This window comes from Meles meles, chromosome 1, assembly GCF_922984935.1.
Source record: "Meles meles chromosome 1, mMelMel3.1 paternal haplotype, whole genome shotgun sequence".
Lineage (NCBI taxonomy): Eukaryota > Metazoa > Chordata > Mammalia > Carnivora > Mustelidae > Meles > Meles meles.
In genome coordinates, this window is record NC_060066.1 from 164,838,622 (window position 1) to 164,982,800 (window position 144,179).

The following is a 144,179-nucleotide window of genomic DNA, read 5'->3' on the forward strand; positions in this document are numbered from 1 at the left end:
TTGAACCACTCAAAAAAGATCAAAAGGATGAAATCCTGTATAAAACCATTTAGCTTGAACAGAATGATCCTGGAAGTTAAGGACTAGTGATCATGAGTAATTAAAAAAAAATCACTCAAACCACTTAAATTCAGTAAAATTCACTGTTTAATTACATTCAAGTAGATTAGCATTTTTGAATTAAGAATATGGTCTAATCTCTCTGCCTTGTTATAAAGAAATCAAATTTACACATGCAATAAGGCATGTTCAAACTTTAAGCCTATAAATTGCCTTCTCACAGTAATTAAAAAGATCATCACATTTAATCCCTGAGATATAATTTCTAAAGAATGAAATACACATTACTTGCATTCTAAAATGTAAGGAAAACTAAGTTCAAATACCAAAATAAGTGATTTCCTTTAAGAAGAAGGGCTGGGGGCGCCTGGGTGGCTCAGTGGGTTAAGCCGCTGCCTTCGGCTCAGGTCATGATCTCAGGGTCCTGGGATCGAGCTCCGCATCGGGCTCTGCTCCGCAGGGAGCCTGCTTCCTCCTCTCTCTCTGCCTGCCTCTCTGTCTACTTGTGATCTCTCTCTCTGTCAAATAAATAAATAAAATCTTTAAAAAAAAAAAAAAAAAAAGAAGAAGGGCTGGATTCTTCCAGTAAGCTCATTGGATTTTCAGATTTCTTTTTAAGACAACAAACTGTAGAGGTACATTCCCTGAGTAAACACTGGGATTAAGGGCATTTTCTCTTATTTTCCCACTTGAATAACTGAACATTAATAAAACTACAATATGTCTTGACCACTCCACAGTTAGAAAATAAAAGCCTCCACTGGGCTTGGGTCCCCATATACATTTACTTTGTATATAGACAACAATGACTTCGCCATTTTTTCCCTATAATTTTCGTGATTCTCAAAATGATAATTTCATTTATATGTAGCAAAAAAGTTAAAAAAAAAAACCTTTCAGCACTGTTAATATTTTCATGTTTGTTTGTGGAAATAAAGCTAGTTGGTTTTCTTCTGATTTCTTCCATTTTTGGAATCCCACATGATTATAATGTTAAAATATACCAAGAAGAACAGGAAGTTCAAGCAGGATAAAAAACAAACCAATACAGAAAATAAGTCCGGTAATTTCTGAGGAGGTTCCAGTGTGACAGTTATCAATGTCAGAAGTACCATAGTGATGACTGAGATAAGAAACTATAAGGAGGGAAAAAAACATTATTGAGTAATATAAAAGATTTTAAATGCACCGGTAACATTTACTTATAGCTGTAAGTAAGCAGAACTGAAGGTGAGGGGTAGGGGTCCAATCTCTTCTACTGGTGGATCTCAACCTAGGCCACATGTTAGAACCATCTGGGGGATAGGTATAAAAACCTCAATGCCAGACCACACTTCAGACCAATTAAATCAGAGGTTCTGTGGTAGGTCCTAGGATTTAAAAGCTTACCAAGTGATTCCCATGTATAGCCAAAGCCTCAGGATACCTTTCATACTTAATACCACCCAAGGACTAACGAAAGTTATCTGGAACAGACAATATTTCTAGTCAGGGTTAAATTCAGGGTATGCTCCAGGACCTTGAGTTCCTATAGGATATACAGTTCTAAGGTAATCTAAGAACCTGTCTATAAAAAAGCCTTCCATGGCAAATAGAAAATTATATTTCATATTCATGGAACACTTTTGATGAGCTAATGCTGCAGTGGAGGAGGGTGGAGCATATGAAAGAAAATGTAATCTTGCCTCAAAGAGTTTTCAGTTTAATTAGGGAAATGGAGGAACTAATTAAATAAAATCACAAGGTCATATTTTATTAAATGCTAAAATGAGTAGTAAAGATACTTCATTGATTGTAATTGTGTAGCAGTCAGTTTTCTTTAGACTAGTGTACTGTACAACAGAACTTTCTGTAATGATGGGAAAGTTCTATACCTGTGTACATCAAGAGAGTAACTGCTAATCACACATGGTAGTCACTGAGCAGGCAAAATATGCTTATCGTGACTGAGCTGAATTTTTTATTTTATTTAATTTTACTAAGTTTAAATTTTTAATGTGTCTAGTGGCTACGTATTGGTCAGGTTTTTTTTAAAGATTATTTATTATCTGAGCGAGAGAGAGTGCATACAAAGAGGGGAGAGGGAGGGGGAGAGGAAAAGAGGAAAGAGAACCTCAAGCAGACTCCCTGCTGAGCACAGAGCCCCAAGCAGGGCTCGATCCTAGGACCCTGAGATCATTACCTGAGCCGAAATCAAGAATCATACCTAATCAACAGAGGCACCCAGGTACTCCTATCATATTGGACGGTTTAGCTCTAGACTGTGAGCTCCTTTAAGACAAGGACCAGACAGATCTTATTCATTTTATCTTGGCATAGCACATAAGTACACAGAAGCTGCTTAAGTAAATGGAGAAAGCAAGCAGTGAGAAATCATAGTGACTTTCATGAAGGAGACAGGACATAAATGGAACCCTTAAAAAATGTTTTAATGTCTATATTATAACAGGATTTAAAGATCCGAATAGAGTAATGTAATACTTAGTCCAGATGGAAGTCTGGGAAGGACAGTAACCAAAAAGGCTCACAAATAGGTATAAACGGTATAAATATCCTCCAAAGGGAAAATCCCTGTCAACCTTAATGAAAAGTGAAAACTTCTGAAGTGAAATCATCAAATTTATTTATTTATTTATTTATTTTTAAGATTTTATTTATTTGACAGGCAAGCAGTCAGAGAAGAGGAAGCAGGCTCCCCTGCTGAGCAGAGAGCCGAGGCTTTAACCCACTGAGCCACCCAGGCTCCCCATGAAGTGAAATCATCAAATTTAAAGTTTCAAACTTAAGGGACATCTTCATGGCTCAGTCAATTAAGGATCCAACTCTTGGTTTTGGTTCAGGTCATGATCTCAGGGTTGTGAGATGGAGCCTCGCATGAGGCTCTCCACTTAGCCCAGAGTTTGCTTGAGATTCTTTACCCCTCATTCTCCCCCACTCTGCTCCTCCCCCTCCCCACCTTAAATAAAGAAAATCTTAAAAAAAATAAAGTTTCAAACAAGAAATATGGGACTGGTTGAAATGTCATGACACCATGATCCTGAATCAACATTAAGGGGCAATGTTGAAATTCCTCCTGCTTTATTACTTTTTATTTGAAATATTTTATTTATTCATTTGAGAGAGGGAGAGCACGAGCAGGGTGAGGGGCAGAAAGAGAAGCAGACTCCCTGTTTATCAGGGAGACCAATGTGGGGCTTGACCCCAGGACCCCAGGATCATGACCTGAGCCAAAGGCAGACACTTAACCAACTGAGCCACCCAGGCACCCTAAAATTCCTCCTGCTTTAAACAAACTCCAGCTATTACCCCATTTGTCTACTTCTGTTTACAGCAAAGTTTCCCAGAGGAGTTTATTTAACTTACTATATCCAGTTTCCTTCCCATTCTTTACTGAATCCATACCAATTAAGATTTTTACCTGAGCTGCTCCAATGAAACTGCTCTGGCCAAAGATCCATAATGATCTCCACTGTACTAAATCCAATGGTTATTTCTTACTGCCTTATTTGATTTCTCAACAGCTTCTGAAGTAGCATATCCCTCTCATCTCCTTGAAACACTTCCTTCACTTGACTTCCATAACATCAGACTTCTGGGTTCTTCCCATCTCAATAGTTAATCCTTCTCAGACAACTTTGCTGGTTACTTCTCATGTCCCCTACCTCTGTGCATTGTAATATCCAAGGCTCAGTACTTAGTCATCTAATATACTCACACCTTTGGTGAGCTCATCTGTGACATGACTATCATCTCAATGCCAAAGACTCAAATTTTGCTCTCTCCAGCCTGGACCTCTCTCCCCTAAACTCCAGACTCATTCAAATGGATATGTAATAAGCACCTAAAACTACAAGTACATACTACCCTTAATAAGATTAACAGCTGGGCACCTGGGTGGCTCAGTGGGTTAAAGCCTCTGCCTTCAGCTCAGGTCATGATCTCAGGGTCCTGGGATCAAGCCCCGCATCGGGCTCTCAGCTCAGCAAGGAGCCTGCTTCCTCCTCTCTCTCTCTCTGCCTGACTCTCTGCCTACTTGTGATCTCTGTCTGTCAAATAAATAAATAAAATCTTTAAAAAAAGATAAGATTAACAGCTGACCTCTCATCAGAAAACACTTGAGGCCACAAGGCAGTGGGATGAATGACATTCAAATTGCTGAAAGAAAAAGATAAGAATTCCTTTTCTAGCAAAAATACCCTTCAGGGTGCCTGGGTGGCTCAGTTGGCTTAGCAACTCAGGTCATGATCCCAGAGTTTTGGGACTGAGTCCCACATCAGGCTCCCTGCTTGGCGGGGATCCTGCTTCTCCCTCTGACGCTCTACTAAATGAGCCACCCAGGTGTCCTGACTACATTTTCTACGATTCCATGTTACAGTCTGAATTATGTCCCCACAAAATTCATATATTGTAGCCCTACCCCCCAATGTGAATGCATTTGGACACAGAAACTTTCGGAAGGTTAAATTAAATGTTAAGTTGAGGTTGTAAGGGTGGGGTCCTAATTTGATAGGACTAGTGATCTTATAAGGAGAAGAGGCACCACAGAACTCTCTACACGCCCACACAAAGAAGAGGCCATATGAGACCACAGCAAAGTTGCCTATAACCCAGAATTAGAGGCCTCACCAGAAACTGTGATGAAGCACCTTGCTTTTGGATTTCTAGACTCCAGAACTATAAGAAAGTACATTTCTGTTACTTAAGCCACTCAGTCTGTGGTATTTTGCTATGGCAAAGCAAACTAATACATTCCATTCATATGAAATGTCCAGATCGGTAAATACATAGGTATAGAAAGTATATTACTGTCTAAGGCTAGAGTTTAGGGTGGAATGGGAAATGGCTGCTAATGGGAAGAGGGTTCCTTTTTGGGGTGATGGAAGTAATCTAAAATTAGATTGTGGTCATGACTGTACAACTCTATGTACATACTTAAAAGCACCAAATTGCACACTTTAAATGGGTGGATTTTATGGGTGAATTTATGTGTATTAGACCTCAAAAAAGCTATAAAAGAGAAAGATGCTTTTTTTTTTTTTTTTAACAGTGGCATGCTAAGTACCATTCCTTAAAAAATAAACAACTCATGGCCAGCTACTGATTTAAGCTCAGGTCATGATCTCAAGGTTGTGAGACTGAGCCCCATGTTGGACTCCTCACTGAGCATGGCGCCAGCCTAAGATTCTCTCTCTCCCTCTTTCTCTGCCCCTCTGCCCACAGCACTCTCTCTAAACAAACAAAAAACAAACTGAACAACTTACCAAATATTGTATAATTCTGGGAAGAAATGTAAAACATGGAAGGTATTTCCTAACAGAAATGGAAAAGGATTTCAATTGCAGTTCTTCTTCAGAAGTCTTTTCAAATATTGAAAAAGAAATTGCACAAGCTATAAAAAATGCCATCGTTGTCACAACTGAGGGGATTAGGAGTTCATCCTTCAATAGAAGAGGTAGCATACTGTAAGGGAAAACAGAAAAAACATCAAAAGAGAATTGCTAATTCAAAACATAATCACTTTGTAAAAAATTTTTAAATGAGTTTATGAGAACTATACTGAAAAAATATAAATATTGGTTTGACTCACCTAAATGTTGACACAAGTAAAAACCAAGTAGACATAAAAGGAATTTCACTTAAAACTAAGCAGACTGGTCTAAAATGATAAAGAAAAAATATTTTAATCTTAGGAAACAGAATTTCAATTCTTGTGAAAAATATAAACACATTATATCTATCTGATCTTTGGCATAGTGAAACAAACAAATAAAAAACAGCCAGTAAGGTCTCTATAGATCACTGGTTCATTTTTTTGGTATCAGTCCAAACTCAGTTGAGTCTAAACACAAACAAGGTATCAACTCCTCCAAATAACTGAAAAACTGCTTCTTCCAATATTCCATTAATGTAACTTTTTTTTTCCTTGTCATACAAACAGCAGCTTATAGAAAGGATCAGATAAACAAATTCAAACATTCAGAGAAAGAGAGCTTTTCCATGTTGCGTCCTACTTGAGAAATAAATTCATTCCCAGTAGAGTGGTTCTTTTTTTATGACCCTTCATGTTACATATTACTAATCTAAGTTAAAAACTTAAGTTATAACCGACAGGATCGTCCTCTGCCATGGAAGTGAGAACAATGGAGAAAGAAGAATTATAAGAGGAAACAAGTTGATTATGGTAGAAGATAAGAGGAAAAAACAAGTAGGAAGCAGTCAAATGAAAAGAGCAATAATATAGGAAGAAGAGACATAATACCAATAAATGGAACTACAGGCTTTATGACAGAGTTTAGGGTCATAGGTCCCAATTCTGTGACCTCCTTACTTGCACTTACTTCTGGATTCTACTGTGGCAATGCTCGAGAAGAAGGGGACCTGAATCCTAGTCCCATCTCTGCCACTTACTGGATGACCCTGAACAAATGATTAATTTAACCATCTTTCTTAGGTGTAAATGGAAGTAGGAGTAATACCTTGTATTGTTACATAATTGAAAGAACTCTTTTACAAGTATTATCTAACTTTTTAATAAAATAACTTTTTACTAATGATGGCAGTTGTTGAATACTTGTTGCTACTATTGTTATCATTATTATTTTGGGTCTCCTTATTTTACTTTTTTTTTTTTAATTTTTTTTTAAGATTTTTTATTTATTTATTTGACAGAGAGATCACAAGTAGATAGGCAGGCAGAGAGAGAGGGAAACAGGCCCCTGCTGAGCAGAGAGCCCGATGCGGGACTCGATCCCAGGACCCTGAGATCATAACCTGAGCTGAAGGCAGCGGCTTAACCCACTGAGCCACCCAGGCGCCCCTCCTTATTTTACTTTTTAAAGATGTATTTATTTATCTGACAGAGACACAGTGAGAGAAGGAAAACAAGCAGGGGGAGTGGGAGAGGGAGAAGTAGGCCTCCTGCCAAGCAGGGAGACTGATGCAGGGCTCGATCCCAGGACCCTGGGATCATGACCCAAGCTGAAGGCAGATGCATGATGACTGAGCCAGCCAGGTACCCCTTCGGTCTCCTTATTTTTTTAAAAGGTTTGAGCATTCTCCTCCTTTCTTAGAAGGATGACTTTCCCCCATATCAACCAGCATATGAAATATAAGGCCTGAGATTATAAACTGATTGAAAACTACCACACTAAAAGAAAATACTAGAGGACTTTCAATTTCACACTTGATGCTTTTTAAATCAGAAAGTATTCGTTTAAAACATGTGCATAGTAGCTGCTCAATAAATATTATCTCTTTCTGGGTCTTAACTCTCCCATTTATTCATTCAGTATTCATTTTTTTTTAAGATTTTATTTATTTATTTGAGAGAGAGTATGTGAGAAAGCATGAGAGAGGAGAAGGTCAGAGGGAGAAGCAGACTCCCCACGGAGCCAGGAGCCTGATTTGGGACTCAATCCCGGGATTCCAGAATCACAACCTGAGCCGAAGGCAGTCACCCGACCAACTGAGCCACCCAGGTACCCCCATTCAATATTCATTTACCAGATACAAGCATTTACTGAAAACTTATGTACAACTGCTCTGAAAGGAATACAAAGAGAAATATAACTCAGCCCTTGACCTCAAGGTACTTAGTATTTATATTTAAGCAGCAAAATCCCCTGCATCCTAACCTCTTCTCTGAATCTTTTCCTTCACCACCTTGTTGAAAACAAACCCTGGCTCCCTTCGCCTGAGGAAAATGCTGCCCCTCAGCGCTCTCAACCTCACCTGTTTTGTTGTAGTTTCCAAAGCCTTCAAACAACTTGACCCAGAGCCAGATAACTTTTTTGGTCTCTACCACTTCTTCCACATCAGTTCTCCCCCTCTGCATCCTAACAATCTCCATGTTCTCAGGCTTTATCCCTGTTAGTCCTCATCTTTGTCATCATCCAACCACAAGAGTCACTTCCCTCATTAGTCATTTCAACTCCTTACTCTCTACAAACCTATTCATCTTCATTCCTGGCAATTTTTACATAGATGATTTTCTAATACCCTGACATCTCATTTGCTGGAACTCCTCTCTTCAAGTGATCTCATCTTTATTATCCTCACTAGACAAAACCACAAACCTGGGAAGACCTAACTCTCCTCCTATACTTATTCCAAAAATACTGAGCAACTGCTCTTGAGGAAAACATTTACCCACACGAACTGTTTCACTTTAAAGAATTATTTATTTTGAGAAAGAGAGAGCAGAGAGGACAGGCAGAGAGAAAGAGAGAGAATCTCAAGCAGATTGCCAGCTCAATCCAGAGGAGCCCGAGGCAAGGCTCATCTCACAACCCTGCAATCAAGACCTGAGCCAAAACAGAGTCAGATGCTTAACCGACTGAGCCATCTAGGTGCCTATTTTCACTTTAGATATGTGATCATGATATTCAAGTGTCTAACAGCTACTATGTATTTCTCTAGTCTGTTCACATGTGTCTCTTAAAAAAAAAAATAATCCACACCTTCTCATAATCTCATAATCCCAGCAGCTCCAACCTGCTCTTGCCTAATGACCTTGCCTTCCACTTCATTAAAAAAATTGAAATAAAAGAACTTTTACAGATCCCACCATCACATCACATCTCTTCTCAGCATCAGTACCAATATACCCTGTTGCCTCTTTTTATTAAAATGAACTATGCCTGCATCTGTCCAAAGCCAGTCCTTCCATTTATGCTCTGGGTCCGATCCCATCTCCCTTTCCAAGGGGTATCGCTTCAACAACCCTTAACTCCCTCCTGTAATCAGTGTTCCCTCTCTACCGACCACTCCCACACCATTATTTCTCCTATCCTAGCACCTTAAGCAACAAGCCTCACTTTAATTTCTCTACCAATTATTGCTTTTTTTTCTTCCCTTCTCAGCAAAACTTACCTAAAGAACTGTTTACCTGTCTCACACCATATAAATTAACTCAAAAGGAATCAAAGACTTAAATATAAGAGCTAAATCCATAAACTTCTTAGAAATAACACGAGAGTAAGTCTTTATTACCTGGGATTTGGCAATAGTTTGTTGGACATGACACCTAAAGCCCAAGCAACAAAAAGAAATAATAGATAACTTGAGCTTCATCAAAATTAAAAACTTGACAGTTTTTAAAACCTTAAAAAATGCTCAACGTTATTAGGGAAATGCAAATCAGAACCACAATGAAATACCGTTTCGTACCCCATAGAATGGGGTGGGGGTGGGGGGAAGGAAAACAACAAATGCTAGCAAGGATGCAGAAAACCTGGAAACAGGGGCGCCTGGGTGGCTCAGTGGGTTGGGCCACTGCCTTCGGCTCGTGTCGTGGTCTCGGGGTCCTGGGATCGAGTCCCGCGTCGGGCTCTCTGCTCGGCGGCGAGCCTGCTTCCCTCTCTCTCTCTCTGCCTGCCTCTCTGTCTACTTGTGATCTCTCTCTGTCAAATAAATAAATGAAATCTTAAAAAAAAAAAAAAAGGAAAGAAAACCTGGAAACATCATATATTACATTACTGGTGGGAATGCAAAATGGTCTAACTGCTGTGGAAAACAGTTTGATGGTTCCTCAATCAGTTCAATACAGAATTACTATATGACCTGGAAATCCCACTCCTGGATGTAGACTCAGGAGTACTGAAAACAGGGGTGACTGGATGGCTCAGCCAGTTGGGTGTCTGTCTGCCTTTGGCTCAGGTCATGATCCCAGGATCCTGGGATCTAGCCCCACTTTGGGCTCCTTGCTCAGCAGAGAGCCTGCTTCTCCCTCTCCCTCAGCCTGCTGCTCTGCCTGCTTGTGTTCTCTCAAATAAATAAATAAAATCATTAAAAAAAAAAAAAAAGAGGTATCGAAAACAAATACTCAAACAAAAACTTATGCAGGGATGTTCATACTGGCACTATTTACAATAACCAAAAGGTAGAAACCCAAATGTCAATCAAATGATGCATGGATGAACAAAATGTATAGCCATACAATGCAATTATTTTTCAGGCATAAAAATGAAGTATTGGGGCGCCTGGGTGGCTCAGTGGGTTAAGCCTCTGCCTTTGACTCAGGTCATGATATCAGGGTCCTGGGATTGAGCCCCACATCAGGCTCCCTGCTCGGGGGGAGCTGCTTCCCACCCCCCCCCCACCTACCTCTCTGCCTACTTGTGATCTCTGTCAAATAAATAAATAATTTTTTTTAAATGAAGTACTGATACTTGCTACAACATAGATGAACTTTGAAAATATGAAAGAGGTCAGACATAAAAAGCCAAATTTTATATGATTCCAATTATATGAAGTACCCCAAATACGCAAATCCATAGAGACAAAAAGCAATTTAGTGGTTACAAGAATTGAGAGATGGGAAGAGAACGGGGATTGACTGCTTAAAGGGTACAAGGTTTCCTTCTGGGGTGATAAAAATGTTCTGGAAGTAGACAGTGGTGATGGTACACGGCATTGTGACCACTGGTATATTTTGCCACAAATAAATTTTTTTTTAAAGATTTTTTTTTTTTTTTAAATTTGAGAGAGAGAGATAGTGAGAGAGAACATGAGAGGTGAGAAGGTCAGAGGGAGAAGCAGACTCCCAGCGGAGATGGGAGCCCCATGTGGGGCTCGATCTCGGGACTCCGGGATCGTGACCTGAGCTGAAGGCAGTTGCTTAACCAACTCAGCCACCCAGGCGCCCCGCCACAAATAAATTTTAAAAAAATAATCTATAGCTATCTTCAATTTCTCTCTCATTATTTCTTAAACCCACCTTAATCAGGCTTTTCCCTGCATCATTCCATCAACATTAGCCTTGTCAAAGTCACCAATGACTTCCATTTTGCTGAGGCAAATAGTCTGTTCTCAGCCTCATCTTGAGTGATCATCTCGTGTTTTTTCCCCTCAGCTTTATTGATATAATTGACATATAACATTGTGTAAGTTTAGGATGTACACCACAATAATTTGATATAGGCATATATTACAAAATGATTATTGCAATATGTTAGTTAACACATCCATCAATTCAGTTACCTCTTGGCGTGTGTGTGCAGTGAGAACTTTTAAGATGTATTCTCTTAGCAACTTCCCAGTATATAATACCTGTTAAGTATTACTATGTACAGCCACCATACTACACATTAGATCTCCAGAACTTATTCATCTTAAAACATTCATTTTGACCACCTTCGCCCATTTTTCCTTCCTGCCCCGGCAACCACCAATCTACTTTGTTTCTATGAATCAATTTCTGAGTTTTGATGACTTAGATTCCTTATTGATGTGAGATCACACAATATTTATATTTATCTTTCTCTGTCTGACTTATTTCACTTAGCATAATGCCCTCAAGGTTCATCTGTGTTGTTGCAAATGGCAGGATTTCCTTCTTCCTTATGACTAATAGTTCAAAGTGTGTGCGAGAATGTGTGCCATGAGTATAGTATACGTTTTCTTTATCCATTCATTTGCTGATGGATATTTAGGTGGTTTCCATGTCTTGGCTACTGCAAATAATGCTACAATGAACATGGGGATGCAGACACCTCTTCAGGATCATGATTTCATTTCCTTCAAACATATACCCACCTGTGGGATGGCTGATCACATGGTAGTTCTATTTTAATTTTGGGGGGAACTTCTATAGTGTATTCCATAGTGGCTATACCAACTTATATTCCCAATAAGAGTGTACAAGGGTTCTCATTTCTCCACATCCTTACCAGTACTTGCTATCACTTGTCTTTTTAATAAGAGCCATTTGATAAGAGCCATTCTGACTGGTATAAAGTGTTATCTCATTGTGCTTCTGATTTGCATTTTCCTGATGATTAGTGATGTTGAGCACCCTTTCAAGTACATGTTGTATAGCTTCTTTGGGAAAATGTCTTATTTTAGGTCCTTTGCCCATTTTCAAATTGTTTTTTACTACTGAGTTGTATGAATTCCTTATATATTTTGGAGATTAACTCCTTATCAGGTATATGGTTTGCAAATGTTTTCTCCCATTCTATAAGTTGCCTTTTCATCTTGTTAATCATTTCTTTTGCTATATAGAAGCTTTTTAGGATGTCAGCCCACTTACTTATTTTTCCTTTTCCTCCTTGTGGTTTTGGTATCATATCCAAAAAATTGTTGCTAAGACCAATGGCAAGGAGCTTTGTTCCTACGTTTTCTTCTAGAAGTTTTATGGTTTCAGGTCTTACATTTACATCTTTAATCGATTTCAAGTTAATTTTTGTGAATGGGGTAAGATAGGTGACTCATGTCCTTAAAATACCTTCTTCACTCAGGACACCTGAGTGTCCTGAAAAACCACTCTTGTGGTTTTTCATCCTACCTTTACCCATTCCTATTTGCCTCTTCTCCTAAGACCTCTTAACACTGTGTGGTCCAGGACTCAGTCTCTGGTACTCTTCTCTGTATATACTCACTCCCTTGGTGATTTCACCCAGTCTTATGACTTTGTCCTCTTTACTGACAAACTACTAAATTTGTATCCCCAGTTCAACCCCCCTCTAGAACTGCACTCATATGTCCAACGCAGACATACATCTAAATGCTGACTCAGCATCTCTGCTTGGACGTCCAAAGACCTGTCCAACACTGAACTTGCAACCCTCTCACCAGGTCCACATCTAGCTTAATCCTGTTTCACTGTCAATCTTCCCCATTTCAGTCAATTGCTATTCTATCTTTCCAGTTGCAAGCCAAAAGCCATGGACACACATTTGATTTTCTCTTTCCATCACATGCTACATACAAATCATTAGGAAGCCTTCTGGTTCCTTTTATACATCCACAACGACCACTTCCTGCTTCTTCTACTATTATTGTTTTGGTCGCAGTCACCACCATCTCTCAACTGAATTACAGTAACAGCCTTCTAAATGGTCTCCATGTTTTCTTGCTCCGCCGTACAATCTATTCTTAACCCGCAGCCAGGATGATCCTTTGATTTTTTTAACAATTTTATTGAGGTATAATTAATATACAAAGAGGGGCATGTGGGTGGCTCAGTTGTTAAGCATCTGCCTTCCGCTCAGGTCATGATACCATGCTCCTGGGATTGAGCCCCGTACCAGACTCCCTGCTCAACGGGAAGCCTGTTCTCCCTCTCCACTCCCCCTGCTTGGATTCCCTCTCTCACTTTCTGTCAAATAAATATTTTTTAAAAATTAATATACAAAGAATTGCACATATTAATGTATATAGTTTGATAAGCAGAGTGATCTTTTTAAAACATCAAGGGGCACCTGCATGGCTCAGTTGGTTAGGCGTTTGCCATCAGCTCAGGTCATGAACCCAGGATCCTGGGATCAAACCTGCTTCTCCCTCACCCTCTGCCTGCTGCTCCCCCTCCTTGTGTGTACTCTCTCTCTGTCAAATAAATAATTTTTTTTTAATCTTAAAAAAAATAAAACATCAAGTCAGATCATGATTCCCCAACACACCTCCCAAGCCAAATTTCCTAATGTGACCTACAAGGTCCTATAAAACTTATACCTCTGTTACCTCTTTAACTTCACCTTTTATTAACCTGCACTTTGACTACTCCACTCTGGCCACATTGGTCATTCTGTTGTTCACTAAACATCCAGGCTTATTCCCATCTTAGGGCGTCACACAGGCTGTTCCACCTAGAATGTTATATCCTAAATACCCCAGCTAATTTCCTCAGCATCTCCAGTCCACTCCAGTATCTCCTCACAAGGCCTAACTTGACATCTGTATTAAAATTACAACCTGTACTTGCTTCTGTACCCTCACCTCCAACACTCCCAACTTCCTTATCCTGCTTTATTTCTTCCTCAGGGCCTTTATTACCTTCTAAAACACTATTTAATTTCTTATTTTTATTTAATTATTAGTGACTATCTTTAAGAATGAAAGCTAAGAATGTAGGGATTTTTATCTGCTTTGTTCATGGATATATACCAAGGGCACAGAACAGTACCTTGCAAACATAGGCACTCAATGAATATTTATTGAATGAAATATCTATTTAATGATAGATTAGCTAGGAACAGGCCAAGAAAAACTTTTAATGCTGACTTTAAAATATTTTATCAAAATTATATTAAGCCATGCACTATTATATATAATCTAAGTATAGCTGTAGAGTAGGAACTCCCAGAAATTCCGGGCCCAAGAGCTAATTTGAATGGTCAGATTACAGATCACTGAATGGATTGCCTTAGTTTGGGGTAGAAAATCTGGGGAAAATATATGTGTTTGAAAGCAAACCTTTCCAGAGTTCCATCCCCTCGCGCTAGCAATGTGTGGATGGTCAGCCAAGCCTCACATAATAGTGAAAGAAACTAACTCAGGTTTAGACTTTGGGGGATGAAACTAAGCTGTCCTCCTGGTCTGCAACAACGTGAGACTATTTAGTTCCAAGCAAAGAAGCTTTCCACATAGGCAGCCCAGCTTACTATAAAGCTCTGCATTGAGTTTTTAGTTCAGAGTTCCACCTAATAAACACAATTTATTGCAGAGTAAATTTGTCATTGGTTATTCTATACAGGGATCTTCCATAGGAACCTAGCAAACACAGGATAAGGGGTGGGATTGATCTACGGCAGGATTCAAGTACTCCAATGTGTTCTGGACAAATACTATTCTAATATTGGGATAATATACCCGCATTGTCACCCAATTTCTATGATAACCAGGAAGAATTTTAATGCTCTTAAAACAAAGTAGTCTCACTGGAGACTGACAATAGGGTCTAAACAAAGGTTTTTGTTTTTGTTTTAATATTTTATTTATGTATTTGACAGAGATCACAAGTAGACAGAGAGGCAGGTAGGCATAGAGAGGGGGAAGCAGGCTCCCTGCTGAGCAGAGAGCCCGATGTGGGGCTCAATCCCAGGACCTTGAGATCATGACCTAAGCTGATGGCAGAGGCTTAACCAACCACCCAGGTGCCCCTTCATTTTATTTTTAATATTTTATTTATTTATTTGACAGACAGAGATCACAAGTAGGCAGAGAGGCAGGCAGAGAGAGAGAGGAAGAAGCAGGTTCCCCACAGAGCAGAGAGCCCAAAGCAGGACTCAATCCCAGGACCCTGGGATCATGACCTGAGCAGAAGGCAGAAGCTTTAACCCACTGAGCCACCCAGGCGCCCCCTAAACAAAGGTTTTGATAAAAGAAATAGCAAGGAGTCAACATATGAAAGTCCCCGGAAAGAGGTGAATGAAGACAACAAAGCTAAATAGATATGGAAGTGAAGGAAATGAAAAAGGCAAAGACGACATACAGGCTCCAACCTGAGGAAAATCTCTGTGGTTTATTCAATTTTTTTACTAGCATATAAAAAACATATAGGAAGAAACAGAAATAATTATGCCAGTAATAATTCTATGAAACTTTTTCAGTTTAAAATATTATATTTTAAAAGAAGTAAAATTGTAAGAAATCATTCTGGGAAAATATAATTTTATGAATAATTTTATGCAACTACATAGTAACATTTGTGTGATTTTCTTTTGCACTTATGTGATTATATGTAGCCAATAAATTTATGTATATATAATAAACACATAGTAATAAATAAGTAAAACACAATATTTTTACTTACAATGATACCAAGAGAATGGACTTTTCATGTACTTGGAAAGAAAATAAAAAGAATGACAGTGCACAGCTAACCTTTAAGAAAAAGAGGGAAGAATGAGATATAACAACTTATAAACTATAATAGTTTGAATAGTTATGAATCTAAATAACAATCATCTGAAGTAAAATTTTAAAGCTTAATGTAGTTTATATCTAGAAGGAAAATATCTATACAACATTAATGCATAATATTTTATTCAAATACAGAAAAACATTGCTTGAAAAAATAGTGATTATAAAGCTATAATTAACCATCTAAAACAATTTCATTCAGACTCAATTATTAATAAACAAAACTACTAAATACTTCAGACACACAATCAGACCTTCATCCTCCCCTTGGAATCTCTGACAATTAAAAGGAACTGAAGGACAAGAAGTTCAAAAACATGGGGTGCCTGGGTGGCTCAGTGGGTTAAAGCCTCTGCCTTTGGCTCAGGTCATGATCCCAGGGTCCTGGGATTGAGCCCCGCATGAGGCTTTCTGCTCCGCAGGGAGCCTGCTTCCTCCTCTCTCTCTGCCTGCCTCTCTGCCTAGTTGCGATTTCTCTGTCAAATAAATAAAATATTAAAAAAACAAAACAAAAAGTTCAAAAACACCTCGCGAAACAAATGTGGGTATTAAGAAGGGCACATATTGCATGGAGCACTAGGTGTGGTACATGAACAATGAATTTTGGAACACTGAAAAAAAAATAAATTTAAAAAATAATAATTAAAAAATAAAAACAAATCTATTTTAGTACATTTTAAAAATGTACAATTCAATAAAATATATTAAATGTTTTATGAAGTCATCATTTGCTATTTGGGGTTTAAAATTAAAATTACTTAGGTCTATTATCAGAAGTTTATGATCTGCATACTGAATATCTATCTACACACATGCGATCCAGAGCAAATACTATCTATACCACTTTCTAATTACAATATCCACCCACTTCTCTCCATTCCCCCCTGCTCATAGTGGGAAAGGAGTGGTCTAAGCCACACTCATCTTTCTCCTGGACTAGGGCAATAACCTCCTAATTGGTAACACTCTTGCTTCCTTATAGTCCATTATGTACTCAGCCACCATATCAGATCATGTAAATCTCCCTGTTTAAAATCCTCAAAGAGCTTCCCATTAACACTGAGAATAAAATCCAAACTCCTATCTAGGTCCTGCCTTCCTCTTCCCGTCTATTTCTTACTATCTCCCTCATGTACTTCTCACCAGCCACTTCATACCTGTCCCTTTTTGTGCTGAACATGCCAAACATGTTCCTGCTTTAAGAGAAAACTTCATTTTATCAAGTCAGAGCACAGATCTTCTTAGTGAATGGTTCCTTCTGGCTAGTCATTCAGCTCAAGGCCTAAATGTCACTTCACAGAAAGGCCTTCCCCTGTTCAAGCTAAAGTACTTCCCCCTAACAAAACCCCACCAGCACTCCTTTCATATAACACTATTTTCTTCATAGCCCCATTCCTTCCAGATATTTTCTCATTAACAAATCTATTCTGTTTACTGTCCTCCTACCATTGGCATGAAAGGCCCCAATTAAGACAACAGGGATATGAGCTGTCATTCACTTACACACCAGTAGTTGGAAAAGCACCTGGCACATTAGAGGGCACTCAAAATATGCTACTTGAATAGATTAAATATGATCACCCTGCTGCTATACATATATTAGTATTCATACCATCAATTACCTCAATTATAGACTTACATTGAGAAATAATTCGATCTTTATTGAAAGGAAAACACTTTGAAATAATTATAATGGGAACTATTTTCAAAGTTCTCAGGAACATTCAGTAAGAATTCAAAACATCAACATTAATAAGAAAAATCATTAATATAAATCATTTTTAGTTTTTTAAGGATAATGGCTTATATACTAAAACAGCAAACAGAATAAAATTAGGAGATTAAGAGAAAAAAGTTTTTTCTGGCTTATAATCCTAAAAGTAATTACCTCTAACACTGCTATAGTTACTCAAACTCTGAAATTCCATTTGTTTATCTTTGAAATATACCTTTATTTAGCATGTTATTTCCTAGAAAAATAACATAATCATATGTAAGCTTGTAAATATTTCAAGTTAGGCCTATTAACAATATCAAGCATTATTATTCCTTCTATTCTAAAAGTCCTATAGAATAGTAACAGATGATGTAGAATGCTCAGAGTTCATTCTCAGGATGAAACAAGAAATTGTCAATAAAAAAGTAATAAAAAAGAAAAGAGGAACATGAAACTATTGTTTGTACTGTAGTACCCATATGCATGTAAATTAAAGCAAGGAAATATTGTTTAATATAAGGATTATGTTACTTGTTTATTTCAAATTAAAGGTTATCTTATTTATTAAATGTAAACTTAATGCCAAATAATATTTAAATAAAATCCACTCATTGAAATATTTACACACTTTTATATGCATTTTATAACAGTATTTTACTGTTATGCTCTGCTCTGGCTTGTTTTTGTTTTTGTTTTTTTAAGATTTTATTTATTTATTTGACAGAGAGAGATCACAAGCAGGCAGAGAGAGAGGAAGGGAAGCAGGCTCCCTGCTGAGCAGAGAACCTGAGGCGGGGCTGGATCCCAGGACCCTGAGATCATGACCTGAGCTGAAGGCAGAGGCTCTAACCCACTGAGCCAGCCAGGTGCCCCTGGCTTGTTTTTGAAATGCAATATAAATAAGTGCCCATCTCAAAATTGAAACCCTAATTTCTAAAATGTTGTCCCCTTATTAAGCCCATTAAGAGTTTTAATAAACTAAATTTTCTTAAATATCATTTTAGAGACCAAGGCATAAAGGAACCAAATTTTAAATACCACAGAAATACAACCAGGGAGGAATTTGTGAGCCTACTCAGAGAAACTCAAAGTTGTAGGAAATGTAACCTATTCATCTTCAAACTAACACATGTCCTCTTCCTTAAACAGAGATCTGTCCCCTATCCTCAAAAAGCTTTTTTGGCTTGGGGCGCCTGTGTGGCTCAGTGGGTTAAGCCGCTGCTTTCGGCTCAGGTCATGATCTCAGGGTCCTGGGATCGAGTCCCGCATCAGGCTCTCTGCTCAACGGAGAGCCTGCTTCCCTTCCTCTCTCTCTGCCTGCCTCTCTTGCGATTTCTCTCTGTCAAATAAATAAATAAAATTTAAAAAAAGCTTTTTTGGCTCTTCTGGCACACAAATCAAACTCCCAACTTTTTTAAGCCAGCATTCAAGGTCTTACCCAATTTGAGCCTTTTCAACTCTTATCTCCCACTATATCCTTTCCTAACCTCAACACACACACACGTACGTCACACAAATTTCACTGTATGCTATTCCCAGCATTCCCTATCCTTTCCACCACTGTATCCAAGCTCTTCCTCCTGCCTTGAATTCTCTTCTGCTACATAACCTCCTATTCCAAATCTTGCCCAGCTTTCAAAATTTGGCTCCAATTCCACTTACTCTAAAAAGCTGTCTAAAATCTGCCCCAAAGTAATATTTCCCTTTTCCACACTATCACAGCATTTATTGTGTAATTAAAAGAACTTACTAGCTTCTACTTAATAGCATAATTATTTAAACATATGTCTATTCCCACTCTGTTCTTCTCTGTATTCCCTAATACAAAGCAGAAATTAAAGAGTTGAATTAAACCAAAAGATTCTGATTATTCAGCCTAATATAAAACACAGCACCAAAGTATGTCAGACACTCAACAAATGCCCACCAAATAAATGAATACCTTATTTCCCAGTCCAGTAAACCCATTCAGAGGAAGAAAATAATTACCTGTATTTTTAAAAGATCAGTTGCAGCAGGAAGTATTTAAAGTAATGAGAAACTTACCAGAGTAAATCTGAATCCTCTGGGAGAGGGCTGAAGTGTTAATTTTATACATGCAGGAAGCAGGCTCAAAAATGTAAAACAAAAGCTAAAAAAAAAAGAATAAAAATAAAACATTTGTTTTCTTTATAGAGCTATGTAATTAAAGCAAGGAAATATTGTTTAATATAAGGATTACGTTACTTGTTTATTTCAAATTAAAGGTTTTCTTATTTATTAAATGTAAACTTAACACCAAATAATATTTAAATAAAATCCACTCATTGAAATATTTACACACTTTTATATGCAACTATATAATACAGAAAAAATATTATAATGGTTACATTACTTATAGAAAAGATACACAAAGATAGCTAACACTAGCAAACACTCAAAATAAGAAAACACTATCAGGCATAAAAAGACAATATATATTTGTAACACAAACATTCACAAAATTTACTCACAAAAGAACCTCTCACAAAAGTTAACTATTTGATTTTCAGCCCATGGTAAATCAGAGAGAACAAGTTAGAAAGGGAGTGGGTAGCTGCTAGAGCTTCTCCTAGTGATGGCCAATGAGTACAGAGGAAAAGGAACTCAATGAGCAGAGCCATGTGGAGCCATTTGGTACCATGGCAAACAGCTTTTGCAAGCCCTAAGGACAAATTGTAACACAATAACTGATTTTCTCACTGCTGGTGGCTTTGTGGTATGTCAGCTTGGCTTAGCTGAACTACGGTTCCCTGAATATGCTTCTAGATACAGTGGGCTACAAGGGATATTCTCAGAACTGGAGGACAGAGGGAGGCAGCACCATTATGTGGCATGCACACACACACACCTTCTCCCAGTTATTCCAACACTAATCTTGGAGCTGCTGAGGCGACTTTGGGCAGATGTAATGAAAGTTTCTCTTCAGTTGATTTTAACTTAATCAAAAGGGGGATTCTTGGATGGCCTGACTTAATCAATTTGAAGGCTTTTAAAAGAGAGCTTAGGTCTGCCCTAAATTGAGATTCCAAAAACAGCAACTGGGTTTGAATTGCTCTTCCTCCCCCTTAGATACTCTTTCCTAAATGCCTGTCTTGTGGACTTCCAGTTTGTTCAGTCAGATGCTCTGACAGTATATGCTAATTCCTTGTAATAAACTCACACACACACACACACACCCTCCTACTCATTCTTCTTCTCTGGTTGAACCCTGATTGATACACCACTGAAAATTACGGCTCTTCAACATAATGTTTAATCATGTTTAGTAGACTTTGTTTAAGGAGGAGGGAAATGGGTAACAATCTAGGAAGACTATCACTTCACATACTTCAAATAATAATTTTGGTATATAAAGAGATGGGTAGTGTTATATGGAAAATTCACTAATGAAGAACACCTCATTCCCTAATGACACCAGATAAATGAGATATTACCATAATACTTTTAGAGAAGAGCTTCTACAACACTATACTCAAACTTTATATCTGTTACCTGATTATTATCTGGATATGACGTGGCAAAATATCCTTGATCTTCAGAAAGATACTGAAGCTGCACCAAATATTGGCCACTTTATCCTTAAAAGAGATTTGTAAAGCTAGCATTAAATGAAATGAAAGATTCTCATTAAAAAATTACTATGGATGAATGTTATATAAGGAAATTATGAGATCTTGCTGAAGCAAACATGATTTAGTTTAATAAATAATTTCCTAAGACTCAAAAGAGAATATAAACCAAAAAATTACAGAGCTGTTAACTTTGTAGCTCTTTATACATTCTGATATAATAGAAATATTAAACTCTATCAAAGTTCAGTCCATGATTTCTAAATAAACTTTTGAGACATAAAGCTGTTGTTCACAACTGTTTTATAACTGAGTTGCTTAAACTATCCAAGGAATACACACACACACACACAAGCATTTTTCGTTTTTTGCACTGAGAGTTGACCTAAATCACAAGCCAACCATAATCCAGACATTCCCAAGAAATATTTATTATTTTTCAAAGAACAGCACACTAGCCCTAAATACTTAAGTTACTCATCTTTGGACATTTTTCTAGGAAATCTATTTTTTTTTAAAGATTTTATTTTTTTATTTATTTGACAGAGAGAGGGAGATCACAAGTAGGCAGAGAGGCAGACAGAGAGACAGGGGAAGCAGGCTCCCTGCTGAGCAGAGAGCCCGATGCGGGACTCGATCCCAGGACCCCGAGATCATGACCTGAGCTGAAGGCAGAGGATTAACCCACTGAGCCACTCAGGCGCCCCTAGGAAATCTTTTTTCCTAATTTGTAGAACACACATTTTTGGACCCATTTTATCACACACCTAAAATTATCTCAAGTATAACCTATTAGCAACTCAACAATGACAAGAGTTAATTGCTAATAAATCAAGGCATTTAAAGACATTAGCAGTTGTGGTAGGATTGCTTTCAAAATTAAATTTGTAACTACAGCTCTCTGCTTGTGAAACCCACCCTCTACACAGCTGCTTAACTCACAGCTGTGTAAGCATAACATCAAGAAAGTAACTATCACTGACAACTGCACCATCCCACTTCTCCCTGTCAATCAAAGAAAATGCTCTTCAGATTTTGAGGCTAGTAAGGGAATGGAGGTGGCCAGCAATACTATCAAACATATATGATACACATTTTTATAATTATTGTGATAAATACTATTTTTGAAATGGAAGGCAAGGCAGATAACCAAGAAGCTTAGATGGAGAATTAACTTTTCTTTATATAGGTTTTAAGGTTAGAGGAAGTATTAAGAAGAACACAGTTTTCAAAATTCACACCACAGCTCTGCCATGTACAAGCTCTGTGAATCTCTGACCTCAGTTTTCTGATCTACAAAATGATACAACAGCTACTTCAGTCAGACCTATTATGAGAATCAAACAAAATTACATGTGAAGTATGTGGCACCTGGTAAGTAGGAGTGATGACAATAATAGTGATGATTTGTGATTATCACTATCAGGAGCAGCAGCATCCCCATCAACATTTAAGTCGCATATGCCTGTTCCATCACACACCAAACTCTTTCTTGGTCTCTTTCAAAATGCTTGTACCATCCTACTGTAGACCCAGTGAAAGACAGATAATCTATAGCAATTTATATATTCAAAAATTAGAAAGATATATATGCTTTTCTAATTCTTTTTCAAAGAAATGTTTATCAAAAGCAAATTATCTATAAATATGTTGTCCCTATCTAACTTTTTTAAAAGGCCTTTTTGTTTCAGAAAAATGGTTTGTTTAATTTAATTACTAAATCTAAATCATCAAATTATCCATGTAATAAAAGTTTAATAAGAGTGATTAAGCTAGCATTAAATGAAATGAAAGATTCTCATTAAAAAATTACTATGGATGAATGTTATATAAGGAAATTATGAGATCTTGCTGAAGCAAACATGATTTAGTTTAATAAATAATTTCCTAAGACTCAAAAGAGAATATAAACCAAAAAATTACAGAGCTGTTAACTTTGTAGCTGCAACTTCTTATGCTGTCTTTCACTATGGATCTTATTTCATTAGAAAAATATATAACTGAAGGGCGCCTGGGTAGCTCAGTCATTAAGTGTCTACCTTCAGCTCAGGTCATGATCCCAGGGTCCTGGGATCAAGCCCCACATTGGGCTCCCTGCTCTGCGGGGAACCTGTTCTACCTCTCCTGCTCCCCCTGCTTGTGTTCCCTCTCTCGCCGTGTCTCTCTCTGTCAAAAAAATAAAATCTTTTTAAAAAAAAGAAAAATATATAACTAAATTATGGATTTCATGATGGCATAAATATTATCTATTCATTTAAGCCAGCTGAGCTAGAGGTTATATACTGGATTAAATAACTGGCAAGGAATGATTGCAAGGAGAGTAGCTGAAGTTACTACTCCTTGTGTGTCTTCTATATGAAATCCCCAGAGGTCACAGCAAAATAGTGTTAATAGAAAGGAGTGAGAAGAAAGTACTTAAACATACCTCAAATAATCCACGATCAACTGGGAAGAGTCTTCTTAGAACTTGCAGCGTTTGCTCCCTTTCTGTAAAGAATGGCAGCCAGCAGAGAATGAAGGAAGCCACAACTGTACAAGACAGCTTAATTAACAAAACAAACCTAAAACAAAAACAAAGGTACCCAGTAAGACAAGGAGAGATTAATAATTCTGAGAAATCAGTCTCAGTCTCACTGAAGATAATAAATATAAATGTACAGTAATGACAAATCTATGCTACTAACAAAGGTTAACATGGCAGTCTACTCAAATCAGAGTTAAGAAATTCACAATTAATAAGATGTATAGCTCTCCAACAAAAAGACTATCACTGTCTTAATTAACATTTAACTTACATGCTTTTCTAATGCAGTCATGAAGAAAATGTCAAACTGGGATGTATTTCTATTAAGTATAAAATGTAATATGCTCTAAATGGATGAAATCCTATAGCAATGCTCTAACAAGCCAATCCATATTACCCAGTAAATGTACATTGATCAAAATATTCCTCTTATTAGGAAGATTTAAAATAAAATTAGAGAACAGGACTTAATCTCTCTTCTAACTCACTCCACAGTCAACACATTATTAAGAAATCACCTAAAGGCAAAAATGAAAGACCACCTTCTTCCTGGTAAGTATGCCAAATAGATTCTCTGAAGTACTTCTTAAAATTCTGTTGTTTAAAAGCCACTCACCCCTTTCCTTTCAGGCCTTTTTTAAAACACTTGCCCAGCAAAAAGCAAAAAAATGGCAAGGAGTGGTAAAGTTCCATCTGTTTATAATTTATAGCTAAGCAAAATGCCAGTGAGCCTAGCAGGTCCCAGTCACAAGATACTCCAAGAACACCCCACAAAGCAAAGCCAAGACTCACAGAATTATATATGTTCCTATGTCAAGGAAATTAACTCAATAATTAAAAGAGATAGATCTTGCATTTTTTTTTAGATCTTGCATTTTATAGAGCATATTTCATATGTGATTTTAAAATAATATATAATGAAGGCTATTTCTAAACAGAAATTGGAAGTATTGAGGTGATAAACTAATATGAAATTATATATAATGGCCTCAAATACATCAAATTGACTGCTAAACAGAGCAACTGATTTGTTTAGATTTAAAAGATCACGAAACAGTTAACACATAGCTTTGTTTCTGTTAGACTATATCAGAATATTACTATAACATACCAAAATCTAGAGAATAAAACAATGCTCCAAAGTAAAACACACACACACACAGACTTACTGATATCCCCATACTTTCTTCTATAATATGCATCAATATTATAAATTAATATGTCTTTGATTGAAACTGATAACCTTATTATAGTAAAACAACATCACAGTTAGACTTTGCAGTTCAAAATGGTTGAGCTGACCTCTCACATTTACCTCCACCCTTCCTGAGACCCCCTAAAGTGATAGGGAATTTTATTTCTTTATTTCTAATTATTTATTTATTTATTTATTAAGATTTATTTATTTATTTGACAGACAGGGATCACAAGCAGGCAGAGAGAGAGGAGGAAGCAGACCTCCTGCTGAGCAGAGAGCCCGACATGGGGCTGGATCCCAGGACCCTGGGATCATGACCTGAGCCGAAGGCAGAGTTTTAACCCACTGAGCCACCCAGGCGCCCCTATTTTTAATTTTTTAAAAGATTTTATTTATTTGATAGAGGGAGACAGCAGGAGAGAGCACAAGCAGAGGGAATGGCAGGCAGAGGCAGAGGGAGAAGCAGGCTTCCCACAGAGCAGGGAACCCAATGTGGGGCTCGATCCCAAAAGCAGACATGTAACCGAATGAGCAACCCAGGCACCCAGATAGGGAATTTTTAAAAGTAAATATTCACAGCTGTAAAGAGAGTAGGAAGATGGGTTACAACAGAGGAAGATTTCAACACATTTTCAGAAGACAGAGGACACAGAAGCATAAATAAAATAGGACAGAAGAAGCCAGAGCTTAGAAAATGCAGAGGAAGGCTGAGCAAGCAAGGAGCCAATCCACTCTGCAAGCCCCTAGAGAACTCAAGAAACACCAAGTAGGTTAGAGTGCTTGAGTAACATGTTGAAAAGAAAACAGGAGGATTAAATGAAAATGCCTACACAGAGACATCCAACCCCACCTTACTCCTATGCAGAGGTTATCCAGGAAGTAAATATTTACCCTCCAGGCAACAGAAGAAGGAATATTTCTCCAAAAACATGGAATTAACTATCCAGGACAGCTAGTGTGTAAGTGAACACCACAGTGCAAAACCTCCGCATTCTGAGACTTAGGGAGCCTAAATGTTCTGGCCAGCTCCCTGCCCACTTACCCTACAGGGGGCCAAATACACAGAGAACTCACATGCAACTTTTTCTTCTGTCTTATTCTTAAATAAGAATAGATACACTAGGATCAAACAGACATTTCAGAAAAACCTGTAACAAGAAAAAAACCCAAAATGAAAAGGGGAAAAAACTGACCTTAGAAGAATGGAAATAATTCAGGGAATAGTAGAAAAAGGAGTAAATTCAAATTTAAGATAGGATTAATTTTAAAAAAAGAGATTTAATAGAAGTATTAGAGATAAAGTCATGATAATCTAAACCATAAAACAAAAGATAAAGAGATGCTCGAGACAGAGGTGAAGGGGTGCCTGGATGGCTCCAACAGTTGAGTGCCAGATGCTTGATTCTGACTTAGGTCATGATCTCAGGGTTGTGAGATCAAGCCCCACAAAGAGCTCCACGCTCAGTGGGGAATCTGCTTGGGATTCTCTAGTTTCTCTAGATTCTCTCTCTGCCTCTCCCCCCACTCCCATGCACACACTAATAAATGGGTAAATCTTATTTTAAATCTTAAAAAAAAAAAAAAAGACAGAGGTGAAAACTCTAACATCTGTCTAATATGCTCAAGAAAGAGTAAAGTGAGAAAATCATTGAAGAAAATATAGAATTTCCCAGAACTGAAGAACATGAGTCTTCAAAAAGAATGACTCACAGAGTATCCAAAACAACTGTTGCAAACCTCATGCCTAAACAAATCACTGTTAAATTTCAGAACCCAAAAGGTAAAAAAATAGTAACAGCAGCAGCAGTAACAACAGATAATAATACCAATAAATAACTCATATAGAGCTTAGTATCTCCCAGGTACTGTTTTCTTTATATATAATATTTCACTTAATTCTCAAAACAAGCATACAGGGGCGCTTGGGTAGCTCAGTTGGTTAAGTGTCTGCCTTTGGCTCAGGTTATGATCCCAGGGTCCTGGAATCAAGCCCCAAATCGGGCTCCCTCCTCTGTGGGGAGTCTGCTTCTCCCTCTCCATCTGCCCCTTCCCCTGCTTGTAGTCTCTCTCTCAAATAAATAAAGTCTTAGAAAAAAAAAGCATACAAAGTGGGGCACCTGGCTGGTTCAGTCAAAAGAGCATTAATTCTTGATCTCAGGGTTGTGAGTTCAAGCCCCACACTGGGCACAGAGATTACTTAAATAAATCAATAAGTAAACATTTTTAAAAAGCATACAAAGTAAGGGTAATTATTATCCCCATGTAACAAATGAAGAAAGTACACAGTGGTTAAAAAAATGTGTTCCACAAAATTACATAATCCCAAAAGCTTCAAGACTTTGATTTTAACCACAGAGAAAATCCACTACAAATTCACCAGAATGGTTAAAATGAAAATGACTGACAGTTGGTGAAGATGAGCACCTGGAAATCCTACCTTGTTTCTAATGGCAGTGTGACTGGTATAACATGCTTAAAAATAATTTGGGAATATCTGAAATTAAACATGTGCATACCTGGGGCACCTGGGTGACTCAGTCAGTTAAATGTCTGGCTCTAGATTTCAGCTCAGGTCATGATCTCAGGGTTGTGAGACCAAGCCCTGCATCAGGCTCCACACTGGGCACAGAGCCTGGTTAAGATTCTCTCTCTCCCCCTCTGCCCCTCCTCACCTGGCTCCCGCTCTTAAAAAATAAATAAATAAATAAACATGTGCACACCCTGTAATGCAGCAATTCTACTCATAAAAAATATATTTAGGGGGTGCCTGGGTGGCTCAGTGGGTTAAAGCCTCTGCCTTCAGCTCAGGTCATGATCCCGGGGTCCTGGGATCGAGCCCCACATCGGGCTCTCTGCTCAGCAGGGAGCCTGTTTCCCCCTCTCGCTGCCTGCCTCTCTGTCTACTTGTGATTTCTGTCTGTCAAATAAATAAATAAAATCTTTAAAAAAATTATATATATATATATATATTTAGGGCACCTAGGTGGCTCTGTCAGTTAAGCATCTGATTCCTTTTTTTTTTTTTTTTTTTTTTTAGCATCTGATTCTTGATATCAACTCAGGTCTTCATCTCAGGGTTGTGAGTTCAACCCTGTGTTGGGCTCCAAAACAAAACAAAACAAAACAAATATATATATATATATATACATAATGGGTACAAAAAGACATTTACGAGAATGTTCACAGCAGCATACTCATCATAGCCAAATCCTGGAAACAATCCAAATGTCTCTCAGTAATAGAATTATGTGTATTCATTCAATGGAATATAGAACAAAAATACCAATCACAAAGGAATACCTAATGTGTTGTCTCTCTTTTTAAATCTTTTTTTTTTCCTTTTTTAAAGATTTTATTTATTTATTTGACAGAGACAGATCACAAGTAGGCAGAGAGGCAGGCAGAGAGAGAGAGGGAAGCAGGCTCCCCGCTGAGCAGAGAGCCCGATGCGGGACTTGATCCCAGGACCCCGAGATCATGACCTGAGCCGAAGGCAGCGGCTTAACCCACTGAGCCACCCAGGCGCCCCATGTGTTGTCTCTCTTATATAAAGTCCAGAAAAGGAAGAAAACTAAACTATAAGATTAGCAGTTACTATGTGGCTATCTTTGGAAAAGGAAGAGAAAGGTCTTGGGAGTTGTACAAGTGTAGATTTATACAAGCAATGTTCTGTTGTTGTTGTTGTTGTTTTAAAATAGGTAATAGTCTGTCAATGCACTGAGCCACACATTTACATTTTGTGTGCTCTTCTATATGACTGTTATATTTCAAAGTAAATATAGTTTTAAAAATCTTGTAAATGACTTTTTTCTTTATATCAGTGTTCCTGATATTACCAGAGTTCCAGATGGCCATGATCCCAAAATGCAAAACAAATAAACAAAAAAGTCAACTTGGAAAGTGGACAGAATAAAAACTCTGATTTAAATCTTTTCTAAGTCCTTTGACAAAAACACATATTAAATTTGTTATAACTAAAACAGATTGGCTTCAAAAGGCTATTAATCAATCATGTTGCTGTGGATTATGTCTTTTTTTTCCTTTGGGGACAGATGGGGACAGACAGTAACAGTTAACACATGAGAAGACAAACTGGAGAGCCATGTCCAGATTTTATCAACTTTCCTCTAAGATTTCCTCTAAGAATGTTCCTTCAAAAAGTTACACACAGGGGTGCCTGGGTGGCTCAGTGGGTTAAGCCTCTGCCTTCGGCTCAGGTCACGATCTCAGGGGCCTGGGATCGAGCCCTGCATCAGGCTTCCTGCTCAGGGATCCTGCTTCCCCCTCTCTTTCTGCCTGCCTCTTTGCCTACTTGTGATCTCTCTCTGTCAAATAAATAAATAAAATCTTTAAAAAAAAATTACACACATAAAATCCACATAGATTATAATTATTCAATTTTAGTTCCCCAAAGCTTGCAGTTACCACCATCTGTAAGAGAAACATCTTGGTTTTAAACTGGAAATTGATTGTTTTCCTTTTATCAGTATCAGATGACATTTACAAAAGATAGAAGATAGTGATACCTCTTTAGAATTAGGAGAGCATAACCATACTTGGCACTCTTTTTCCAACTCTTTAGAAGAGCTAATCCATGACCCACATTTTGTTCCCAAGCTAAAGGATGTAAACAGCAATTCTACTTTCAATAAATCTGTACTTTACCCTTAAAGTAAAAGCCTGGTGAAAAGATTCTTTTATATTGTTGTGAAAAATAGTTTTTATAAGCAAGTGCCCTAGCAAATAAGACATTACTATGTTACATAACATTATACACAGTAAGCCCAGATTTCAAAATACACAGCCGACTTCATTTCTAAATTAATAAAGGATACTGAAAATGTCCATAGTCGATAAGAATAAGGCCTGGATACAGCAATATGCATAATACATTAGCAATCTGTAAAGAAAAATATTGTGAAAAAGGAAAGTAATGTTACTCAAATCAAACAGGGTAAAACTGCTGTTTGATTTAACACAGCAATTTTCCCCTCTCACCTTCTATTTATCAAAATATTCCTTTTTATAAAACAATACTCTATTTTAGTATATGTGCTGCCAAAGTGAGCACTATAAAACAATTCTCTAAATACTAAAGTTTTCATGGAGTTGACACAGAATACTTCAGTAGAAAGGAAAAAAAAATCACTAAAAGGTATTTGTCAGAGAAAGCACTTTTAGATATACAGATCAAAGAAGTTAATCTAATGATTGACCGGTATAAAATGACCCAAAGGAATATTGGTTAAATGGGAATAAGAGAATATACAATGACTTATCAAAATGCCTTCCCATTTAGTCATTCTCATAAACCAATTCAAAATTCATTTACCAGTAAATTCATAATAAATTCAGCATGCCGTGTAATTCAGCAGTATATAACTTCTTAAATTCAATGCATCTTATTACTAAAGTAGAACATTAAAATTATTAGTCTAAGGCAAGTTGATGTTTTCTAAATGAAAATTAATTGACAGAAGAATCACTGCTCTACAATAGCCTATTGCCCAAAGCATGGCTTCTATATGCTCTATACTTTAATAGTTAAGTCAATAAAATATTTCAGAGATGACACTTCAGTTTGCTTTAAAACTTACCTTTTTCTTGGTTGAGATTTCTTTTAAACAACAACAGTATAAAATCACTGCAGGTATATAAATCAGCAAATCAGCAATTAACACTGCAAAAACAAGTAAATCATTGTAAACATGAGTCTATTAGGATTTACAATAACCTATTAAGTGCTGTCCTCCCGGCTCCAACCTCGCGTGGGAATTCTGTTAACAGAAGGCTCTCACCCACTCTGGACAAGGCCTTTACATCTAGTCCTTTCCATTCTGTCCCTTCACCTATGCCTAATTTCAATTGCTATGGTGCTATAATTATGATTAAGGGTCTCTTCAAATTCACACATTAAATCAATTAGATGTATCCAAAACTAATTCCCTCTTTGCTCTGAGACTTAAAAATTAAATATACTCAAAAAAAAAAAGGAAAACAGCATCTTTCGCCAGCATCTGTATATCCCAAATTATCTGGTATGAAATGTGGCAAATCACGTATGAATTCCTTTTAAATGTTAGTATTTATAAAAACTTCATAAATTTGCTAATTAATGCATATAAAGACCTTGACAGACCCAGGCAAGGAGGAAACTGAAAAAAAGTTTAAAATTAAAAAATACAGTTCATAATTTAAAATGTTCAGTCCTTTTAGAACAAAGAATATGAAATACATTAAGTTTTTCAGCAGTACACCATAGCTATCCAAAGAGCCTATTTTTTTTCTTGTTCCACACTAACTGAATAAGGTAAATGGCAGTAAACTGTCAGTTTTAGATGCATGCAATCTTTTTTTAGCTCTAGATGCCACATTTAAGATGACAATGACAAAATGGAATATATTCAAAGGAGTACAACCAGAGGCCTCAAGCCATAATCACATTCAACAAGCTGGTCAATCTAAGAAATAGTTAATGTATCTAAGAATATTTAACCTGGAGAAGAGGTGACTTCAAATGTCTATAGGGATCAGACTTCTACGTAGCCCAAGGAAACAGAACCTAAAGTGATGAGTGGAGGTATAAGGTAAGAAGGAAATGTTTAGGGGTGCATGGGTGGCTCAGTCAATTGGGCGACTGACTCTTGGTTTCCAGCTGGGTCGTGGTCTCAGGGTCATGAGATCAAGCTCTGTGTTGGGCTCCATGCTGGGCATGGAGTCTGCATGGGATTCTTTTTCCCTCTCTTTTTGCCCCTCCCGCTCATGCACACTCTCTTTCAAAATAAATAAATCTTTAAAATAGAAAAAAAAAAATGAAAGAAATGTTTAATGACTAGGGCTCTCTGAAAATAGAACAGACTGTTTCTAAAGGTTGTGAGTTCCCTGCAGATACAGGTATTGGTTCAGAAGTTAAATAATCTTCCAGTGAGTATGCAGTTCAGAAAGGATTAATACACTGAGAAGGAAAGGAGAGTGGTATGGCAGAGGGAATGACAGAAAGATCATCTCTTAGGCCTGGGGATTCCATGACTAGATGAATGATAAAGAAAACAAACTCTGAGTAAATTTAGACTAATTAAGGAAAAGGGGGAGAGGAGCATTAAAATCGAAGTCATGCAAAGCTTTTTTAAAAATCGGGGGCAGGGGCAGACCTGGGTGGTTCAGTTGGTTGAACGTCTACCTTTGGCTCAAGTCATGATCCTGGGGTCTAGAGACTGAGCCGCGCATTGGACTCCCTGCTCAGCGGAGAGTCTTCTTTTCCCTCTGCCCCTTACCCCACTCTCCTGCTCCCTCTCACTCTCTCAAATAAATAAATAAAATCTTAAAAAAAAAGAAGAGAGTCCAACTCTTGATTTCAGCTCAGGTCATGATCTCAGGGTCCTGAGATGGAGCCCTGCATCAGGCTCCATGGTCAGCTGGGAGTTGGCTTGAGAATCTCTCTCCCTCTCCCTCTGCATCTTCCCTTGCTCACACTTTCTCTCTCTGAAATAAATAAATAAATCTTTAAAAAGATTAAGAAATCAGGGGGCACTGGGCTGGCTCAGTCAGAGGAGCCCACAATTCTTGATCTCAGGGTGGTGAGTTTGAGCCCCACATTAGGTATAGAGATAACTTAAATAAGTAAACTTAAAACAAAAAAGTTTTTAAAGAAATCTAATCATTTTACTTTCAAAATCTTAGAACACCACACAATAGATGTTCAATAAACATTTGTTGAATGGATTATTTAATTGAGCAAAAATGCACAGCAATACAATGTATGGGTTACAACCAGAAGGTTAACTTTAAGAAAAAGGCGAAAGGGATGTGGAATTAAGATATTAAAGCAGCAGCTAAACAACTAAAACTTCAATATATGGCTATCTGACCTCAGGTAAACTATTAGCATCACTCAACTGTGCCTCCACCTCCTCAGATTAAAGTAAGGATAATAATAGTATTTACCTCATTTGGGTGTTGAAAGAACTGAGATAATAGGAAGGGAAAGTACACAGAAAGAATCCTTTCTATTCTTTTATCTTTAGCTTACATAAACATTTGGTCATGTATTATACATGTATATGTATACATATAGTAATACAATATTAAAAGTCAGCAAGAACAATAACAGGCCTTTTTATCAGTTTGCCCAAAATTTTTTTAAAAATCAAAATTTGATTTAGAAAACCAACACCTTGTTGCTCTTTTACCTGTGGTGCGCATAAAAAGCTTATGTGCCTGACTTTCATATCCACGTGATGAATGGAGAGCAATCCAGTCTGGATTAATGAACTTGGCGCTGAAAATCAAAGCATATATACATATACAGTATTACTTGTCATTTTTAGCAATAATGACGCTGAGGACATATTAATTTATCTCAAGAAGTGGCCATTGCTCTTATAAAGTGAGAGAGTCAAGGCTTAAGCTTTATTTTTTTTATTTCATCATGTGAAACTGACTGACGCTGTAAGACAGGATCTACCTCACTCTTCCAACAAAATCATGTAACATGTCATGAAAAGCCTTACCTTCACAATTCTTTCAGTGTGAAAACAATCTGATGTGTCACATTTAATTTCATTCATTCATTCATTTATTTGATTTATCCTTTGGTTACTACTAAAGGATCACATTTATAATCTCAGTTATAACAGCTGGAAATAATAAATTGCTACTAATTACAAATCCTTGCATAAAACTGAACATACTGCTAAAGATAACTTTTCAACCATATTACATTACTCTGAACACTGCAAAGTATAACTGATAATCATGAACTTTAGAACTTATTTTTAAGCCAGGAAGCTAATTTTTACAAAATATAAATAGTCTATTCCAGAAAAAAAGCTTTGCTATACACAACTAACCATATTAGATATATTTGTCAGTGTCCATGTATAATTGGTAGAATCTTATCTTCAAAACAAAGATAGATTTTTACATTTCTTTCTAGCCTGTCCTCCAAAGAAATTATGGAAATGTTCAAACTTTGATGGTTAATTTACTTACAACCCAACTGATAAATTTTATTTATCTATTGGACAGAAGGAATGAGAGAGCACAACCAGGGGAAGAAGCAGGCAGAGGGAGGGAGCCTGATACAGGACTCGATCCCAGGACCCTGGCATCATAACCTGAGCTAGAGACAGACACCCAAGAATGAGTCACCCAGGCACCCAGGTATAATGCTTTATAAACCACAATGCAAAAATAGCTACGAACAATCTGTTCTCTCTATTCAGCGAAGCCAGATTTCACTGTTCCTTACTAAACCTGCTAAGGGCATAAATATGTAATTAAAGAAAAAAACTGGGGAACCTGAGTGGCTCAGTTGTTTAGGCAACCAACTCCTGATTTCGGCTCACCTTACAATTTCAGGGTCATGGGGTTGAGTCCCATATCAGGCTCCAGCTGAGATTGGAGCCTGCTTAGGAATCTCTCTCCCTCTTCCTCTGTCCCTCTCCTCACTTGCACACCCACCCTCTCTCTCAAAAATTAAAAAACAAGTAAGAAAGACTTACACATATGCACATAAAAGACTATGATAGGCTGTAAGAGGAGGATAATCCAATCCCCAATACTGTAAATTGTTATCACTATTGTTAAAATACCTGGAAAAAAAAAAAGAAATATTCCATTAATCAATATTCAAGAAATGGACTTAAAATTTAACATCTAATATAATTAAAATGAAAAAATATGTTATGCAAGGTCAAAACAGTTCATCTAAACTTTTGTCTACCCCCTTCACTTATAATTTTTTGTGAAATCACAATTAAGTTTTTGAGTAGAGCAAGTAAATAATTTATTGTCTAAACCAAGACACTCTTGAGAGTAAAAGAGGAAGTTATTAATAATTAAGCCATAACAAGAAATGTAAACCACGATTGTTCCAAAGAAACCGTAACTTAGTCTATTAATAAACTGATGATTAACATGTATACAACAACAAAAAAAATATGAAACAAAAAAAGACAATTCACTTCTGATAATCTAACAAATTAGAGAAACAATATAAAAATCACAATTTAAGAAAGTAAAAATATCAGTAACAAAGAACACACACAGATTTGATTTATGGAAAGAGAAATACCTAATGGAACAGGTAGAGGTGTTTTTTATGGGTTTTTTTGGATTTTTAAGTAATCTCTATACCCAACATGGGGCTCAAACTCACAACCCCAAGATCAAGAGTCACATGCTCTACCCACTGAGAGAGCTAGGCACCCCAGAACAGGCAGACTTTCAATAAGACTTTCAAAACAACTTAACCAACTTATGAGAGCTTACTATATGCAAGATTCTGTGAACTGAGAAGACAACTAGGTCTAACATCTATAAATTAAGACTCCTTCAGTTGGCCAGAATGGGAAGGCATGATATGTAACAACTATGACTGAAGAAATGAAAACTAAGCTTACAGAAACATATTCCTTAATTATATTCTTTATAACTAAGATGCTTCTTCTATCCAACTTACTTTCTCAGTCCTAAGAATAATTTACAATAATGGAAACCAAACTATATAACCCACAAATAATCAGTGTTCATAACCTGTTTCAAATGGGTCACAATTTTTTTTTTAAAGATTTTATTTATTTATTTGACAGATATAGATCACAAGTAGGCAGAGAGGCAGAGAGGGGGAAGCAGGCTCCCCGCTGAGCAGAGAGCCCGATGTGGGGCTCGATCCCAGGACCCTGGGATCATGACCTGAGCCAAAGGCAGAGGCTTTAACCCATTGAGCCACCCAGGCGCCCCAAATGGGTCACAATTTTTTGGTGTCACAATCTTTTTATTTGGGACTAAATTTTTTTCCTTTAAATTAATATTCAATCTTGTTAAATAATCTATTGTTCATCTTCAGAAGGTCTGCTTTGCTTAGTCATATAAATTGTAGATTTGTATGGAAGGAATGGGGGTAATAAAATGATCAAGGCATGCTATACAGCCAAGAGATTGGTCTACTACAGTATGTACCATCTGGTGGCAATTGTCCACTCCAGGAACAACATCCATGTGAACCACCCTACATCCTATATCTGGCTGGAACGTGAAGCCAGGAGACAGTGAATCCAAGAATCCCCAGGTTAGCTGGAGCCCCTTTTGATAGCTTGAATCTGGGAAACTGGGCCAGGCCAAGAGCCAAGACCAGAGGACTCAATTCTCTGGTGCCCTCTGAAGATAGGCACCAATTGTGTTATTTCCAAATTCACCTTATTACCAGGCACACAGGCATAAAGTTTTATTGCATCAACCTTACAGAGCTGTTGAAGAACTGGGTTAAATACATAAAGCTGTTAAATCGTTGCCTGACACATGGCAAATACACAACAGTAGTTCTAATTGCCTATTAGCCACAAAACTACTAGAATGGATCTAGCAATGGAAAACCACTTTGACCAATATAATTTCATTTGGTTTTCTGTTTCTTATAAGACTAAAGCTATTTTGGGGCACCTGGGTGGCTTAGTGGGGTAAGCCTCTGCCTTTGGCTCAGGTCATGATATCAGGGTCCTGGGATCAAGCCCCGCCTCAGTCTCTCTGCTCAGCGGGGAGCCTGCTTCCCCCACCCACTCTCTGCCTTCCTCTCTGCCTACTTGTGATCTCTCTCTCTGTCAAATAAATAAATAAAATCTTTTAAAAAATAAAAATAAATTAAAAAGTAAAAAAAAGACAAAAGCTATTTTTTGTTTACTTTAACCTTTAGCTACTCTGGAGATAAGTAAAAGAGGCACTGACAGCAAAGATATATACTAACAGTAAAGTCACTAGTTGAACTGGGAAGAAAGAATGACAGGGCTAACAACCCTCATGGAAAAAGTAGCTTTAAAATGTGTCACACAGGGTGCCTGGGTAGCTCAGTCAGTTAAGTGTCTGCCTTTGGCTCAGACCATAATCCAGGGGTCCTGGTATGCAGCCCCATGTCAGGCTCCCTGCTCAGCAGGGAGTCTGGTTCTTCCCCTCCTTCTACCCTTCTCCCTGCTCTCTCTCTCTCTTGCATTCCTCTCTCTCTCAAATAAGTAAATTATTTTAAAAATAAATAAAATGTTTCAAGTAAAGCTGCAAAATCTACCAGTAGAAACGAAGCAACTAGTTAATTCTCCTGCTTTATGTATTTTGAATATATCTGACAAATTGTATAAATGCTATCAATATGCTGAAATGTATTTTCCCAACATATTCCCGTATCATCTCAGCAGATGTTTTGTCAGAAAAAATCTAGCTGCCGTATGAATTATGAAATTACACTCAAGAGTGTTATCATTAACTTCAAGATATAATTTTTTCTAATATGCAATCCACAGTCATGGGTCTTTTTGCTTTTAAAAAAATATATTTTAGGGCGCCTGGGCGGCTCAGTGGGTTAAGCCTCTACTTTCGGCTCAGATCATGGTCTCATGATCCTGGGACTGAGCCCCACATTGGACTCTCTGCTCATCAGGGAGCCTGCTTCCCTCCTCTCTCTCTCTCTGCCTGCCTCTCTGCCTACTTGTGATCTCTCTCTCTGTCAAATCTTATTAAAAAAATTTTAAAGTGGGGCGCCTGGGTGGCTCAGTGGGTTAAGCCGCTGCCTGCGGCTCAGGTCATGATCTCAGGGTCCTGGGATCGAGTCCCACATCGGGCTCTCTGCTCAGCGGAGTGCCTGCTTCCCTTCCTCTCTCTCTGCCTGCCTCTCTTGTGATTTCTCTCTGTCAAATAAATAAATAAAATCTTTAAAAAAAAATTTTTTTTAAAGTGATATAGTTTCAAACTCAGAAGAGTTTTAACAATAGTTCAAAGAACTTCTGTACAACAAAATGTAAATTTTTTAAAAGAAAAAAGACACAAGAAAAGTTTACATACACATACACAAACATGAAAAATTACTAAAACAGAATACTGTTATAGAGACAGACTTTAAGATCATCACCATGAACCCCATCTCCTGTTGTTCATACCCCTGAGCATGTACAATCCCCTCCCCTTGAGCGTGGGCAAGACCTACGACTTGCTTGTAACCAAGAGAGTATGACAAAGGTGACAGAAGTCACTCTTGAACTTGTGTTTTACGTGTACGTACGATTCCATCTTGTTAGCAAGTGCGCTAGGAGACTCCTTCCACTGACTTTGAAGAAGCAAGCTGTCATGTTTTAGTAAGTGACCATACTGGAGAAGCCACATGGCAAAAAAATGCAGGTAAACTCAGAAGCTGAGAGTAGCTTCTAACAAGAAAATGAAGCCGCAAGTCTTATAGATGCAAGAAAATTCATTCTGCCAACAGCAGAATGGGGTACCTTGTAAATGGTTGCTTCTGCAATTGAATCTCTGAGAAGACTAGAGTCCCAGCTAACAACTGGATCGCATACAGCCTTCTGAGGCCCTGAGCAGACTATCCAGCTAAGCCATGCCTAGACTTTTGACCTAAAAAATATCTGTGTGATAAAAAATACGTGTTTAGGGATACCTGGGTGGGTCAGTTGCTTAAGTGTCTGCCTTTGGCTTAAGTCATGATCCCAGGGTTCTGGAATCAAGTCCCCTAATGAGCTCCTTGCTCAGCAGAGAGGATGCTTCTCCCCCGGCCCCTTCCCCTGCTTACGTGCTCATGCTCTCTCTCTCTCTCTCTCTCTCTGATAAATAAATAAAATCTCCAAAAAAAGAAATGCATGTTTAAGTAATTACCATTTGTGTTCATTTGTTACAGCACAAAAAATACACAGTAGTCTTCCCTTATCCACAGTTTACTCTCTGTGATTTTAGTTACCAGTGGTCAACAGCAGTCTGCAAGCAGGTTGTCCTGATGTATCCTCAGGAGTCAGTAGCTTAATACTGTATCACAACGCCTATGTCATTCACTTCACTTCATCTCATCACAGAGACATTTTATCATCTCACATCATCACAAGAAGAAAAGTGAGTACAAACCAATAAGGTATTTTGAGAGAGAGAAACACATTCATGTAACTTCTATTATACTACATTGTTATAAATATTCTATTTTAGTACTAGTTATTGTTATTTATCTTTTACTCTGCTTATTTATCAATTAAATGTTATCATTGGTACAAACGCCTAGGAAAAAAACATAGCCTCTAGGGTTTGGTTTATCCATAGTTTCAGGAATCCCCTGGGAATACTGGAGCTTATGCCCCATGGATAATAGGGGACTATTTTAACTTTATTTAAAAATCACACAAATTATCATAAAAAAGATCAGCAACCCCACAAAACATGGAAAAAAGATATGAATATGCAAATTTGAAAAGAAATATGTTGGTTGGGAAATATATTAAAAGATGTTCAATGTCACAAGTACTCAAGGAAATGGAAATTTTAAAAGTCTGGTGTTATAAGTGTTCATAAATGTATATGGAAAGATATTCTGGTACTGGTATCCACTAAAACTACTTCAGAGATTCCACTACTAAGAATGTACCTAGAAAAAACTTGTACACAGGGACAATATATTGTATTTAATCATTCCCCTACGAAGAGATATTTTAGAGTATTTCAGGTTTCTCATAACTATAAACAATGCTGAAATAAACAGCCACGCTCACCAATTCTCTTGATTTACAAAACTCTGATTTCATTCAGAAAGCAACAAGCTCAGGGAAGGTGGACTCTTCCTCTAACCCTAGGTATAAACCATGCCTGCACTGAGCCAACCATTTCTTTTTAAATAATGCTTGCTTTAAATGTGGGAAAGATTTTGCTCCTTGACAACAAGAAAGGTAGAAAAAAGGTATTCCTATTATTCTTGCCTTGAACATGGTTGTATAAAGTTACAATGCTTGTAGCCTGAGCGGTCATCTACTGACCATGGAGTGAGTATACTCAGAATGAAAAGCCAATATGCCAAGAAGAAAAAATGGCAGAGAGAAAGGAATGGAAAAGACTGAGTCCTGGATTGTTATTATTGAGCCACTTAACCAGCATTACAATGACCTTCTTCTTGAGATAACTGAATTAGTTCATTGCTTAAGCTATTACTCAAGTTTTCTATTACTTGATGCCAAAAGTGCTCCTGATTATACACACAAGGAATTTTCATTATAAAATATATCATAAAATTAAAGAAATAAGTTCTATTTTCCTTCTTACAATAATACACAATGAATAAATAATTAAAGTTTTCTTTTAATTTAGAATTATCAAAACTAACACGACCAATTCTGATACCATATTTTAAACAACTATGTCACTTGGAGAGAGTTTTGACTAATTATACTACAGCTTACTTTCTAGGTCAAAAGAGAAAGACTTCACTCTTCAAAAACTGAAGTAAAATAAATCAAGAAATCACACCATTCAAACATGAATCTGAAACAGATCAGTTTCTCTTAGAATTGCCAGGTGTACATTTTTGGCTTTTCTAGTCTATCTACTCATAAAGAGAAAATTTCTGACATTTATTATGCTAAATCGTATTTCTCAGATTTCTTATGAACTTTGTGAAGTATTCCACGATCGACTAATGATAAATCATAGTTCTTTATACCATATGTCTCCGTTTCTGAGCCTACAATTCAGGATTCTCATGCTACACACTGCTTAATAAAGATTTCAACACTATAAAATTTACCACCACGATTACCTCAGACATTTCATAATATTTAAGGCTCACAGACCATAGTTAAAACTGAATCACATAATTACATCTGAGGTATACATTTCTGGTTTTTAACAAAGAAAAAGAATGAAAATGTATACATATTGTCAACTCTTGATTATCTGGGCCAAAGTAGGAGACATCTGGTACAAAAAATTGAAAAATGAGATATATATATTAGAATAACCCACCCTCCATATTGAATTGAGATTATATTCTCACTCCTAGAATCAATGTTTTCTCCAACATCAAGCCAAATGCCACAATTTATCACTTTCTCTAATTTTTCAATACTAAATATCACAGTTACTTTTATATCAAAATCTTTGTTGAGAAGTACTTACCAAAATCTTTGTTGTATTGTACCAAAAATACAATTATCTTTTCCATGTAACTTTTACAAAGGAACAAAAAAGAATTACAAAACTCAAAAGCAATGAGCTGGTTTCCCTAGGCAAGTATTACCTTATTCTATCAATCAAACAAGAAAAAAACACAATTAAGAATGTACTAATAATTGGAACAATAATACTGATCAGTTAAATCACTGTATGAATCGCCTTCTTAACGCAGTGGGCAATGCATCAGTCTCATAAATCATTGCATGAGGATATGAAAGATGCTCAAAACAGTACAATAAAGAATAGTGCCAAATATTTATCTGGTTGCTATTTTAAGTGCTCTCTGACTAGGGTTCAGCCTACCAACCTATTAATAGGGAGTTTAACATAAAGTTCGTGCATGAAACTCTCTCATAAATGAAATATAGATAAGCAGTGACCAAGAACAAAGAATCCTAAACTGTTTATGGAACCACAAAAGACCCCAAATAGTCAAAGCAATCTTGAGAAAGGACAAGGCTGGAGGTATCACACTCCCTGATTTCAAGCTATCAAAGCTATAATAATCAAAACAGTATGGTACTAGCATGAAGCAGACACACAGATCAATGGAACAGAATAGAAACCCCAGAAATAAACCTACAGATATATGGTCAATTAATCTATGACAAAGGATGTAAGAATATACAATGAGGAAATGACAAGCTCTTCAATAAATGTTGTTGGGAAAACTGGACAGCTACATGCGAAAGAATGAAATTGGACCACTATCCTACACCATACACAAAAATTCAAAATGTGTTAAAACCTTGAATGTAAGGCCTAACACCACAAAACCACTAGAAGAAAACATAAGCAGTGAGTTCTTTGACATGGATCTTAGTACTATATTTTTGGACCAGTCCCCTAAGGCAAGGACAACAAAAGCTAAAATAATCAAACAGAATTACATCAAACTAAAAGCTTTTGCACAATGAAGGAAATTAACAACAAAACAAAAAGGCAACCAACTGAACAAGAAAAGGTATTTGAAAATCATATATCCATAAGTGATTAATATTCAAAATACATAAAGAAGTTACACAACTTATATCAAAAAACAAACAACCCAATTAAAAAATGGGAAGAGGACATAAACAGCCACTTTTCCAGAGAAGACACACAGATGACCAATAGGCACATGAAAAGATGCTCAACATCACTAGTAATCAGAAATATGCAAATCAAAACACAATGAGATATCATCTCATCACACTGCTCATACTGGCTAACATCAAAAAGATAAGAAACAAGTTTTGGTAAGGACATGGAGAAAAGGGAATCCATCAACTGCTAGGAATATAACTTGGTGCAGTCACTGTGGAAAATAGCATTTCGGTTCCTCAAAAAGTTAAAAATAGAACTAGCATAAAATCCTAGTTCTAGGTATTTATCCAAACAAAAAGGAAACACCAATTTTAAGAGATATATGCATCCCTAAGTTCATTATAGTATTATTTACAATAGCCAAGCTATTGAACCAACCTAAGTATCCATTGCTAGAAAAATGGATAAAGATGTGGTATACAAGTAACTCTTGAACAACACAGAAGTTAGGGGCCTCAACCCAACACAGTTGAAAATCTATGTATAACTTCTGACACCCCAAAACTTAGTTACTAATAGCCTGTTGACTGAAAGCCCTACCAATAACATAAACAGTTGATTAACACATACTTTATATATTTTATGTATATTATATTCTTCTAATAAAGTAAGTTAGAGAAAAGAAAATGCTATTAAAATCATAAGGAAGGGAAAACAGATTGATAGTACTGTACTATATTTATTTTAAAAATCCACATATAAGTAGACCTTTGTAGTTCATTCACACCTGTGTTGTTTAAGGGTCAACTAAATAGGGTGCCTGGCTGGCTCAGTCGGTAAAGCATCCAACTCCTGGTCTGAGGGTTCTGAGTTCAAGCCCCATGTTGGGTGAAAAGATCAGTTAAATAAATAAAACTTTAAAAAAGGGGGGGGTCACCTGAATATATACAATGGAATATTACTCAGCCACAAAAAAAAACCCCACAAATTCTTGCCATTTGCAAAAACACGGAGGGTATTATGCTGAGTGAAATAAGTCAGAGAAAGACAAATACTGTGTGATTTTACTTACGTACAGAATCTAGATAACACATGAACAAAACAAAACAAAAACAGATTCATATAAACGGGAAACAAACTGTTGTTTATCAGTTGTGGGGTGGACAAAATAGGTGAAGGGGATTAAGAAGTACAAACTAATTATAAAATAAGTAAATCAAAAAAATAAAATAAGTAAATCATGGGGATATATCTACAACACAGGGAATATAGTCAATAATATTCTAGTAGGTTTGTATGGTGACAGATGGCGACTAGATTTATCATGGGAATCATTTCATAAAGTATAAAAATATTAAACCACTATGATATATATGCAACCACTATGATTTATATGCAAAACTAACAGGATTTTTTAATGTCAATTATATTTCAATTGAAAAATAATAATAAATGTATTTTAACTTTGGGAAAAAAAAGATATTATATAATTTCCTCACATAAAATTCCATGAAATGGTTCTTTTGGATTCTAATGACTCAAATAATTTATCAACATACAGAAAAAAAAAAAAAAAGCAGTGACTAAAGCAATCAACAGAACAATGCAAACAGTTTATACAGCCAGTCTCTAATAAAATAATCTATTAAGCATCCAATAAGTCAATATATGTCATCAATTGTTACCAGAATATGTTCAATAAAAATGACACAGGCACAAATTTCTGTAAAGATATAACTACATCTAATACATTTCCTGAAAGCTCATTTTGTTGCAGACACTGGTCTAAGTGCTTTACATGTATCATTTTTTTCAATCCTTACAATAATCCAGTGAAATATGTACTCTATCATTTCCACTCTACAAGTGATAAAACCATGGCAGAGAAAGTTAAATAATTTCACCAAAGGTCACACAGCTAGTAAATAGTAGAGACAGGATCTGAACTCAGGTGGTTCAACTTGAGCACCAACATTCCTTACCACTAAGCTACTGCTGGTTCATATCTCATTCAATTCCTAATAAAGAAACTTTGCAAAACCACCAGAAAAAATACTGTTAGCCCAGGATGGTTCTTCAGTTTTATGTCCAAAGGAGCCTCTAAGGCATATAGTGTTCTATTCTCAAAGTTCTTAGCATATTCCAGCTGCTGAGTACATGGGTAACTTTCAGGAGAATAAAATTTCAAAGATGAGCCTATAATATGCAAGGTAATCCAAGAAAATGAGGATGTTGAAGATGTTTTCCTTTTAAATTTTCTTAAATAATCTACATTAACTATGATAAACAATAAAATCAAGTTAAAATGATCCATACCATTGTTTGACAGGTAAATTAAAAGTAATTTCTTGCCAATGTCTCTGAGCTTCATAATCACCAAACATAGGGGGTTTTCCAGCACCTAGATGAAAGGTAAAAAGAGCCAGACAACAATATACTTTAATATATCAATGATATTTATTTCCTTACAAAAATTTTCTAAATCATAGAAAGGCAGTATAGGTTAAAGCAATGTAGGTTAAAAAAAAGAACACAGACATTACCAAAACAGCAGAGATAAAGTATGAATCCTAGCACTGCTAGTACAATGAGTGACTGTGTGACCTTGGACGAATTACTTAACCTCCCTAAACCTTGGCACATTGAAACAGCATCTACCTATGGGCCCCTAGGTGGGTCAGTTGGTTAAGTGTCTGCCTTCAGCTCAGGTCATGATCCCAGGGTCCTGGAACTGGGCCCTGCTTTGGACTCCTTGCTCAGCGGGGAGCCTTCTCCCCTGCCTGCTGGTCCCCTGCTTGTGCTTGTTTTCGCCCTCTCTCTGTAAAATAAATAAAATCTTTTTAAAAATAAATAAATAAAAGCTATTGTTAACATTAATTAGTTAATTATACTAATTATAAAATATCCAAGTTTATTTTTACTTCATGAGAAAGACTATCAATTATACTGTCCGGTAAGTATCAAGTACAATAATAATAATGAGTATCTATGTTTTAGGGGCTTTTGCAAACTAAATATAAATAACTGAAGGTCAAGTATAGAACCAAAGCCAGACTACATATTACAAAGAAATCTGTTAGGGGGCACCTGGGAGGCTCAGTGGGTTAAGCCTCTGCCTTTGGCTCAGATCATGATCTCAGAGTCCTGGGATCAAGCCCCACATCAGGCTCCCTGCTAGGCAGGGAGCCTGCTTCCTCCTCTCTCTCTGCCTGACTCTGCCTGCTTGTGATCCCTCTCTTTCTCAAATAAATAAAATTAAAAAAGAAAAACAAAACAAAACAAAGAGATCGGTTAGGTCAGGCTTTGCTGTCAAATGACTGATATAAAAAATATTGGTTTACAGCTTTTTTTTAAATTTCAAAATTGCTAATTCAGGATAATAAATCTTTAATAACTAATAATTGATAGCCCCTACTATGTGCCAGATATAGCAATAATATAATATATAATAATAATATATATTATATAATAATAAGAATTATTATTATAACTACTCTACAGCTGAAAAAATGGGCAGTTTACCCATGCATCAAGTAGCAGGGTCTGGATTTGAACCCAAGCAAACTGTCTCCATAATGCATGCTTTTAACTCCTACTTTATATTGCTCACAACTTGGTTGTAATAAGCAGCTTATTAACCTTAAGTCATGTTAAATGATATAAAGGTAATTCCATTTAGTAAATAGCAAACATCTACTACTTAACTAGTAGGTAACTACAAAATTGTGAGAAGCCCAGACACATATAGTTTTTAAATCAGCAACTGAAAATCACACTCAAATGTACTCAATAATCTATTAGTTATTAATTAATACCACCTTGGAGAATGATATTTACCACTGACTCAAATCCAACCCAGATTTTCTCCAGCTTTGGAACACATTAAATAGGGGCTTTTTGCATGTAATGACCATATTATACCAATATTCTTTTTTTTTTTTTTAGATTTTTATTTTATTTATTTGACAGAGAGAGAGAGATCACAAGTAGGCAGAGAGGCAGGCAGAGAGAGAGGAGGAAGCAGGCTCCCTGCGGAGCAGAGAGCCCGACGCGGGGCTCGATCCCAGGACCCTGAGATCATGACCTGAGCTGAAGGCAGCGGCTTATCCACTGAGCCACCCAGGCGCCCCCCAATATTCTTTAATGACTATCATCTTCACCCAAGCAGATATCCCCGCTGTTGAGATGATCATAGGAAAAGCAGATTAACATCTCTAAAACATATATAGAGTGACTATCACAAGCAATTACCCATAGTACACAGACATATGTATATACACATATATACATACACACACCTATCCCTCACTCAAAAAATTCTGTATCTTTTCCACTTTTGGTTCTCAGATACAATGGCAAACTGCCAGACTCTCAGTGAATGATGCTGAAGCAAGAATACTGATACAATCGGAGTGATATAGCAAGGATTTGAAGATCAAAAGATTTGAAATTTTGAGTCTGATTTTCCACTTACCATATGTGCAACATTAAGCACTTTGTGATGGCAGACCAAATTATGCTGACTATTCTAATACAATGCCCATTTAGCGGTTCTTGCCCAAAACATCTTTAAATTATTGTCAGAGGCTTTAAAATTCCAAGCCTCTGTTCATGCTGCTTACTCCCTATTCATACATCCCTTTCATCAACTCATAAAATCCAATCTTTAAGAATCACCTGAATTCCAAATTCTCCATGAAACCTTCCTTATAAATTAAAACCACATTGTTTGTTGATTTTTTTTTTTTTTTTAAACTTGAGAGAGACAAAGCATGAGCAGGGAGAGGGACAAAGAGAGAGGGAGAAGCAGGCTTCCCTCTGAACATAAAGTTCAGCACGGGGCTTGATCCCAGGACACTGTGATTATGATGGGAGCCAAAATCAGATGCTTAATTAACTGAGTCACCCGGACACCTCCTGATTATTTACTTCTCATAATACTTACACTTTTAGTATCACACATTTTGTCACATGACTATACTATTTCCTAATTGCTACCCAAGTAAGAATTTTAGTTTCCATGAACAAGAGAACATGATTTTCCAGAGTTCAAAGGAAACCTATTACTATGTACATACTTTCATTAAAAACTTAATTAACTGAACAGGAGAGGGAGAATAACCTGTATTTTTTTAAAAGAAAAATATATCCCCATAAACTGCAATTTTACACTACAGGACTGTGTGTTTCTTTTTTAAGGAATACAACCATTGTCTATGGCTTCTTTTGTGGGAGGAGGAGTTGATTTCTATTTTTTGTTTGTTTAGTTTTTATTTGTTTGTTTAGTTCCACTGGGATAATAAAAGTCAGAGATGATCTTAGGTAATTGTCTACACCTGAAAAAGACCCAACTATCTAGATTTTTTGAAATTGCTCTAGACGTGTGGTCAATATAAAAGAATTTATTACCATTCTCTAACAAATAGAAGAATGGATAATGACTCTCTTTAGGGTTGAGAAACAAGTTTCTATCCAGAGTCTGACCTACTTCAATAAATCCAGCTGACACTGGCTATGAAATTAGTACTTAAGTTTGTAAAACTGCTAAAGTGCCCTTAAAGCAACCCAGAAGGACAACCCAACTGTACCTATGGGAGCTTCACCTGGGAAGGACAAAAAGGATTTGTTCCACAGTGATTAATTCTACAAATTCATTTACATAAAATTCAGAATTACATAAAGAAAACACACTAATGTATATTTATGGAGGTTCAATTTTGTCTTGTTCTCAGGAAAATGGGCTTAAGCAGCACTTAGATGTTCATTTTATCAACCATTGAACTATTCAGAATTATGCTATCATTTAAAAAATAAGTACTTTCTTCGATAACAATACATCCTGTCTTTACATTTAAATTTTAAACATTCTAAGAAAAGAAAATTTGGCTAAAAATTTCCAGAACAAAATCCCCCTTCTATATGTTCTTGGTGAGTAAGAAGAAACATTATAAACAGCAATGGGTAACTTGAGAGAAACTACCCAATAAAATAAACATTTCTTTTTTTTTTAAGATTTACTTATTTATTTGAGATAAAGAGAGAGAGACAGAGGGAGAGCACATGAGTGAGGGAAGGGGTAGAGGGAGAGGGAGAGAATTTTCAAGCAGACTCCCCATTGAGTATGGAGCCTGATCCCATGACCCTGAGATCATGACCTGAGCCAAAACCAAGAGTTGAATGCCTAACCAACTGAGCCATTCAGGTACCCCAAAATTGATTAATTAAACAGAATACAGTCATATTTTAACAATGATTGATATGTTGAAAGAAAAAAAAAAGATTCTCTGTGGGCTTATCCCTCCTAAAATAGCGAATACAACTTTGGGAAAAAGAATACTAGAATAAAATAACTTTCCTTGGTTCAAGTGTTGCTATTTGCTCAAAAACACTGGTAATACTTTGGATCAACTATAGAGGAACTGTGAATCTCTACAAGGTATAAGAAAGATCAATATTAAAATCAGAATTTGTTTCCGCCCTGGGGCTCCTGGCTGGCTCAATTGGTGAAGCATGTGACTCTTGATCTCAGGGTCATGAGTTCAAGCTCCGTGATGGGTGTAGAGATTACTAAAACATAAATAATCCCCCCGCCCCCAAAAAAGAATTTATTTCCTCCCCAAAGCTTATTTAAAAGTAACAATCAGGGGCACCTGGGTGGCTCAGTGGGTTAAGCCTCTGCCTTTAGCTCGGGTCATGATCTCGGGGGTCCTGTGATCGAGTCCTGCATGGGGCTCTCTGCTCGGTGGGGAGCCTGCTTCCCCTCCCCTCTCTCTCTGCCTGCCTCTCTGCCTACTGTGATCTGTCAAATAAATAAATAAAATCTTTTTACATAAATAAATAAAATTGAAAAATCAAAAAAATAAATAAATAAAAGTAACAAGCAGGGGTGTCTGCATTGCTCAGTCAGTTAAGTGTCTGCCTTTAGGTCTGGTCATGATCTCACGGTCCTGGGATCAAGGCCCAGGTCCCCAGGTCACTCTCCCTGCTCAGCAAGAAGTTTGCTTATCCCTTCCTCTGCTCCTGCTAGGAAGCCCACACACTCTCTCTCTCCCCCCACCTCTCAAATAAATAAAATCTTTTCTTAATTAAATAAATAATAGTAAAAAGCAATATTTATTCAATATTTTTAGGTCTATAAAATCAATTACATAAGCAGCACTTAAGTAAGGGGTATAATGTAAACACTGTAAGGCATATATTTTAGAAAAACTTAAATTACAATACACGTAAGTAGTTTGCCTAAACAATATATGCATTTCCAAAGAATAATGGATTAACACGAAGCAAGTGAACCTGAGCTTCCTCACTTGAGTGCTTCTTAAAACAAGATAAATGAAAAGAAACTAAAATAAGCATGTTAAAAAGAAATTATGATAACAAAAAAAGTATTTTTTTAAAGATTTTATTTATTTGACAGACAGAGATCACAAGTAGGCAGAGAAGCAGGCAGAGAGAGAGGGGGAAGCAGGCTCCCCGCTGAGCAGAGTCCCTTGGGGGGCTCAATCCCAGGACCCTGGGATCATGACCTGAGCCTAAGGCAGAGGCTTAACCCACTGAGCCACCCAGGTGCGCCCCCCCCCACAAAAAACGTATTTTAATTAAGAGAAAAAAAATCTCAGCACAACCACAGATTTAATACTCAATTCTTTAATTCTCCCAGGATCCTACCATATAGAAGGTTTTTAGACGAGTATTAAAGATGTTGTATTTTTTATGATGGGGTTAAGAATGCTAACAGAATCACAGTTTTTCTTAGTGCTTAGCACTTTATTGTTCTCATCTGAAAAATGACAAAAACATAATAACCACCTATAAAAGATGTATACGAATATTCTACTACTATACAATAACTTTTCCTATAATCCAAAAGTAATCTTGTTACATTGACTTTCTTATGGGACAATTCAAAGTGAAGTTTAAATAAGCAGGAGTCCTGTTTTCCAGATAAAGTAAGTAACTAAATAAACTGAGACGTTAGGAGAGAAATGTTAGAATATATAATGTAAACCACAAGGATAGAAAAGTATTATATATGCTTGTCTTCTATTCAGTTCCCATTAAGCATTTGGTTACATATGCCAGTAATACTGAAGTAGTGTGATTTCTTAAATTCTATTATTCTACTCTATACCTTTAGTTCTTTTCTACTTGACCTCGACATGAAAAGTTAAAAGAAAATACTATATCTGTGAAAATTAGAACTAAAGGAAAATTGTAAGAACATAATGATCAGGAATAAAATAGTGCTGAAGGAAGAAAAGGAGAGAACCCTTCAATAGACCAGTTATAGGCTGAAAGCAAAGGTAACATAAATTACATATTTTAATTTTTTTTTTTAACATTTTATTTATTCGACAGAGAAAGAGAGCACAAGTAGACAGAGCAGCAGGCAGAGAGAAGCAGGTTCCCTACTGAACGGGGAGCCCGATATGGGGCTCGAGTCCAGCACCCTAGGATCATGACATGAGTCAAAAGCAGACACTTACCTGACTGAGCCACCCAGTTAAAAGTTAACTTTTTAAAAAATATATTTATTTATTTGAGAGAGAGAGAGAGCACAAGTAGGGGGAAAGGGGCTGAGAGAGAGGGAGCAGCAGACTCCCTGCCAAGCAGGGAGCCTGATGTGGGGCTAGACCCCAGAACCCTGGGATCATGACCTGACCCGAAGGGAGAGGTTAAATCCACTGAGCCACCCAGGCGCCCCTAAAAGTTAACTTTTAACAGGCCTTTTCTTCTTGACCTCCTTACCCCATTCCTGTTACCAAACTAACTCTTTCCTTCAATTCACAAACTTCTAAGAGTTGCTATGCTCTCTTAATTCCTCTAAACGGGAATTACCCATTTAGTCCTCGATTCATTACAGTCTGATAATTAAAAGGCTCACAATGGCCTCCTTAGAAATCTTTTGTCTATTCTTAATTTTCACCCTACTTAACAGTCTAGAACGTGCACTATAGGCCAGTCCTTATTTCTTAAATTTCTCTAATTTCCTGGCTCTAATCCTCCCTCCTCATGGTTTCTTCTGAGCCTCCTTTAATCATTTCCCTTCTCTGTAAAGTGATCAGTGGTTCAATCTGCTTTCTTCTTGCAGTATAAATGCCCCCAAAACTGTGGCTTTAACCATTACCTGTATCACCATTTTATAAAGATCAGAGTAACCTGTGGAGCTTTTAAAAAAATAGATGAGGCCTGTTTCCAGCAACAGGGAAGACTTAAAAGGCCGGAAAAACACCTCCAATGGGTGGGGGGTGGGGGAGGGGTAGTGGCTGAATTAGCATCAAAACAAGAGAATTCCTCAGGAGCCAAAAACAACAAAAGAAATTTAAGATCCAGACAAATAAGCATTTGTCCTGAGTTTACCCAATGACTTTTTGTGGCCTATGGCCTGGCTGTGGAAGTTCTATACAATGACTAAAGAGGTATAGCCTAGAACTTGAACTTATAAAAACTTCAGTGTTGGAGAACCATTTACTAAGATACAAAGTAACAACGCCTTTGGGGAAATGGTGAAGACAATATTTATCTCTGCCTTGGCTCCTGGTAGTACAGGAAAAAAAGAAAAGTCTCCTGAAAATTCCTAACGCTATCCTGCATTCACCCAGTATGGGGCCTGAATTCACACCAAGAATTACAGCCAAAGAAACCCTAAGATGAACATTTAGTTGGACTTTTAATAGTGCCCAAAGTGCCCAGCAAGAGACAACCTAAATCCTCTGTGGAGAAATACACAGTAAACTTGGTTTACTCACAAAATTTCTCACAGATAAGAGTTCCAAGTAACTTGAGCTCGCCATTTAAAAAAAAAAATCACTAAACCCTGAAACAAAATACCATGAGCTAGAGTCTGTAGAACCAACAAACCAGGAAATCAAACTGCAGGTATTAGTATTTTCTGAAAGAGAATATAAAATAAGTATGGCTAATATGTTTAAAGATATAAAAGACGACACTGAGAATATGTTGAAGGAATAAGAGACAAATCAGAAATGAAGATGATTTGAAAGGAAACAAATAGAAGTTTAGGAAATAAAAAAATACAATAACTAAAATTGTAAAAATTCAATGGCCAGTTAAAAAAACAAATTAGGGGGGCACCTGGGTGGCTGAGTGGATTAAGCCTCTGCCTTTGGCTCGGGTCGTGATCTCAGGGTCCTGGGATCGAGTCCCACATTGGGCTCTCTGCTCGGAAGGGAGCCTGTTTCCTCCTCTCTCTCTCTCTCTCTCTGCTTGCCTCTCTGCCTACTTGTGATCTCCGTCTGTCAAATAAATAAATAAAATCTTTAAAAAAAAAAACAAAACAACAAATTAGGGATGCCTGGGTGGCTCAGTCCGTTTAGCTGTTGCCTTCGGCTCAGGTCATGGGGATCGAGCCCCACATTGGGCTCCGTGCCCGGCAGGGAGTCTGCTTCTCCCTCTGCCTGCTCCTCCCCACGCCCGTGCTCTTTCTCTCACTCTCATTCTATCTCAAATAAATAAATCTTAAAAAAAAAAAAAGATTACCCCTCCCACCAAAAAACGGGGGGAAAAAAAGCTGAATTTAAATTTTAAAAATAATCTAATTAAAAAACAAAAACAAATAAATGAAAAAAAAACTCCCAAAAATGTACTTCAGGAAGAAAAATAATTATCTCAAAAGAAGATGCAATATGTAAAAAGGAAGGTTAAGCACAGAAAATGATAAACATGAGGGTAAACCTAAGTAAATACTAATTTTATAAAACAGTTATTAATGTCTAAAACCTTAGGCAATAATAACATTTTAATAGCAGAGGTGAAATTTTAACTAGAGTTTAAGCATTTCATGGCCTCTGCATTGTTCAGAAAGAAAATATAAATATTAATTTTAGACTTTGTTAAGTTAAATAGGTATATGAAAACCTCCACACCACACTCTGAAAGAATAACATAAAGCATAACTTTTAAAAAACCATCAGGAGAGGGGCTCCTGGGTGGCTCAGTGGGTTAAAGCCTCTGCCTTCCGCTGGGGTCACGATCCCAGAGTCCTGGGATCTAGCCCCATATCAGGCTCTCTGCTCAGCAGGGAGCCTGCTTCCCTTCTTCTTTCTCTGCCTGCCTCTCTGCCTACTTGTGATCTCTGTCTGTCAAATAAATAAATAAAATCTTTAATAAATAAATAAATAAAAATAAAAACCATCAGGAGAAAGTGGAATTAGGGTGGGGAACTGGTTAGTCAAGTCCAAGTCACAGGGATTGAAAGATAAAGAGTAAAAGGATAGAAAAAGATATATTAAGCAAAAATTAACCTAAAGAAAACTGGTGAAGTTTATTAATTTCAGAGGAAATGGACTTTAAGATAATAGCATTACTGTAAATAAACAGGGACACAACAGTAATGTCATGAAATTCAAGTCCCAAGGAAAAAAATTCTACATCACCTAATAATATAGATACAAAATATACAAACAAAAATTGACAAAACCACAAGAGAAATTGTAGTTCTCTCAACTGGTAGTTTAACTGAGCAAAAATCAGTAAGGATATTAAAAATTAACCTCGGGGCACCTGGGTGGCTCAGTGGTTTAAGCCTCTGCCTTCAGCTCAGGTCATGATCTCAGGGTCCTGGGATAGAGCTCCGCATCGGGCTCTCTGCTCAGTGGGGAGCCTGTTTCTCCCTCTCTCTCTGCCTGCCTCTCTGCCTACTTGTAACCTCTCTCTCTGTCAAATAAATAAATAAAATATTAAAAAAAATTAACCTCAAAATAATAATATGGAGTTAATGGATACATGCAGAATATTAAACTGGAGAACATTTATTTTTCAAGCACACACAGAACATTCACAAAACTGATCACATAGTACGTCAAGTCTCAATACATTTCAAAGAATATGTACCAGAAGTGTGCCTGGGTGGCTAAGTGGGTTAAGTCTCTGCCTTCAGCTCAGGTCATGATCTCAGGGTCCTGGGATCAAGCCCTGCATATCAGGCTCTCTGCCTGCTTCCTCCCCTCTCTCTCCCTGCCTCTGCCTACTTGTGATCTCTCTGTCAAATAAATAGCCTTTAAAAAAAAAAAAAAGAATACGTACCAGAGAGTAAGATTCTCTTTCTTTTATTTTTTTTAAAGATTTTATTTACTTATTTGACAGACAGAGATCACAAGGAGGCAGAGAGGCAGGCAGAGAGAGGCAGGGAGACAGGCTCCCTGCCGAGCAGAGAGCCTGAAGCAGGGCTTGATCCAGGGACCCTGGGATCATGACCAGAGCCAAAGGCAGAGGGTTTAACCCACTGAGCCACCCAGGAGTCCCGTAAGATTTTCTTTCTACAATGTAGTTTTTAAAATATAAAAAAAAAAAAAATTTAAGCCTAAATTGAAAAATTTTAAATATGCTTCTAAATAATTCACAAATCAAAGAATAATCACAAAAGAACACAGAGGGATGCCCGGGTGGCTCAGTTGGTTATGCATCTGCCTTCACCTCAGGTCATGATCCCAGGGTCCTAGGATTCAGCCCTGCGTGTGATCTGTCTCCCCCTGCTTGTGATCTGCCTCTCTCTCATGAATAAAATCTTTAAAAGAAATAAAATAAAATCTTAAAAAAAAAAACAAAACATAGAAAATATTACTTGTGGGGCACCTGGGTGACTCAGTCAGTTAACCACCTGCCTTCAGCTTAGGTTGTGATCTCAGGGTCTTGGGATAGAGCACCAAGTTGGGCTCCCTGCTCAGAAGGTTGCCTGCTTCTCCCTTTCCCTCTGCTAACCCCCCACACTCCCTTTGTGCTCTCAGTTGCGTTGTCTCTCTCTCAAATAAAATCTTTAAAAAAATATTATTTTTAAGGTGCCACTTGAAAGGGATTTTATAATTTAAATGCTTGTATTTGAAAAGAAGAGAGACTGAAACTTCATGAGCTAAAGCATCTGACTTAGCAGCTAACACAAGAGCACACCCAAACATAATATTGAGTATCAGCAAAGCTCAAATTAAATATATGAAAATACTAACAAAATTTTAAACTTTTAATACTGATTTTAAGTAATGAAACATAAGCTATATAAAAAATGAGAAAAAAACCATAACCAGAAATACAACAGATGTAAAAGGTGAGAAAACATTATGAATAGTTTTAAGACAATTTATTATACCACTCAGGTGAAATGGACAAATTCCTAAAACAACATAAACTATAAAATAGTTCAAGAAGAAAGAGAAAGCTCAAATGATCCTATAGCCTTTAAAGAAAATAATCATTAATTATTTTTCCACAAAGAGAATTCTAGGCTCAAATAGCTTTCCTACCAAGGCCCAAATAGCTTTCCTACCAAGTTCCTTAAAGCTTTAAAAGAACACACAATTCCAATCTTACACACTATTCCATTCAGAAAAGAGGGGTATACTCCTTAATTCACTTTGAGGCTAGCATAACCTTGATAACAAAAGGCATTTTAAGGAAGTAAAATTATACGCCAATCTCATTTGTGAGCATGGATGCTAAAATTGCAAGTAAAATATTAACATGCCAAACCTAGCAATATACTTAAAGAAAAAAAGATAGCACAAATAGGGTTGTTCCTGGCATGCAAGGTTGGTTCAATGCTATAAAAAATAAAAACAAACTCAAGAGGTGCCTGGGCAGCTTAATGGGTTAAGCGACTGACTCTTGATTTCAGCTCAGATCTTCATCTCAGGGTCGTGAGTTCAAGCCCCACGATGGTCTCCACCCTGGGCACAGAGCCTACTCAAACAAACAAACAAACAAACAAACAAAAAAACCACTTCACTAGTGAATTAAAAACATAGTTAAAATTAGGAACAATACAAAGATGCCCAAACCACTACTTCAAATCACTATCCAACACTGTAATAAGGTCTTAGCAACAAAAAGACGAGGATAGTGATAGGAAGAAATAAAACTGTTATTCATTATTCATGGATCTTTTTTTTAAATGAAGAAAATCCACAAGATCCTTCAGATTCTTAGAATTATAAGGGTTTAGAAAGGTTACCAAATATAAAAAGTCAACTTCATTTTCATACCTTAGGAACATGCATTTTTTTTTTTTTTAAGTAATCTACAGCCAACATGGGACTGGAACTCACTACTCCAAGAATCACATGCTACCCCCACTGAGCCAGCCAGATGTCCCTCAGCAACAAGCACTTAGAAAAATAATTTTTTAGGGGCACCTGGATAGCTCAGTAAGTTGAGCATCTGATTACTGATTTTGGATCAGGGTCATGAGACTGAACCCTGCATCAGGCTCTACACTCAGTTGGGAATCTGCTTGAGATTCTTTCTCTTCCTCTCTCTCTGCCCCTCCCACCCCCCCCCCCCACACCATCACTCTAAAAGAAATAAATCTTTAAAAAAAAAAAGAAAGAAAGAAAGAAAGAAAAACAATTTTTTAAGATACTATCTATAACAATGAGGGAAAAAGGGAAAAATATGTAAGACAGCTAGGAATACACCTAATAAAGGATATGTAAGACTTTCGTGTAGAAAAGAAGACTTGAACAGGGGCCCCTGAGTGGCACAGTCAGTTAAGCAACCAACTCATCATTTAGGCTCAGGTCATGATCTCAGGGTCATGAGATTGAGCCTTGCACGGGGCTCCTTGATCAGCACAGAGTCTGCTCGAGTTTCCCTCTCACTCTCCTACTCTGCCTCTCCTCATGCCCCCCTACCTGTGCTCACTCTCACACTCTCTCTCAAATAATTGAAAAAAAAAAAAAAAGAAGAAGAAGAAGAAGAAGACTTAAATAAAGGGAGGAAAAAACCCTACGATCTTAGTGGATTAAAAGTCCTAGTGTAGGGGCACCTGGGTGGTTCAGTTGGTTAAGCATCTGCCTTCAGATCAGGTCATGATCCTGGAGGCTCAAATCAGGCACCTTGCTCAGCAGGGAGTTTGCTTCTCCCTCTCCCTCTGCCCCTCCCCCCTGCTCATGGTCTCACTTGGTTTCTCCTCTCTCTCTCTCAACTCTCTCTCTCAAATAAAAAAATCTTAAAAGAAAAAAAAAGAAGTCCCAGTGTAATAATGATTGCCAATTCCCCCCAATGTAATTCCACTCAAAATGCCAATAGGGTTTTTCACTGGACTTTGACAACCTGATTTTTATTAAAGGCACAATAAATTAAGCATCTGCCTTCAGTTCAGGTCATGATTCCACGGTCCTGGGATCAAGCCCCAGATCAGACTCCTGCTCAGCAGGGAGTCTGCTTCTCCCTCCCCACCCCACTCATGCCCTCTCGAATGTGCGCTCTGTCTGTAATAAACAAAAATCTTTTAATAAATAAATAAATTAATTAAAGTCATATATGTATATATTAGCTTTCTATTGTTACATAACAATTATTACAAATTTAGCAGCTTAAAACATCTCACAATTCTGTAGGTCAAAAGTCTGAATGGGTTTAACTTGAATCTTTGCTCAGGGTCTCACAAGGCCAAAATAACCAATCTGAACTCTCATCTGGAGGCCCAGGGAAGGAATCTACTTCCAAGCTCGTTCAGGTGACTGGCACAAACCAAAGCTTTGCTGCTACTGACAGTCAGCTGGGGGCTACTCTCCATCTGCAGCCAGAGGCCACTTGCGTTCCTCCAGACATGGCCCTTCCAACTGTCAAACCAGCAACAATCTCAGGCCCTTATGTTTTGAATCTCTCTGGAGTCCCTTTCTGCTGCCAGCTAAAGAAAGTTCTCTGTTTTTAAGGGCACTGAGCAACCCTGGATAATCCAACACAATCTGCCTATTTTAAAGTCAACTGTGTCACAGAACCTAACAATCACTCTTGAGTGAGTTATCATTTTCACAGTCCTGGGGATAGGACAGGACATCTTTGGGGGGCCATTTTAGAAATTCTGCCTACTGTAATATGAATGAGCAAAGCCCAAAACAGCTAACTCCTGAAGTAGAAATTATCAGGTGGGAGAATGTGCCTCACAATATATTAAGCCTTATTACAAAATTATAATAAGATACAGCAGTAGTGGACCAAGTGATCAGAATGAACAATCAGAAATAGAACCATGCATATATGAAAACCTGAGACAGAACTGATAATGCACATTAGTGGGGGAAAATACACTATTCGATAAATGGGTTGAAAGAACTGATTACCTATGTGAAAAAAATTTTAAATAAATTCCTATCTCATGTTATATATAAAATTCAGTTTTAAGAAGGACTTGAGTGGGATGCCTAGGTGGCTCAGTTGGTTAAGCCGCTGCCTTTGGCTCATGTCATGATCCCAGGGTCCTGGGATAGAGTCCCACATCAGGATCCTTTCTCGGCAGGGAGCCTGCTTCTCTCTCTGCCTTTGCCTGCCACTCTGCCTGCTTGTGCGTGCTCTCTCTCTCTGACAAATAAATAAAATATCTTAAAAAAAAAAAAGAAGAAGAAGAAGGACTTAAGGAGGAGAGACAAATCTTAAAACTTTTAGAAGAAAATCTTAGGAAAATACCTTTGTAACTTGGAGTAGGGAAGAATGTCTTAAAGATACAAAAAGCACAAATCATTAATAAAGATTAATAAATCTCACTATTTTATTCTATTCATCAAGACGCTTTGATGTGGGGTTCCCGGCTAGCTCAAAGCATGCAACTCTTCATCTCAGGGTCTCAAGTTCAAGCCCCACATAGGGTACAGAGATTACATATATACATACATACATACATACATACATACAACTTAAAAAAAAAAAAAGACACCTTAAGATGTGAAAACATAATCTATAAACTGGGAGAAGATATTTATGATTGTACAAAGGTTAGCTTCCAGAATATAGACTACTTGAGAAAAAAATCCAAAATACAGAATATAAAAGAAAAAAATCAAACAGAAATAAACCCCCTCTTGCCTGCCCTCCCTGCCGTGCCACTGCTAAAAGAGCCATTGGTTAACAGTTCTCTATTTTTAAATAGCTTAAATTATAGGGATGACCTGGTTTCAGGACATTAAATCTGTTAAAAAAATAAGTAGGTGGTGGACTGTCAAGAGATTCTGAGACTACAGCTCTGGTGAAGGCAGTATCATGTAGTGCTCAAAAGCTGTGTTTGGACTGATATAGGACAGAGCAAATATCCTAGAAAGGGAAATATAAATAGCCAGTAAAGATACAAATATGCTTAAGCTTTTAGTAATGAAGGAAATTCAAATTAAAACCACAACAAGATATCATTTCACACACTCCAGAGTGGCAAAAGTTTCAACACTACCAAACATTGAGAAGTATGGAACTGCTTCAATACTAAAAAAGCTAGAATGGATGACAGAGATAAAATTTACTCTAGGAATTGGCACTAATGCTTTCTGGTTCATTTCTTGCACTTTCTTTGTAAGATCTCAGATTGAATGTGAGCTTAACGAGAAACTGAGTGAAACAGGACCTGCCTACTTTGGTTCTAGCCAAGAAAAAAGGATTCCTACAGTTGGTCCAGCCTTGTTCGTCATAGAGCTGCACTGAAGTATGAAGCCAGGGCCTAAACTGTTGTTCTCTGTGACCAACTGAAGATGGATTTATGCATTCTTGCACCCCCAGCCAAATTCCATGTCTCCAAATTTACCCTTTTTTTTTTTTTTTAAAGATTTTATTTATTTATTTGACAGACAGAGAGATCACAAGTAGGCAGAGAGTCAGGTGGAGGGCGGCGGGGGGCGGGGGGGAAGCAGGCTCCTTGCTGAGCAGAGAGCCCGATGTGGGGCTCCATCCCAGGACCCTGGGATCATGACCTGAGCCGAAGGCAGTGGCTTAATCCACTGAGCTACCCAGGCACCCCAAATTTACCCTTCTTTATATAACTAAAATGCACCCAAACCTTAACAGATTCAAAATGGAATTCATTCATTACCTTCCCCACTGAATCTGCTCCGTTTTCAAGTCTCAGTATCTCTGAACTAGAAACCAGACTGTCAAACTCTTTCCCCTTCTTATTTATCCCCACAATTCGTCATTACATTTTGTTGATTTTTACTCAATGGCTCTCAAATTTAGTCACTTAGACAAGCCTCATCATCCCTTGCCTAGACCACTGCAACCAGCTTTATGCAGCAACACTTCAAGTAAGTGTTAAAAATTGGAGTAAGGCCATGGCACATATATGCTGCCCGTGTGGTCTTGCTACCATCAGCCTCTCCTTGTTCTACTCGAAACTCCACGCTGCCTCCATAGTTGTCTTCTTAAGCAACATACCTGGTCATGTAAATCCCTACTTAAAAACCTCCACTGCCCAATAGATAAAACCCTCACATGTTTCTTTGGCTTACAATCCGGCCCTGTTTATTCCTACATCACCCGCCTACTGCTCCATCTTAACCATGCACCCTGTATTCCGGTCACACTTACATCCTCAACATACCACAAAGAACTCTTGGCCTTTGTTCATGCTATTTCCTGTCACTGGAACACTATCTGCCTAGTAAATCATCCCCGCACTTCTTTCAAAACAAATGTGTTATCGTTAATGTGATACTCTAAGCCTTTCTTGTCTGAATTACAAGTCTTTAGTGTCCCTAGTCTACTTGGTTTATATCACACTATATTTTGATGTAGTACATATTTACAAGTCTGTCCTACCCACCTGACTCTGAATATCTCTAGAGAAGTAAAAGGGTGATTCAGGAATCCAATTATAATGTGGAATGGGAGATTTCCCTCACATCCAACAAGCAATTCTCTAACACCAACTCCATATCCTACAATTCAACTCAATTCCGCCTCTATCTGCTCAGATATACCATCAGATTCCACAGGTTATGGGTGCAATACTACAAGACTGCCCCCTCCCTCTACGTCACAAGCCCAGATTCTGATCAGTTGGAGGTTCCAACAACCCCCTCCAACTCTGAATGCCAACAGCAAGTCTAGATTGTTAACTGCACTTCTGACCGACTGGCTATAGGTTAGATGTTCCCACAACCTCCTCCTTGGTCCAATTAATTTGCCAGAGCAGCTCTCAGAACTGGAAGAAACACTTACTTACTAGATTACCAGTTTATTTTTAAAAAAGGCTATAATTCAGAACAGCCAGATGGAAGAGATGCATAGGGCAAACAAAGATGTGGGGAAAGGGTGCTGAGCTTCTAATCCATCTGAATCTCCATGTGTTCACCAACCTGATCATACTTTTGGGTTTTTATGAAGGCTTTATTAAAAAAGCATGATTGATTAAATTATTAGTCATTGTTGACTGATTCAACCTCTGGCCTCTCTCCCCTCCCTGGAAATCAGAGGGTAGGACTGAAAGTTCCAACCCTCTAATGATGCAATCTGGTTTTCTGGGCAACCAGACCCCATCCTTAGGTGGGTCCAAAAGCCAGCATTACCTTAACAAAAGACAACTTTACCATTTTCGCTTAGAAAATCCCAAGGGTTTTTAGAGGCTCTGTGCCAGAAGGAGGACAAAGACCAAATACATTATTTCTTATAAATCACAATATCACAGGAAGATACGAATTATTATTTTTGGCCACCCTGAAAGCCAGTCTGAAAAAGTTGATCACCAGTAAGATATTTTTGCTGAACAGCACACATCAATAAACATTCTGGGGTTAAATGATCTGATTTAAGGATAAAACAAGAAAATAGTTGTGAACCATTACTATGCTGATTATATTCTAACACTACTAGAAAAGAAAACACACTGGGCATCTGGTTGGCTCAGTCAGTTAAGCCTTTGGATCAGGTCATGATTCCAGGACCTGGGATCCAGCCCTGAATGGGGCTCCCTGATCAGTAGAGAGCCTGCTTCTCTCTCTCCTTCTGTTGTTCCCCACCCCACTCATTCTCTCTTTTTCCGCTCTCAATCCCTCTCAAATAAGTGAATATAATCTTTAAAAAGAAAAATAGGTGGGGCACCTGGGTGGCTCATTGGGTTCAAGTCTCTGCCTTCACTTCAGGTAGTCATGATCCCAGGGTCCTGGAATCAAGCCCCACATCGGGTTCTCTGCTCAGCAGGAAGCCTGCTTCCCCCTCTTTCTCTCTGCCTGTCTCTCTGCCTACTTGTGATCTCTGTCAAATAAATAAATAAAATCTTAAAAAAATAACAAAAGAAAAAGAAAACGAAAAATAGGGTACCTGGGTGGCTCAGTAAGTTAACTGTCTGCCTTCAGCTCAGGTCTTGATCTCAAGAGTCCTGGGATACAGTGTACAGGCGCAGAGAGCCTTCTTCTCCCTCTCCTCCCGACTTATGCTTTCTCCCTATTTCTGTCTCACCCTCTCTCTACCAAATAAATAAAGTCTTGGGGTGCCTGGGTGGCTCAGTTGGTTAAGCAGCTCAGGTCATGGTCCTGGGGTCTCAGGATTGAGCCCCACATTGGGCTCCCTGCTCAGCAGAAGTCTGCTTCTCTCTCTCCCCATGCCCTCTGCCCCCCCAACCCTGCTTGTGCTCCCTCTCTTTTGCTTTCTCTCAGATAAATAAAATCTTTTTAAAAATAAATGCTTAAAAAAAAAAAAAAGAAAATAGGAGCATCTGGGTGGCTCACTGGATTAAGCCTCTGCCTTCAGCTAAGGTTATGATCTCAGGGTCCTGCGATCAAGCCCCATGTCAGGCTCTCTACTCAGTGGGGAGCCTGCTTTCCCCTTCTCTCTGCCTGCCTCTCTCTACTTGTGATCTAATAAAAAAAAAAAAAGTATGTTTCATACATATTATCTCCAGTAATTCCCACAACCCTGTTAAAATACATATTAATATTCCCACTTTGTAGAGATGGTACCTTTGTAAAAGGTTCATGGAGATTAAGTAACTACTCCAAGATCTGGCAGCTAACAAGCAAAAAAACTATAATTTGAACCCAAGTCCACTGCTGTATCCAAGTGATTTTACTTCCTCACTATTCTCAAATTCATTTATCCATCTTTTAGCTGGCTTAGTTTGACTTCTCTCTCAGAAGCCACAGAGTAGTGTCCTAAAAGCACTCCTTTTGGAATAAAATACAACTATATTTGAATTTGAGTCATTTATTAGTTGTCTCGTTTTCCATTTGTAAATTATAGACAGTATCTTTCTTCAGTAGTCATGGTAAGTAAAAGAAAATGCTCAGTGTCTAGCATGTGACAAATACTTAAAATAGCAGCTCATACTTATATTATTACGATTATGTCATTTGTCTCTTTACCAATAACCTGTTCCTACAATCCTTTCATTACAATCAAAGTTATTTTTCTAAAACACAAGTTGTTTGCCAAGCAAACTGTATAGCTAAATCTTGAGCTGCTCCCTCCCCATCCTTATTATTCCTTCTTTTTATGCAACTCCAATACTGACTACTTAAAACCATGTTCTCATTCTACCATGTTTTTGTACATGTTCCCCATTTCATTTGCCTAGCAAATTCCAACTCATCCTTCAAACCCTGAACTCAAACATCAACTTCTCTGAAAAGTTTTCTCTACTGCAACCTCATTATTCACTTCTCTGTATTACCTTTGTACTTAACAAATACTTCTAGTCATAATAATCACATTGTCCTGTGACCACTTACCTACTAAAATGTGACCCTTTCAGTACTGGATATTCATGTATTTCAGCACCTAGCACAATGCCTGGGACATGAGCAGTGCTAAATAAATACTCACAGGGTGAAATTTAATCCTATCCCCTATCTAGGACCTATACCATCAATTCTCCCTCCCTTTCTCTCACATCTTCCCAGTCTTAGTCTCCACTGGTCTCTTCCCTTCAGTCTAGGAACATGGTTTCTCTACCCTAAACAAACAAACAAAAGCCTCTTTTGATTCCACTCCCACCTTGAAGTACTACCTCAGTTTTTTCTTTGATGCCTAAAACGTAATCATTTCTCCACTTGTCATTTTCTCCATTAGAATACATTTTTGTTTTCTCATGTCTAAATTCTATGCCTCTATTAAGCTCTTACACTGTTATTTTTACTAGAATTTAATGTTTAAGTGTATTTTCTTGACCATACCAAAAAAGCCTCAAATTCTTCTCTGTCCCAGGCAGGTATCTATAAACTATTACAAAAAAGGAGGAGGAGAAGGAGGGGAAGAGGGAGGAAACTATTCAAAGGAATATTTGTCCATCTTCTAAACAGTAAAGATGTGTAAATTACCTGAGTAAGAATTAAGGGAAACTGTCCACCGTACTGTTAGTCCTAGTAGGACCACAACTGCCATCAAGTTCCATTTCTCCATATTATTTCTACAAGTCTAAGGAGGAAAAAAATAGGACCAGTGCCAGAATGCTTTTAACAGGTAGTAAATCACTTCTTCTCTTTATCGGAGGAATGTTATCAATTCTTTGGGATTAGGAGTTTGAGAGAACTTTAAGTGATGCTTCGCTTCCAGTTAAATACGGACTTTTAGGTCTGTGAAGAAGTAGCCTGGAGGGAAAAAAAAAAAAGAAAGAAAGAAAGAAAGACCAAGAGTTAGCTGAGCACAATATAACAATGAACCCTAAAACAAGTAGGAAGATGGGGAATTAGGTGTGTTGACAAGGAGGAAAAGTGGGTAGTTTTAAGTTCTTTATTCATTAGACCTCTAGTTAGGAAATATACCTCAAAAGGTAGCTCTCCCTGTTAAATGAGACTCAATATATCTAAGATGTGGTAAGGGTCTTTCTTACAAGGAACAGTCCTGATTGAAGAAAAAGAACAGATAAATATAGATTGTAGAAGAGTCAATGCCATCCAAAGCATGTTTGCCTACATGTAAAAATAAAACTACAAAAGTTAACAAAGAGATAATTCATCTTTGGTACAGAGAGAAAGAGGAATTTTACCTTTCTATTAGTTTGAGAAAGTCCACTAGAGTAATTTATGTAGTTTGACGTTTACTTCTTTTCTTCCAAAATATACTTTCACTAACCACACCATCTTTCCATCTTAGAGAATGAACCTTTATTAGACTCAAAAAACAACCCCAATTTTTTTTTAAGAATTTATTTATTTGACACAGGGTAGCAGCAGGCAGAGAGAGAAGGAGAAGCAGGTTCCCCACTGAGCAGGGAGCCCCACTCAGGACTCAATCCCAGGACCCTGGGATCATGACCTGAGCCAAAAGCAGGTGCTTAACCAACTGAACCACCCAGGTGCCCCAATGTCTCCAATTCTTAAGAGAGAAAGCAGTAAGATGTAATTAACCATCTACGTGTTTCTTTTTTCTTTCAGTTTTTCCCTTGGGTTGGATGGTTTAAAAGTAAAAAGCTTTGGGAAATGGGACGCCTGGGTGGCTAAGTTGGTTCAGTGGCTGCTTTTGGCTCAGGTCATGATCCCAGGATCCTGGGATAGAGTCCCACATCCGGCTCCTTGCTTGGCAGGGAGCCTGCTTCTCCCTCTGCCTCTGCCTGCCACTCTGTCTGCCTCTGCCTGTGCTTGCTCTCTCTGACAAATAAATAAATAAAATCTTAAAAAAAAAAAAAAGCTTTGGGAAATAATGGGCCATTTCACAGGCTATGCTTTAAATGTAATCAGAAAAATACAGTAAGTCAACTGAAAAAATTAGGTGAAAATTGGCACATTCCACCTATTGGGCAAAAAAAAAATTTTTAAGAATGTAATTAAACATATTAATTGTATTTATCTTTTATTAAGGTTTTTATTTTTTTTAAGATTTTATTTATTTATTTAACAGAGAGAGAATGAGAGGGCACAAGCTGTGGGAGTGGCAGAGAGAGAACAAGAAGTAGGCTCCCCACTGAGCAGGGAACCTGATGTGGGCCTCTATTCCCAGGACCCTGGGATTATGACCAGAGTTGCAGGCAGGCGCTTAGCTGACTGAGCCACCCAGGCACCCCAAGTTTTTTAATTCCAGTACAGTTAACATAAGGTGTTATACCAGTTTCAGGTATATAATATAGTGACAAAAATTATTTTCTTATTTAAATATAGCAAGGGTCAGGGCGCCTGGGTGGCTCAGGGCGTTAAGTGGCTGCCTTCAGCTTAGGTCCATGGTCCGGGGGTCCTGGAATCTAGACCCTCATCAGGCTCCCTGAGAGCTTCTCCCTCTCCCTCTGCCGCTCTCTGTCTCTCACGAATAAATGAATAAAATTTTTAAAAAACAAAACAAATAAATATAGCAAGAATCAACTCTAGAACTAATGAAGACTAGCATCCCAATTAGGTAGTATGACTCAAAGTAGTAAATAAGTCTACGTAAATGTATTATTCACATTTAGATTGTATAAATTCCACTTCCTCCCTCATACCACATCCATTTTTGATCATCTTACTATTCACTAGAATTTTCATCACAGAGGCAAGGTAAGAGGAAAAATTAAAATTTAATCACTGTGGCACACCTGGGTGGCTCAGCAGGTTAGGCCTCTGCCTTGGGGTCCTGGGATCAAACCCCACAACAGGCTTCCTGCTGGGTGTGGAGTCTGCTTTTTCCTCTCCCTCTGCTCTCTCCCCACCCCACCAAAAAAAAAGAAGAAAAAAAAAAAAAAAAAGCTATACACTAGGTGCTTTTGGCTGACTCAGCTGGCAGAGTTTGTGACTCTTGATCTCAGGGTCGTGAGTTCAAGCCCCAAGCTTGGTATATAGATTACTTAAAGTAAAACTTAAAACAAACAAACAAACATAAAAACAGGAAAACTTCAGTGGCTCAGTGGGTTAAACATCTGCCTTTGGCTTAGGTCATGATCCCAGTGTCCTGGGACTGAATCCTACCTCAGGCTCCTTGCTGGGGGGCGGGGGGACTGCTTCTCCTTCTGCCTGCAACTCCCTGTGCTGTGCACTCAATCTCTCTCAGACAAATAAGTAAAATCTTTAAAAAAAAAAAAGGTTTGAAACCAAAGAATACATATTGTTTGGTTCCATTTATGAAAGGTTCATAAATGGACAAGACTAATCTATGATTAGACATCAATAAAAAAGTTACCTTTGGGGAGAAAAGAAAGGATGGTGATTGAGAGAGGTCTCCAGAGAGGTCTTCTGAGAAGAAGCTGAGAACTTTGTGTTTTTGTTGTTGCTGTTGTTTTTAAGCATTTTTTTAAAAATTTTTAAAATTTTTTATTTATTTATTTGACAGAGATAACAAGTAGGCAGAGAGGCAGGCAGAGAGAGAGAGGAAGCAGGCTCCCCGCTAAGCAGAGAGCCCAATACGGGACTCGATTCCAGAACCCTGGGATCGTGACCTGCGCAGAAGGCAGAGGCTTAAACTACTGAGCCACCCAGGTGCCCCTGTTGCTGTTGTTTTTAAAAGAGGGATGGAGGGTGGGAGGGTCAGAGGAAGAGGGAGAGTGAGAATCTTAAACAGGCTCCAGGCCTAGAAATGAGTCCCACACTAAGCTTGAACTCAGGATCCTGAGATCATGACCTGATCAAGAATCCCTCGCTTACCCAATGTGGGTGCCCCACATGTTGTTTCTTGATTTGAGTGGTGGTTAAAAGATGTGTTTTCATGAGGCGCCTCGGTGGCTCAGTGGGTTAAAGCCTCTGCCTTCAGCTCAGGTCATGATCCCAGGGTCCTGGGATCCCAGGACCCTGGGATCAAGCCCCACATAGGGCTCTCTGCTCAGCGGGGAGCCTGCTTCCCCCCTCTCACTCTGCCTGCCTCTCTGCCTACTTGTGATCTCTCTGTCAAATAAATAAATAAAATCTTTTTAAAAAAGGCTCTAAAAAAAAGATGTGTTTACAATAAATTAGCAAGTTACAACTTATGATTGCTGTATTTTCTTGTACATGTTATATTCTAATAAAAAAGCATAAGAGGAAATTACATTTTTTTAAAAAGAAAATTACATTTATTTAACAACTACAATATAAGTTCCGTCCGAGCAAGGATCCTCCTGTCTTAGGCCCTGGCTCTGTTCCCTGCACCTAGAACAAAGTTGCAGAAAGCAGGTACTCATAAAATATCTTTTGGATAGAGATTCCTCTGTACAAAGAGGGGAGGTACCTAATTTTACTGAGTCCTTTGTGGCCAAAGGTATTATGAGACTTAACGGGTCTCTTCTGGAACAGTAACAAAGGTGCTTTATTACTTTTTTCATCTGCAAAGCAAAGTGCAGTAACTTTCTAACCCATCCACACAACACGAAGTCTTCACGCAGGTGGCAGACAGGTTTTCCGGTCCTACTGTGCCCTAAGATTAGTACATTTCGATCAAAAACAAAACAAAACAAACAAAACCTCACTGGTTCCCCTCCACTGCTGAATTTGTTTTTTAGTCTGAAAGGTCCTTCCCCCAGGGTGGACCCAACACCCAAGGAGTGCGGCTATTCCCAAGGAGCACATCTGGCAAAAGGGACCATCCTAACGTTTCTCCTCCCTTTCTCCAGCGGGCCAGACCCTCAAGACCGCAGGAACAAGAGCTTCAAGGGAGCCAAGCCCGCTGCCAAGTCAAGGGGTCCACAACCATCAGTACGTCCTGTCACCCGACGGCCCCAAGCAAGCCAGCAGGGTGACCTGGGGAGGCCTAGCCAACCGCCCCTCTGAGAGGAGCGGGACCTGGAGCCGGGCTGCTACCTGCTCGCGGAATCGCTGCGCATCGCGAGTCCCCCTTCCCCACCCAATCCCCACCCTAGCCCCAAGACCCAGACGCCCCAGGATCCCGGCCTCTTACCCCACCGCCCGCGGAACATTGGGATTCGCTCCCGCAGCTATCCCAAGAAGGCGCCTGCGCGCTCGCCCCCGCGGCGAAGCGCTTCTTTCCGCCTTCCGCCTTCCGCCTCCGCGTGCGCGCGCTCCGAACGCGGGAGCGAGCCCGTCGAACGTAAGGGGAGGGGCCGGGAAAAGGCGCGGAGAGGCGGTGGCCAGCTTAAGAGGCGTAGCAGCGGGGGCTGGAACCCGAGAGGCCTCCCATCCCGGGTTAGGTTTGGGGCAGGTGGAAAGCCCCTTGCTCTTCTTTCCCGGGATGATGGCCAAGTCCTGAGCGGCTGCTTAGTCCACGGATTCCTGTCAGGGGCGCGTCCTGGCTCCCTTCGCAGAGTGGAGAGCCCTTGGCTAATCCTCACCACCGGGCAGTGGGTCTTCCTCTGCGACTGTGCTCTCAAGGAGCCAGAAAGCCAACCTGCTTCACAGTCTTCAAGCCACACGCCTACGGAGAAGAATGATATTAAGGCTGGTAAGTCACTTCATGTAAGAAACATCAAACGTCCAACCATTTTTGAGAGCCTGTGGGTTATACAAAAGAACAGCCCTGCCCTCAAGTAGCCACTGCACCTTTCCCATCAAGCAGCTTGGATCCCCTATTCCCAAACTTCCCCAAAACAACTACCTTGCCTCCTTTGTTCAGAGAAGGCAAACGTTCCTCTCTGCTGAATCCTGCCATTCTCTATACGCCAACCCCTCTGATTTATAATCCGTAATTACGGGCAAATATTTGACTATGGCTGTATACTAAGTGGATCTGCACAACTCTCTGGATCTACGTTTCTTCATCTGTGAAATGAGTGATAAGTCTATGTAAATTTCCACATCTTAAACTTTATATTTAAAAGACGCCTGGGTGGCTCAGGTCATGATCCCAGGGTTCTGAGATGGAACCCCACCGAGGCTCCCTGGTCAATGGGGAGCCTGATTCTCCCTCTCCACTCTGCTCGTGCTCTTTCTTCACTCTCTCTCTCTCTCAAATAAATAAAATCTTTAGAAAAGAAAAATAAGGGGCGCCTGGGTGGCTCAGTGGGTTGGAGCCTCTGCCTTTGGCTCAGGTCATGACCTCAGGGTCCTGGGATTGAGCCCCACATGGGGTACTCTGCTCAGCAGGGAGCCTGCTTCCCCTTCTCTGTCTCTCTGCCTGCCTCTCTGCCTAATTGTGATCTCTGTCTGTCAAATATATAAATAAAACCTTAAAAAAAAAAAGAAAAGAAAAGAAAAATAAGACTGTCAGTACTAGAAATATGGAGAAATATGGCCAAGTCCCTGCCCTCAAGAGATTTCTCTTTGGAAAGACATTTTTATGCATAAAAGGATATAAAGCAATAGAAGGGAGCACATGCTAAATGTCAGGTTATTGGATTATGCGTTAAGTACTGTAGGAATTCAGAGAAGAAATTAAAACTATCAGGAGTGGCGCCTGGGTGGCTCAGTGGGTTAAAGCCTCTGCCTTCAGCTCAGGTGGAGATCTCAGGGTCCTGGGATCCAGCGCACAATCGGTCTCTGCTCAGCGGGGAGCCTGCTTCCCTTCCTCTTTCTGCCTGCCTCTCTGCCTACCTGTGATCTGTCTGTCAAATAAATAAATAAAATCCTTAAAAATAATAATAGTAAAGAAAGAAAACTATCAGGATATGCCTTCCCTGAAGCAGTCAGCAGACCTCTTAAGGAAAGCCTGGAATATGGGGGTAGGACTCCAGGCAAAGGAAATGGTTCAAGTCAAAGTTGTGGCAGCTGAAAAGTACAGAACATTTCCTCCAGTTCTGATGGTGGCTAATGAAGCTGGAAAGGAATAATTGTGGAGAACCTTGAATGTGGTGGTTGTGGTGTTTGGAATTTATTCAATGATCAGTAAGAAGCCAATAAATGGCTTTTAGCAGGGATTCCAGTGTACCGCACAGTGTTAGAGAAAATTTAAAGTGGTGATAGTGGTTAAGATGAATCAGAAGAAGAGGTAGAAACCACTGTAGTAGTCATGCATGATTAGACAAAGGCCTGGACTGAGATGGTAATAGTGGAACTGGAAAAGAAGAAATCAATGCAACAGGAAGAATGGACAGGTCCTGGCAACAGTAGATATGTAGAAGTGAAACAAAGGAGAGGGTAAAATCAAGGAAGGCTCCCAAGGTTTCAAGTCTGAATTACTAGAACATCTGAAAGATCTAGGGAATCCTAAGGAGAAGCAGGCTTGGAGGGAAAGGCGATGCACTGAATTAAATTTGAGGTGACGGCAAGACAACAAATTAATAATCTTCAGATCCCAGTTATGAATCAGACTCTAGAAAAACAATTGGGGTTGAAGATAGAGATATGAAAGTCTTTCATTTGGTTGAAGAATGAGGGAGACAGTACAATGGGAAACTAGACAACCATATTTCAGTAAACCCATATTTAAGGTCAAAAGGAAAAAGACAAGCTGATAAAAGATATTACATGGTTACAAGCATAGGGGAAAATCCAGGACATTGCAAGATACAAATAAGCATCTTATGGACAAGAACCATGTTTGGCAAACTAAAAATCATGTTTTATTGAATCTTATTAGCTTGCAATACATCAATTGTAAGAAGCACTATTATTTTATGTACTACTAAGTAAGAAGGTTCCCATTTAAATTGGTTATGACTGTAAAACATTTAATTTCAGAGGTATTAATATGTGAGAAATATACATCTTCAGTTGGTAAAAGCCTCTCTCCTTTCTGCCTAGCTTCTGGCAGAGTATGAAGAACACAGTTGATACTTAATAAATAGTAGAAGGGACCTCACAGACTCTAATTCATAGCTGAACTGCCCTACCAGTCCATCTACATCCTACTCCTGCTCTTTCCCTCTAGTAAATACTATCATCTCTGAAAACTTAGTACCTATACATAACTGATGCTGAGTAAATGCATTTTGAATGAGGTCATGAGGGTAAGCCGTAGTCCAACCTGTCTCGTGTCCTCCTAAGAAAAGGAAATTTGGTCACAGATGTGCCCATCCACAGAGAGACCATACGAAGACACAGGGAGAAGATGACCATCTACAGCAAAGGGAAGAGGTCTCAGAAGAAACCAACACTGCTGACACCTTGATCTTGGACTTTTGACCTCCAGAAGTATGAGAAAATAAATTTTTGTTGTCATCCAATCTGTTGTATTTAGTATGGCAGCCCTAATAAACTAATTCCTACCTTATGAAAGGTACTCTAAGTACTCAATACTCTAGGCCAACTTCCTTACATAAATCATACTTTAATGGTAGTTTCTAACTCCTTCCCTAGATTACTTCCACCCACTAAGAAAACAAGCCCTTTTCTGTCTCAAACCCAGGGCTTCCCTGAGTCTGGACATAGCTGTTCTTTGAAATAGAATCATTTTACCAGTCTGTACATCTTCCTAATTTGGTCCTTGTATGTCATTTTCCTTTATTCTGCAGTCTCCAAGTTTCATTACACCCTGGCCCTCTCCAAGGAGTAAGTCCACCTAAGTAGATTAGAATTAAAGTTAACCCCCACATTTCCAAGTTTGATTATAGCCATTAGCAAAATAGTAGCCTCTTCTATCTTCTAAAAATCTTTCATATCCCATTCACTTGATCCAGACAATAACTCAGAGAATGGTAAAATAGGCATTATCCCTTTCTGACATACAAGAAAACTCGAGAGCCTCAGTTCCCCAAGTATCCTCCATAGAACTCTCACTCAATAGTATTGTTTAAAAAAAAAGAAAAAAGTCTGAAGACAGTCTCTTGATGCAGAAATAAGTTAAGTTTGAAAACAGTGGGTTGTACTAATGTAAAAAGGATTTCTCACTCCAGGTCTTTTCAGAGCCTTTTATGTGTTATACACATCATTCTCCAAGAGAATATGGAATTTTCAGACTTATTTTGACCATGGTATCCTATCCCCACACTCACCCCACCTCCCACTTCCCATCTTACAGAGTGGTCAATGAAACTCATACTTGGAAATGCTGGTTTGAGACATGTAATTTCTGTAAGAGATATAGCAAATCAATGTCAGAACTATGATTAAACATGGATCTTACTCTGATTCATTTTCAGATCTATATAAAAGAAGTTCAGAAGCATAGAGATTGCATACAAAAAAATGCCAAAACATTGACATAAAGACTATCCTTAGTATGACTATAAACCTTGAAAGTTAATTAAAAAGAATACTAAATTGAAAAAAAAATCCTTAAAAATCAAAAATAAAATGAAACAAAAAAAACTGTAATGTGTATCCAGGTGGTGGCTCAACTACACAGAAAGTAACTCTCCCAAGTGACTTTAAAACATGGTAATTTGACAGTAAATCCCTACTGCAGTATACCCTAAGGAAAAAGATCTCTTTATTTTTTTTTTAAGATTTTATTTATTTATTTGACGGACAGAGATCACAAGTAGGCAGAGAGGCAGGCAGAGAGAGAGGGAAGCAGGCTCCCTGCGGAAGAGAGAGCCTGATGCGGGGCTCGATGCGGGGCTCGATCCCAGGACCCTGGAATCATGACCTGAGCCGAAGGCAGAGGCTTTAACCCACTGAGCCACCCAGGCGCCCCGGAAAAAGATCTCTTTAAAAAAATAAAATAAGGGGGGTGCCTGGATGGCTCAGTCGTTAAGCGTCTGCCTTGGGCCATGTCATACCCTGCTAAGCGGGAAGCCTGCTTCTCCCTCTCCCATTCCCCCTGCTTGTGTTCCCTCTCTGTGTCTCTCTGTGTCAGATAAATAAATAAAATCTTCAAAAAAAAAAATAAAATAAAATAATTGTTACTAGTAATTGTGTTGTTGGTATTAGGATTAATGTTGTTGTTCTAAAACTGTATGTGTAAAATGGGATATAGAACATGAAAATTTGGGGCGCCTGGGTGGCTCAGTGGGTTAAGCTGCTGCCTTCGGCTCAGGTCATGATCTCAGGGTCCTGGGATCGAGTCCCGCATCGGGCTCTCTGCTCAACAGGGGGCCTGCTTCCCTCTCTCTCTCTGCCTGCCTCTCTGCCTACTTGTGATCTCTTTCTGTCAAGTAAATAAATAAAATCTTAAAAAAAAAAAACATGAAAATTTGGGGTGCCTGAGTGGCTCAGTGGATTAAACCTTTGCCTTTGGCTTGGGTCATGATCCCAGGGTCCTGGGATGGAGCCCCACATCGGGCTCTCTGCTCAGTGGGGAGCCTGCTTCCCCCTCTTTCTCTCTGCCTACTTGTGATCTCTCTCTCAAATAAATAAATAAAATCCTTTTTTTCTTTCTTTTTTTTTTTTTAAAGATTTTATTTATTTATTTGACAGAGAGATCACAAGTAGGCAGAGAGGCAGGCGGAGAAAGGGAGGGAGGCAGGCTTTCTGCTGAGCAGAGAGTCAGATGCAGGGCTCGATCCCAGGATCTTGAGATCATGACCTGAGCTGAAGGCAGTGGCTTAACCCACTGAGCTACCCAGGCACTCCAGTAAATAAAATCTTAAAAAAAAAAAAAAAAAAAGAACATGAAAATGTATGTGATACTCAAATTTTATCATGCTGATGTTTGGATATCAGGATTCTTGGTGTGAAAAAATGAGTTAAAGATTTAAGATTGAAGTTAGGTATCAGTATAAACTCATGATTTATTTTATTGAATTATGGAAGGTATGGGGTATTGAATTATGGAAAGAGATGGGGTAGGAGAAGAAGGAAGAAAGGGAAGAAACAGAAAGAAAACATATTGCCTAGCTTTTTTTACTCAAAGGACTGAAAACAAAGACCAATCAATAATAATGAGTATTCTTAGCACACAGATTGTGTCTTTTTTTTTTTTTTTTTTTTTCAGATTGTGTCTTAAAATGCAATCCTACTAAAAGGGATTGCAAAAGGAACTACTGAAAGGAACGAAGGATTCTCAGAGAAATAGCTACTACAAGTCTGGAAAAGAAATATACAAGGGGCGCGCCTCAGTGGCTCAGTGGGTTAAAGCCTCTGCCTTCCGGGTCCTGGGATCAAGCCCTGCAATGGGCTCTCTGCTCAGCGGGGAGCCTGCTTCCCCCCCTCTTCGCTCTCTCTGCCTCTCTGCCTACTTGTGATCTCTGTCTGTCAAATAAATAAATAAAATCTTAAAATATATATATACAAAAATCTGGAACCCTTTGTTACACTATCAAGGAAACTATCAAAAACTATGCCAAACGTCAAAAACTAGCCAATGTCAAAAAGTCTCAGGAGCTAACTTGAAGAGATTCCCACTGGTCATAGGTGGGACAACATTGAGCATCAGTAAACATAATAGCCAATGGATTGAAGCACATCAAATCTGAATTGTCTGTGGAATTGTCCCATTCTCCATGAGCTCATAATGATTAAAAAAAAAATCATCAGTGGACAAAGCTGGTATACCACTTATTATTTTGAAAACTGGTAAATAAAGAATCAGTTATTCTGCCTTTGTTATACGGATTATTCCCCTGGGTAGGCAAATAGTTTTTATACATATTCAAACACACACACACAAGAAGTCACCCTTGTTTCAAACCACTAAACAGCATTATGGGTGAGACTAATTGCTTTTGGGACTTCAGAAACTTACCTATTTGAATGGAACCAAAGTGGACTCAACCTTAACTGCATCATTGTCTACTGTGAATATAGTGATTTAAATTTCTTTATTGCTTAAATGAAGCTAATCAAGTTAATTTATAATTACTTATAGATAAACTCAACAAATATTTATTGAATAAATAGCCTACCTTTAGGGAGTTTATTACCCCCAGGGGGTAATAAGTCATTGTTATTTTTACTGTCAAGTTCAGATGGCACTTGGAATTATTCTCCTACAAATACAAATTTTTCAACTGTATATACATAATCATACATGTAAACTTATTTTGTTGATAAGGACCTAAAAGAAATAATACATGCTTCTGCCACATAGTTCAAACACTGTTTTTGTAACAGAATCTAGGAGCAATTCTAAAAAGCTCATATTTCTATATATTTTATTTTTTTTTTATTTGACAGAGAAATAGAGAGCACAAGTAGGCAGAGAGGCAGGCAGAGGCAGAGAGAGAAGCAGGCTCTCTGCTGAGCAGGTAGCCAGATGCCGGGCTCCATCCCAGGACCCTGGAATCATGACCTAAGCCAAAGGCTCAGCGGCTTAACCAACTGAGCCACCCAGGTGCCCCATATTTCCTATCTTTATATCAAGGTATAAATAAAACAGAAGAAATAGAAATCTATAAAGGTGTACAGATATAATTTGGTATGGAAGTCTAAGTTCTTTAAAATCATAAGATTTTAAAACTCTGTTTTTATAAGTTATTAAAATGGAGGATGGTCCTTATATCTTTTCAGATAAAAAGAGTTCTTTAATGTGACAATGTAATGTATTCATTGGTTCATGGTCCCCAAACCTCCAAGGAGTGTTGCAAATCTAGATTTCTCTCAGCCCAGAATTCTGAATTTAAATTTAAATATATGACATAGCATAGTTTGGAGAATTATAAACATCTATAATTTCCAATAATGAGTAACACTGTTGGGTCAGTGTTTAACTAGATTTGTAAAGCCACTGTGATAACACAAATGCTACTTTATTACTTTATCTTCAGTGTCTTTCACAATTGAGTGGATTGTCACACTCTATTATATAGCACACAGATCCATTGGCTAGAGCTAGCACAGTACTTATCTAAAACGGTCTTTGAAAATGAAAATTTGGGCTAAATATAAAGAAGGCAACCTGCCAGTAAGAACTATTCAAACCAAAAAGTCTCCCCGAGGGAAATGGTAAGAACTCCATTTTAAAATCATATAAATCAAGATAGTAGGAGGTTCCAACTTGTAAATTTTACGGTAAATACATCAAGATTTAAAGTCAGATTTTTAAATAAATTTTTATTTATAGTAAAGGATGAAAGTCCATACCAGAGAAACAGGGTAAGTACAAAATAAAGCCTTTGTTTCCTACTCGATTTTTTTTGCTTTGGCTCACCAATTTTTTTAAAAGATTGCCAAACTAAAAAAGAGCACTAAGGAGAGGGTAAGACACAAAATATGTAAGGTGTGATTTTTTTTTTTTTTATCACCGTTTTGTTTTACAGTGGGTTTGGGGTTTGGTTTTAATGAGAAGGGAGATGGCAGTTACTGTCAATAGCAGCACTCTGCCCGTGGGAACATGGATTAAAAAATCTAAATGAGATACCACATGTGCCCAATAATAGTAGCTACTACATATCACCTGAATGATTCTCATAAAACAAAGGAAGAACCTAGGTGCTTTGATGGTGTGAAGGAAAATAATCCTTCCTGGATATGCAGTGAAGACAGGTTTAGAAAAAACTCTATAAAAAGTTATTTTCTATAATTGATGGAGTTAGCGTTCTGGAATAAGACTACTGTTGAATCCCCAGTAGTCAGTTAAGCAGGAAAAATAACCTCTAAGTGCCCTTTCTCCTCCAGGATTACTTTCAGGATCTGGAGAAGGGGGCTAGGAGGAGGAAAATATCTTCCTTAAATTATGGCACCCAAATTTGCAACCCAAGAATGTATGGTAAGAAAAAATAAAAAAACAACCAAAAAAGTTTTTTTCTAAAACCCCTTACCCCAAACTATTGTAGTATCGTTGTGTTTACATTTCAAATACTGGAGCTGTTACTCTTTATAATTGTTCTTGGGAAAGCCTGAAACTAATGCATTACCCTAGGTATACATTTGGGCTGATTGGGCGGGTGGGGCCAGAGAGTACTAAATCCTATTCAAATAAATGAGAGGGGCTAGAGAAGAAAAGTGTAAACTGTCATTCTCCAAAATAGACCCCAGTGAAATGCAATTACAATTTATCACATACCCGCATTTTCCTCTCCAAAGAATTCTGAGGAACATCCTAATTTAAAAGAAGTGCGTCAAAACTTGTTATCTAGTTACATTAAGCCCGAATTTGACTCCTTAGTTTGTTATCTGCTAGAAGCTTTCTGTCTGTGTATACTTCTCTTTCCCAAATGGATTTTCCCTAAAGGCATCAAGGAGGTGGGAAACTTTTATCTAGAGTTTCCTTTTCTAATTTTTGCCTCTTAAAAATACTCAGTTCCTTTAAGCAGTTTCACAGTGAGACTTAATTGCATTCTGAGTTGCTTTTTTTTCTGGTCTTTCCTTGGTGTTACTGATTTGATTGAAACCCCCAAGTAGAAATTGTATTGGGTCTTGAGATCTAAGACATCCAGATCAAATTTTGGAAAACTTGTGTCTTAATAATGTTCTCTACTTTCTCAGCAGGGTTATCTTACAATGAATTAATAAAGTTTTGGTAGTTGTTTAAATAGATTAAATGTCACACTTTAAATAGAAAGAGAAGGCTCTACCTTACTGACCTATTTTTCATCTGTGATTTAGAAAAAGGCAAGATTAGCATGGATATTGCATTTTCAAGGACCTCGCCACTATTAAATAGACTGTTAAGTGCATTTTATGGCTGAAGAGTCTGTTCCCAGTTCAGTCTACAAGACGTGCTAAGTTCATCTCTACCTGCTACATTGAACATTCACTGACTAAAATACTTTCTGTGGATGTAATACCTATGCTCTGTATCTTTTAAGTACATAACTCTAAATATTTTAGGACTAGTAAAATGTAACTCAATAAAAGTCCCAAGAATAGGTGTTGTCCCTCAAGAAAAATACAATGTTCATATTTATCCAGTGATACATATCCTGTGCTCCTGCTTATGATTAGCACCTGCTTATCACAAGGTGACCAGACTTTGAAAAATAACAGGCACTCATAAAAATGGGACTGAAAATCTTGGTCATCTGCTCAGCGGGGGCCTGCTTCTCCTGCCTGCCTCTGCCTACTTGTGCTCTCTCGGTCAAATAAATAAATAAAAATCTTTAAAAAAATAAATAAATAATAATAAATTCCCCAACTTGAACTCTCTGTGAGGAAACCCTGTTAATTACTCTAAATACAGAAGATTCTTTCAGGGGCATCTGGGTGGCCCAGTTGGTTAAGCATCTGCCTTCTGCTCTCATCATGATCCCAGGGTGCTGGGATTGAGTCCCACATTGGACTCCCTGCTCAGCAGGGAGTCTGCTTCTCCCACTCGCTCTTTCGATCTCTCTCTCAAATAAATAAAATCTTAAAAAAAAAAGTCTCTTATTTCTTCATCCTTTCCACTACAAATAATGATAAAGCTTTACCTACTCTGCCCAGTTGGCATGATTGTTATTGTTCTTTAAGAGAATGGGGGCAGAGCAGAGGGAGTGAGAGAAGCTTAACCAGGCCCCATGCTCAGAAGCACAGAGCCCAACTTGAGACTTATTCTCATGACCCCAAGATCATGACCTGCACCAAAATCAAGAGTCAGTTGCTTAATTGACTGAGCCACACAGGTGCCCATAGATGTTAAGCTTCTTTTTTTTTTTTTAAAGATTTTATTTATTTATTTATTTGACAGCGAGAGAGAGAGAGAGAGAGAGAGAGAGAGAGAGATCACAAGTAGGCAGAGAGGCAGGCAGAGAGAGGGAAGCAGGCTCCCCGCCGCTTGGCGGGGAGAGCCTGATGTGGGACTCGATCCTAGGACCCTGAGATCATGACCTGAGCTGAAGGCAGCGGCTTAACCCACTGAGCCACCCAGGCTCAGATGTTAAGCTTCTTAAGAGGAGAGGGACTGACTTGATTTTGGCTCGGTTGGGGGCTCTGCTTGAGATTCTCTTTCCCTCTGTCCCTATCCCTACTCCCACTCACACACTCTGTCTAAAAAAGATAAATAAAATCTTAAAAGAGAGAGAGTGAATCCTATTCTTTTCTATATTCTTTATAATTTCCAGCACAATACTTTGAACTCATGGGATCACAATAAACATTTGCTGGATTAATTTAAATATTAATTAACCAACCAATTAATAATCAAGATTATATTAATTAAAGACTAAGGAGAGTTGTTAAAGCACGCCTCAATTCCCAGTGGGATCAACAAGATAATTTGAATCTACTTAACAGTACATCTGGTTTTTAAAATACCCCAAAAGGAAACATCATCTAGAGCCATTTGAACATTTTATAAAGCAATTTTAACCAAGTCACTTATGACTTGGTAAATTAGTTATTCCACAGATACACTAGACTAGGTTTCTTTTTTTTTTCTTTTCAAAGATTTTATTTATTTATTTGGCAGAGAGAGAAAGAGCATAAATAGGCAGAACAGCAGGCAGAGGGAGAGCGAGAAGCAGGGAGCCTGACGAGGGCCTTAATCCCAGGACCTTGGAATCATAACCTGAGTCAAAGGCAGACACTTAACTGACTAAGCCACAAAGGTGCCCCATAAGGCTAGGTTTCTTGAATGAATGATTGAATGAATGAATGAACAAACGAACGAACAAATAAATAAATAAGAAGCACTGAGACTAGACAACCAACCTAGATAATTCAAATTCTCAAATTACATTGCTCAGAATTGCTTAGATTCTTTCTTTAGTCTTTTCCTTCATTTGGTTAAGATGTAACTTTTAACATTCTTTTTTTTTTTTTTTAAAGATTTATTCATTTGCTATAGAGAGAGAGGGAGAGAGAGCACAAACGAGCAGCAGGCAGAGGGAGAAGCAGGTTCCCAGCTGAGCAGGAAGCCTGATGTGGGACTCAATCCCAGGACCCTGAGATCAAGACCTGAGCTGAAGACATGCTCAACCGACTGGACCACCCAGGTGTCCCAACTTTTAACATTCTTAACTACAAGAGCAACAGGGCTACAAAGTCGTCATATTGTCTTGAACAAAGGTCACTAATAAGCTTTGTTGGCCAAAGGAAATCTTACTGTGGAAAGCAGGAAACTGGAAGTCAGAAGATCTGGTTCTTTCCTGATGCTACCACTGACTTACCTTAACCAAAACACTTTACCTTTATGACCTCAGTGTCCTTCCTATAAAATTAGAGGGCTTTATATAAGATAATCTCCAAGGTTTCACCCAATTCTTTAAAAGGTTTTTTAAGAGGGGCGCCTGGGTGGCTCAGTGGGTTAAAGCCTCTGCCTTCCGCTCAGGTCATGATCCCAGGGTCCTGGGATGGAGCCCCGCATCAGGCTCTGCTTAGCAGGGAGCCTGCTTCCCTTCCTCTCTCTCTCTCTCTGCCTGCCTCTCTGCCTACTTGTGATCTCCGTCTGTCAAATAAATAAATAAAATCTTTTTTAAAAAAAGGTTTTTTTAAGAAAAATTTTAAGTAATATAGGCCCCTAATGAGGGGCTCAAACCTACAACCCTAAGATCAAGAGTCACATGCTCTTCTGACTGAGCCAGCCAGACACCCACACCCAATTCTTAAAATCCTATGAATTTATTACAATTGGCATTGTTTTATTTAAGTAACCTTCTATTTGAAAAAGTAATGTGTGAATGTAGTAGATTAAAAATGGCCACAAAGTCTTTGCAGCTCCTTGCAGTAAGAAGTGGAGTCTTTTTCCTCAGTCCATGAATCTGGGCTAGTCTTATGACTTCCTTTGATAACAAAATTCAGCAGAAGTGTTGTGTGAGTATCTCTGGGACTCTGAGTTTCAAGAAGCCTTGTAGCTTCAGCTCCTCTCTGAACAAAGGCATTGTATTAAGAAGCTGAGGCTGCGGTGCCTGAGTGCCTCGGTGGGTTGAGCCTCTGCCTTCAGCTCGGGTCATGATCTCAGGGTCCTGGAATAGAGCCCCACATCGGACTCTCTGCTCAGCCGGGAGCCTGCTTCCCCCCCCCCCCCACCTGCCTCTCCACCTACTTGTGATCTCTGTCCATAAAGTAAATAAATAAAATCTTAGAAAAAAAAAAAAAAAGAGGCTGAGGCTAACCTACTGGAGACAGATGTCTCTGATGACAGCCAGCAGTGAGGTTATCTTAAATCATACAGCTCTTGTCCAGTCACCAGAATACCTCAACCACATGACCGAGAGAAGATCAGGAGAACTGCCTGGCTGAGCCCAGCCCTAATCGCTGTCCTAAGAATCTTAAACAAATTAGATAGTTGTTTAGTCACTAAGTTTTGAGATGATTTGTTATATAGCAATAGATAACTGGCATCATACATCTGGTAAAAAAAAATTTTTTTTAGAATCTGCGAAGAGTGATAGTTTGACTTCTTCTTTACCAATTTGGATGCCTTTAATTTCTTTTTGTTGTCTGATTGCTGAGGCTAGGACTTTTAGTACTATGTTGAATAGCAGTGGTGATAATGGACATCCCTGCCATGTTCCTGACCTTAGCAGAAAAGCTTTCAGTTTTTCTCCATTGAGAATGATATTTGCGGTGAGTTTTTCATAGATGGCTTTGATAATATTGAGGTATGTGCCCTCTATCCCTACACTTTGAAGAGTTTTGATCAGGAAGGGATGCTGTACTTTGTCAAATGCTTTTTCAGCATCTATTGAGAGTATCATATGGTTCTTGTTCTTTCTTTTATTAATGTGTTGTATCACATTGATTGATTTGCGGATGTTGAACCAACCCTGCAGCCCTGGAATAAATCCCACTTGATCGTGGTGAATAATCCTTTTAATGTACTGTTGAATCCTATTGGCTAGTATTTTGGTGAGAATTTTTGCGTCTGTGTTCATCAAGGATATTGGTCTGTACTTCTCTTTTTTGGTGGGATCCTTGTCTGGTTTTGGGATCAAGGTGATGCTGGCCTCATAGAGTGAGTTTGGAAGTTTTCCTTCCATTTCTATTTTTTGGAACAGTTTCAGAACAAGCAAAAAAATGTGTCTGCTTTCTTTCCAAAATCTTCGGTCCTCATTCACAGAGACAACAGGCATTACAATGGGAGCATATTGTAGCCACTGCTCTGTGTCTTGCTTGATTCTTAATATAATATGTAATTTACTCTACATCAGCCATACACATGGCTTTAGAGCATCTTATTATACGGATATTCCATAATTTTTTTAAGCAGGCCCCTTCAAATGGACATTTTGATGGTTTATGCTTTTTTTTGGTTGTTATTTATGAAGCAATGATCATCTTTGCATGTATTTATCTATGCATACATAGTGTATCTTTAGTGAGGATCAAGGATGGTGCTCCCACTTGGATATGTGCAGAGTCCACTCCAACAAACTTCTGTCCAACAGCCAGAACTAGCAGGGGAACCCTGCCTGGTCCAGCCAATGGCAATGAGGGGGATCCCCACTGAAGGCAGCTTAATTTTTGTTTAGCTTTTATCTCCCTGCCAAAGTCACTCTGTATTGTTCTCAGTGCTGTGTGTTCCTCTTGGTACACTAAAGTAGGCTTATGAACTTTTACCGGAAGCTATAATTGTCATATCCCTTGCCCAGATATCCATCCTATACCAAGGAATCTACCCAAGCCTTTTTGACTATGATCACCAATCTCACCATAGCCTCTCACTGAGAGAAGCCTGCCCCCTGATAAGAGAGCTATCAAAAAGGTAAATGCTGATAAAAAAAAAAAATGCCTAGTTTTCTTGATTTCACTTGTTACTTTCCCTACTCCAGCTCTCACCTTCTTCTGTGCTCTCTAGAGCCCTTCTTGGGGCTGTAACATTTCAGCTTTCACTTCCTATAGTCTTGAAACAGGCCTGACCGCCACAAATGCCTGACAGGAGGAACTGGCTTATAGAGACCGCAAACCTCCTATGGCTCTGGTTCAAGGCATTTACCAGCATTCCCCATCAAGACTCTTAAATCTCTCCATTCTCAATTTCCAAAAGTACCTGAACCCCCAGTTATGAGAAGCCCAGTTTCTGAGGCACCGTATCATTATGCCTCCGGCTGCTGCAGATGAATGATAACCCAGTACATAGGACTGAGACTTTCTCAGGGCCCTTTCTCCCAGATGACAGGAACCTTCAGTCACATACTCCCAGGTCCTACACCTCAGCATAACCTCTTGTGCTTTCATTAATAATGAATTGAACCCATCTACAAAACAAATGAGAGTGGAGAGTGAGTTACCTTCCTACCCTCCCTTATGGCTAGAAGTAGCCATTGTGTCCAAGTTCTAGTCGATGATGTATACAGGGAAGTCAGCCGGTAGGGTGCTTGTGAAAGTTTTTTCTTTCCTGACAAAAGGGATAGATGTAGCATGCTCTGCCCTTTCAAGCCCTACTTTTTCTCCCTGCATTAAATATGAAAGTAATCCCTGGAGCTCTGACAGCCATCTTGCAACCATGGGTGATGTATTAATTTTCTATTGCCAAATTACCACAAGCTTAATGGCTTAAAAAAACATTCATTATATTACAGTTCTTGGAGGTCAGAACTTCTCCAGCTTTTAAAACCTGCCTTCATCCTTGAGTCATGACTCCTTCCTCCATTTTCAAAACCAGCAGCACAGCTTCAAATCCCTGTTTCTCTGACCTCTGCTTCCATCAACACATTTTTTTCTAACTCTCCCGCCTCCCTCTTATAAGGAATCCATGATTACATTAGTCCCCCTGAATAAGCCAGGGTAATCTCCCCATCTCAAGATTCTAAGCTAAATCTACAATGTCTCTTTTATAAGAGAAGTTAATATATTCATAGGTTCTAAGTATTCAGATATGAATATCTTTGGGGGGGTGCCTTTATTCTTTCTACCAAAACTAATATGCATAATGACCAAAAGTTGAGAATGGTCAAACGGAAAGATGGGAAGAGCCCAGATTCTTGATGACATTACAGAATCACAGCACTACCCCTGACTGGCTACCTCCAGATAATTAAATGTCTTCATTGCTTAAGTCAGTGTTAGTCATGTTTTCATTTCCTTGCAGATGAACACACTCTTTTTTTTTTAAGATTTTATTTATTTATTTGACAGAGATCACAAGTAGGTGGAGAGGCAGGCAGAGAAAGAGAGAGAGAGGAGGAAGCAGGCTCCCTGCTGAGCAGAGAGCCTGATGCGGGGCTCGATCCCAGGACCCTGGGATCATGACCTGAGCTGAAGGCAGAGGCTTTAACCCGCTGAGCACCCAGGTGCCCCCAGATAAACACATTCTAACTGGTATACTGTGAGAGATTTAATATGTTGGATTAAACAAGATTGTATTTGGGAAAGTGTTTTGTATGCTTTGGTCATATTGAAGTCTTTGAAAGCACCATGCTGTTTTGCCATTGAGCCATTGTTCTTCCTTCTTGTACTGTTTTTCCTGTCTACCTTCTCTCACGTGTACCAACACTTACACCACCCCCATTCACGTGGCTAACTCATACTCATTATTTTGATCTCTCCTTACATATCCCTGTCTGCCCAGAAGTCCTCCTCCGACCTACCTCTCTGCTCACTAAAGTTCTGGCTAGGTATCTTGCGTTGGTGTTTCAATGGCAGCCTGATCCTTTCAGATCATACTGTTCCTTTCCTGCCACAAAAATCCTGGTCACCCGGGGCACTTGAGTGGCTCAGTAGGTTAAGCGTCTGCTTTCACCTCAGATCATGATCCCAGGATCCTGGGATTGAGCCCCATGTCAGGCTCACTGCTCAGCAGAGAGCCTGCTTCTCCCTCTCCTCCTTGTTCGTGCTCTCTCTCTCAAATAAATATAAAAATAGTTTAAAAAAAAAAAAAAAAGACTTGACCCAAATCACTCAGTTGATGAGGGGCAGGGTTGCGCCAATGGAGCACATCTTCCTTCTACTTCATCATTCTGCTCAGTCATTAGGCAACTTTGTGTAGGGCAGGATGGGGTAAGACAACTTGGGTGATGGTGCCCATTCTTTGGCAAATAATTGCAACTCTAAGGGTTTCCCTCAGTCTTCAGTACTCATTAATTAACAATCTGTCTTACCCTGCTTGTGTTGCTATAACAAAATACCACAGGCTGGGTAACTTAAAACAACATAAATTTGTTTTTTTCACAGCACTGGAGGCATAAAGTCCCAGATCAGGGTCTGTCGCGTAAGTTCCTCATGAGAACTTTCTTCTAGGTTTGTAGATGGCTACCTTCTGTGTCCTCAAATGACCTTTCCTCGTGTGTGGGGGGGGGCTGGCCCGGTTGGGGGGTTCCGAAGAGACACAGACTGAGTCTCTGTTGTCTCTTCCTCTTCTTACAAGGTCATTGGTCCTATTTGCTTAGTACCCCACCCCTATCACTTTGGGGGTGGACTTCAACATACAAATTTTGGGTGGGACACAATTCAGTCCACAGAACAGTCCTTTTAAAAGTTAGGAGAAGAAACAATGTGTCATCTCAGAAAACATTCTAACCTACCTCCCCAACTCTTTGTGAAGACTTAATTATGAAAATAATGAACTATAGGGGTGCCTGGGTGGCTGAGTCCATTAAGCATCTGCCTTCAGCTCTGGTCATAGTCCCTGTGTCCTGGGATTGAATCCCACATCAGGCTCCTTGCTCAATGGGGAGCCTGCTTCTGCCTGTCCCTCTGCCCCCCACTCTCTCTTTCTCTCTATCTCAAATAAATAAAATCTTCAAGAAAAAAAGAAAATAGTGAATTATGGATAAACTCGAGTTTTCATTAATAGGGCAAAAGAACTTGCAAATTGCCTAATAATTCTTGAGTGCCTACTATTTGTGCCAGGCACTATTATAAGCACCTTACATGTATTAACTAATTTCATCCTCACCCCACCTTATTAGGTAGATACTGTTTTAAAGATTTATTTATGTATTATTTATTTGTCAGAGAGAAAGAGAGGGTGGGAGAGCATGAATAGGGGGAGTGGCAAGCAGAGGGAGAAGCAGACTCCCTGCCAAGTGCGGAGCCCGATGTGGGACTCCATCCTAGGACCCTGGGATCATGACCTGAGCTGAAGGCAGATGCTTCACCATCTGAGCCACCCAGGCATTCCCATTTTTTTAAAAAAAATTTATTTATTTAAGGTAGATACGATTTTAATTCCCATTTTGTAGATGAAGAAATGGAACCTGTCCGATATCACACAGCTAGTAAGAGGCAAGGCTAGGATTCAAACCAAGTCTGGCTCCACAGCCTGTGCTCTTAACCACAGCTCCATATTACTTATACTTATTATAGTTATTTCTAATTTCCTGTGGCAAATAAACAGGGTTATATAAAACAAATGGAAAATAATATATATTTTATACAGCTTAGTTATGTAAACTGCTTAGAATAATTTTAAATTGAAATGCAAAAATAGAAGCAATTGGGACTGCCTGACTGGCTCATTTGGAAGATCATGCAACTCTTGATCTTGGGGTCATGAGTTCAAGCCCCATTTTGGGTATAGAGATTACTTAAATGAATAAGTAAATAAAAACTTGTAAAAAATGGTAGCAATTGAACATTACAGCCAACTCAAGTCAATAACGCATGGAAAAAGCATCCCTCGTAAAACTTCGGGGAGTTCCAGCTATCTACTTATGTCACATATAATAAGAACACTGAAATACTGCCAAACGTTGCCTCTATTAGTAGAATACTCAATTAAAGTCCTTAATTTATCCTAACAACACAATTTATTTTGTAAATACAACGTATAATTGAAAGCAGAATAACCTCCCTGCCAAACTAGGATTACCAACTGTCCCAGTTTGCCTAGGACTATCCCTCTCTTCCAGTCCAGAAAATGTATATCTCCTCTAAAACCAGAAACAACTGTACTCATCCAAAGATGTTTTTTGTTTCTTTGTTTTGTTATATCTTTGGGTTTTGGTGCTCAAAAACCAAAAATTTAACTTATTTTTTTTCTTATAGTTTCCTTTTCCTGAGGTCGTAGATGATGGTCTAGTTTGGACTGGAGAGAAGGATGGGATTTTTTAAAAAAAGACCAAAATATATATTTCTTATTATAAATCATAAATACCGAACTAAAGGACATTATGCTAAATGAAATAAGCCAGACATAGAAAGACAAATACTATATGTTCCACTATATGTGGAACCTAAAAAACTCAAACTAATAATACCAGCAGAGAGTAAAATTGTTGCCAAGACTGGAAGAGGGTGGGAGGGAATGGAGGAATGCTAGTAAAGGATACAAACTTTCAGTTATAAGATGAATACATGCTGGGGATCTAACTTAAAGCAGGGTGATTATAGTTAATACTGCATTATATACTTCAAACTTGCTAAGACAGTAATTCTTTTTTTTTTTTTAAATATTTTATTTATTTGACAGAGAGAAATCACAACTAGGCAGAGGCAGGCAGAGAGAGAGGAGGAAGCAGGCTCCCTGCTGAGCAGAGAGCCCGATGCCGGGCTCATCCCAGGACCCTGGAATCATGACTTGAGCTGAAGGCAGAGGCTTTAACCCACTGAGCCACCCAGGCGCCCCAAAGACAGTAATTCTTAAGTGCTCTCACCACACACACACACACACACACACACACAAGATTGCATCGCAAGAGTTCAAAAAATATTCGTAGGAAACATAATTCTCCTCTGCTGTCCAATTCCCAAATCCATCCAGAGGGATATTTACTTCAACTCTAGGAATTAGTCTGGCTTGGGGCAGGTCCCCAAATACCATCATTGGTTTCTCCCTCGTTATTTCTCCTCTGTTCTCCGCATGACTAGGACATTTAACACAATTTGGCCAGATGAGACTCTTTATCTCTTGTTCCAAAATGAATTAATAATGACATAAACTTTTTCCTTGGGTACATAGGTTTTTGACAGGGAAGGAGTCCAGTTTTTTCAAAAAGCTTCTTTCCCACGGCATTATTTTTGCCAAGTACTTCAAAATGTTCGTTTTAAAGCTCAACAAATGGTATGCCTGGGTGGTTCATTCAGTTAAGTGTCTGCCTTCAGCTCAGGTCATGATCTTGGGATCCTGGGTTTGAGTCCCACATCTGGCTCTTTACTCAGCGGGGAGCCTGCTTTTGCCTCTGCCTGCCTTTCCCCCTGCTTGTGTGCTCTCTCTCTCTCTCTCTGATAAATAATTAAATAAAATCTTCAAAAATTCAAAATAAAACTCAAGAACTAAGCAGAGGAGTACCTGGCTGGCATAATGAGTAGAGAACAGGACTCTTGATCTTGGGATTATGAGTTTGAACCTCCTGTTTGGTGCAGAGATTACTTAAAAACAAAATCTTTAGGGGCACCTGGGTGGCTCAGTGGATTAAGTGTCTAACTCTTTTTTTTTTTTTTTGGCAGAGAGACACAGTGAGAGAAAGAACACAGCAGGGTGAGTGGGAGAGGGAGAAGCAGGCTTCCCACTGAGAAGGGACCCTCCCCCCCCACCCCCATGCTGGACTTGGTCTCAGTACCTTGGGATCATGACCTGAGCCGAACACTTAAGGACTGAACCACCCAGGCACCCCAAGTGTCTGATTCTTGATCTCTGCTCGGGTCTGGATCTCAAGATGGTGAGTTCAAGCCCTACCCTAGGGCTCTGTGCTGGGCATGGAGCCTACTTAAAAAAATAAAAAACAAAAACATAAAATAAAATAAAATCTTTTAAAAAAACTAATCAGAGACTCTTCTTTATGAATTTCTGCTATAACAAATAATAATAGCAAATATACACTACATTTTATAATAATGGTACTACCTCATGGGGTTTTGGTGTGGCTTAAATGATTTGTTAATATATACAAATTTCTTTTTTTTAAAATATTTTATTTATTTATTTGACAGAGAGAGAGAGTTAACAAGTAGGCAGAGAAGCAGGCAGAGAGAGGAGGAAGCAGGCTCCCTGCTAAGCAGAGAGACTGATGTGGGGCTCGATCCCAGGATCTTGAGATATTGACCTGAGCCGAAGGCAGAGGTTTAACCCACTGAGCCACTCAGGTGCCCCTATACAAATTTCTTAACATAAGTTAGTACTCTGCAAGTGTCTGCAGGTCACCGACTATTGCAAGCACTTTACATGCATTTTCACAACTTCATAAGGTAGGTATTACTATTACTATTCCTTTACAAATGAGGACACTAAGTAACAGTAAAGTTACATGGGTCACATGGGTAGTAAGTGGCAAAACTGGATTTCAAGCCCAAACTGGATTTCAAGCTCCCGAAGCTCTTCTTCACTCAGACACACACACACACACACACACACACACACACACACACACACACACACACGCACTTCTCAGACAGGGAAGAGAGGAGTTGCAGGAATTCCAAGGAAAGAAGCAAAGATTAGCATTTCAAAATATTTCTGCAACACCCTATTTTGAAATGCATCAGAAAAGTAAGGTGGGAGGATGGACAGATGAAAGGATGAATGGCTGGAAATTCTGTGATAGAGGAAGTGTATTAAAATGTTAATGGGGTGTCTGGCTAGCTCAGTCGGTGGAGCATACAACTCTTGATCCCAGGGTTGTGAGTTTGAGCCCCATTTTGGGTGTAGAGATTACTCAAAAAATAAAATCTTTTAAAATTTTTTTTTAAAAATGTTACTGGTAGGACGGTGAGTATACACGGGCTTGTAAAATTCTTTCAACTTTTTTGGGGCACCTGAGTAACTCAATTGGTAGAGCATGTGACTCTTGATCCTGGGGTTATGAGTTTAGAGATTACTTTTTGTTTTTTTTTAAAGATTTTATTTATTTATTTGACAGAGAGTGAGATCACAAGTAGGCAGAGAGGCAGGCAGAGAGAGAGGAGGAAGCAGGCTCCCTGCAGAGCAGAGAGCCCGATGCGGGACTCGATCCCAGAACCCTGAGATCACGACCTGAGCCGAAGGCAGCGGCTTAATCCACTGAGCCACCCAGGCGCCCCTAGAGATTACTTTAAAAAAATTTTTTTTTAATCTTTTAAAAAACTTCTTTCAACTTCTGTATGTTTGAAATCCTGCATGATAAAATGTTAAATACGCTTCCCCAAATATTACTGTAACACAGTTATACCCTAAGAAGAGACACCGAGGTGCTTTTCTTTTAAAAAATATTCTGTCCTATTCAGCATCCCATTACATATGATTACACACATTTAATTGTGAAATTGTATAGGATAAGCAAGGTGCCATTGGGGCTCTGAAATAAGGGCAAGCAGAGTGGACTAGTTTGAAGACAGCAAAGAAGTCTAAAAGTATCCCCAAGAGATGTCACTGTGAGACGCATTTCTATGGATTGTGGCAAGGGTCAGGAAAAGAGTAAATTACCATAGTTGGGACAGAGAATGAAGCAGTAGAAGGGCCCTGTGCTGATAATCAGTGAATTAACATTTTTTAAGAAGGCAAGTTAAAAGCTGAATGCAGGGGCGCCTGGGTGGCTCAGTGGGTTAGAGCCTCTGCCTTCAGCTCAGGTCATGATCTCAGGGTCCTGGGATCAAGCCCCACAGTGGGCTTACTGCTCAGCGGAGAGCCTGCTTCCTCCTCTCTCTCTCTCTGCCTGCCTCTCTGCCTACTTGTGATCTCTGTCTGTCAAATTAAAAAAAAAAAAAAAGCTGAACGCAAATTATTTGTGCAAATACTTAGATTGTATCCTTGGGCTATTAGTGTTAATATAATAATAAGAAAAGCTAACATTTATTGAATGCTGATATACTGAGGACTGTTCTAAGCATTTTACATTTATTAATTCATTTAATCTTACTATGAGGGTAAGTTCTATTATTGTCCCCTAAGGCACAGAGAATTATTTTTAAAAGATTTTATTTATTTATTTGACAGAGAGAGATCACAAGTAGATAGAGAAGCAGGCAGAGAGAGAGAGAGAGAGAGGGAGGGAAGCAGGCTCCCTGCTGAGCAGAGAGCCCGATGCGGGACTCGATCCCAAGACCCCGGGATCATGACCTGAGCTGAAGGCAGTGGCTTAACCCACTCAGCCACCCAGGTGCCCAGGCACAGAGAATTTAAGTAACCTGCACAAGGTAACACAGCTGAAAAGTGATGGAGCCCAAATTTGAAATTAGTTAAATTTATTTTCATACCTGTGCTTTTTTTTTTATAAACATATAATGTATTTTTATCCCCAGGGGTACAGGTCTGTGAATCGCCAGGTTTACACACTTCACAGCACTCACCATAGCACATACCCTCCCCAATGTCCATAACCCCACTCCCCTCTCCCAACCACCCCCCCCCAGCAACCCTCAGTTTGTTTTGTGAGATTAAGAGTCACCTATGGTTTGTCTCCCTCCGAATCCCATCTTGTTTCATTTATTCTTCTCCTATCCCCCAACCCCCCCATGTTGCATCTCCACGTCCTCTTAAGGGAGATCATATGATAGTTTTCTTTCTCTGATTGACTTATTTCGCTAAGCATGATACCCTCTAGTTCCATCCACGTCGTCGCAAATGGCAAGATTTCATTTCTTTTGATGGCTGCATAGTATTCCACTGTGTATATATACCACATCTTCTTTATCCATTCATCTGTTGATGGACATCTAGCTTCTTTCCATAGTTTGGCTATTGTGGACATTGCTGCTATAAACATTCGGGTGCATGTGCCCCTTCGGATCACTACGTTTGTATCTTTAGGGTAAATACCCAGTAGTGCAATTGCTGGGTCATAGGATTGTTCTATTTTCAACATTTTGAGGAAACTCCATGCTGCATACCTGTGCTTTTAACCACTCCCTTATATGGTTTCTTCTTAGAGGTTTTTTTTTTTTTTAAGATCTTATTTATTTGTTTATTTGACAGAGAGAGACACAGCAAGAGAGGGAACACAAGTAGGGGAGTGGGAGAGGGAAAAGCAGGCTTCCCACAGAGCAGGGAACGTGATACAGGGCTTGATCCCAGAACCCTGGATCATGAGCTGAGCCAATGGCAGACCCTCAATGACTGAGCCACCCAGGGGCCCCTCTTGTTAGAGTTTTAAGTAGTGCATTCAAAACCTTTCTCTTCCCCCACCAAATTTAGAACCTTTTGAGAAGGTGTCAGAGACAAGAAATATTAGTTTTAATTCTAATGAAATCTAAATTAAGTGATGTGCAACCAAGTGAACTTGCTAACAGTTGCTGAACTAGTTAGATTTACCTAGTCATTGGGAGCACCAAACAGCTGCAAGGCCTCAACCAGAAAGAATATATTTTGCTAAGGTCATGGTATGACGGAAGCTGAAAACCTGAATGTGTCCTCTCTGAGAGCAGGCAACCCAAAATGTGTTAAGAGTGGCTGATCCACAAATGCTTAGCTCTTCTTCTAAACTCATGAATCAGATAAGTCCTCCTCCCTCCCTTAGGAGGGAGTGAATAAGAGGTAAAGTTTCCAGGCGCCTGGGTGGCTTAGTCGGTTAGGCATCAGACTCTTGGTTTTGGCTCAGGTCATGATCTCCCAGTTGTGAAATCAAGTCCTGCATCAGGCTCCATGTTCAGCTCGGAGTTTCCTTGAGATTCTCTCCCTCTCCCTCTGCCCCTCCTGCTCATGCTCATGTGCACACTCTCTCTAAAAAATAAATAAAATCTTAAGAAAAAAAAGAGGTAAAAGTTCACATGTCCTCAAATGAAAATTCCTCCCATTGTAAATAGTAGGAAATAAGTGTTTCTCACCTAGCCCTTCTTAGCTATTACATTTAGCTGTATCAGGGGCACCTGGGTGGCTCAGTTGAGCGTCGACTCTTGATTTTGGCTCGGGTAGTAGGATTGAGCCCAAATTGGGCTCCATGCTCAGCAAGGAGTCTGCTTGTCCTACTCCCTGTGCTCCTCCTCCTGCTCGCTCTCTCTCTCTCTCAAATAAATAAATAAATAAATAAACAAATAAATCTTTAAAAAATTCAGCTGTATCAGAAGAAAAAATACTGGCTATGCACACATGATTAATATGGAGGTTTCCCAGGAAGTGTATACAATATCTGAAAGTGAGGTACCCTTAGGAGGGCCTGGAGTATAAAAATCTAAGGGGACAAACTCTACCCAAAGCAGTATCTAATTTAGATAATCCATGTAAAGTGCTAAATACATTTCCTGGCATGTCAGAAGTAGTCAATTAATCAATCTTCTTAGCTTCCATCATTATTATCACAGTGATTGTTGTTCTGTACACAGCCACAATTCACTTTCTGTGTGAAAACACAGAACAAAAACATTTAAATGGCTGGCCAAGTCCTGGTCCAGAATACAGAAACATTTTACAATTTACAGCACTGAATTTTGCAGAGCGCTTTAACATATATTATCTCATTTGATTCCCAGAACAACCCTGGTAAGGCAGATATTATGATGGAAGTTGCGTTTTGTGCAGGAGTTAGATTATAAAGTAACATGTCAAGTAAAAAATCAAATATAAGAAAAATTAGTCACAAAATCCCTTCCAGTTGCCCTTAACTGTATACAAGAATACCATCTTCCATTGATCTAATAGCTTTTTCTCCATTATTAGAAGAGGTTGATATCTTCTTGGTTGAACTCCAGATGTAATAACTACCTTGTATTTAGGGGCTATATTGTACAAAAATAAAAGGAAAAGTATACTTAAACACAGATCCCATCCCATTTTCCGTAGCGAGATGCTCACATTATAAAATACTAAAGGGAGGGGCGCCTGGGTGGCTCAGTGGGTTAAAGCCTCCGCCTTTGGCTCAGGTCATGATCCCAGAGTCCTCGGAAGGAGCCCCACATCGGGCTCTCTGCCCAGCAGGGAGCCAGCTTCCCTCTACCTCTCTGCCTACTTGTGATCTCTGTCTGTCAAATAAATAAATAAAATCTTTAAAAAAAAAAATACTAAAGGGAGGGGCACCAGGGTGGCTCAGTCAATTGAGTGTCTGCCTCCAGCTCAGGTCATGATCCCTGGAGGCTGCTTCTCCCTTTCTCTTTGCCTGCCACTTCCCCTGACTGTGCTCTTTCTCTCTCTGTCAAATAAATAAATAAATAACATCTTTCAATAAAATTTTAAAAAGGGCGCCTGGGTGGCTCAGATGGTTAAGGATCTGCCTTTGGCTCAGGTGGTGATCTCTGGGCTCTGGGATTGAGTCCCACGTCTGGTTCCTACCTCAGGAGGGAGTCTACTTCCCCATCTTCCCATGCTTGTGCCCTCTCTGCCTCTCTCTCTCTCTCGCTCTCAAATGAATAAATACAATCTTTAAAAAATTTTTTAAAGTACATAAAAGAAATGAGACTAACTGGAAACAGCAACTTCACATCATTCTTACACATTTCTCTGTGTCCCATAACCCCTGGAAAGAATTAAAGGCAGCTTCGCGTTTCAGTGGTTTTTTCATTCTTTCTCACACTTTTTGTGTTGATTTGTTTAATTTGAATAAGCTAAATAGATGTATGTATCAAATAATTACCATAATGTGAGGTTTCAAGTGACTTAGTCTAAATCACCAGGCAGCAAACCCCAATCAATCTGATTTCTATCACATTTTCCTTTAATTATATGACATCACATCCTCCCATTAACCAGATAGGATAACTGAGGTGATGTTTGCAAGCTCAAAATTAGGTGTTTGCCTGATAAGATCCAATCTAGGCAGATAGTGACTTCTCCTAGTGAAATTTTACTGCAGATCTAGAAAAATGTTAAAATTAGTCCACCTAGACCAGAGCTCAGCAAAGACATAAGGCACATGTCCTTGTTCTTGTGAAAGTGCTATCATATCTTTAATGACTATTGTCAAGATCTCTCATCCACAAGACTGAAAAATACCCTGAAAGTGAAAAAGTGATTTACCAAGTGGCACTACAGAGTAAATTGTTTCACATTTGTTAAGTTGTGAGAACACAAAAATGATACCTCGCTCAAACAGATGGAAGGGACAGTGGTATCAGCAACTTCATTTTTAAATATGAAATGTGACAACTATTGGTATATGACATCAAAGGAAAAAAATAAATGTAGCCTCATGAAAATATGACCGCTATAAAATCAGCAAAACCGTAAAGTAGTAAGAGCCAGCATTTTTGAGCACTCAAAACATTATCATAGTAAATCTTCAAATTATGAACCCCATTTTATAGATAAGGAAACTGAGATTCAGACAAACTAAGTAACTTTGATGAAAATCATATTTAGGAAATGACAGAGCCAGGACTTGACCCTAGGACCATTAGATCCACAATTCATATCCTTTCCAGAATATCATTCTGGACCTCAAATAATAAACCCTCCTTAGCAAGGGAATGAATTTTGGAAATACAGTATAGCTATCTCTTAGTAAGTTTTTTACTCTCAAAATTTAATAAAGTTTTTCCTCACACTGCATCTCATCTATATAAGATTATTTAAAATCAATAAAATGCAACCCATTATGTCTGTATATTGAATATACCGTATTAGAATGATGGTTCCCGGGGTGCCTGGGTGGCTCAGTGGTTTAAGCCTCTGCCTTTGGCTCAGGTCATGATCTCAGGGTCCTGGGATCGAGCCCCGCATCGGGCTCTCTGCTCAGTGGGGAGCCTGTTTCTCCCTCTCTCTCTGCCTGCCTCTCTGCCTACTTGTGACCTCTCTCTCTAATAAATAAATAAAATATTAAAAAAAAAAAAAGAATGATGGTTCCCCAAGTGGAGGGTGGATTCATTCTCAGTGTCCTGTGGGGGAGGGCTTTAATTTATTTATGGGGCCCCATGGATGGTGGTGGAAGAGGGGGATGATTCAGGCTCCTACCCTATACTACACTATGTACTATCAATATCAATAAAGGACTCATTAAACTGCTGGAAGTTGGAATGACATATGTCTTGGGGAAAATCTTAGGGGCACCTGGGTGGCTCAGTCAGTTAAGCCACTGCCTTTGGTCAGGTCATGATCCCAGGCTTCTGGGATGGAGTCCTGAATCAGGCTTCTTGCTCAGCAGGGAGCCTGGTTCTCTCTCTGGCTCTGCCTGCCACTCAGCCTGCTTGTACTCTCTCTCTGGCAAATAAATAAATAAAATCTTAAAAAAAAAAAGATATCTTAAGCCAAGGTAAAAGTGAAATTAAGGAGGCACTTGCGTGGCTCAGTTGGTTAAGTATCTGCCTTTGGCTCAGATCATGATCCCAGGGTCCTGGGTTTAAGCCTCACGTAAAGCTCTCTGCTCTGCGAGGAGCTTGTTTCTCCCTCTCCCTCTGCCCCTGCTTGTGTTCCCTCTCTCGCAGTCTCTCTCTCTGTCAAATAAATAAAATCTTTAAAATAAAGATTTTTTTAAGTGAAATTAAGGTTTTAAAGAAAATCTCTAAATTTTTAAACAGTACCCAAAAATGATCTGTTGGCTAAAAATCCGAAATGATAGTTATAATACCATAACTCCTCTCTATCTCTCAGCTAAGTTTTCAATAACAATCTTTACATGGGCAAATGCAGAGTCCACCAGATACTTCCAAGTTCAATGTCAGGACTAGGACTAGGAATTAGTCTTGTCTTTTAATCCAATCTATTAATACTTGCACTTGATTCCCTCTAGCAACAAGAGCAACTTTATCATAAAGTCATAATTCCTGATGTATGTGGAAAGGTGATGCTGTTGAAGTACCATCAATAAAGCAGATGTTTCTCAGTGGTTGTGATTAATTTGTGCTGATCCTGATACCACCTTGCTCTTGTAACCAACATTTACATTTGCAAGATGGTAGAATTTGAGAGATGGCTTATTGGTATAATCTGTAACAATGGCAGAGGAAGAAGCTAACCGGGCTATATAAAGACTAAGTCAATAGGGCCACACAAACTACATATAAATTTGCAAAAAAAAAAAAAAAATTGCATAAAACTAAAAGGCATGTTTTCATGATCCTAGTGGAAGGGCAATAGCCAAATAATCTGGGATTTTCCTTCCTTCTTCTTTATATTAAATAGTAGAATCCACATAAATATTTTTCAGAGAAGAAACCTAGTTTCATATGGTGAAGGTTGAGTTGAATGACAGGTAAGAGATAACTATTATGTCAATGGTTACAGCAAGGAAAGAGAAATTAAATGATTTAACTTAAAAAAAATTTTTTTCTGGATAAAATAAAGAACATGAAATTCTAAAACCATCCCAAAAGACTTTTACCGCCAGTATTGTCTGAACCCAATTCTAGGAGAGGTGGTAACTAGAGGTCTCCAAATGGGTCTCAGAACAAGGATCCTGGACAGACCTGGAACACATACACTGAATACAGAACGCTGATGCTTTCTCAAAGCTTTAACTTTAAAACAGCAGTTTTAATGTAAAATGTAATGTAACACTGTTACTACTTCACAGTTTTGCTGATGTAATTTAAAAGCCAAACCACAGTGAACATTGTTTCTAGATTAAAAAAACAACAACAACAAAAAACAAAACACAAACAAACAAACAAAAAAAACCCAGCACATGATAATATAATCATCTTATGGGATGCCTTGGGTGGCTCAGTTGGTTAAGCGTCTGCCTTTGGCTCAGGTCATGATATCAGGGTCCTGGCATCGGGCTTCTTTCTTAGAGGGGAGCCTGCTTCTCCCTCTCCCTCTGCCTGCTGCTCCCTCTCCTTGTGCTCACTTTTTCTCTGACAAATAAATAAAACCTTAAAATATATATATATATATGTGTGTATATATATATATATGTGTATATACACACATATATATATGTATATATATATATATATATGATTATCTTATATGGTCATCTTTATTATTAAAATCTAAGCAAATGACTCTCAAATCCTCTATATTTTACTAAAGAAATTTACTGAAGAAAGTGTAGCAAATAAAGATGCCCCTAAGAGCAAAGAATGAATGTTTGATTCATTTGAATGAAGGTTTGATTCCTCTTCCACTGGAAGAATTGAAGCAGAGGCTAGTTGAACCCTGAAGTATCCTAGAGGGGGTTTCCCCATTAGGTTGGTGTTACAACTGTCTGATGCTATTTTGGGTAGAAGGCAGAGAAAACATTCCAGAAAATCAAATTATATTATGAACCTGACATCTCTTACAACTTTTAGACCTCTAATAAATATTTTTAAAATTTCTTCATTTAAAATACTTAACATGGTGTTTACAAAAGCATTATCATAAAGAAGGGGAATAAAGAAAAAAAAATGGGAAGAAAATAATCGCCCAAACTCTTGAAAAAGACCTGATTTGATCAATTAACAGCCTTCCTCATCCTCATGCCCATGGTCCTCGCTTGTCATATGCTTAGACAAATCATTTCAGTTATCCCTTTTGCGCTAGGCAATGTTAGAAACTCACAGGGCATTAGTGACAACGGTTCATTAGTCGGCACAGTGGGCTCCAACGAGGTGCAACTAACCTGGGTTGCTTCCCAGAGGCGCTGCTTCCCAGGTGGAGCTTGAGAGCAAAGAGAACATTAAGGTTTGGGGTTATTCTGGCGCTGACCACAAAGCTCTCTGCGATACCAGGTGCACGCCGCTTGCAAAAAAGGGTAACTGCAAAATATGTTGATCTTTGGGAGAAAACTGAGTCTCTCTTACCATGCATGTGTGGAGAGGAGAGAATGGAAGGGATGGAGTGAGGAAAAGAAGCAAAACCCTTCTTCAAAAAAGGCGCGCACTGCAGCCCCTCTTGCAGATCCCGGGAAGGAGAATTCCAAATGCCAAGTCCGCTGAAGAGGTGGCGGGCAGGGGCCGGGAGACCTTGCGGCACCTAGGTGGCGGGGCGAACAGGCCCGGGTTGGCGACACTTGGACTGTCCACCACCCAGGCCGGATCTCCGCAGTCCTCACGACCCATCCTCCTTTTAAGGCTCGCCAGGGCTGTGGCCTTAACTAGAACATAGTAAACTTCCTCTTGGTTTCCCAGAGATCCCAGGCTGGGGCTTCCAGGCCCCCCAGGTTCACCCGGAGGGGACTTGTTTCGCGTGACGAGCTTCCCTAGGAGCCTGTAAGTGGGGCGCCGCGGGAGAGGGCCGGGAGGAGAGTCCCCACCGCGCCCTCCGCTGCCCCCACTCCTGCAGCGGGTACCTTTTCCAGATGGGTTTTCTCCCTAATTAATTAAAATTCTCTTCTTCTCTCCCTTCCAGGGGGAGCTGGAGTCCCGCAGGCCGAGCCCTCGTGCCTTGCGCAAAGGTGGACCCAGAGTGGGAGGGATGGGGAGGTACCCACGGGGACCGACTGCGGACATCGGAGCGCTGTGGATGGGCCGCTGACCTGCAGGGTAAGGGGAGGTGTGGGCCCGGAGTTTCCGCCTTCCTTCTTCCCCTCCCAAATCACGCGGCAAAAAGGAAAACTAGACCTCGGTCTCCGCAGAACCACCCAGTGCTGGGCTAGCCGCTCTCCTGCGGGTTGGGGCGCAGGGGACTTCAGCTCTTCAGCTCCTCGGAAACGCCCCAGGGTCTAGGTCTTCGGTCTTCCCGGAGCTGAGTCCCGCTGCGCCCCGCGCTTCTTTGGGTTTGTCTTTTTTCTTTTCTCTACTCTTCCCAACCTTGCTTGCCCTGTGGTTTGCTTTTTCCTTTCCTCAAATGAACATCCTTCCTAGTTGGAGAACACTTTTTCATCCTCTGAGCATTTCCATAGCTTACATTTGGGCTGCTGAGTTACCTTGAGGCCGTGTGTGAAAGTGGAGAGGGTGTTCTGGAGGACTGTTTTTCTGAAAATACCTCTGAAATTCATCCCCCAAGGAGAGGGGGGACTCAGACAAGGGAATGAAAGTGTTCCCTCTTCCTCCCCATCTCCTCTCCACTTGGCACTGATGGGAAGAAGCTATATGCCTAAACACAACATCATCTGGAAAGAAGAACTTGGGTATGGGTTTTATCTTAAAATAGAGAAGGGGATTAATGTAATTCTTATTTTGAGAAATTCTGTTATAAGACACCCCCTTGGGAAATAAAAAAAATAAGATGACAATGCTTTCTTATGACTTCATGGGTGATTTTGCAATGTATCTTTTCAAATCTTGTTCTGCACACCCACCCTCCTTGGCTGGTCTTGCTCCTGGGGAACAGAAGATGGCTGCCTATACATTCCTAAGAGGGCAAGGGGTGGGGGGTGGCGATGGTTCAGAGAGAAGTTGGCTCTAGGTGCAACTGCTGACTCTTGACTGTTGGAAGGACGCAAAGGGAGGGTGGTCTTTTCTGTGAGTTTAGGTTCTGGCTACCTTTAATTCACCCCAGAGTCCATGTCTTGTGCTAATGGGCATCTGTCAGCTAAGAGCTCCTGTTTCCCTACTTGCCTCAGTTGGTGGAAGCAAAGGGGCAAACAGCAAAGTGGACCACTCAGCCAGAAAGAAACATGCCAGGCCTCTGGAGCTGGCTTGAGGGTCAGGCCCAAGTCATGGTGGAAGGACTCAAAACCAGAAGGAGACTCCTTTTTCTAAAAGTCCATTCTGATTAGCCTCTTTTGCTCCATCCTTCCAGGCAGCAGGGGACTGGAATAGGTTCTGCAACTCCTCTTAGAAAAACCCACTTTTTACACCTAAAATTGAGTTTTTCATAACCAAACCAAATACTGTTGGTGTTTGGAAGAGAATTGTTCCTCTGTCCAGAAGCCATTAAAAACACCAAGTAAACTCCTTACATCCCCTTAGCTCCTTAGAGTTTGTAAAACATTTTTCACTGACACCAACTCAGCTAATCCTGCAAGCCCAAGCTTCAGGTGGACTCCTCATTCTCATTGTAGCAGTAAAGAAATAGAGACTCAAAGACACGAAGCAGCTTGTCCAAGGTCACAGTCACGAAATACCTTATCCCTGATTGAAACCCTTTCTGCAAGGCCTCTCTCATTCCATTGCTTCCTATTATCCCCTCCCATGAAATAGGCCCCCCACCCCCTCATGACTGGGCCTGGGCACCCTGAGAATGTTCTTCCAACACCCCCACACATACCCCCAGAGGGGAGAACATTGACTAATTCAGGCTGCAGTTTGCCACCAACACAGACAAAAGTAGAGTCCAATGGACACATGACTTTGGAACTGCCTTTCAGAACACATTCTCTTCTGGACAGTTCTTCAAGGAACCCACATTAAAACACACCCCCCACCCATCAGCCTTTCATGTTCCCCTCACTGCCAAGACTCTCCCTATAAACCATGTAAAATAAATAACCTCAAATATAATTCTTAATAGCAACCAAGTCCATGTTTCCTCATCACTAAATTTTATTGCTTCCCAATCTTTAAGACAAATTTCCCATGGGACTCTGGCCCTTTCAGAAGACAGGCCGAGAAAGCGGCTTTCCCAAGATTCTACCTGGATGCCCCAGGCCGTGATGAGCAAGGTGTCAGGGTATTCAGAGGCTTTGAGACAAGGAGTGGCCTCAGAGGGCTGGAGCCGGACGCTAGGAGACAAAACCGGTAAGTTTTCCATCTGCTCGTCGCCCCCTACAGGCCACATCCGCCATCGCAGCGAGAGCCCATCATAGTCCGTGCAAGTATCTTGGTCTAGTCTAGGTTCTTATTTCCCTGGACCTGCAGATTCACCCATTCCCAGAGAAACTGCGTGCGGGGACCCCACTCAGGCACTCAGTCCTGGGGAAGTTCTAAGGACTACAGGCCTCGGAACTGGATTCACTTTCTAGAAATGAGTGCTGGAGGAGGTGCAAACCAGTTTAAATTCGTGTGTAGCCGAAAGCTAAAATTCTCCCCCATAAAAACCAACCCGCTTCCTTTTTTTTTTTATTACAAATAAATCTGCCTAAGTGGAATAAAAAGCGGATATCAGTCGTGTTGCCTTTAAATCTTAATGTAAAAGGGGATTTCCGTGTCTTTTGCCCCTGGTGCCCGCGTTCACATCAAATGGGAGTTTCAAGCACCCCCTCCCCATACCAAATGCTTGCGTTCATTACACATAGTTGTATTTTCCCCTTCTGCTCTAAACCTTCGTGGCTTAACAAGCTTAAACCAAAAAGAGCTTTTCAAAGGGGTACAGCCAGATCTATCTCCAAGACATCTACCAGCACTTTAAATAGCCGCCGTCCCGTTTGGGGTCTGGCTCTGGGAGTCTCCTATTCTCCAAGAAATAAAGGAAGGGGACCATCTCCAGGCTCTAGTGACTAGAAGGAAAGTTACTGGCGGATCACTCCCCTACTCCCTGCAGCCTAATGCAGCGCTGGAAAAAGCCCCGCGGATCTCAAGCCGCGGCTTGTGGCCGAGTGTCAGGCTGCGGGCTCAGGCTCGGCCGGTATTGCTGCTATGCGTGGAAATATGAGCGAGTAATTTTATAAGTAACAAAGGATCAGGGATGGAATGAGGCCTCTGTTATCCAATGTCATTTAGAAGCCTTGGATCAGCAGCTTCTTGAGGCTAAAAGTGAATTCAAGAAGCCCTGCCTTTCCCTTTTCCCAGGGGTGTCAGCTAAAATTAGAAATAACCTCTGTGTGTTTGCACAAATCATGTACCATTTGCTGTTTGTGTAAAAACCGATTAGCCAGACACAACTGTGAAACAACTTGTTACTTTTATAGCTGCAACACACAAACAAATTTAGATCCGTTTAGTTTTCCTTGTAAAAGGAGATTAGAAGGGACTCGCCCTGAGACTGTGTGGTCCATAATCTCTTCTCGGTGAAGGTTACTGTTGCGCCTCTCCCGCGAGGTTGATTATCAGGTTCCTGTTTATCAAGTTAAACTATCTCACCCCCGGCAGCTTGTTTTATTTTAGGACCGGGATCCAGGAGTAATGTTTACTCAGGACACAATAATGTTTACCAGGAAAACAGATTCGGTATTTTCGAGGACTTGTCTTTCAAAGCGACTCGCTAGCTCATGCCGACAGCAGAGGAATAAGGCTCGGATTTGAAGCCGGATGGCATCTCCACGACCAAGAGCCGAGGTGGACGCCACCGACAGGGACTGGCCGTGTTTTGCAAGCAGGACGCGCATAGGGCCGAGCTGGCAGCATTGCTACCGGTTCCGGTATAAAAAAGCGATTTCGCATAAGTAATTGTAACAGCTAAATTAATTACTAAATAATTAGAATTGATGCCTGTTTGAGGATATGTTGGTGGTGAATGGGAAACGGCCTTCCACGTCTAGACTTATTTCTACCTTAATACTTTAAAGGTTGCAACAGCTGAAATGCACATTAAAAATAATCTACGGGGACATCTCCCCATTCCTGCCCTATGATCTCTCATTTCCCACTAATCTAGACTGTGGTTTGCTTTTTAAAGATTTGAAAAGAGGGGAATAAAGGTAAAGGGGAGGGGTGATGTGCACCTGTTTTTAAAAGGGTGTTAAGGCCCTGATTCCTTGGCCTTCCAAAACACTGTGGGTTGAGGAGAGAGGAGGCATTGGTAGGAATCCTTCAGGAATCAAAATTATGTTGTGGATTTATTATTGCCATAAGAAAAGAAGTATCTTATTTGAAAATATTCTGAAAGAATAAGAATTATGTCTTATTGATCAGATTAATATAGATAATAGTTTCACTGCAAACATAAAACTGCCATAACATACATTAAAAAATTAACTGTGTTTATTTACCATTTCCACTTAAGGAATGAAAAGAAATAAAAAAAATGTAAGATTTAAATGCTAAAATGGAGGATGTTTGTAATTTACATTCTTTTGAAAGGATAATTGAAATGACCAAGACCTCTCATTATGGAAGACAAAAGTCTGGTATTTAAAAAAAATTAAAAGATTGTGTGGTTGTTTAGACTTAAATTGGTTTTTTTAAAATGGCAGCTTATTTTATCTATAGAAATATCTGGTCAGAATTAATGAATTGGTATGAATGAGATCATCACCCACATCCCAATTTTGTGTGAAAACTAAAAGAAAAATATTAATACGATTTAAATTAGGCATATTCTTTCCTTTCTTGAATTAAATTTTTCTTACTTTGCAATCATGCATAGCTAAGTTTAAAAGGGTCATTATTTGAAACTCCGTGAATTTCTGGTACAGATAAAATACAAATACAATTTTAAAATATTGTCGTTTACCTCAGACATCTAAATAAAACACTAGGGTGAACATTTTAAAAATTTATTTACAAAGTTGTGTACAACACGATGGAATAACATTTAGAATACCATATATATTCATTCATATATAAACAGACTTTTATAATAGAATGACACTTTTCGCCTTTTGAAAATTTTTATATTTAAAATCTCCCAACGTCTCTATACATTTTTTTCTCACATAAAACTGCGGAGAGTGAACCTTCAAAAAAAATGAAAGTTCAGAGCTCTAAATCTACTGAATTTGTTTTTTCTTAAAAAAATAAGAACCCCAAAAGTAAAGTCAATAATTTTTATACAAATATGTACAAAGATTTCCCTCCCATCCCTACGGTACTGAGAGCAGGCCGTCGGGGTACATTTTTGGAAAATTCTGTTTTCGGTTTTACCTGTACCGCAAGCTATTCCCGGCGGGCGTGCGGCGAGAGTTTGCTCCGCCAGCCTAGGTGTGCACGAGTGGGTGGAGGCCGCCGAAGGTCGGTGTTGAGGGGTCGGGGGGGAGGAAATGGAGGAGAAGCAGAGTCCGGGATTGGGCAGGGGGGCCGGGCCCGGGGCGGGGCGCGCAAACTAGAAGTGCAGCCGCCACCCGGCTCTCGGTCCCGGCCACCGGCGCATCCCTATTGAGCGGGCCACTTTGCTTGCGCCGCAGCGGCGGCAGCAGCGGCGGCCGAGGCTGCGGGCTGCAGGAACTGTCCAGAGAGCGGCACGCTCAGGATGGGCGCGATGGCGGCCGTCGTCCGGCTCAGCGACAGCGGCTGATGCGTGGCCATGAGCGCCGCGGACTGCACGGTGCCCGGTGGCCGTAGAAAGGACTGAGCCGCGCTGGCGCCCCCACCGCCCCCGGTGCCCCCAGTTACCCCCGCGCCCCCAGCGCCCGCTGCTGAGCCCCCGGGCGCCGCGGGGCCCCCGCCGATGATGTTTTCGATGCTGAACGACGGCCGCGCGCTCGGCTCGGACTTGATCAGCGACGCCGTGGTGCCCGCAGCGCCCGCCGTGCCCGCGGCGGCCGCGGCGGCGCCCAGGCTGTTGAGCTGAAGCTGCAGGCCCGGGCCGAGCTGTGAGCCGAAGGCGGCCGCTTTGCGGCCCAGCTCGCCCGAGGGCAGCAGCGGCACCGCGGGCGGCAACACGGGTGCCACCGGCGGCAATGCGTAGGGGTACTGGAGCGCCGCCGCCGCCGCCGCGGCGGCCGCGGCAGCCGGGTGAGAGTAGGCGCCCGCCGCGGCCGCGGGGTGCAGGCCGTAGGGGCGACCGTAGGGCCCCGTGGCGCCTGCTGCCGCCGCTAGGCTGTAAGCGCCGAAGCTCTGCATCATGAGCGCCGTCTGCTCGCGCAGGTGCTCCTGCTGGTGGCGCTTGAAGCGTTTCCGGCGCCGCAGGAAGCTGCCGTTGTCGAACATGTCCTCGGACTGCGGGTCCAGGGTCCAGTAGTTGCCCTTGCCAGGGTTGCCCGGCTCGCGGGGAATCTTGACAAAGCAGTCGTTGAGCGAGAGGTTGTGGCGGATACTGTTCTGCCAGGCGGGGAACTTCTCCCGGTAGTAGGGAAAGCGGTTGCTAATGAACTCGCAGATACCGCTCAGGGTCAGCTTCTTCTGCGGACTCTGCAGGATAGCCATAGTGATGAGCGCGATGTATGAGTAGGGAGGCTTCACTAGGCTGTTCTTGGGCTTACTGGGGGCCAGGCCTCCCGTTGCACCGCTGCCGGAGCCCGGCCCGCCGCCGCTCCCGCCGCCCTCCTCGCTGCCAACGCCGCCTTTGCAGCCGTCAGGTTCAGAAGCGCCCGCCTCTCCCCCTGGCCCAGCCCCGGCTCCAGTAGCCTCTTTGGGCAATGCCAGAGGCTGTTGGTGCGGCGGCTGAGGCTGCCCATGGTGGGGTGCCGCCGGCGTCACCTCGTCCGCCTCGTCCAGGCGCAGCTCCGGCGGCCCCACGGGGCTCTCGCAGCCCGCGTCGCTCTCCTTCTCCTCCAGCCCGTCGTCGCCCTCGCCCACCACATCGATGTCCACGTCCTCGGCCGTCAGCACCGTCTGGCCGGACATGTCGCTGGCGCTGCCGCCGCCGGAGAGGGTCATCCCTCCTCGGGGTTGGTGGCGGCGGCGGGGAAGGATCGGCGGACGATGGGAGTCGTCAGGGGCTGCCGCCGAGCTCCGGGGAAGGGGGTTTGAGTGCTCCCGAAAGATGGGAGACTGGGAAAGGGGAGGGGGACGTAGATGGTTCGGGGCTCTCCCGGCTTGGCTCACACTCGGCAGCCCGGCATCGCGCGGCGCGGGCACTGCCGTCTGGGCCCCGCGGCCGCGCTCCTCAAACTCCTGCCGTCCCTGGCGCTCGGTACTAGGCGCTCGATGCCGCTCCGGGCCACCGCGGCTTCTCCACGCCGCGCCCCCTCACTTCGTCCGGGTTCCTTGGCCTCTGGCCCGGGCGTGGAGAGCAAGAGCTGTGCAGACCGGCGCGGGACTCCGGGCGCCGAGCAGCTCCGGAGGGCGCGGGAAGGGGCAACGGGGGGGAGGGGGGGTGTCAGGGACGCCAAGGCCCCGTAGTCGAAAGTCCCGTTTTAAGGACTGGCCTGATAGATTACTTTCTACTTAAAGATCCAGCGGGAGGCGGGGCCACGTGACCGCGCGTGACGTCAGGGCCGCGGCGGAGCCGGCCAAACTCAAGTTGGTTCAGGGAATTGTCAACAAAGGGAAGAGGGACGCGCCACACTACGCCGTACGGTGTGCCAGCATCCCGCGGGCTCCGAGGGCGTCCTGGCCCGCCCCGGGACCCCAGTCTAGGCTGGAACCCCGCGCGGGGTCGAGGGAGCCTATGGGTGTGAGTGCTGGAGGGTGGGTGTGAGCGAGTGAGGGCGTGGGCCTGGGAGCTTCCGCGGGACCCGGCAGCTCTCGCTGCTCTGCACTCCCTGCTCCCTCTCCCTTCCCCCTTCTCCCTTTGGCCAACACTCTTTAGGCTGGGACTGGGCAACGTAGAACGAGGTTCCCCCCCCCCCCCATTTTTTAAAGAAAAACTTAGTAGTCTCCGTTCTGTTTTTTTTTTTTTTACGTTTGATTCTTTTTAGCTCTTGGGTAAGGGCTGCGCACCCGGCTCCGTTTTGCTAATTAGACTTCAAACCCCCTCCTGCCTCGCTGCTCATTAGGCGGAGACACCTACTGAGGGGACAAGTATCCTTTCCCCCCAAAGCCAAACCACCCGTCCTGGCTTTGCTCTCCCCGCTCGATGTGGGCGTGTTATATATATATATTGCCCCCCCCCCGCGCACCCCGCACGGCCACAACAGCATCAGCTGGGGTTCCCGAAGGTCAGAAAATAGTTATTGATTAATCTATTAGAATAGTTGCCGAGAGAAATAAAAACGACGTAAAATAACAGTGAAGCTATAAATAAAGAGGCTATAACTAGCTGCTGGGAGTTGTTAAACGACTTAACAAGTGAAAAAGTCGGAAATGAGGCGCTGGGGAAGGAGCCGGGACTCAGCGGCCTGGGTAAGTCGAGTGAAGCGGAGTGGAGGCTTCCGGGCCTCTACGTTAGACGCTGCGCTCGGGCTGGGACGGCAGAATGACGCGGGAGCTCGCGATGTGACTTCCCGGGCCGTGGGGCCCAGCCTCTTGGGAGCGAGGGGAGGCCTCGGGTCTGCGGGAGGGCTAGGCTCTCAGTTGCTGCTAACTAACGTGGATTCTCTCCTCTTAAGGCTTAGGTAAATCCTCCAAGATTTAACTTCCGCGGATACTAGTAGCAGAGCGGGTGGAGGAGGCGAGGATGCGGCTAGTACACACCGAGTTTCCTTGACAAGGAAAACCGTTGGTGGTAGGAAAGGCTGTGGGGATTTAACTGGAATTGGGGGTGGGGGATCGCAAACCGACCACGGGTGCGTGGCATTACCCGGTGCTCTCGGGCCTCGCACCTCGGAATAGTGCTCCTGACCGGGTGAGTCTGAGATGGGCCACCTCTCTTAAGTTTTAGGCCGCCTGAAAGCTAGCTGCAAGCGCCGGCCGTGTGTGGCCGGGCTCCTTGAACCCAAGCCCTGCCTGTCGGCTGAGTCCTGGAAGGAGAAGGCTGGCCTCACCAGAGGAAGGAGAACAAGGGGAGAGGTGAGAGAGGAAATAGTTGGTGAAATATTTACAGAAGGCGCGAGGAATCCGATTTAATTCTTGGTGGACAGTGGTGTTTCTGATTCCCTCAGTCTGTGTCTCTCACCTACAATTCCCTTAATCCTTGGCCTTGGGGAAAAAAAATCCGTAAACTTACTTCATTACAGGCAGTGAGACACATAGATTGACTTTCATCTCCATTAGATAATATTCTGTATATAATACTAGTCCATTGGATCTCCGTTTCGCAGAAAGTTCTGGTTTGTGCCGGGGATGGGGTGGGGGGGGGGCGGTGGCAGTTACTCCATCCTGAGACAACAGCGAAACTCTACAAAGTTTTTTGGGTAACAGAATCAGTCCCCGTTGTACCGACCCTAAAATGCATCTCTGAGTTGATTTCCGCAGCTGCACCTTTTTGTGGCCCCGCAGGTCCGAACCGTTTGCAATGCCATCTAGACAGCCATCGGACCCGAGCGGCGCGAGCTGGCAGTCCACCACTACACCCGGCTACAGAGGTCGAGGCTGCAACTCTCCGAGCAACCCAACAATTACAAAAGGAAGGTCGGAAGGACAAAAAAAGAACCCGAAATTTAAAATTCAGAAATTACTTTTGAGCAGTTTCTGTGGTCCAGCTGCAGTGAGAGGCGCGGGCCGCGAGCCCTATTGCAGCCCAAGAGGCTGGACCCGCGTGGCCGCGTGCCGTGTGTGTGTGTGTGTGTGTGTGTGCGTGCGTGCGTGTGTGTGCGTGCGCGGGAGTGTAGCGGCTTCACAGGCTGCCCTCAGTAGTCTTCTGAAAGTAGCCTCCAAATGAGCTTAATTTAGATTCTGCTGCCCTCCGGAGCTGGGTCTCAGGACTCCCTCGGTGCTGCGGGTCGCTGCCTCGCCCTCCCTCGGCCAAGACCTGGCCTGATCCGTCCATTCCCCGGTGTCTCGTTGGAACCTCCCTGGGGGAAGGCGTGGGGGATGAACAACTCCCAGCCGCCAGTTCCATTTGTTGCGCTTTTTTCATTCGACACAATAAAAGTCAAATTAATTGATTCATACCATTAATTACGGCGCGTAGCGTGAAAAGCAACGCTTCCCCTCGGTTAGAGATCTATTGTGCTAATCTCTTGTTCAATCAGTGTTACCATCTGATGCCGGGTCTGGCCCTTACAGAAACTTTTCGACTCGATTAGCTCAATGATGAGACGTTGCAGGACCTACTGGCTGCGGCCGCGACGTCCATTGCCCGCGCCGGCCCAACCGCTTAATATCGATTTCCAGCGGAGGCAGCGGATTTTCCCGCGACCACTCTCGACTGGGAAACCCGCCACTGTTCTCCCCCTTCCGGGCGGACAGTACCACCAGCGCAACCTCCCGGGGCCGGAAGGAGGCAAAGCGACGGCCCAGGTGGGAGGCCGGAAGGTTCCCGCAGTTCCCGCTGCAGGACGCCGCCGAGGCGGAAGGGCCAGAGCCCATAGCGGTGCAGGGACCTGCCCTACGCTGACTAGATTTGGGGCTAAGTAAATCCTGTTTGCTGCGTAACTGCAGTTTGCTGCTGAGAGTCCACCAATCGTCAGATACTGCCCAACTTCAGGACAGAGCGAGACTGAAAAAGCGACACAGCTACAGAAAGAGACAGTGAGGGGAAGAAAAATGTGATAGAGGGAATGGAAATATTGGGGGGAGGGAGAAATGTGGATAAATATATTCTGGGTTGCAGAGGGTTACTGGGGGAGATGGAAAGAAGAAGGAGTACACACACAAAATTATATGAGTGAGAGTAACTACTTGGGTCACAAAAAGCAAACTTAACTGGAGGGATTTAAAGAAGATGGCACCCAGATATCTCACCCATTCAAAGGTTTGAAACGTTTCAGCCAAAGGAGAAGGGAATAAGCATCCCTCTCTTTCTCCTGGGGCCCGCAGAGTCTGTGGTACCCAGGTGGGGCAGCCACCCGGACGGGAACTGTCGAGGGCGGTTAGTGGTGGTGGTTGTGGTGGAGGGGACCGAGTTTCCACCACAGGAAACAAGGAAAGTGGAGTCCGGATCGATAAAATGGAAATTGAGACGTCTTGGGGGAGGGGCGATGTAGTGTGTTCTGGGGGGATGAGATGGGGGTAGGGGGGAGGTGAATGGAACAATTTATGGCGGAGAAGAGGAAGTTAATTACAATTCAATTTGGGTTCTTAAGTGGTCAACACGGGAGGAGGGGCACGGTCAGAGTGTGTGGGAGGCAGGAATGGCCCATCTACCCCTCGCCAGGTCCAAGAGAACCCAAGTGCCTTCTTCCTACTCCTTTAAGTCAGAGTATATGCCAATGGCTTGGATAAATCGTTGGCCCGAAGTGAGACAGAATCTTCATGCCCATGCGCGGGTGCACTTTTCTTATAATCCGGGGAGATGGGACCAGGTTCTGCGCAGTGAGGGGAGCATCCCCCACCGAGAGCAGCCTCCCTCTCTCTACTGCAGAGGGAACGAAACGTAGGTAGAGCTCATTTGGAAAATACCCCTCCTTTTAATCCCCTCCCCCCGTTCCAAGGACCAAAATCGGTTTCTTCTCGACTATCTTCATAGATTTTTTAAAACTATTACCAGCCTCTACCTGGATGGCCACCACCGAGGAAGGCGGGATGGGCCGAGATGATACCCAGGTCCCCAACCCACCCAGATTATTTCTATTTCCAAGTGGGTGGGATTTTAAACGCACTTCCCACCAATCTTGTGTCTCCAGATCTCTTCGGGGTGAAAAAAAAGGGCCAATTTAACTTTCTTGTTTGGATTTTCATCTTAAAACTTCATTTACTTTCAAGGTGTCCGCTACTCAGGGCCCATGCCAAGAAGTGCCTATAAATGGCGAAAAATCAAAGGTAGAGGAAGAGATGGGAGAGAGAGGGAGAGAGAGAGGATGGTTTCGAATTTATTTATATTGGAAATGTATAAACATCCATTCTGTAAAAGGCAACACGTTTAATTAACGATGAGAGAGCAGTTAGGGGCAGAAAGCTAGTAAAATTGTGTGATAAATTTATGGCATTGTTAGCGTGCTTTTAATTATGGCTATTATGTTAATTATTTCACATTAGCATGGAGTTATCAGCAGCATGTCAGATTTAATCAAAACGAGCCTTTCTCTCGAAAATTGTTCTTTTCATCCACGAGGAGAAAGGTCCTGGGCAGGATCGGGGCTTAAAAATGACTTGGCATTGAAAGCTCGAGTCTTTCCGACACGCTTTGGAACGATGCGGCGGGGCCCGGCTGACGGCTGGGTCCCTCCAGGCTACGGGCAGCTTGCGGAGGAGCCGAGGGCTGGGTTTTTAGGAATTCACCATTTTCACCCCCTTCGGAGCCGATACTTCATCATATGGGATCATTCTGTCAAACAATATGATGCTGCTCATTTTTATCTGTCCCACTTTACAAAACCCCCATTCAGCCGGCGGAGGAGCAACAAAAGCCTCGGAGCAGCGCTGCGGCCGCTGGCGGCCACTGCCCGCCCGGCACGCCAAACTGAAAGGCAACAGGGGCCGAGGAAAGCGGTCGGCGGGCGCGCGCGCCCCTCGCCGCCGGAGGGAACGCGACCTGCCGCAGCCCTCGCGCCCAGGTGACTAGCCCTCGGGTGTGGTCCGGGCGGGACACGCCTCTCCCAGGCCCGCGCCGGCCCGCGGCCTCCCCGCGGGCGCAGGGCGGTAGCGCCTTTCTCTCCCCGCTGGCGACTCGCCCACCCTTGCCACATCGATTTCTTAATCACTGCCGATCGATTTATTGGGAGCAAATAAATAGCCCCTTTTGGAAATGTTTCAATTGTTGCCTTGATGGTTGGGGCGCTACCGCGCGCTGGCGCGCAGGGCCGAGAGGCACGCGCCGGAAGGGGCTTGTGGGAAAGTGCGGAGCGCGAAGGCCGAGCGCGGCTCGCCGTGGGAGTGTTGTGTATGCGCGCGCGGGGCCGCCCACCACAGGTGCCCCTGCGCCTCCATCTCGGGCGACGCCTCGCCCTCCTCAAGGGTCCGGCTTCCTCCTCTCGCACTCAGCTCCCTCTGGCGGCGGGGCGGGCATGAGCTCAGCGCCAGCCTTTCCAGCTTGTCACTTACAGGCAAGTTCGCCGGGGTTCTGATTCCTTAGTAAAGTTTTTCCTCAGGCCACCAAGCGGCCCTGAGTCCAGTGCCTGGGACGCTCGCAGGTGGAGGCGTCTCGGGCCCAGAGTAGCTCGCGGCCACGTCGCTGGCCCTCCGGCCCAGGCCTGCGGACGCTGTCTCCCGTCCCTAGTTCGGGAGCGGCCTTCAGGCGCAGGACCACTCGGGCCCCCGCCCTTCCCCGCACAGGGCTGTGGACGCGCCAGCTGTTGTCTTATTTTTAGCGCCATTCCATTCGCGCGGTTATATTTAACTCGATCCACTCCTCCGAGGAGGTCGCTCGGACATCGAATTCTCCACATCGCAGCCTGGGCCCGCCCGCCTTGCCTCAGGGGCAAATTGGAAAACCCCTGCTTAAGAATCTTTGACATCTCTGGAGTTTGGCTAGAAGAGGAGAGGCTGAGAGGCCTGGTTCTAGGAGCAGTCGCTACAGCGCCTGCATGCACACCAGTAGGGGTGCAGTCGTGTGGGGGAGGGGAGTATGGCGAATTTGCCAGTCCCTGAGGAAGGATTCTCTGCGGGGAGTATCGGGTCCACTTCCTTCTTATGCAGGGCCCAGAGTATCCAGGAAACCTGGAAGACCTCTTACAACTCTATCCTTCAGAAAGTTTATGGTTTGTTTTGTTTTGTTTTGTTTTGTTTTTAATTCATGCAGAGATCCTCTCTTCTCCCTACTCCCAAACACACACTCAACAGGATACTTAAATTTGAGTAGTATGTTGGCTCAGTGGCCCTGTTTTTTCCTTGACAAAGTCTCAGGAACACTGTGCCATTGATTCAGTTACTTCCTGGGGAAAGGACCCACTTAGATAACATATAGGAGCACCATTCTAATACATACTTTACTCACTCAGGTCCAGCTGAATTTACAAACAGTGCAAAAGCCACATGCTAAAGATACACACTCATCTGGGATAGGAAACACACTGTTAAAATTTAAATTCTCCTAACACTTTTAAAGAAAGAACTTTCTTAACCTTTGGTTCAAAGTGGGCACTTTTGGTACGCTCTTTTTGTAGCTCTCCCTACAATGTGTAGGAGAAGGATGGAAGTCACATAGCTGAACTCAGGGGGAGAAAATACACAGTGGACCCTTGAACAACACGGTTTGAATTGCACAGGTTCACTAATAGGCAGGGTTTTTTCCATAGAGTACAGTACTGTAAGTGTATTTTCCTTATGATTTTCTATTTTGTTTATTTGTTTGAGAGAGGGAGATCAAGAAAGAGCATGAATAGGGCAGGTGGGGCAGAAGGGGTGGGAGAAGCAAACTCACCCATGAGCAGAGGACAAGGGGTTCCATCCCAGGATCCTGGGATCACTACTGAAGCTTGCACTGAAGACAGACGTTCAACTGACTGAGCCACGCAGGTACCACCCCTTCCCTATGATTTTCTTCTTTTTTCTAGCTTACTTTATTGTAAGACTACAGTATGTAATACATATACAATATATGTGTTAATTGGCTGTTTATGTTATTGGTAAGGCATGTCAGAAGTTATACCCAAATTTTCAACTGCTTAGGGGTGGGTGCTCCTAATCCCAGCATTGTTCAAGTGTTAACTGTATAAATAAATAATAAATATACATATATTCATTTACTCATTTGTTGATGCTATATTGAACAGTTCTAGACTCTGAAAAATATAGGGAAGAAAAGAATTAAATTCAACGTTCCAGGGTGATAAGGACTATGATAGAGGTAAACAGAGCACTTAAGAGGCTCAGTAGGTGGGAAATGAGAAAATGTGAAGCTTTCCAAGACAGATGATATTACTGACCAGCTACCTCTAATGTCAGGGGCATTGGGGACAGTTAGAGAGGAGTAATTAAAACCTGGGACACTTTGGGAAAACAAACTAAGATGCTTAACTGTACTTCTAGATCATGAGTACTTGGGCAAAAGGTACTTGGTCTCAAGGGAAAAGGGGACTAGAGTGTGACAGGGAAACAGGAAGAGGAAGAAGGTATAGAGTTAAAATAGAACTTTGCTTAGAAATTTGGTCTATGGGACGCCTGGGTGGCTCACTCAGTTAACTGTATGGCTTTGGCTCAGGTTATGATGCCAGGGTCCTAAGATTGAGTCCTGCTTCAGGCTCCTTGCTCAGTGGGGAGCCTACTTCTCCCTCTGCCTGCTGCTCCCCCTGCTTGTGTTCTCTCTGTCTGAGAAATAAATAAATAAAATCTTAAAGAAAGAAAGAAAGAAAGAAAGAAAAATTCGGTCTAGGTCCAGTATGACCGATTTTAGATTACATGGACGTGCTTTGACTAACACAGGAGAAATTTATAAGGAAACATAGATAAAAGGAAAAGATCCAATGGAAGAGCCTGACAGGAAAAGACTATCGAAAAGACTGGCTGATAGGCCCATCTACTACTTTTCTTTTTTTTTTTTTTTTTCCTACTTTTCTAACCTTATCATATTAGCTCATCAAGGGCTAGACACTGGAACTACAGGGGTAAATGGGTAGGCTCCACTTTTCCAATGTTAACTCTACAAGTTCAGGAATTTTCATCTGTTCTGTTCACTGTTGTAGCCCTGGCCTCCAGATGAGCATTCCTTGGGTGGGGAGTGTGGTGAAGGTTGGGGGGTGGTGGTGAAGGTGGGGAGGGGGGAGTCATGCTCAATATATATTGGCTAAATGCAGGAATCAGTAAGGCAGAGCCCTACTCTGATGGGTGACTTATTCAAGAAAATCCATATATAGTGTGATGAATTATACATACTTATAGAATGTTACAGGAGTGCAGAGTAGACATACCTAACTCTGCCTGGAAAAGACAAGGGTGTGTAGGAAGGTTTCTCAAAGGAAATAATGCTTGAGCTCTCTTGAATAATGGTAACTGCTGTTAGGTGGATAAAAAGAGGAAGAGTTCTAGATAGATAACACAATATGAGCAAAGACACAGAGAAGACATAAGGAGTAGCATATAGTATGACTGAATATGACTGAAATATGACTGAAAAAAGAGGTGGGGGAGTGGCCAGAGTTGATACTAGAGAGCTAGAGAAGGATGAAATCATGCAGATTCCTGAGTATTGTGCGAAAGAGCCTGAAGGTGATACAGAGTCACTGATGGGTTTCAACTTTATGGTTGGCAGGATCAGATTAAAATCTTGGAACAATCTTTTAGGATATACTAGATGAAGTAAGACTGGAGGTAGTAAACAGGCTATTTCAGTTATTTCAAAAGTGATGAAGATGTGGCTCAAATAATTGGCAGTGGGACTGGAGAGGGGAGATGAATTGGAGACTGATTTAGGAGCTAAAATTGGTAGGACTAAGTGATTAATAAAGGAGAAGGAGTTCATGGAAACTTCTAAATATGAAATTTGGGTATCTAGGGGAAATGTTGGAAGAATACACATGGAGGAGCATTAGCTAGTCTCTTGCTCCTCAGTCATCCATATGACTACCTGATATCTCCTTAAATACCAGTTAGAACATGATGGTGACTTTCTGATCAAAAGCCTCATTGTTTGTTTGTTTTGTTTTGGTCTTCATTTTTCTTTTTTTTTTTTTATTTGCGAGAGAGTGAGAGAAAGAGAGAGCCTGAGAGGGGAGAGGTCAGAAGGAGAAGCAGATTCCCCACTGTGGAGGGAACCCGATGCGGGACTCAATCCCTGGACTCCAGGATCATGACCTGAGCTGAAGGCAGTGGGCCAACCAACTTAGCCACCCAGGCACCCCAAAAACCTCATTGTTTACAGAAGAAAATCCAATTCTTTAGGGAAATATTTTAGGCATTCCATGATCTGTCTCCAGCTTACCTTCTAGTTTCATTTGTACTCCATGTTCCAGCTCCATGAGATTATATACTATTCTCAGGACACACCATGAACTCCATTATATACCAGTTGTATTACTTTGAGCAAATTCCTTAAACTTTTGTACCTTATTTCCTCATCTGTAAAATGAGGATAATAATACCTTCCTTATGTGGTTGTAAGGATTAAATATACCCAAAACACTTAGAACGGCTTTAATAAATACTTAAATTTTCTTTCTTTCTTTCTTTCTTACTAAGTTGTGTCTTTGTCTTTTCCTGTTTTCTATTTGAAAAGCATACTCCCATCCTTCTAGGAATTTTCAGTTTAGTTGTAAGAGTAAGAGAGGCAGTCATTGTAAGCCCTTGAAGGTAGAGATTGAGAAGCTTAGATTATTATTATCTTTATCCTAAAAGTGACTACTGTAGAATTTTGAGCAGGGAAGTGATATGACTTGGATATGTGTTTTAACATTATCACTCTGTCACCAGTATGGAAAATGACTGACAGAAGAAGATGAGTTTAGTTTTCTAAATACTCAGTTGGAGGTGCCGGTGGAATTTCTGAGTAGAGATAATTAGTAGGAGATAAGAGTTTAGAGCAGTGCTGTCTAATGGGTATATAGTGTGAGCTATAAATGTGAGCCATGCATGTACTTTTAAATGTTTAATAACTACATTTTAAAAAGTAAATAGGGGGCGCCTGGGTGGCTCAGTGGGTTAAAGCCTCTGCCTTCGCCTCAGGTCATGATCCCAGGGTCCTGGGATCAAGCCCCGCATCCGGCTCTCTGCTCAGCGGGAAGCTTGCTTCTCTTCCTCTCTCTCTCTGGCTGCCTCTGTCTAGTTGTGATCTCTGTCAAATAAATAAGTAAAATCTTAAAAAAAAAAAAAAAGCAAATAGAAACAGATAAATTGATTTATTTTATTTTATTTATTTATTTGCCAAAGAGAGAGAGGGAGAGAGACAACACAAGCAGGGGGAGTGGGAGAGGGAGAAGCAAGTTTCCCACTGACCAGAGAGCCCAACATGGGGCTCAATCCCAGAACCCTGGGATCAGATCCCATGACCTGAGCCAAAGGCAGATGCTTAACAACTGAACCACCAGGGGTCCCTGATTTTAATGATACATTTTATTTAGTCTAATATTCCTAAAAAATGTTGTCATTTCAACATGTAATGTATATGAAATATTTTGAGATATTTTCCATTCATTTTCTTCAAAGTCTTTGAAATATGGTGTGTATTTTATCTTTACAGACATCTCAGTTTCAGCTAGCCACATTTCAAGTGTTCCATAGCCACATGTGGCTAATGTCTATGGTATTGTACAGCTCAGGTCTAGAGCCTAAAAGAGAAGTCAAAACTAAAAATAAAGATTTGGGAGTCATCAGCCTTCAAGTGTGATAGTTTAAGCAATAGGAGTGTGTCAGCACAGCAAAGCAAATGGGAATGTGTGGGATGAGAAAAAGGCCAAGGGAATATCAGAAATGGGAGAAGGAAGAAGAGCCCATAAATGAAAAGTGAAAAAATAGAGCATAAATTAGGAGGAAGTGCTATCATGGAAAGCAAGCAAGAGGGACTTTTGAGAAGATAAGTGTAGTCAACAAGGCTAAGTGTTTCTGAGATGTATTTTTTTTTAAAAATTTATTTATTTGACAGAGACACAGCAAGAGAGGGAACACAAGCAGATGGAGAGGGAGAAGCAGGCTTCCTGCCAAGCAGGGAGCCTGACGGGGGGCTTGATCCCAGGACCCTGGGATCATGACCTGAGCTGCAGGCAGCTGCTTAACAACCCAGCCACCAAGGGGCCCCAAGATGTATTTATATTATGGGTAATTTTTAAAAAAGATTTTATTTATTTATTTGAGAGAGAGAGAGAGAGCATGAGCAGGAGGGGCAGAGGGAGAGGAAGAGAGAATCTCAAACAGATTTCACGCTGTGCGCGGGCCTGATGTGGGGTTTAATCTTAAGACCCTGAGACCATGGCCTGAGCTGAAACCAAGAGCCAGACACTCAACCAACTGAACCACCCAGGCACCCTTATTGGTAATTGTTATATAGATCTTATTATAAGGGTTTGGCCGTCTCTGATAGGAATTATTTCAATATAAGTAGATTAGTTTTTCAAATTCTGGCAAGACCGTTTATCAAGAGTAGATACCATTTCTTCCTTTTTTTTTTAAAAGATTTTATTTATTTATTTATTTGACAGCGAGAGAGAGAGAGAGAGAGAGAGATCACAAGTAGGCAGAAAGGCAGGCAGAGAGAAAGAGAGAGGGAAGCAGGCTCCCTGCCGAGCAGAGAGCAGAGAGCCCGATGTGGGACTCGATCCCAGGACCCTGAGATCATGACCTGAGCCGAAGGCAGCGGTTTAACCCACTGAGCCACCCAGGCACCCCCATTTCTTCCTTTTTGTGCATAGTAGCAAAATGTTATTATTTGCTTTCATTAAAGCATGCATATTGCCTCTATCTATGAACTTGTGCCACAGTTACAGTGACCAAAATGTCCCTTGCTGCTTGACTGGATGGATTCCAGTTTAAGCCTACTTTTCAAATTTTTCTAGGGCCCATTTTGTTCTCAGAAGTGTCCCAGTTTGGATAATAAATTATTTGGTCACTCTGTACATAGTAGACATAATTTTCAACACCTGAAGTACAATCAAGCTGCCCGTCAAGTTTTCTACTGATGGATTAAAAAAGTGCTGCAAACAAACATAAGTGCCACTTACTATAGCTTTGATTGCCTCCCAGTTAGATCAGGGCTCCTCTTTCCTCTCTCCTGAAGTGTTCTGAAGGGAAATTGAAGAATATTACTTGTCAGATAAGACTATGACTGAATCTTCTTTGTGAATATGTCTATACACTCTCATCCCATCCACATTCCCAGGATAATGAAAATGATTTATTAGGTACTTGCTATGTGCTACACGTTTTCATATGCAATTTACATGTGTTTAATCCTTACAACGATCTTATGAGGGAGGATGAGGGAGGGGCTATAATTATTCCCATTTTACAAATGAGGAAAGTTACTCAACCAGAATTTGAACCTATGCATATGAATCTATGCAGAGCCCATGCTCTTAACCGCTACATTGTACTATTCTATATTATCATCTTTCTTTTCATATGCCCCTTCCACTCCTTCCTCATCCCCAATAACTTTCTCACTGGCAGTCACAAGTGAATTAAACTTTTTTTTTAAAGTTCCCCCCTTTTTTTTAGATTTTATTTATTTATTTGACAGAGAGAGAGAGAGATCACAAGTAGGCAGAGAGACAGGCAGAGAGAGAGAGGGAAGCAGGCTCCCCGCTGAGCAGAGAGCCTGATGTGGGGCTCAAACTCAGGACCCTGGGATCATGACCTGAGCCAAAGGCAGAGGCTTTAACCCACTGAGCCACCCAGGTGCCCCTGAATTAAACTTTTCAATGGGACATATTGATTAAATACTTCATACATTTTTTTAAGATTTATGTATTTATTTATTAGAGAGAGAGAGAGAAAGTGTGCAAGTGCAGGGGTGGGAGGAGGAGCAGAGGGAGAGAGGGACAAGCAGACTCTGCCCTCAGTATGGAGCCCAGAACAGGGCTTGATCCCATAACCCCAAGATCATGACCCCAGCTGAAATCAAGAGTCAGAAGCTCACCAGCTGAGCCAACCACGTGCCCCAATACTTCTATACTTTTAACATTAATTATTTGAATAATGGAAGATGAACAAAGAACAGAGATCTTTAATGTCTGGTTATTACTTTGATATTTTGATATCTTTTGATTTTTGATTTTTCTTTTGATTTTGCTCTTTTGTGGAAAGAGAAGATTTTTGTCAACCATTTTGTGTTAGTTTCTTTTAAAGGGGTCCATAGTACTTTTATTTTTTTTATTTTTTTTAAGGATTGAAGACTTTCACCACATTTATTCTTTTTTTTTTTAAAGATTTTATTTATTTATGTGACAGACAGAGATCATAAGTAGACAGAGAGGCAGGCGGGGGCGGGGGGGAATCAGGCTCCCTGCTGAGCAGAGAGCCCGATGCGATGCGGGGCTCAATCCCAGGACTCTAGGATCATGACCTGAGCTGAAGGCAGAGGCTTTAACCCACTGAGCCACCCAGGCGCCCCACAGTACTTTTTTTTTTTTTTAGATTTTATTTATTATTATGACAGACAGAGATCAGCAGGCAGAGAGGCAGGAAGAGAGAGAGGGAGGAAGCAGGCTCCCCGCTGAGCAAGGAGCCTGATGCGGGATTCGATCCCAGGACCCTGGGATCATGACCTGAGCCGCAGGCAGAGGCTTAACCCACTGAGCCACCCAGGCGCCCCCACCCCATAGTACTTTTAAAATTAAATTAATTTTTTTGTAGTAAACTCTATGCCCAAGGTGAGGCTCGAACTCATGACCCCAAAGAGCAAGAGTCACTCTACCAATAGAGCCAGTAAGTGATGTCTAATAAAAATATTTATTTCTCATAGTTTCTGTGGATCAGGAATTTAGATGGGGCTTAGCTTGGAGATTCTTGCTCAGTATCTCCCATGAACCTGCAGACAAGCTGTTGACTGGGGCTACCTTCATCTGAAGACTTGATTAGGGCTCACTCACATGGCTATTTACAGGAGGGCTTAGTTCCTTGCTATGTAAATCTTTCCATAGGAGTACTTAAATGTCCTTATGACATGGTAGGTAGCTCCCCAGAGAAAGAGAGAAAGCAAGGCAGAAGCCACAATGTCTTTTATGACCTAGCCTCATCACGTGCTATCACTTTTGTTGAGTATGTTGGTCACACAGAACAACCCAATACAGTGTAGGAGTGCACTATATAAGAATATAAATACCAGAAGGTGGGGATCATTGGGGGCCATCTTGGGGCCTGGTTACCACAGTCAACTCTGTGGTCCCCTATGATTCATGTTGCTCCTGCATACAAAGTGTACTCACTTCTTCCCAAGGTTCCTAAAAGCATTTCATTACAGCACCACCTTAAAAGTTCAGAATCTCATTATATAAATCAAGTTCAGGTGTAGGTGAGACTCTCCGATATAGTTCCAGAAGTATAGCTCCTTGAATCCAATTCCTCTTGATCTGAAGACCTGTGAACTAAAGAGACAAATTATCTTCCTTTGCACACACCCAGCGTATAATAGTAGGATAGGCATAGGATTATTGCTATACAGACACCCTTTTTAAAAAAATTTTATTTATTTATTTGACACACAGAGAGAGGCAGAAAGAGAGGGAGAAGCGGGCTCCCCACTAAGCAGGGAGCCCAATGTGGGGCTCCATCCCAGGACCCTGGAATTGTGACCTGAGCTGAAGGCAGCCACTTAACCAACTGAGCCACCCAGACGCCCCTATACTGACACTTTTATTCAAAAAGGGGGAATATGGGAGTCACACAAGAGTAACTGGTTCATAGCAATTCTGAAATCCAGTTAGGCACAGGTTGGCATTCCTTGATTAGGGCTCAGTGCCTGAGATTAAGTCTCCAAGATCTTGTCTCCACCTTCTAGGTTATTTCCATCCTCCAAATCATCCTTCCTTTCTCACGAAGATACCACATGTTTGCAGTTAAGTAGTTTCCTTAGCCTGCTTCTTGCTTGTGGAAGTTTGAAAGATCCAAACTCCTCTTTTTATTTTATACTGTTTATATCCCTTTTTGTCCACTCTGGTGATGTTTCTGGCAGTCCAATTCTCTTCTGCCCGTATAATTCTGCAGGTGTCTCCTGTCATCCTTATAGCTATGAGTATTAATGAAAATTAATCCCATTCCAACCCATTCCAAGGTGAAACTTGGTTGATTTAATCCAGCTATGATGTTTTCATTCACCTTGCCAGAGACTGATTAAGACATGGTCAAATGATACCATTTTGTCCAGTGAGAAAGAAAGGGAAGGTAGTTCAGAGGTTTCTAGAAATGGTTTTCTTTGCTGACAGAGATCTCCAGGGAATAAAGAGTTCCTCTTCTGCTGTAGACATTTAGGTCAGCATATCATATTTGCCGTTGTTGCCCTTGTCATCTTTTGGCCTTGAGGCTAGCAGAGGAAGAAGATGGAAAGCACTTAGGTTCTTTGTTATGTGATCAAGCAACTGAATTCATCAATGCCAGAAAATAAAGTTTTCCTTTATTTATTTATTAAAAAAGTGATTTTACTTATTTATTTGACAGAGATCACAAGTAGGCAGAGAGGCAGGCAGAGAGAGGTGGGAAGCAGACTCCCTGCTGAGCAGAGAGTCCAATGTGGAGCAGAGAGCCCCATGCCAGCTCCATCCCAGGACCCCGGGATCATGACCTGAGCTGAAGGCAGAGGCTTTAACCCACTGAGCCACCAAGGCACCCCTAAAATTTTCCTTTATTTTTAAACCAGTTGCTTGTGGTTGTCATGAATTTTAAGTGAAACCTAGTTAGCATGACTGTGGTTTTTTGCTTATTTATCTGTTTGTTTTTTGGGGGCTGATTGCTTGGTGAAGGTTGGAGAAAAATGGTGGAGAATGAGACACAAACAAGGTTATGTGCTTATGTGTTTACCAAGTACAGTATGTGTACTTTACAAAGAAATTTATTACAATTATGGATCTCTCTCTGCTGTATTCTCCCTTCCCAGCTTTCCTGTGCCCCTACCTCTTTTCTCCTATTCTTTCCCATTCTCATTTCCTCATCCTATTTTTCCTTCCCTTTTCTTCCTCCTGTGTGGGTAACTTCTTTTCCATCTTCTTTGAGCTACTACTTATTTTTAATGCATTGTTTTACTCAATATCCTTTACGACCTTGTTTTGTAGATACTGATTAATATTCCCATTTTTTAATTGATAAGATTAGATTAAGCAGCTTGCTTATGGTCATACAGCTAAAAAGTAGCCAAACAAGCATCCAGCTCAAGTCTATAGGATTTCAAAGTCTATGCTTTAACCATTATGCGGGAGTGAACCACTCTTATAAAAGAAAAGCTGCTAGCTATCATTGTTAAACTATTGGAGTTCATATAATTTACTTATATAGATATATTAACAAAAAACGGTGGTTAAGACTTCTAATTCTCATGATAGCCAATACTGTAACTTTAAAATAATCAGTATTTAAGAGTTTATTTTCCTTAAAAAAAGGAGATAAAAATCCCAAATTTCTCTAACTAGTTCCACCCTATTAAATTAGCCAGTTCCTGGAAGACCTGAGTACTTTGCCACCCCTTAGGTAGCTAAACAGGAGGAAAATGTCAGTCCCAGAACCTCTCACCAACCCCCATTTGTGAGGCTGCTCAAAGGGTGGCAACTACCTCTAACAGTTATCTTTTTTTGGTAGAATATTTTATACCAAATCATGGCCTAGAAAGAGTTCTGTGAAGCCTAGGGAAATGAATCCTTGTGTATCAGTTTAGCTGACTTTACATTTATTGTCCAGATTTTGCAGTTGTTTAGAGTCATATTGAGTTTTGACTTAGATCTTTCCTTTTAGGAATAAGAAATTGGTCTTGAAAAAGCCATGAAATCTTCTGTCTCTGGTAGTTTTATCAGTCTGTAACTTGTTGAGATTATTTAGGAATTCAAAATTTTTTGAACGCTGCCTTGGAGAGGAAAAATGTTTTCTTTGTGCTCTGATTTGGGTGTTATTTAGAGAAAGTGGTACATCCTTTGGGTACTAACAGCCCTCTTGTATTCTTATAGACCAGTATTGATAACTGACAAAAAGCCCTGATGCCCCCAGGGCATTTACAATTTTTGAATATTCACTCTTATTTATTTGAAAGACTTAGAGGAAAACAGCTATACTTACTCTTTTATTATGTTAATCTAATTTACATATGGACTGGAATTGTTTATACAGGGGATTTTGACTGTGGTATTGTTTGCCTAAGGAAGAAAACTTGGTAGCAATCTTGTCATTCAATATTTACAGTCTGCAAGCTGTATATATTTGGGGAATCTTTCTAAAATATTGCATGACAGGAAATTTCAATAAGCATGTTTAAATGAATTCTAAGGAAACAGACAGAAAGGAAATATGCCTCTCTGGTTCTGAAACATTTATCTCCCTGGGTGGAAAAGGGTAGGGGTAAGCCTTTGAATGATAGATAGTCCAAGAGAAAAATGCACATTAATCTGAGGTTTAATGTGCTCCCTAAATGTCTTAATTGCTTTTAAAGTCGTGTAAATAAATAACATTCAAAGGGTGTGAATTAATATCCTAGGAAATGACTTTCCTGATATAAGGGCTCCTATTTCAAATAATATTTATATGGCACTACATATAATTTTCAGCCAAGAATTAAAACCTCAGTTGGGAAACCAGAATTTACCAACTGTTTGGTAGAGAACATTTTTGTTTTGTTTTGTTTTGCTTTTTTTGTTTTACCAGAAGGCTAATCCTTGCTCTAGGTATTCACATATTATCTGACAAAGGAAGGAAGGATCAACACTCAGGGAGAGGACAGAGGATGTTGGATTGCTAAATCTTTATGGCAGTGTTACAGTACTTTAAGGCTAAGAATTGAACCTAAAGATAGATTTAGCATATCCTTAGTTTTATTTCCAAATACAATATTTTGTGTCTTGTAGAGAGAGGTTTAAAAAAAGGGTTTGTCTTAAATGGTCATCAATTTTCTGAATTAAAAGTAAGTGTATCTGGTCATAATGCTTTTCTTCACTGTCCCCTCAGAGGTTTAAATTAAAAATCTGTAAGCCAATTAACATTTTGGGGAAGTTTTAATATTGGGCTTCATTTGATTCGTAAGACTCAGCTTATTCTCTTTTTTGTACCTATGAGTGAGCCCCCCCTTACTCATTCTAGACGTGTGAAGTTTCTATGATATTTTTACCTTTGACTCATTATAAATATAAGATTGGGTACATAAAGACATGCAACAATACACATACATATGTGATACCCACGTTTCACAGAAAAAGATTCACTTTTTCTGTGTGTTCTGTGTGTTGTAATATGATTTTTTTTCCTAGTCTGGGGGGAAAAATGCTAGTCACGACCCACAAAATTGATTTCATGGCCCACTAATGAGTTGCAACCAACAGTTTGATAAAACACTATCCAGACTCTATAGAAATAACAGAATTGAACAAGTAATTTCTTTTTGACTTGCTGAAATTTTGAAGCCAAGTGAAACCTCCTTCAATCCCTCCCTCCTTCCTTTTTATCATCTTCCATGTTTTTCCCTAAGTATTGTTTCCTCCTGCTATACTCAGACCTGGGACTTCACACATTTGAAAGGTGGAAAGCTGATTTTTATCATTGCTAGATTCAGAAGTAGGGAAGTTGCAGCCAGGAATTGTCTCATGGAATAACCTGCAAAGGAATGAAACGGCTATAATTTTGATATGACTATCAGATCCTGGTGGGGACACTTTAAACTTATGGTAGAGGTGGTCTTTATTAGAGATGTACTCACTCCTTTATGATAGATGAATTTATAGCCTTGCTTTTTAAGCACTGTGAATGGCTATTTAAAAGAATCTCTTTTTGAAAAAATTCACAAATTTCTCAAACTTCATAAATCCTTTTGTATTATAGGAAATAATATTAGAATATCAACTACAGGAAATATTCACTGATATATTCCTGATCCCTAAAACACTGCCTGATACAAGTTGGTACCTGTGAAATATTTGTTCAATAAATTTAAACATAGTAATTCCTAAAGAATTCCCCTGCTGGGACAAACCTGTATTCACATAGCATGGACAGTTATATACAGTATTGCTGGTCAGCTTTCTTTATCACATTTTCTAGAAGACTGTTTGGGCCAAGATGACATTTAAAAAAGACAACCTTAATATAGTTTATGCATGTCAATTATACCTTAATAAAGTTAACAAAACTAAAAAAAAAAAAAAGCAGTAAAAAATAACCTAATTAACATAAATGTGTTGCTTTAAATGAGGCAAATGATGCAGGGAAAGAACTCATAACCAATGGGATAGAAAAGAAATTCTAATATGCGTAATATCAAGCATTTATTGAGTGCTTAATAGCTAAGGAGAGGGAGAAATATTCAGTCCGATGTTATTCAGTTTTCATATTTCTGAGAAGTGCATACTATTTTTAGTTCTTTTTCTTTCTGAAGATACTAAGATTTAGAGAGCTTAAGTAAATTGCCCAAGCCTGCACAGGTTATATGCAGTTAAATGACTTTGGACCCGGGTCCACTGCTTTTAGTTTACAGTATTTGAGGTCAAAGCTTATTAAGCCACTAAAGTCAACTTATATGCTTCAGTTTTATTTATTTATTTATTAGGTAAGCTCCATGCCCAACATAGGGCTTGACCTTATAATCCTGGGGTTATGAGGTTATACTCTACCCTCTGAGCTTGCCATGCACCACTATACATTTTAGTTTTATATTCATGTTTTTGGCAACTTTTCATTATTCCTTTAAGCGAATGAATTGAGATCCCACTATATATACACCAGGTATTAGGTCTGCGTTGGTAACTTCATGTTACCATGTTACATGCTCTCATGTCATAGGATCTGATGGAGCGGACAGTTTATAGACAAGCTAAGAAAAAAAATGCAAAATGTGATAAAGGAGGAAATAAGAGTGTCAGAATAGGGAATAATAGCTAGGAAGCCTAGGGTGACTTATTTTAAGGTAGAAATGCCTGATGGGTCTGTGGAGCTAAGATCTGAAGGATGGGGAGCCAGTCTAGGAGAATGCGGTAGTTGATAGGTTGTAAGGAGGGTGACAAAACTGTGTTCCAGGTAGCAGAATGGCTGGAAGCAAAAGCCTTAGGCAAAAAAGAACTAGGGTAATCAGACAGGAACTTTGTATGGCAGAGGAACAGGGAATGTGGTTGGAGAGGTTGACTTGGGACTGGAGTATACAGAGTCTTGTTAGACATGGAAAGGAGTTTGAATTTCGTTACATATGCAAAAGGGTAGCTATTTTCAGATTAATCCTTCGGATGACACTGCCAATGAGATTCTTAATTGGAATACATGGTAAACCCATTGCAAGCAAATGAAATTTCAGTATCTAATTAATTAGCATGCATTACGTTAACTATTGTGTATCCCTTTACTATTATGCCTTTTCAAGAGTGCATGTAGTTTCTTTGGTAATTTTTCATTTTATTTTTATTCCTGTACTACCTATCCCTATAATAAATTGATTGGCTTTTACAAAGCAGGTGTTGAAGTCTTTACTAACTACTGTGGATCCTGACCTGATGAACTTGCAGACTAATAGCAGAGTTAAGATACATAAAATATTACATTATAAAGTAAAATGTGTTAAGTGGGTTAAAAGATACCAATAAACTACTCCTAGGAATTCAGAAGAGAGATTCCTTTTAACCCTGAGGGATTAAGAGGAAGGGGAGCAGGAGGATTAAGAGAGACTTCCTGAAGGAGGTAGCTTTTGCTCATGGTTTTTGAAAGGATAAGTAGGATTTAAACATAAGGAAGTTGAGAAAAGGTAATAATCTTATTAAAAATTCCAAGTATAGACGAGTGTATATGTGTTTAGTATGGTCCTTTCTGCCCTGTGGATCCTCAATTTGATATGATTGTCACCAGACCCTTGGGAGACATCCAGGACTAAAATAGTTTGGATGTGTTATGCTGTAGGATTGAAGTTCATAGTGCTCTGCAGGAAATTATCTGTAGTTCTAGCCAGGGCTGTTTGTCTTGACTTTTTCAGCTGCTTAAATTTATTAACAAATAATATGGAGACCTAAAGAATTAGAGAGGTAGTTAAAAGAGCACTGGATCAGGACAAAGAATCCAGTCTTGTTCTCTCGCTATCTTTTTTTTTTTTTTCCTTTTGTTCTCTTGCTATCTTATTGAGTGAACTTGTTTCTAGAACTATTTCTGTTTCTCTGTCTGTAAAAGGGAAAATGGTAATTCTGTACCCTATCCTCTACATAGTAAGATATCCATTAGGATGAACAGTGATGGAAAAAAGCTCAGAAGAAAGATGCTGCATAAATAAAACAATAAAAATAGTAATTAAGAAAACACTATTATGCAAAATGTCTTTTAAGCTCTTTTAGGCAGAAAGTTTTATATAGAACCTTGAGGGTATTTGATATTTCCCCCCTTTATTTTTTTTTAAACAAGATGTCTCAATGGAAGTTAAAAGATAATTGGAGGTATTTAAATTTGTGGTTAAGTGTGGTCAATTCACAAGGCAGTGTAAGCAGGCAGTTCATAAGGCTGTCTGTTCTTACTCTCTGGGGAGGAGAATGGGGGTGGATGGGTCTTGATGGTGTCCTTTGTTAAAACCTGGAAGTGAAAAAGCTAAAACCTACACCAATTTAAAAAGCAGCATTTACAGTAACTTCAGGATGCAATTATACCAATTATAGTTAAAGCATAAGAAGTATTTAGAGTGAGGTTCAAGATGCTATAAAGATAGATTTCTTAGAAAATAAGGGTTTCTTAGAAAGCTAAGGCACAATGTTGCTATATTTTATTCTGAGTGACTTTACTGTATGGTATAGTTTGAAAATAAATCTTAATTTGGAGCATGGTAAAGTACATTGTGGTGAAGCATTTGCTATATCCACAAGTCACAGTTCTCTCAAGCTTAGTATATTTAAATAATTGTGATTACTATCTGAAGATTATTCTTTCTGATCTTAATTTGAAGATTCTAGTTTTAAACACTAAGAAGACAAAAGAAAAAGGAATTTTAGTTAGTTAATAAAGCTGTTTCCTAGAGAACTAAAAAAACCCCTGATACATTTTAACCTTATAAAATCACAGCAATATCATCAATCAAATATTAGTTTTATATATTACTTAATGATTTAAAATATCTTCTTCAAAAATTTTTTTTGAAAAAAATCTTGACTTTTACATAACAATTGATAAGTAAACCCTGTTCCCAAAATAGGGTTTCTAGGGGTTGTGTTCTAATGTGTAAAATATTTAGAGGTTTAAAAAAATATATATTGAAAATACTTCTCTTTCATCTTTTATACCAAAGTTTTTTTTTTTTTTTTTTTTAAGATTTTATTTATTTATTTGACAGACAAAGATCACAAGTAGGCAGAGAGGAAGGCAGGGAGAGAGGTTCAGGAGCAGGCTCCTGGCCAAGCAGAGAGCCTGATGCAGGGCTTGATCCCAGGACCCTGGGACCATGAGCTGAGCCAAAGGTAGAGGCTTTAACCCATTGAGCCACCCAGGCGCCCCTATACCAAGTTTTAACATTTATCAATGTCAAACCAGATTGAATGTGGACTGATGTTATGGGAATGGGAAAATAAACTTTCTTGGAAATGGCGTCCCAAAAGAGGGTTAGTCTTGTACTTAACAGAATTATACTTAAGTACTTAAGGCCAGCTATAAGATAGAACACTAATGAAATCAATCATATATTTTCAAAACTTTAAATATATTTCTCTAAAGAATAATAAAACTTGGGGTGCCTGGGTGGGACAGTTGGTTAAGCCTCTGCCTTTAGCTCTGGTCATGATCCTGGGGTCCTGGGACTGAGATCCTCCTCAGGGCTCCCTGCACCGTGGGGAGCCTGCTTTTCCATCTCCCTCAGCTGTTCTCCCTGCTTTCTCTCTCTCTCTCAAATAGATAAATAAAATCTTAAAAAACAAAAGAATAATAAAACTTCCATTATCCTATATATATTTATGTATGTATTGAGTATGAGTATGTACATATTTTAAATCCTGCTTATTATTTGGGCCAAACAAATAGATCCTTAAAATGGGTACAATAATAGCTGATAATAAGCAGCTATTGGTAATGGTTTTTTTTTTTTTTTTTTTTTTTAGTTTGGATACTATTAGTTTATTATAAAAGAGACATGAAAATTATTTACATGATGAAAGATTTCACAACTTCACTGGAATGGGCAGCTTCACTTCATGCCATGGTAATGGTTTTTTGATGACTCTAAATAATGAACATTATAATTAAAATGCTTTTTTTCCCCCTCTACCTTTTATTCATGTTATTACTCATCATTTCCAAGTTCTCTTCTATGAAATACTCCAAAATGAGTATAAAGTATTGATCTACAATTAACGAGATGTCATAGATAATTTTATACTCACATCTAACTTTTGACTCCTAATTAGTCAACTCCTTTTGACTCCTAATTAATCAACTGCCTTGATTATACACTTTTCTAGAAGTCAGTTTTGGAGATTATTGTCTAATATAAAAGCCATCTTCAAATATTGACTTTCCTTATCCTTAGGGATGATCAAAAGAATCTACTTTAGTCTACGAAGGCCTCTCCAAACAGGATTCTAAAAATATTTTGACCGTTTGAAATAAACATATAACTTCCCATAATGATCTCTCAGAAAGAAAATAGTCATCTGAAAAGGGAAGAATAGCTTTAAGCAACACTGATTTTCTAGAGTTCTGTCTTAGAAAAATTTTCCATAAAACTTTAATGCTTGTTACCATAATTTAAGTATGTATCCTGCCCTCCCTCGGCCCCCATGTTCTATGAGCTGTTGTATACTTTCTGCTATTGAACTCTCAGGATATCTGAACTCTGGCCATCTGCTCTCATCCTCAGAGCTTCATCCTTCTCTCCTGAGTTGGATGCATTTTGCAATGGTGGTCTCTCTCTGCCATTTATCCAGTGTTCCAGCAAATCTATAATGTCTGACAAAAGATATACATGAACAGGACTTTGTGATGAAGTAACAAAGGAAGAGTGTCATATTGGTTGTTAAAATGCCTTTTAAGGCAGCTTGAGGTGTCTTCAAGTGAAAGATGGAGGGAAGAGTCAGGAGCAGCCAGGAGTTCTTTAAGGATTGGTGGAGACTTTTGACGTTAGGAAGGGCCTTCTAAACATCACGGAAATCTTTCAGGATTGACCTGGTTGTAGGAAAGGTAGCAAAAGTTAACTGCTGTTACCTAAGGGTTATAGTGACTTCAGGGGATTTGAAGAGAACAATTGCTGACTTACAAAGCAGCTCCACAGGGGCTATGCTAAAACAACTACATATAGACTGATTTAGTTTGCACACCTATATCAGGAATGCAACCCACCCCCCTTTCCAAAAGTAAACAGGATATTCATGCAATTCACCTTTACTCTGGCATAAAAACCTAATAGTCTGTGATGTGTTGTGGGGAAAGTACCCAGATTTGCTATTTTTCTCAACATCAAGGAGAAAAGCATTGTCCTTTCTTTTGCTTTGGTTACTTAAAATTAGTCTCCTAAGTGGAGGAAGGTATCACTAAGGTAGATGAAGCTTTCTGAAAAAATAAGAATTGAATACAGAGGGCTTCCAGGGACCTTGGTTTTTTCGTTTGCTTCTGATTTTCTGTGAGTTTATTGCAGTTAACATTTGCTGGATTAAGCGAATTTGTAGATTATGTTATAGATTATATTACATAGTGAAGTAAAACAACTTTACTAATTGTAGATATAATGTAAGCTTGAAAAAAATCATGCAAAGAAATTTCAGTTTAAAGATATTTGCATACATTTGTATACAAGATAATTGTATACATTTTTCCTACAGTTCTTCCCTACTAGTAGAGGTCTTCCTTATCCACATTACAAGATAAAAATAATGATGATCTAATTAAAACTTTTTATCTAGCACATTACAAAATAAAAACTGCAATGATCTAATTAGCACTGACAAGAAATTGGCAAAAAAACTTTAAATTATCAATACAAAGTTTTTGAAATATGGATTTATATCTACTCTTGTTAATGATAAACCTCATCTTAAGTATATATTATTCTTTGAGATAAACAATTGAAAACTCTTTATAGAGCACTTGTCAAAAACCAGGCACTGTTCTAGGTGCCCAGGGCATATCCGTGAAACAGGTGAAGATAATTATTCTAGTGGAGCTTACTTTCTATCAAGGCAATAAAAGATGTAACAACTTTATATATTACCTTAGAAGGCAATAAATGATCAAGCCCCCCCCCCCCAAAAGGAGGAAGAAGGTAAAGGGATTAGGAGTGCTCAGAGTAGGATAATTGGTACAATTTTAAATAGGGTTGTGAGGGTAAGTCTGAAAGGTGACATCTGAGCAGATTTGAGGGAGATATTGACATCCTATACTGTCCTCCTGAGATATTGGTATGCTAGGTATTCTTTAAATTGGGGTTTATTTATAGTTATTGAAGATAATATAAAAATGCTAGACCCATACTATGTACTAGTTTGAATAGCTATATGGTTGAAAGGAAGATAAACTTTAAATAGCTACTTAGGTTAGGTAGTGATTATATAATTTTGTATAATCCTGTAAGGGAAATGTCATCCTTGCTATTTTATACCAGTGCTTAGGGATACCCAGTGTCTTGTTTACAATCACATAGCTAAGCAGGTAATAGAACTCTTATATATCTAATTCCAAATCTCATTCTCTTTTACAGTGCCAGGGCCTGCAAAAAGTTGGGTCAGTTGATCATGGTTGCTAGGAGAGTTGGGTTGAGAAAGATTCTGAGGCCAAATACAACATCTGTTGAAAATACCTATATCAATATAAACACGAGAGTGAGGAACAGATCATGTGTATATACTGATTTCTATGTTGTCATGAGATGTTCATCTCAAAAACAAATGAAAGACAATTTAGATACAATGGTGTGGTTTGTAAACAGTATTTCGAAAGGATCTATATTTCTTATTTCAATCATATTATTCTTTCTAAAACATGTAATTTCCCTAATAATATTCTATGTTCCACCTCTTTTGCATGAATAAACTGTTATTGATATGGACCCAACCTACCTTTCCATAATCCTGCTTATTGGCCCTTTTTTTAAATCCATATGATTTTCTCTGTCTTGCATGCTTATACAGCCCATTAAAATTACCCATATTTCAAATTATAGCTTCGTAGTGAAGTAGAATGTTTCTATTCCTAGGAATGTCTACATAGAGAGGTTGGATGTCAGATACAATATAGAGGGAATAACTGTATTATATTACAGGGAATAAATTTTTTAAATTTTAAATTAAACTGTTAGTAGAGATAGGATAATTATTAAATAATTATTCATAGTTATTATTAAAGACCAGTCATGGAGTTAACTGTGTACTACCTACTAATTGTATGTTATGGGAAAAAATTACTTAAGCTCTCTGAAATTTCTGTTTATTCATTTCAGAAGCTTCAGATTCTTGGGTATTTATTAGAATTTGCTTTGTAATCTAATACCTGGTGTTGTTGCTGCTGTTTAGTTAAATATTCCACATTTAATGTGATTACTGATAATTGTTGTTTTAAATTTGCCATTTGCCATTTGTGCAATCTTTGTTCTCCTTTTCCCTCTTTTCTGTCTCTCTTTTTTTTAAAGATTTATTTATTTGGCATACAGAGATCACAAGTAGGCAGAGAGGCAGGCAGAGAGAGAGGAAGGGAAGCAGGCTCCCTGCCAAGCAGAGAACCCCATGTGGGGCTCGATCCCAGGACCCTGGCATCATGACCTGAGCTGAAGGCAGAGGCTTCAACTCACTGAGCCACTCAGGCGCCCCTTTTCTGTCTCTTTTTTAAAAATTTTAATTTAATATTTTTAAGTAGGATGTATGCCCAGTGTGGGGCTTGAACACATGAACCTGAGATTAAAAGTTGCATGCTCTACCAACTGAACCAGCCAGACACCCCTTTTCTCCCTTCTTATGGACTGAATATTATGATTCTATTGTATCTGCTTTGTTGACTATTAGTTATAACTTTTTGTAATTTTAGTGTTTGAGTTAGAGTTTATAATATTCATCTTTATCACAGTTTATATTCAAGTGACATTGTACTGCATTTACAGTATAAGCATCTTCTAATAGTATATTTCTGTTTCTCTCTTCTTAGCTTTTGTGTTGTTGTCATACATTTTACTTTTCAAAGATTATATATCCCAGGGGTGCCTGAGTAGTTCAGCTGTTAAGCATCTGCCTTCAGCTCAGGTCATGATCCCAAGGTCCTGGGATTGAGCCCCACATCAGGCTCCTGCTCAGTGGGGAGTCTGCTTCTCCCTCTCTCTCTCCCACTCCCCCTGCTTGTGTTCCCTCTCTCACTGTGTCTCTGTCAAATAAATAAATAAAATCTTAAAAAAAAAAACCTTATATATCCCATATCACACTGTTATTATTTTGTTTATATTTTAATGAGATTTAAATAAGATAAAAATGCATATATTTACTCACATAGTTACCATTTCTAGTGCTCTTTACTTTTTTGAGTAAGGCCATATTTTTATCTGGTGTCATTTCGTTTTCCCTAAAAGACATTCCTTTAAAAAAAAAGAGAGATTTGGGGCGCCTGGGTGGCTCAGTGGATTAAGCCGCTGCCTTCGGCTCAGGTCATGATCTCAGGGTCCTGGGATCGAGCCCCGCATCGGGCTCTCTGCTCCGCAGGGAGCCTGCTTCCTCCTCTCTCTCTGCCTGCCTCTCTGCCTACTTGTGATCTCTCTCTCTGTCAAATAAATAAATAAATTAAATAAAATCTTAAAAAAAAAAGAGAGAGAGATTTTATTTATTTATTTATTTTTAAAGATTTTATTTATTTATTTGACAGACAGAGATCACAAGTAGGCAGAGAGGCAGAGAGAGAGAGGTGGGGGAAGCAGGCTCCCTGCTGAGCAGAGAGCCTGATACGGGGCTCAAACCCAGGACCCTGAGATCATGACCTGAGCCGAAGGTAGAGGCTTTAACCCACTGAGCCACCCAGGTGCCCCAAAATTTTATTTATTTATTGGAGAGAGAGAGAGAGCAGGAGTGGGGTTGGGGAAAGAGTCAGAGGGACAAGCAGACTCTCCACTGAGTGCAGAGCCTGCCACCGGCTCCATCCCATGACCCTGAGATCATGAGTCAAAGTCATGCTCAACTGACTGAGCCACCTAGGCGCCTACTAAAAGACATTCCTTAATAGTTTTTGTAGTGTAGGCCTGTTGGCAATGAATTCTTTCAGCTTTTGTATTTTGGAAAAGTCCTTATTTCATCTTTGTTTTTCATCTTCATTTCAAAATTTCTTATTATTTATTTATTTATTTAACAGACAGAGAACACAAGTAGGCAGAGAGGCAGGCAGAGAGAGAAGGAAGCAGGCTCCCTGCTGAGCAGAGAGCCTGATACCTGCTCTAACCCAGGATCCGGGGATCATGACCTGAGCCGAAGGCAGAGGCTTTCACCCACTGACCCACCCAGGCATACCCATCTTCATTTTTAAAAATCAGCTTTGTTAAGATATAATTCACATCAGTACCATTCAGTTACCTAAGGTGTACAGTTCAACAGTTTTTAGTATGTTCACAGTTATGTGCAACTATTACCATAGTGAGTTTTAGACTATTTTCATCACCTGAGGAAGAAACCTTATCTTCCTTAGCTATTACTCCCTGTCCCCCTGTCTCTCCCATCCTCAAGCCCTAATTAAGCACTACATTAATTTCTGTCTCTATAGATTTCCTTGTTCTAGGCTTTCATATGAATGGAATTAGGTAGTATTTAGTGTTTTGTAACTGGCTATTTTCACTTAACATAATATTTTCAAGTTTTAACTTTTTGTAGCATGTATTAGTACTTCTTCCTGTTTATAGCAGAATAATATTCCATTGAATGGATATACTAAATTTTGTTTATCCATTTATCCACTGGTGGAAATTTTTTTCCCCCACCTTTTGGTTATTATGAATATTTTCCTTTATTTCTGAAAGATATTTTCCCTGTATATAGAATTGTATTTTGGTGGGGCACCTGGGTGGCTCAGTCAGTTAAGTGTCTGCGTTAGGCTCAGGTTATGATCTTAGAGTCCTGGAATTAAGACCTGTGTTGGGCCCCCTGCTTGGTGGGGAGTATGCTTCTCCTTCTCCCTCTGCCACATCCCCCGCCCCCCCAACTGTGTGCTTTCTCTGTCTCTCTCTCAAGTAAAGAAATAAAGTCTTTTAAAAAAAAATTGTAGTTTGACAATTTTATTCTTTCAGTACTTTTGAGATATTGTTCTACTGACTTGCTTTCATTTGTCCTGATGAGAAACCTGCTGTAATTCATATCTTCATTCTTTATAAGTAATGTGACTTTTTTACTAGCTACTTTTAAGATTTTCTGTTTATTACTAATTTTAAGTAATTTATTATAATGTATCTTGGTGTAGTTTGTTTTTATGTACTTGGGGTTTACTGAAATTCTTGAATATGTAGTTTGATTTATTTATTTATTTATTTATTTATTTATTTAATAGCCTCCAATGCCCAGCATCAAGCCCAACTCAGGGCTTGAACTCATGACCCTAAGATTAAGACCTGAGCTGAAATCAAGAGTCAAATGCTTAATTGACTAAGCCACCCAAGTGCCCCTTGAATTTTGAATCTGCAGGTTTATAGTTTTCATCAAATTTGAAAAAAAAATTTTTTTTTAAGATTTTTATTTATTTATTTGACAGACAGAGATCACAAGCAGGGAGAGAGGCAGGTAGAGAGAGAAGGAGGGGAAGTGGGCTCTCTGCCGAGCAGAGAGCCCGATGTGGGGCTTGATCCCAGGACCGTGGGACCATGACCTGAGCCGAAGGCAGAGGCTTTAACACACTGAGCCACCCAGGCGCCCCTAATTTGAAAAATTTTTTGACACTATTTCTGCAAATATTTCTTTTCTGTTTGTCGCTTCCTTTTTTGTGAATCCTAGTTATAGGTATACTAGATCATTTGAAGTTGTGACACAGCATGTTGATATTATGCTGTATTTATTCTTGCTTTCTTTTTCCTTTTGAGTATTCTCTGTGTGTTTGTGTTTATTTTCTAATGCTGTATCTTCAAGTTCATTGGTGTTTTTTCAGCAATGCCTAATTTGCTGTTAATTTTATCCATTACATTTTTCATTTCAGACATTGCAGTTTTTAATCTCTAGAAATTTGATTTTTCTTTTAAAGATTTTATTTTTAAGTAATCTCTACACCCAACATGGGCCTTGAACTCACAACCCTGAGATCAAGAGTCACACCCTCTACTATGTGAGCCCAGCCAGATGCCCCAAGATGTTTGCTTTTTAAATATTCTTTAATGTGTTTACTTAACATGTGTAAAAATTCCTCTAGCCTTTGGAAATGTATAAAATGTGGATTATAATAACTCTTTTATGTCCTTATCTAATAATCCTAACATCTATGTTAGTTCTGGCTTGGATTTGGTTCACTGATTTTTCTCCTCATTCTGGCATATGGCATACCTTTAAATATAGAATATGTAGAATTTTGTGTCTGGCTTTCTTTTTCTTTAGAGGGAAAGAGTGTGTTCATATGGCTGGTGGGGTAGAGGAAGAGAGAGAATCTTTTTTTTTTTAATTTTATTTATTTATTTGTGTGAGAGAGACCATGAGAATACACAAGCAGGGAGAGAGAGCACAAGCAGCAGGCAGAGAGAAGCAGGCTCCCCACTGAGCAAGGAGACCAATGTGGGACCTGAGCCAAAGGCAAACATTTAACCAACTGAGTCACCTACCTAGGCGTCCCAAGGGAGAGAATCTTAAGCAGGTTCAGGATCCCATGACCCTGATTTCATGACCTGAGCCAAAAATCAAGAGTCAGATACTTAACCAACTGAGCCACCCGGCGCCCCTTGTGTCTGGCTTCTTTCACTGTGTAATGTTTCCAGAATTCATCCATGTTGTAACATGTATTACAACTTCACATTTTTGTAGACAAATGATACTTCCACATTTGGATATATCATATTTTGTTCATTTATCAGTTTATGGGCAGTTGAGTTGTTTCTATTTTTTGGCTATGATGAATAAGGCTGCTATTAATATTCATGTACAACTTTTTGTGTGCACATATGTTCTCAGTTCTTTTATAAATTATATAAATTTTATATAAAATTTTATAAAAATTTTATAAAACATAGGATTTATTGCTGGATCATATTATAACTATGTTCAACTTTCTGAAGAACTGCCAAACTGTTCCAAAGTGGATGTACCATTTCTGTAGCCATTATCTCTTGAATATTGCATTTCCTTTATTCTTTCTTTTTAACCTAAATATTTTGTTTAATTTGTCAGCGAGAGAGAGTACAAGCAGGGGGAAACAGCAGGCAGAGGGACAAACAGTTTCCCCACTGAGCAAGGAGCCCAATATGGGATTTGATTCCAGGACCCCAGGATCACGACCTGAGCTGAAAGCAGATGCTTAATCAACTGAGCCACCCACGCATCCCCATTCCCTCTATCCTACCGATTCCCTTCTTATCAGAGATAAGTTGGAGTTTTTGATTCTTTCATGTCCCTTTACTTCTTTTAAAATTTCCCCTTTTTTTTAGATCTTTGTGCTTCATTCCTCAGATCTTTCAGGGCAATTTCTTTTTTCAGCTGTGCTTAATCTTTTATTCAGCCCATTCCTTGAGTTTTAGCTTTCTCTTTCTTTTGCTTTTTTTTTTTAAATATTTTATTTATTTATTTGACAGAGAGAGAGGTCACAAGTAGGCAGAGAGGCAGGCAGAGAGAGAGGGAGAAACAGGCTCCCCACTGAGCAGAGAGCCCGATGCGGGGCTTGATCCCAGGACCCTGAGGACATGACCTGAGCCGAAGGCAGAGGCTTAAACCACTGAGCCACCCAGGTGCCCCTTTCTTTTGCTTTTACGAGTTTAATTTTTTACTTCTGAAAGTGCCACTATTATTGTTTTTTAAGTTTTTTTTTTTTAAAGATTTTATTCATTTATTTGACAGAGAGAAGATCACAAGTAGGCAGAGAGGCAGGCAGAGAGAGAGGAGGAAGCAGGCTCCCTGAGGAGCAGAGAGCCCAATGTGGGGCTCGATCCCAGGATCCCGAGATCATGACCTGAGCCGAAGGCAGCGGCTCAATCCACTGAGCCACCCAGGCGCCCCTGTTTTTTAAGTTTTATAGTATTTTTTCCTCCATAATCAGCTTCTTTTTATAGTACTTCCTTTTTTATGGCTTAATCCCTTTCTTATGTTGTCTTACAAAGTGTTGTTTTATTAAAAGTTCTTAGACACAGATCTTGATCATTATGGATTGTTTTTTACTTGTTTTATTGTGAGATTAACTTTACTGAAGTTTTTTTGCTTTGGCTTCTACCAGATACTTCAGAGAGATCACCAACCAAAGCTCAGTCAACGTGTCAATGTCTCAATTTGAGGCCCCTGAAACCATGCATATTATATTTATTTTAACCTCAAATTTATGGGAGGCACAGGCCTGAGACTGTGAATTTTGGGGAGGGTTTTCCCCCCCTCCCTCCAACTTAAAGCCCAAAAGAGACAGATAAGCTTCTTTGTCATCTTGTTGTGGTAAACATATTTCTTTTCTAGTTTAACTCTTCTCAGAAAGAGTAGACATTTAAGAATCTTGGTTTTATCCATTAATTCTCAGTCCCTCATGCACACCCAAAGTCCCATTTTTTTTTTCTATGTGAATATTAAGACCTAAGTCTGAGTTACTGAAACTAGTTCTTCCCCAAACCAATTGAAACTCTGTTCTACCTTATGGGTTAGCAGTCTGTTCATTTTTGGCACCTAGGATTGATTGATTTCCTTTTTTTTCTTTCTTTCTCAGTTTTACTTTTAAAATGTTTATTTTATTTCTAGGCATTTCTTCATTTTTATTTCTAGCGTTTCTAGGTCTTAGTAGTGGACAGCTTGTTTTTGTTTTCTTAAATCACTGTATTGTCAGAAGTCCCGGTTTCCTCACCAGTAATGTGGGGAAAGTAATTTATTTACCTCACAGGATTTTTAGGATTAAATAAGATAATGTAATAAAGTGCTTAGCATAGTGCCCATTATGTAAATGGGGCATAAACTCATGACCCAGAGATCAAGAGTCATGTGCTCCACTGACTGAGCCAGTCACGTGCCCCACCTTTTCTTTTTTTTTTTTAAATTAAATTTTAAATTCAAGCCCCTATATGGGACTTGAACTGAGGACTACAGACCAAGCGTTGCATGTTCTACCAACTAAGCTGGCCAGACACCCCAGTTATAACATTAATTAATGATGATTAACAAGCTCTAGATAAGAACCCAAATCTGCATAAGAGAAAATTACTAAAATAAATTTAAAAATTCATATTTTGGCCTCCTTTTAGAGTGTAATGTTGGCCTATTTTAAAGTTAGCTCCCTATTTGATAAGATGTGAACACACAAAACTTAGTGCTTGAGAATATTCTGTCTTGCAATTTACATCCTTGAGTGTGTCATCTCACTTTGATCCTGCTCTGCTTAGAATGTGGGTGAGGCATGGAACAGTATTTATAGATATTTGATACCTGATTCAATTGAAAGGTGTCTTTTTTCATTTTACAGATAAATTTCAATTCAATTCCTTATAATGTACCTTATTTTATAAACATGTTGATAAGTTTCTCTATCAAAAATCATCACATTTTAAGCTGACATAAAATTAGATCATTTGAAACTCATTTTATTAAGAAAAATATAATCTCTCAGTCTTATTCTAGAATATTTATTTACCGGAAGTTACGAACTTCGAAAGGCATTGCATGGATTATTAACAGGCTATCTGGTTTGATTATTTCTACTTAGGAATATAATTCATTTAAGCAAAGGCCATATCTGATTAAAATGCTGTGTGGAAGTGATCTCTTTCATGTTCTTAAAATAGAGGAATGATGGAGGAAAAAAATAGTATTTTTGATCTCAGTTTTTAATGTAAAATTGAAGTAGATGCTATTCTTTTTGCTTCCATTCTGTAGCAGACGTTGTGTTTGTGATGCAGTCTGTGTATGTGTGTAGTTCCACTTTTGTTAATGTGTCTTCATTTCTCTGTGAAATGAAAGCTGACCTAGAACTGTGGTCATTCCTGTGTCAAAGTTGCAACAACTGTGGTCACTGAGCAATTACTATGGCAATCCGACTGGTCCTAAAGGGATAGTTGTGTTAGACCAAGATCTAAAATAATCTGTAGAAGGGGAATGAGCTGAGCTGTATGAGCTGAGTGCACTGTAATGCAGTTGGATCTTGTGTCACTGTTTAACCAGACGACTAAATTTATAAACAAGTAACTTATTCTGCAGAAGGATTAAAATCCTAGAAAATATTTAAGTGCTGCTTTTTTACTTAATTGCTTTTTCTTTTTTTAAGATTTTATTTATTTATTTGACAGAGGGAGATCACAAGTAGGCAGAGAGGCAGGCATAGAGAGAGCGGGAAGCCGACTCCCTGCTGCGCAGAGAGCCTGATGTGGGGCTTGATCCTAGGACCCTGAGATCATGACCTGAGCCGAAGGCAGAGGCTTAACCAACTGAGCCACCCAGGGGCCCCTTAATTGCTTTTTCTTTCTTTCTTTTTTTTTTTTTTAAAGATTTTAAAGAGATCACAAGTAGGCAGAGAGGCAGGCAGAGAGAGAGTGGCGGGAAGCAGGCTCCCTGCTGAGCAGAGAGCCCGATGCAGGGCTCGGTCCCAGGACCCTGGGATCATGACCCGAACTGAAGGCAGAGGCTTAATCCACTGAGCCACCCAGGCGCCCTTAATTGCTTTTTCTTGACAATTTTATTTTAATAATGAAATATTGGTAGAACTCTAACAAATGATACAGATTTCTATGTCCAAATAAAGTTCTGGGTTTTTTTGTTTTGTTTTGTTTTGTTTTGTTTAGGAACGTTAAAACATTTTTGAACTGGTATGTGAATAAAAATGTTATTTATGTTCTTTTTTTTAACAAGATCCTAAAATATTTACAAGGTATGTAACTGATAGAGATTATTAGTATATAGAAGAAAATTTGGAAAAATAACAACATATGTAGCAGTAGGACATGTGTTTTCATTCCTTTTTTCCAGAGGGGTAATAGGTTTGTACTGATCCATTTACCTTTTCTCCTTCCCTCACATCTGTTGTTCAGTTGTGAGATTTTTGTGTGCAGCTAGTACTCAGCTGGAAACAAATGAAAATCCTGCCTTTTTCAAAACTGGTTTTGTTTATTTCTTTATCTTCATTCTTTAATTCATTCAGCATATACCAAACACTTGTTCTACACCAGGCACAGTGGCAGATGGTAGGGGTACCTTATTGAATAAGACTATCAGGGCTTCCTTGATAAGTTTCTGTCCTAGATAATTTTTTCCCTCTCTTTACTTTTCATTCCTGTATTTTCCTATTGTTTTCTTTCTGTACCCCTTCTCTTCCTTACCTTTATTTCTTTCCCTCATTTTCTTGCTTTTCTTCCTTTCTTTCTTTGTCAGGAAATTGCTAGAGGGCTTCCCTTTCTTGTTCAGGCTTGTCTAGGCTCAATAGATGAAACTCCTTTCTTTGCACTACAGTCTTTTCCCGTGGGAATTCAGGGACATTCATAACTTTTGGCCTGACTTAGCTGTGTCTGTACCTCCTCTGAGGAAAATTGGTTGCCAGCTGATGAGAGTATCATTTCCTCTACTGCCATGGAATCATACTCCTCTGCCTTTCATCATGCTGCCAAACTTTGTGAAGAGTGAATCCTTTGGGGAAAGACATCTTCCTGTCTCTGTCTACAAGCAGTCATTTTTTGTTAAAACCATTTTTTAAAAATTGGTTTTTATATCTGTGTACTTAAATTTATCTCCAATTTGGTTCCATTGGTCACAGAATAGTTTTACCTTACTGGCTGAGATTTTCATTCCTGCTGAGCTTCCCTCAGTGAATATTATAGGTATTTTCCAGCAGTATTTTTGGGAAAGAGGGTGTAGTGGTAGACAGATGTCTAATATAAATTCAGATATAGCATTGTCCTATTACTTTCTGACACAATGTAGTAAGAAATCACTGCAATTAGGGTCACAAATGACAGTAGATAAGGTTAAGCAACCTGGGTTTATCTGAAAGCACAGATGAATTAGAATTATAGGATTAATTCTGTTCTGGAAGAGTTCTTTTGATCCAGTCCTGGCTCTTTAAAGTTGAAGAGCAGAGATGTGACATGCTAGAAATCATGCAGCAAGTTAATGATAGCTGGGGTTAGAACTCACATTGCAATTCCCAGTTTCTTTTCTTTTCTTTTTAAGATTTTATTTTTAAATAATCTCTACACCCAGTGCAAGGCTCCAACTTACAACTCCAAGATCAAGAGTCGCATGCTGTACTGACTGAATTAGTCAGGTACCCCTCAATTCCCAGTTTTCTTTTTCACCTGGCAGGATATAGGAAGTAGGGCATTGGGAAAATTATCTTTTTGGTGGGGAGTTATCATTTGATGGAAAAAGATTTGTCAAACCTGTTTGTCAAAACCTCAACTTTTCAGCTGAGAATCAGAGAATCTAGTTGCATATGATCCTTGTGCAACCAACTGAGATGTTGAAAAGAACTAGTGTAATAAAATTAAGTGCTGCCTAGTAAATATTCAGTCTGTATCTTTTAGCTCTTATATCCATAGGTGTGGGTTTATTTTATGTCTTGTTTGTTGATGTTGTCTATTGCTTAGGAGAAATATGATTTTTCCTTTACCCCAAGTGTTTCAGTGAAAGGTAAAGTTCGGGAAGGTAAATATGCTTTTGGTGAATTCAGGGAATAAGTGATAGAATAAAAAGTTGTGGATATAAAGCCACAGAAATAAGGAATCAGAACTCCAAGTTCATTTACTTAATTGTTATTTGAACTGGCTTAGTACACTTTAATCTCAGTGCTGAGGAAGTCATTTTGACTCTGGCTTTCCACTCCCAATTGAATGATAAGAATCATTTCTTCTCTGCTCCATTGGCATAGATAATAGGTTCTTTTTTTGGCGTGGTAACCAGGCTCCAAGATGGTCCCCAGTGATGCCTTGCCTCCTGCTAATCATGGCCTTGTATAGTTAGTCCCCTCCCAACATTATATCAACATTGGTTTGTGTGACAAATAGAATATGATAGAAAAAATTGTGTATCACTTCTGAGGTTACTTCACAGAAGACGTTGTGGCTTTTTTCTGCCGTGTACTCTCTTGCATCCTTCACTCTGGTGAAGGCAGCTGTGAGCTCATGAAAATACGCAGACAGCTCTATGAGAGGTCCACATGGCAAGGAACAGAAGCCTTCTACCAACAACCAGTGTTGGTTGTTGGTTGAGGAAAACCAGCTTTTTGCTAATAGACATGTGAGTGAGCCATTTTGGAAATGGATCCTCTAGCTCTGGTCAAAGTTTCACATGGCTGCAGCACTAACTGGTTGTTGGACTGCATGAGAAATCCTGCCCCAGCTCCACTTAGCTTAGTCACACTCAGATTCCTGACCGCTAAAACTGTGTAAGATAATAAATGCTTGCTGTTTGGAGTTGCTAAACTTGGGGGCTATGTTACACAGCAGTGGATTACTATGTAATTCACAAGACAAAAGTTGAATATTCTCAATTTAAAAGCAATTATAATAACAATAAATGTAGATATTTTTATTATGAGATTTGATCCTTAGAAACAAACACTGTATCTATACTTGACCTATATCAGTATTTTCATTTTATGACATAGGAAACAGGAATAGAAAATTCAAGTTATTGGGGTGCCTGGGTGGCTCAGTGGGTTAAGCCTCTGCCTTCGGCCTAGGTCATAGTCTCAGGGTTGTGGGATTGAGCCCCGCATCAGGCTCTCTGCTCAG

At 39.9% G+C, this 144,179-nt stretch overlaps 2 protein-coding genes and 1 long non-coding RNA gene across 3 annotated transcripts; 1 reads left to right on the forward strand and 2 right to left on the reverse strand.

The window, feature by feature from the left end:
• Positions 1 to 630: 630 nt before the first annotated feature.
• ALG6 (ALG6 alpha-1,3-glucosyltransferase) lies at positions 631 to 68,348 on the reverse strand. Its single transcript, XM_046014091.1, has 15 exons — positions 68,211 to 68,348; positions 63,758 to 64,027; positions 44,049 to 44,133; positions 34,235 to 34,324; positions 32,921 to 33,009; positions 30,329 to 30,411; positions 29,567 to 29,631; positions 24,150 to 24,335; positions 23,435 to 23,570; positions 20,933 to 21,018; positions 19,466 to 19,550; positions 15,593 to 15,663; positions 5,648 to 5,716; positions 5,322 to 5,520; positions 631 to 1,196 (listed from the first exon to the last, which is right to left on the reverse strand). Exons 2-15 carry the CDS (start codon positions 63,837 to 63,839, stop codon positions 999 to 1,001), a joined length of 1,524 nt encoding a protein of 507 aa, XP_045870047.1. The 5' UTR covers positions 63,840 to 64,027; positions 68,211 to 68,348; the 3' UTR covers positions 631 to 998.
• A 35,499-nt stretch (positions 68,349 to 103,847) lies between these two features.
• FOXD3 (forkhead box D3) lies at positions 103,848 to 105,825 on the reverse strand. Its single transcript, XM_046020613.1, has one exon. It carries the CDS (start codon positions 105,821 to 105,823, stop codon positions 104,378 to 104,380), a length of 1,446 nt encoding a protein of 481 aa, XP_045876569.1. The 5' UTR covers positions 105,824 to 105,825; the 3' UTR covers positions 103,848 to 104,377.
• Positions 105,826 to 106,462: 637 nt separating this feature from the next.
• On the forward strand, positions 106,463 to 108,835 carry LOC123954178. The gene is made up of 4 exons (XR_006821042.1): positions 106,463 to 107,230; positions 107,437 to 107,552; positions 107,703 to 107,836; positions 108,266 to 108,835. It is a non-coding gene; the product is annotated as an uncharacterized LOC123954178 (long non-coding RNA).
• Positions 108,836 to 144,179: the final 35,344 nt, after the last annotated feature.

Excerpts from the sequence above, each read along its gene's own strand:
- ALG6 (XM_046014091.1), bottom strand. The coding sequence starts at position 63,839 with ATGGAGAAATGGAACTTGATGGCAGTTGTGGTCCTACTAGGACTAACA. Across the intron at positions 29,632-30,328 it reads AAATCTCAACCAAGAAAAAG|ATTGCTAATGTATTATGCAT; the intron begins GTAAGTTTTAAA and ends TTTTCTTTACAG. Across the intron at positions 23,571-24,149 it reads AAAGGCCTGAAAGGAAAGGG|GTTTGTTTTGTTAATTAAGC; the intron begins GTGAGTGGCTTT and ends TTTTTGTTTTAG.
- FOXD3 (XM_046020613.1), bottom strand. The coding sequence starts at position 105,823 with ATGACCCTCTCCGGCGGCGGCAGCGCCAGCGACATGTCCGGCCAGACG.